Genomic DNA, 116,636 nt, shown 5'->3' with positions numbered 1-116,636 from the left:
TTCGTTTTTTATAGAACAAGTCTTTAAAACACGTAAAAATTCCCTTTTGTACTTAATATAGTTATAACCCCAGTAGTTTCTAATAGATTTTGAGCATATATACCGTGTTGTGAAGATTATTAAATTGCCTTTTGAAGACGTAGTCAATAATTCAAAAACTGGTCAAAAAGTGTATTTATTCCAATGCTTTTTTGAACATCAAACAGCAATACAAACAGTAAATGTACAACAATATGCAGTAACGGCGATAAAACAGGAAGGCGTCGAAGGAAGAGGTAGAGCAGTATAAAAAGTAAGAATATTCCAAAGCCTGGGCTACAGAAGATGACGAATCGAGTGGTGCTTGGTGTATATTATATACAAATCATATTCGCGAATGTATTTTGCCTCTTGTATCCGCAAAAGCAAAAAATACGATAACGATCCAAGCGCAGTAGTTTAATTATATCAAATAACAGATTCTATTGTTAAACAATATTGAAGTTTATACAATTTCACACTAGTTTCTCGCTTACTATGTATTGGTACTTTTAAAAAAAGATATAATAAATTTTCCGAATCATGTACACATGACAAAACACTAACGTAAACGGTTTTGTGGGGTACATTTGTAGCCCAGACAAACTTTAAGCGGGCACTGTTAAGTTGGTCAAGTGAAACAATTAATAACAATACTTTTATGGAAGTTTAATGATCAAATTGATTTATGATAAGGATTACTTGCAATTAAAATAAACCGTAACGGAATAACAGGGAACGCAAATAGCTCTGGGGTACAAATGTACCCCACAAAACCGTTCTAGGGTTAGATCATGTTCATTATAGGGTAAGGTGGGGCAAATCCGACCGTTGGGTAAACCCGACCTCCCTCTGTTATCGAAAATCGGAAGCACTACGCGAACAAATATCAATGTTGTCGTGTAGAGCGTCGAAAATCATCATAATGGTGGCATGACAGCATTTTATTAGTCTACATTGAGATGCTCAAACGACAATAAGTGTGTTTCTACAACTTTTGATTTGATTTCAAGATATTTCTGATTGTTAAAGTGATAGCATAAAAAATGTAAGTGGATTTAAATTCTTTGAGTTAAGTCCTACAAAGTACATAGATGAATTTAGGTCAACTTTTTTCATATTTTTTTTCAATCGCGTCGTAATGAAAAATGACGCGGTGGGGCAAATCCGACCTCTAAATAGTGGGGTAAATCCGACCGTTTTTTACTAAGAAAATGTTTATTTATCAATTTGAAAAATATTTTTATTATTATTATTATTTATTATTTTTTCGCGCAATGGTTCATAATTACAAACGAAAAACACAAAAACGTGATGAATATAGTATTCGTCGAGCAATTGCTCCGATGCAAATAGGAATATTTTTACGTGCTACTGCTCGTGAGTTTGACATTCCAAGATTGATATTGAATTCCATTTTCTTCATGTTACAATTGAATAACATAACATTCATCGATTTATCATTGAACAACCATAAAATTTGGGTAATATCTGTACTAAATCAACCAAAACCATAGGTGGTCGGGTTTACCCCACCATTTTTGAAAACAGCAAAAATAAACTTTTTCGTAAAACGCTTTTATCTCCAAATTTTCTAAAGATGCAAATAAAATGCTATGTATAGAAAGTTGCCCAGAAGTCTTACCTTTAATTTGGTATATAACACAACTTGATCCGATGTAAAATGAGCATTTTACAGCCAAAAACATTTACTAGGTCGGATTTGCCCCACCTTACCCTAATAGTTGCTTTCAATATATTTACTAGGGGAGACCGAGGCTGGTTGGCCGAAGGGGCAAATTGATCGAGTGTCTTCTATGAAAAGGCTATATTGTGCAGTAGCGACATCTGTAGTGATTTTGGTGGAGTATTAGGTCGCCCATGTACTGATGTAATTTCAGGTGCACGTTTGTTCTTTTTCCGGGGCTGTTTTGTTTTGTTTTTGTTTTTGTAAAGTAATGTATGTAACGCGAATAAATTTACATCCGATGTCCAAAAACGTGGTAGCACTGGAAAAAACCTATTTTAATCCACCTAGCGGTGCAATTGTGCCTTTCTCAATCATGAATCACGAGAATGTGTGCGTTGTTTATATTCCTTAAAAGCATTTAAATGCATATATTACATTTTATTAATATACATCACATGACAAATATATACAGGAAAATAAATCATTATTCGAGTTCTTAAATTTTGAAAAAGAAAAACCAGCCACGGTAATATAGAACTGGAAAAAGGTGTGAAATCGGCAGTCCCAAAAAGTCGACTTTTATAATAAAATTTTTTTTCGAGATGACATAAAATCTCGACATTTCATGCATTTTAAAGATGTTTGGCATCAAAAATTCGAATTCGATTTCTGAAATTTCATGGGGTCCCCCCTTTGAAAATCGGCCCAACCATTTCCGGGAAACTGATGTGAGTTCGTAAATTTTGAAAGATGGCTGCTTTTCCAGGGCACTTCCGGAACCGTCTATGGTGGTCAATGTAGTCAACGAAAGTTTGGTTGGCCGTCGGTGACCTAGAACAGCAAATTAAGGTTGTTTGAGAGACATTTTAGCGAAATTTTTACCTTTTTTGCTTTCATCGGAGTATCGGTTTGAATCACAATTTGCTATGTGATCGCACGCCACAACCTGTAACTCCGGAACCGGAAGTCGGATCGGGATGAAATTAAATAGCCATTTACGGGGACGCAATACCTTTCATTTGAGGCCAAGTTTAGTCGAATCGGTCTAGCCATCTCCGAGAAACCGATGTGACTGTTATTCTGAATTTAGATACTTCCGCCGGGGCTTCCGGAACCGAGGATGGTGGCCAATGTGGCCAAATAGACTTTGAATGGATGTTAGTGACCTAATACTACAAATCGAAGCAGTTGTGGTCATATTTTGGAAAAATTTTCACCTTTATACATTCATTGCAGAATTTAATAAAATCGACATTTTCTGCGTGTTCGTACCCATCACCCTGTAATTCCGGAACCGGAAGTCGGATCCATTAGAAATTCAATAGCAGCCTATGGGAACGTTGCAACTTTCATTTGAGACTAAGTTTGTCAAAATCGCTTGTAGAGCAGAGCAAAGTTCGCTAGGGTTATCCTTCACAGCGAGAGTGGCTGGTGCTTTTTGATTTTTTGTGGATATTCAAGGATGTGAAGTACTACCCCCACTAAATCATCAAAACTATTCACAAATGCGATAAAATACACCTAAATGCTCTACCACAACATTATACTCTGCGGTGAATGTGAAGAATATATGATATATTTTATGCTACGAACTACATAAGAAATAAAGCAGATCCTATTTAGCTTTTATGAATGTTTTCGAAACCAGCATAGCATAATATCCAACCACAACCCAGTACTATGCTACGAACTACATAAGAAATAAAGCAGATCCTATTTAGCTTTTATGAATGTTTTCGAAACCAGCATAGCATAATATCCAACCACAACCCAGTACAAAGGCAATTTTTATTGTTTGCGCTTCGTAAAATAGGTTGGACACGATTTCCGATCTTATAAAGCTCGCTGTATGCTCATCCAAACACTAAAAGAGCGCCGAGAATATGCAATGGTCTCATCTGTAAACGATATCATTTCGTGTCGTATTGATTCAGTCGAACTTCTATCTAAGCTTAATTTTTATATACCATCCCGGAAGTTACGAAACCGAAATACATTTATAACAAGCAATTATTGTACAAATTATGCCAAGTTTGGACCATTAAATCAGATGATGGCAACTTACAACAAGCACTGCGAAGCTATTGACTTAACAATTACGAAAAGCAAATTAAAAAATATTTCAATTCTATTCAATTTGCATTTTTATCACTACCACTTACCTTAATTTATAGTCATTGCTATGTTATTCCATTTTATTTACATTTTTACATTTCTTATAAAAGAAATGTATAGAATTCGCTCAAACTTTCAAGAGTTTTTCCGAGGCCCAGAGGGCCGAGTCTTATATACCAATCGACTCAGCTCGACGATTTGGGACAATGTCTGTGTGTGTGTGTCCGTGTGTGTGTGTATGTAACGGACAAATTCTCATTCGTGTTTCTCAGCAATGGCTGAACCGATCTTATCCAAACCAATTTTAAATGAAAGAACTAAAAAACAGTATGAACGCTATTAATTTGTTTTTGATTCTGATGTTTAGTTTCCAAGATATGAATGTTTAAATGTGTAAAAATGGCGTTTTTTGCAGTTTTTTTAAATTATCTGCCGAAATTGACAACATAGATTAACACTTTATATGTTTTTAGACAGCGAATACCTTTCAAACAAGCTATAGATTGTTGAAATCGGACTATTATCAAAAGAGATATTTAACATTGAATGCGGACGAAAGATTTTTATCATTTCCCATTGCCAGAAATATGACCAAAAACATGTAATCTATTATTAACGCCAAAACGGCTTATTTTAGGTCAATAGTATCTTCGGAGAATATAATGGAGGCAATACGCCCTTTCTTTTGGTATTGTGCTTTTACTGATTAATCTCCCTATGAGTGAGATATTTTCACAAATTTTCTTGGAAGTGATTATATCGAAATGATGCCTTCAGCAAATTTGTAGCTCTTACTTTTGCGAATAACTTTACTGAAAACATAAAATATCTATTTTGAATACTTTAAAAGTTATGGCTTGTTGTTTGTGGATTACCTTTTGTCGCCCATTTATTGTTCAATATAGTAATAATCCATTGAAATAAGCTAAACATTATTACGATAAAAAGAATTTTGTATTTCATTTTTCTATCTACAACCGCTAGAAATAATCACCGAACACTTCCAAGTTGTCTGGAAGGAACTTGATACCTTATCAGTGCAAAAATGTTCATTTGTACGAACCTTCTGACTGCAATTTTTCTAACTCATAACCAACGGATCGATCGGAAACATATCGGAAAATGAAAGTGAAGTAAATAACTCCAAGCAACGGCGTAGCCAAGAGAAGGTTTTGGGGTTTAACAACTTCCCTCCCTACCACACCCAAAAAATATATTGGATTGCAATTGAAAATTTATTGATGCAGACTGATTTAATTCAATATTACAATAACAATTATCTGATCCGTACATTGATAACCTGTTGTTGTAAACATCATGAGAACTTTTGATAAATTGTCGGAATGGGGTCCTGATATGTAATTGATCTATTGGTCTTGATTTCACAATTGCCTAATAGCATCAATATCAAATTCCTGCCTGAAAACATTCCAATAGAAAATTCCAGAGTTCTGTAATCAATCATAATCCTCAGATTTCTTTTCAAATTGAGCTCGCTTTTGTAGAGATGTACTTTAATGAGGGTCTTTATTTAATAGAAAGCGAAGTTAAAATTGATTTAATGTCTATGAAACATTTGCTAAAAATGTTTTTGCCTTTCTCATTCACTCTAAAATTCGTCAATCTAATCCCGACCGGGAGGGCCGAGTGTCATATGCTAATCGACTCAGTTCGTCGAGATAGGAAAATGTATGTGTGTATGTATATATGTGTGTGTATGTGTGTATGTGGAAAAAATATGACCTCTGTTAATCAGAGATGGCTGGATCGATTTGCACAAAGTTAGTCTCAAATGAAAGGTACAACCTTCCCCGGCTGCAATTGATTTTTTTATTGATTGGACTTCCGGTTCCGGAGTTACGAGTTGAAGAGTGCAATCACACAGCAAATTCCCATATAAACTGAAATGAAAAATTTTCAAAATCAAATTTGTATTTTTGATGTCAAATGACTTTATAATGCATGAACCATTGAGATTTGATATAAACTCGAAAAAATAATGTTTGAAAAAAAATGATTTTTTTGGACTTTTTTGTCTTTCTCATATAGAAAGGTTATGCAATCACTCTAAAAATAGTCAATCATACCGGCCCGGAGGGAGTATGCAGTGAGGGGTTGCTGTTTTAAAATTAAAACTAGTTTAAAATTTCTTAACAAGTTGAAAATTTTCGGCAGGACCCGGACCTCCCGGATCTTACTATGTGATACTGAAACATCGCTTGAAACCAGCGGCGGTCAAACGATGTTTCAGTATCACATAGTATCTCAAAATCGTGGCTGTCGATCCATTGTACGTATGTGCAAATCGTACTGAACATGTAATATTCATTTCCACCATCGTATTGAACATAACCAGCCATGGAATCGTAGTCTGGACAAATGAGAAAAGCCCAATTGCACCACTAGGTGAATCAAAAAAGGTTTTTATTTTGGGAATGCGTCGAGTTGAGACGAAAACGTAATATGATTAATAACGAGGATAACACTTTCCGAATGTAGAGAGAAATTTATGAAAAATTACGATTTCCATTCGACTCTAGCAGGTCCTGGTCGATTTTGATGAGAATTTGATTTTTGTTGTATGACCAATTATATGTATAGGTCAAATGTTCCAAAACAATAATTTAAGGTCAAGATAGCATCATTTTGAAACCGCCAATTTCGGAGGTTTAGTATCTTCGATGAGTTTTACAAACGAACAGCGCATCATTTGATAAAGTAATTTTGACGGTATATCGTCCAAGAAGTATTTATGGTGAATTTTCTCAGGTCAATATTCATGACTACAATAAAGTCTCAACAAATTTGCTAAAGACACGAACTCTGTTACTATTGTCTGAAAAATTAATTCTGCATAATTTTAAAACTTCAAAAATTACGGTTTCGGAATTATGCCGTTTGGACAGTAAGATCGATTTTTACCAAACTCCCACAAATTGTAAAATTGGTATTGTAAAAAAACGTAAGGGTTGGGTAGAGCAGTGTCTGCCATCTTTGTTCAACGCATTGAGTCAAATGGTAGCGCAACAATAGGGGCACTCGATTCGAGCTTTCATTGTGCTCAAACACGAGAATTTTATTGTTTTCAACGCATTTGTGTTATTATATTAGTTCTTAACAACAAAGCAAAGCGGTTGATGTCAATTTTTCGCATTCCTTTGATTGTAAGGCAAGAGATTACCAATATACAATAAATAGATGAATTGAGATCTTGTTAAATGAAATTTATAACATAAAAAATTTAATCGAGTAATTTTATCACAAGATGGAGAAATCAATTTCGAAAATACAGTATGATTCCGTTTTTGGCATGCTTTCTTTTTGGTACACTCCGATTTTGGCAACAATTGGGTTCCGTTGTTGGCAACAGTCTTGTTGTACTTAATAAGTCTTTTAAAAATTTACAATAGATATTTTTTGTATCAATTGAAATCACATTTGACTTTATTTCCAAAGATTGGAGTCATATTAACCCTTAAAGGCGCAAATCAATTTTTTATAAAATTTTGTGAAAATTGTCTCATAGCTTCAATACATTACTGTGATAATTTTGAGATGGTTTTCGCAATGTTGTTTTAAAACAGCGTTATGCATTTAAGGGTTAACTAAATTTTACACTATACGTGTTGTATTTAATGATTACAATAAGTATATAAATGAATTATTTAGTGTCTGACGGAATCAATTTTTATAATAAGACCCAGAGTCTTTGCAATTTGAGAATCTAGAACAGAGGTATGCGCATGCATGCATAATAAGACTAGTTCTGGAGAAAATTTTCAATAGAACCTTAGTAACATTGCGAGCCTCTTCCTCTTTCGATTAATACGACTTCGCTACAAAACTTGGCACTTAACTTTCATGACATATCGAAAGCTGACCATAGTGCGTCCCAAAGCCGTATTTAGGAATACAAAACTAATAGAATCCAAATAGTTTGTTTTAGCTTTATGCAGGGGCGGCGAAACACTTCACGCCCGAATGGGTAGAAAGTATAGGGTGAGGGGTCCATTAGTAAGGATTTTTCCCTTTTCGCAATGCACACGCTGTCATTACATTCACAATAAATCACGTTCGTTTGAGCAAATGGAATTGTGGTACATCGATCTTTTCAAATGTGTATAGTGCGAGATACATGCGTTGCACTTCTGAATTTTTTGAAATGGTTCAAAATTTCGAGTGGATTATTTTCCAGTGGGTAGTACTACCCATACTACCCACGCTTTCCGCCGGCCCTGGGCTTTATGTCTTTGGCAAATTTGTTAGTTTTTTTGGTGATTTTTTTAAATGAATGGAATTAGGGTGGTCCTTGTGGTTAGGGTGTTCAAAGTATCGACTGTTTAGATGTGTGAAGTTTACCTGCGCAATGCCCTACAACATAATAACACAATTAAATGGGAACAAGTTTGCTGAATAAACAGGGCGATGTATAATGGTTAATTTGTTATAATTTTTTAAAAAGATTTGAGGTAGGGTGGCTCTTGAAAAATCGGGTTGTTCACCTCTCAAATGCATTGTTCTAGAGATTTTTGGAACTTTCATTGGCGCATATTTTTACCGTAGCACTGATGTTTCAATCCATTTTGTTTGAACAGTTGCAAGTGATTTTTACAACAAAAATATTTTGTTTTTCAAACCTACATATCTTCAAGCATTGCAATTCGATTTTCAATCTAACACTTGCATTTGAAAGATCAACGATTGTTTTGTTATGGAGAATCAATAAATGTAATTATTTTTTAAAAGAGCTGTGTTTTTTAAACAAAGTTGTTCATTAATTTTCAGAAAGAAGAGATAGCAGCCCCAGGAGCGAAATCAACACTACCATGCGGTGAATCGTTTGAGTTTTGACGTCCAGCGGACCGAATAAAAGCGATTGGGATTAAATGATATGTTACACCTCCGTAACAAGCGGCATTGCGCCCGAGAAGTGCGCGAAGATTGTGAGAATTTCACTTTTTTATTTTGGTTATAGATATTTTAACCTTAGGGCCATTTGCCTCTTTTTGGGTTAGAGAAATGTTTTTTTTTTGAAAAATCTCAAGGCAATCGATTTACTGATTTAGCTATGCCCGTTATCGCGAGAATTCTACTGGATGACGGCTGAATTTGATTAAACATGAATAAAATTGAATTTGCTCATTTTTTCTTTCATCTCATTCCATTTCACATAATATTAAACATCCTTGAAACATTTTAGAAGTCGTAAATTGAAAATCCACACTTTAAAAATAAGGTTCTATTTTTGGCACGGTTCCGGTTTTGGTAACTGAATAAAATAAAATTGTTGCCAAAAACGAAATCCTACTGCACTGTGAAAATTTCAAAACGATAAAAAATCATTTGCTCTAGTTACATTTCGATCAGCTAAAACATGGTTTCAAGAAAAACGCGGTTTAAGTTTTCAATACACTCGAAGTGTACATAAGAGACGTTACAGCGGAATTGAATATTTGAAGATTTATATATTGCTTTCGTCTTCTATTTATTGGGATATCATTAGATACGAAATTTGCAAAAAGCACATTTTGGGCAATCATCATGGTGTAATAAACAACAAAAAATAGATTGGATCCATATTAAATTTTCTCAAAGTATGCAAATTATATATAATTTCCATCAACAATGTCTATTTAAGAAAAGCGTCTCGTATGGAGCATAAAGTAGCTAAAGTGACAACAATTGGGTAATCTGAATTTTGTTTCTCATAAAAACTTGATTCGTCGAAGGCGATCTGTAAAAAAAATCTATATATAGTGTTGTGGAGAATAAACTTCTAAAGGGGAGGTTATTTTTTCTTTTGGATGTAAATTAGGTAAGTTTGAAATTGTTTGTGGAATAATTAAAAGACGTAAGAGCTTTCGGCGATTTCCGTCTGAGAATCCGCGCGAAGCATGGTCCGAAAACTACGAGCCTGAAGTAAACTGAAAACAAAGATCATTACAATTTATTAACCTTACAACGGTTTCGTGACGTTTTCTATACGTAAACGGTTTTGTGGGGTACATTCATGCCCCAGCACTAAAATTCATCCGCTAAAACAAAAATTACGATAATGATCCAAGCGCATTTTATAGTTACTTTGCTGTAGTAGCTTTATTTTATTAAATAACAAATTCTATTGTTCAGCAATGTTGAAGCTTACACTATTTTATACAAGTTTCTCGCTTACTATGTATCGATATTTTGCTTACAGAAAAAGATATAATCAGTTTTTCGAATTATGTACGCATGACAAAACACTAACATAAACGGTTTTGTGGGGTACATTTGTACCCCAGACAAATTTTAAACGGGCACTGTTGAGTTGATCAAGTGAAACGAATAGGTATCACCTGCTATAATGGAAGTTTTATAATAAAAATGATTTATGACAAAGATTGCTTGCAGTTAAAATAAACCGTAACAGAATTACAGGGAGTGCGAATAGCCCTGGGGTTTAAATGTATCCCACAAAACCGTTCTAGGGTTAAAAGTCCATAATTTCTTAATTTAATTTTGGATCTCTAAGAAATGAAAAATATACTCAAGTAAGGATTTACTCGAAATCAGCTCGGTTCGTCTGCTAAAGCCCATCAAACTACCAACTATCAATCGGGTCTTCAATGTATTCCACAAAAAACAATTTTGTTTTTAATTTTTTGATTATAGAGGTTTTAACCTTAGAGTCATTCGCCTCTTTTCGAGTTAGAGAAATCTCTTTTGGAAAAATCTCTAACCCTATGGGCGGGGTGAGCTGCGTACAAGGTAATCGATTAACCAACTACCCGTTCTCACAAAAAGAATGAAAAACAATTTTTTTTTATTTTCATCCAAAAGATAAAGAACAGACAATTCAGTCTGCAAATTATTACAGACAAAATCTTTTACACGTACAGCCATAAAATAAATATTATAAAATTAATACCTCATTAAAATTCAGAAAATGTCTGTGGTTACTCGTATATGTACATTACTTAACATATATCGTTGTCGCAGACAGCTAAATCGATTATTACAATCTTTCTCTCGTTTAAAGACTAATCAGTTATAATGCATGTTTAACATATCGATAAGAAAGAAAAGTTCTAGTGGTCAGAAACAATCTGATAAAAAGTTTGATGGTCTGATACATTTTGCATAAGCGGTCCAGGGTTGGGGTAATTCAAACCTTTTATGTACTTTTGCGGTGAACTGTTTATACACAATAAAAGTAAGAGATCGAACCGTATCAGCTAAAATATTTGTAATTGATCAGGCTTTCCAGCAAAAAATAAGCCCAGCAAGTCGGTGAATACATTTCAGATCAATAGCTCATAAACCGTTACAGGGTCGGATCAAAAAAAAATCGGAGGGGGTTCGAAACTTGAAACTTGATTTTGAAATGTTCTTTGAACAATAACCTCATTTAATTAAAATCATTTTTGGTGGTCTAATTTAAAATGAATTAAAATAGAAACTATTTTAAAATTTCTCAACAAGTTGAAAAAATTCGGGAGGGGTCCGGACCCCCAGGACCCTTCCCCTGGATTCGCCATTGAACGCTTACTAGGTCCGAATTAACCCAGGTCCCCTAGGCCTTTCTCAAGGACCGACTGGATACTATATTGCTCTTATATGCAAATCTTTTTTTTCGATAAGTTTGCTACATTTACAACTCAACTTGTTACGAAAACAGCATTGCAATAAAATTCTGTTATTTCATTTTGATCGATTATGTGTAGGAAAACTTGTAAATGTTAAGCTTAATGTAATATAGTGAACTGTGAATATATATGACCTATTTGATAGAAGCACTAACAAAATAGCTTACAATGATAGAATACATATAAAAATACATTAAGTGAAAATCAATTAAAATGTCAGTTATAATACAATTTATAATATTCCAAATTATACGGTTCATCAAAATCAATTCATTCTAAAATATGGTTCTTCTACCTTGTAGAACCCGTATTGCGACGTTGTTAGTGTTGAAAAAAGTTGCATACAATAATTACCTATAATTTGCTTGCGAAAATTGAAAATAACCCCATCGTTAATTTATTCTACAAAAATTCTTACTAATGATGGCGGTAATGTATATTTTTTGACATTCAATTCCTGTTTCCGACTCTGCACTTGCTAGGATAGTTTGCATTGGACCTGTAGACTCAATTTCCGAATAACTCTGTCTTACGCAATACACTGTGCCAAATATTTGAAAAAGGAAAAAGTTTTGATGAACTGTTTAAAAACACTATAGCACAGTGACTGTAGTATCGTTTAGTCATAAGTTTGCAGAGAATACAAAATATTTCCTTATAGTGTTATAGACCGAAAAATGGCGACAATTTTATTCCTATCACCCATATCCTTTTTGACTCTTCATGCAATGGCTCGTGATTATGGTTAGTGGGTAATGCTTGATCAATTTATAATGAGAGGACAGCCCAGTGCTATGGGCGGTGGACCTGCTGCAATGGTTGGTAGTAATACACACACACACATCATTGGAAGCGCGATAATTTCTTTGCAAATCACTGGGAATCTGCACACGTTCGAACGATATGCATCTGGTAACAACACACATTCTTTCAAAAAAAATTCTCACGAGTGGCGAAAATCACATTCGCACGAAAATGCTGCCTCCAGATTCAGTGAGCGTGGCATTCGGAAGAATTTGCTTCATCCATCGAACGAAATGCTGTGTGATCAATTCTAAGCTAGATTGTGCCAGCCTCTACTCAACTACGCCACTCATCAGGCATTGTATTCATCGCATGAACAGAGAGAGGGGGATGAACAAACTATTATGAGATTCTACGTGTGCATCATCACAGCACAAAGCGAAACGGGAAAAAATCGACGTTCACTCAGCAATCAACAAGCTTGCTTTTATGCATTCTTAACGCTTTATTCACTTTCTTTTTGTTTTAAAAATTTCTTAAATATATTTAAATATATTTTATTATATTCAAGTCTTTCAGTTTTATGCATTTTCATTTTATAGCAATATTCGAACTGTTTTAGTTTTTTTTTTCATTTTCATTGATTCTCAAAATTTTTCAACATCTGCCGATTTTTTTTATTATTTTCACCATTTGTTCAACAATGTTCGACTTCTTTAATCTTTGCAATTTGTTTGTCTAGTTTCCTGTTTTCTTTTATCGATTTTTATAGGTTTTGTTTTGGTTTTTGTTTTCGATTATACATTTTTTGACAATTGACTTTAATTTGTTTATGTGGTTGATTTTGCGATTTTTAGTTTTTCTGTGCACACTTTCAATATTAAGTTTTCTCTTTTTTTTGTACAATTGAACAAAGGGAATTTTTGATTTTTTTTGTTTAGATAATGATTTTATTATTTAATTTTTGCAATTACATCATTTTTAATCTTTCCATATGTTTACTTATACTAATAATATTGACGAAAATGGCTCTTTTCAAAGTTACCAAACCGTCATTTGCACTACAAACAACTAGAGCAAAAAACTGGAACATAACAATATAATTTCAGTGTAATATACATAATATCAATAAGTATAATGGATTTCAAGCTTCAACTTTGTGGTGCATGGGCAATATACAGTCGTGGGGGCCCGTACGTTGGACCCCCCAGGCCCGTATTTTCCTCTACGGCAGGAACCAGTTGGATCGTTTCTTGGTTGATACACTTCAACACGCCGGATATTACATGGTCTTTAGGCTGGTTTTGTCTGGAGAAAGACAATTGACTAACATCAACCTCCTAGTGGATCACAGGCAAAAAACACGGAATTCCCACTTAATTTTTGTTGAGAGAAGTTCGAAGCTGACTCAGTTTTAGCCTCAAGCATAAACAATTTTTCAAACATTACTTATCCTTGGAAAATAGTTTGCATGGAAAGTTTTAAATAACTTTAAAACAATAACGATTAAAAAGATAGCTCTAATAAAATAGAACAACATCAGATTTAGAATTCATTATTCGATAACGCCGAACGAATTTAGTCGGCTTTGATTCACAGCCTGTGAATACGCTAATTTAAGTTAAAATATAGATAATACACTACAAGTAGCTGCTTTTCTTTCCACCATTAAACGGATTGGATTTTCCCGCTTGTTTCAGTCCAGTTTTGCTGCCATGTTTGTCTGAACACGTTTCCAGACTAGCCCTTATTAAAAAATAGGCTCAGTCGTCAAACAACGTCATTAATCAACGCAGGCAAAAGCAACACACCAAATGAATATAAATGGGTTCTGAACGCGGCTTGGCATCCCCTCAAGGATTCCCATGCGACGTCAGATAAGTAATGGCAACAGGAAATTAGCTAGCTGTTGAATAAACTATCTAGATCAACTGTTGGTGCTCTGGGAAGGGTACGTAAACTGAACAAACGATTGTCAGGATGTTCCCTGGAAATTGTATTTTATCGCATTTTCATCAACGACAAAAAGAGCACGGCATCCAGACATGATACTGATGAAGCAATATTGATCGACATAAAAAAAGCTTACTGTAGTAGATGGGGTTGTTGTAGTACGAAAAATCTCAATCTAGTATGGCAGTGAGCGAAAATCTGTAGACAAATAAAGAAACGAACGATTAGAATTTAAAAATATTTATTGAAAAATAAAAACAATGTAAGCTTTCTAATCTACGCAACTGTTTGATACGCGTTGTTGGACAATTTGACCACCTAGCAACATATGCGTTTGATAAGTGTGTTTTAGTCATTAGTTCAATTTGAAATGATGTGTTGACACATTTGGAATATAGGCCTATTGCTGTGCATACAGATCAATACAGTTACGCCACTGGCCGTTTGCTATCTAACAACAGCTTATTAATAGGAGATTTGCTTCAACTGATCAATATTAATAAACCCCGCAAACAGAAGTAAATCACCTAGGATGACAGATAACAATAAAAAAATCCCGCAGTCGACCTCTCGGTTGGTTCACACTGTCCTAGTTCACCGGCAATTGGCACTAAACTAACAATTAGTTTTCCCCTGTAGTTATTTTAAAACTCCCCGCTATTAATTTGCCGATAATTGATCACATGGCTGCGAACACCATCGGCATCGACAGCAGTAGCTAGCGGTCTTTGGCGACACTTGTCTCCTTATTGTAGATAGCGTACCTTCTTACATATTGTGAAGCACCTGAGCTAGGTGGTCTCGTTTTCACGTTGCTATGCAAGGTGGGCATCTGCGGTTATTTCCATTCAAAGCTGAATTCAATTGCTGCGGTCGCTAATTGCAACTTAACATTGATGACGTATGTATACTGATGATGTTGAAAATCAATTCACATGTTGTGTAGCCGGTTGTGAAAAAAAATATCAGCAAACACAGAATATGCGAATGGAAGGTAATATGGAATTTATGGATAGCAACTATAAGCGATTCCGCTGATTCCGAGAGATCAAAATATTTACGATCTCGTCACACTCTTTGCATCGAATTGATATGTGTAAAATGGAAAAGTCGCGTGGCCAGCTTGTCCATAGACTGCCGTTCGAGCGACAATGTATGTTCGCTTGTAGTAAACATGTGGTTTCGTTTAACCGTTAACTGACTGAATCAACTAGATGTTGATGATTTCTCATTCAGTCTGGAGTACACATTAATATGTTTTGAAGTAATAAGTTACGAATTATGATGGATATATCTACCTATTCTAGTAGGATATTTTTTTAATTCGTTTATTTGGCACGGCTCAAGGCGTTAGCTTCACGGAGCCGTGGGTCTTTTATATATTTACATGATGTAAACAATAAAAATAATAAACAATTAATGCTAAGATCGATACAGTACGCGCGACTTGCCATTGCGCGCGGAGATCCATTTTCGTGTCGGGGAAATATTTGCATCCACGTCAACTATATCATGGGGGTCATTTGTATCTCTGTCGTCTTCGCACATGTCCGGGTCATCATGTTTATGTTGTTTATTACCTTCACCAACAGGCCCCTTGGCCCCAATGGTGGTTTCTTAAACTAATTACATTTTAAAATTGCCAACATTTTCGCTTTTATCGCATTCCGCGTCCGGTTAAAGTCAAAGGCCGTCGCCACACTGTTAAAAATTCGCTGGAGTCCGGTAACAGCGCTCTGGCAACCATAGTTGGTTCTCCTGAACGGAACTCGCAGAAGAGTGTTATTACGTAGAGCTCGAACGCGGGCTTGAAGATCCAGACGTCCGAGGATTGTAGGGCAATCCACTCTGGCAGAGAGTAAGTCCGACACGAACAAGGCTCGAGAGCAGTCCCTCCGAATGCTGAGTGTATCGGTTTTCATAGATCAGCAGCTGAAATATGTTTCGCCATGGGAGATGACGAAGGGCGAAACGTATGAACCAACGTTGGACAGCCTCGATTCTGTCAATCCCGTTCTGGTAGTACGGATTCCAAACAGCCGAACAATATTCTAACGCTGAGCGGAGCAACGCACATTAAAGCGATTTAAGACAATATACGTCCCTGAAGTTTTTCGCTATTCGGAAGATGAACCCAAGCTGTCGTGGTTCCTTATCCACGATGTATGACGTATGTGGTTTGAATGTTAATGCCGAATCCATGATGACTCCGAGATCTTTGATGTGAGAGTGTCTTGGAATACTCGAGTCGAAGAAATGGTAGTTAAACTGAGGCGGTTGGCGTTTCCGCGTGAACGTAACGATTAAGCATTTGCTCGGGTTTAAAACCATTCTGTTTAGATCACGTACTAAAGCTGTCCAGTTCCCTCTGAAGAAGCTCGGCATCGGTTTTATCCCGTATTTGTTGAAAAAATTTCATGTCGTCGGTGAAAGAAAGGCGGGGTCCTTGTAATGTGAAATTGACGACATTAAAGTAGAGGAGGAATATTACTGGACCGAAATGGCTTCCTTGTGGTATGCCGGATGTAGCGAAGAATGGTGCAGATAGACAGTTCTTAATGCTGATTTGGAGTTGCCTTCCATCGAGGTAGGAACGAAACCAGCGCAGAAGTTGTCCATGAATTCCGAGTTTATCCAGCTTCGCTATTGCGATATCATGGTTGATTTTGTCGAAGGCCGCAGATAGATCCATGTAAATAGCATCGGTTTGCAATCTGTCAGCGAATCCATCCATTACATATGTTGTGAACGAGAGCAGGTTTGTTGTTGTCGATCGTACAGGCATGAAACCGTGTTGGTCATCTGCAATGTAGTGATTGCAGTGAAAGAAAATAGGATCTAACACAACCAGCTTGAACTGTTTTGAAACGGCACTTAAACACGAGATTCCCCGATAGTTGTCAATGTTCGATTTGTTTCCTTTTTTATGAACTGGAAACATGTGCGCTGCTTTCCAGCAGGAAGGGAATGTACCAGTAGTGAGTGATAGCTCGAAGACTCGCCGAAGTGGTTCAAGAAGCCCGCTGATACACTTTTTGACAAAAATCGAGGGAACACCATCTGGACCCGGGGAACAAGATGCTTTCAGTTTGGCATTTGCTGCAAGAATGGCAGCATTATCGACACAAATTCGGTTGATGGTTCGTCCTAGAGAAGGAGTTAAATTGGCGGCGCATCGACTTGTTGTGGTGGCAGGCGCTCGTTGGAAAAAACGCTTGAAAATTTGTCGAAGGACAGTTGGCAAATTTCCTTAGTGTCGGTGCCTAAAACTCCATTAAACGACATACAAGTTGGTAAACCGGATTCTTTTCGCTGCTCGTTAACATACTTCCAGAACGACTTGGGCTTGGATTTCAGTTGACGCTCGACGTTTCGCTGGTGTCTAAAAAGGCGCGTCTGCTTTTCTGTTTGTATGCGTGGTTGAGTTGAAAGTAGTGATTTCGTTATGCAAGTGTCTTATGCTTCGAGAATTTTTTAAATGCAGCTCGTTTGGCAGATTTTAAACGTCTAAGGACGGTTGATTGCCAGAGAGGGTGTCCATCGGTACTAATTGTTCGTTTAGGCGCATGGCGGTCGATAAGATAGTTAAGAATACTAGAAAACGTCATCGCTGCTTCGTTCGCGTCGTCATTGTTAAGATTCTCGTCCCAGTTTATATCCAACAGCGTGCTAACGATGCTGTCGTAGTCAGCGTTTTTAAAATCGTAGACGATAGAGCTTGAGACGTCTTCAAAATTCATTCCTAGGTTACCAGCGAATACAAGATGTAGTGGGGGATGATGACGCATCTGCTTGACTAAAGGAGTCGGTGCAGTGCAGCAGCACGGAGCGTAGTCCCGGGCACTTACAAAGCAGAGGTCCAATGTGCGTCCATTCTCGCAGATTTTTCGATATCCAATCGTAGAAAAACATTACTTGCCTTGCACCACGTCAAGCCAGGTAAGTTGAAGTCGCCCAGTATAACAATATCATCAGACGGGGCGGCGATCGAGGCGATAAAAGAAACGGAGGAAAGATGTACATCGATCAGTCTGGAATCACAGAATTCGTGATTCCAGACTGACAACACACGGAAACAGATTGCGATCGGCAAGTTTCACTGATATCCACACTTGCTCGGAGCTCGCCCACCGGTCATCGTTGATCACTCGGGCTTTTATACCAGGGCGAACGGCGATAAGCACATCACCGCCTGATGTCTTGTGGCTGTTGAGGGCATTGCGGTCACAGCGGTAGACATCGAATGTCTAACCAAAGACCTGGCGAGATAGAGTACGGTTGTCGAGCCAGGTCTCGGTCAAGGCGATAACGTCGTAACAGCAACCCGTGGTCGCGAGCAAATAGCTGTCCGTTGATGAATTTAAGCCACCAATATTCTGGTAGTAAACCTCGATGTTGTTGGAGGACGGAACAGGTACAGCAGAGAGCGAAGCCATGTTGCCGTGTAGGAAGATCCTTTCGTCAATCCCACGAACAGTATCGGAACGGTTCACGGTCGCTTGGTCGACTGTGGTGAGGGATTCGAGGCATCCCGAATCAACTGCGTCGCGCCACAAAATACGACTATCGTCGTCGTTGAGAGAAATGGTTGGCATCTGATAACAGTATGTCAGAGCAAAAGGCAAAAAACTGGAAGCGAAGAATGCATCAGCGCTTGAAGTGTTCGGAACAGATGTATACTTGCCATTTGCGGCAGGTTGGAAGACCCTTTCACCCATCCTACACACAGGACCGGGACGACTAATGATCGCTGGCTGCAAGTGCTCGACTGTGGCGGGGGGATCGAGGGTGCCAACTGCGGTGCGTCCCAGTATGCATTGAAACCCGATGGCGGAATGCGGAGAGCAGGAACGGGGTGGTAGCAGCTTACGGCGAGAGTCGTACGATGAGCTAGAAGCGTGAATCGGTTCAACCGTTGTGTCGTTACAACTTGTATAATACTTGCCGAGAAAGGCGGCTTGGAAGACCCTTTCTCCACCCACACATACAGGACCGGGACGACTGCTGAACGCAGGCGGCAAGGGTTCGACTGTAGCGGGGGGTCGAGGGCTTCCATAGTACCAACTGCGTTGCATCCCAGTATGCGATCGGCATCGATACTCCTTCACAAGGGTGGTGTAGCTTGATATAGTGGCATGGCCAATCGTTGCGGAGTCCTCTGCAGGACCATTGATGGGCCGGGTTGCATTAGAGAAGTACATGCTTCTTCTGGAGGCGTTGGAAAATCAGTCGGCGGGCTCCAAATGTTCTGGGTACGGCTATCTTCAAATTCTCTGAACAGTATGCCTTGCGGCCATGTGTCAGGGTTAAGAGCTGCATCACGGTACTTTGGGTGAACTCCAACTTTGAAGGATATGAAGTTCAAAGTACTGACCTTTTTTAACAAGCGGAATAACCTTTATCTTTTCGTTACAATTTAGTCCTTCTTTAGACATTTTTTCGACAATCTCTTTGCTAACGCTAGGATGAAAGCGGGAAAGATTCATCCAGAGCAACGGTGTGGGAGGTGAAACCATAACAATGTTGCTATTATCGACTAGCTTTCGACCACCAAGAAGAATATTGCTCGGATTAGGGCCATCCTCGCAACGACGTTTCTGAGGTGGTCGAGAGGTACCGGAGTTTGGCCGGACTGGAGTAGATGTTGAAACCTTTCTAGCGAGGCGCGAAATTTACTGGTTATGTTTGGATAACTCGGCCTTTAGTTCAACACAGACGTCATCCGTTTTCTCAGCGATAGCAGCGATAACACATCCAAGTGAAGAAACGGTGTCGCGAAAGCGAGCAAACTTTATCAGCTTGGCACATTCATTGAACACCCAAAATAAATTTGGGTTCCGCAAGTTTTTTCAAAAACGGCTTGTTAAGTTGTTTCCCACATTGCATATATACCACATTTTTGCAAAAACCCCCCATAATGCGTGCCGATCTGAGAATGCGAACAATGAAATATAGATGGCGCTGCGTTCGGTGAAAAGGTTTGGTGGTTAAGTCACAGAAGTTCACTCAATTGCGTTCTTCGCTGGTTTTTTCGCAACACAAAAGCAAACAGGAGACACTTTCACACTGCACAATAACAATGTTAAAAACAAAATTCTCAGTCGATTAACACGACAAACAACGATAAAAACTTTACAAATCTCGTCAAAAAGTAAAAATAGTTGGAGTGATTTATGTAAATAACTAATTGGTAGGAATAGCCACTTTGCAAGTACGTGATGCCAAATCATGTAATTTAACTTCCACGTTTCCGTTATCTATATACACAGGGATCTTGATTTTTGCGGTGTCACAATCCAGAACGTGTTTCACGTTGTTTTGCGAAATGAACCTTTTTGCCTGGGCGAATTTGTTGAACGTTATCAGCACCGCGTGTCTGACGTGCTCCAACTGGATGAAACTGACGTCTGAAAACCGAAGCTGCATTTTCTCCTTCAGCAAATGTTCCACATCACCAATACTCGGTCTTATGTGGAAAGACAGGAAGTCAATGACTTAGTCATCTGAATAATAGTAACGGTTCTCTTTGTTCTTCAGACAAAGCACACAAGAAAAAAGCAACTGCTTGCGCTGGCTTGGGTAGCAGCTCAGAGAGTACACAGGTATTGTGACTGATGCCTTTGGTGGTTGAGAATAGACTACCACTAGTAGGATATATTTTAGTTCTAAAGGAATCAAACTTTCTTAAGTGGACCAACCAAATTAGGTGACAAAGCAATTTCGATGGAATATCTAATTTTTATGTAGTGTTTGGCATTGCAAAACCAAATCCAGATAGGCTTCGCTAAAAAATTTTTTTGATCGCAATATCGACATTTGAAGTTTTTGGCCCGTTTATTTTTAAAAAAATTCTACGGGCAACCCAATTGACCGATTTTAACGAACTAACCAGCAATTAAATTGTCATGAGTCACAGATTGCTCGTTATTTCTAATCAGAAAATTTACCATTTTGTATATTTTTCTAACAATTATTTATAAAAAAAAATGAAAGAAAAAGGTGATTTGCGCCTCTTTTTTGTTCGGATAAAATACCACATATACTAATTTTAGTACCTTTATTGCACGCCGAACGTCGCCGTGTGTGGGTGTCGAACAACGGATTGAAGGCGTAAACAGCTTGCTTTGCGACGGCTCCGCGTTGACCAACATGTCCGTTACAAGTTTTGTCGTGCGCTGAGCTCAAAAATGACCATAGTTTTTACCGCCGTGCTCCTGTTTTTGAGATTTCTACATTAATTTGTTTCTTTACTAGCCAGCGTAATTTTTTTTTTTCTAAATTTTTCGAATTTACAAACTGTATCAAATTTATTATTACAAGGTGCTACAAACAATATTTGAAAATCTGGAAAGGCTTATTAAATACTGTCAAATTCGAAAAACCATGCGTAAACAAAAATAATGCCACCCTTTTAACAAAAATTCGACATTTCGCCAAATTAAAAATGCTGCCACTTCAAAAGTTATCAATGGATTTCGATCAACAATAACTTTATTGGTAACTGTAAGCGTTTTCTTTCAAAAAAAAAAGTTCAAGCTAAACAGACGAAAATTGTCAGAGTTCTGATCAATTAACCTAATTGAAGAAAATCTTCAAAATCAACTCTTCTTGGTATTACTACAGACACGATAAAAACTTCGGAAAATCTATTAAAAATAAATGTCTTTTTATAGACTTCGATACTTTGGATATAAATTAAAAGTCAAAGTAGTTTTATGATCACATTTTAACATAACCTAAAAATATATTATTTTGTAATAGTTATACCAGGCTCCTGTTAGGCGGCTATTTTTCCTAGCCAACATCTGCCTTTGTTAAAATCAAAACAACCCAATGCAATAGCATGAGCGACATGGGCTTAGAAGCGGCTAGGCTCATCATACGTTGACTACTGTCAAAGTTTGTATATCAACATAGCGGATGACAGGATTGACACCCCCCTGAGTTATACATTAAACAAAAACATGTGCTTGAAGAGTTAGAAAGAGACAGCAATTTTGGCATCTCACCTCATTACGATTGAAGGCGTTTGAAAGTTCAGCTCTATAGTTCTTGGTGTTTCATTTGTGATACCGTTTGAGTTTGTTGCCTGCATATTTCTTGGGATGTGCATTCAAGAAGTAAATACGAACAAGTATTTATACATTGTATTTATTCAGTACTTCATGCCTAGCACATCGGAACAGAATAGATTCAATGAGAAATATGGCGGAGAAAGCCTAAGAATGATCCAAATCATGGGATACTGGCCGACAGTGTTTCAGCAAAAATATATTTCTTTCTAGAATGTACTTACGTATTTTTTCAGATAGTCTAGCTGCGCTCAACGCATTACGGGCTCCTACATATCGTTCAAAACTAGTACACTCCCATTCTTGCACTCCGACAATTGGCGGAGACATAGTGGCGTTCCAGGGAACGAAAAAGCCGATGAGCTAGCAAGAAGAGGGTCTTCCACTAATTTTATCGGCCCAGAACCATTCTGTGGAGTCTCACCGAGTGCCCTCGAAATGCAACTGGAAAGGTGGGAAATCACAGCTATAAAGAACAACTGGAGTACGACTATCAAAGAAATTCATCTCAGCAGCAGCAGAGAGCACACTGGTATTGTGACTGATGCCTTTGGTGGTTGAGAATAGACTGCATGAATGCAGTGCATTGATACAACACAGACTAAGAGTCCTCGGTAAAGAAACATTGGAGCCTTTTAATATTTGGACTGTAAATTCCAAGCAGGTAATAAACTTCATGCGAAGTGGTGTGCCTAACTGGGAATAGTGTGTATCTCAATAACGACAATCACTCATTAATAGTGATGTGTCATCATAGGCCCGATGAGAGGGGGAGGCAGCCAGGGCAATTGCCCTGGGGCCCGGGTCGTATTTGGGGCCCGCGAGCAAAAAAATGGCAACAGTAATTTCTTTATAATTATTCGCCTTATTAAATTGTTAGATGACGAAAGCGTAAAATATGAAAACTTTATTTGATAGTTGACATTTGTTAAACCAAACGTTCTAAAGGGAGTTGTCTACTTTGTGTACATGTTTAAACTACGAGTTTTATTGCTTGAGTCGACGGAATACACTACAAAATATTGAGAAGCCAATTCAAAGTATTTTCAAAGAAAGCAATAGGCGTCGGCGGTAAAACATGATGATGAGTTATGTTCTACCATAGACCATACGGTAGACTTGGGTGCAACGCCCAACTCCTACTTAGCAGGAGGCAAAGAATTCTTCACATTTCCTTTCGATCATGTCCACATGAGCCTGCCTAGTCCTAGTTTTCCGTTCTAAGTTTATAACTGATTCGCTCTAGAATACCTATCTGTCTTTCAATTTCATTGCTTTCGTTTCTCTTAGTCTCAAATTTTCCGAAAATAGCCAACAAAATCGATACAGTTTAAACGATTTTACGAAACAGAAAATGGATATGATTTCCGCGTTCAGCGACCCAAAATTGACATAGAAAACGCCCTTAGCTTACTGCAATCGCCCCAAAATTGGTAAACTAGTCACGGTGTGCTTGGTAGAACAATTTTATTCGAAAAAAATCGGCATCTCTAAAACTTCAGCATGTGATAGAATGGGCTTTTTCCTTTCATTTAAAAGTAAAATTAATATATTCTGTCGGGGCTCCAGAACAACTTTTTATTTTAAAGTTTTTTTGTTTGAAAACTTAGGTTTTTAATGAAACTGGTTCACAGTTTTGCCCCTAGATAGTAATTTAGACATTCAAATTTTAACAAAAGGGAGAATCTGGTGGAGAATTTAGTTGTGTACAACTTTGTGGAAAACTACATCGCGATCTAAAATCGCCTGAGAAAGCTATTAAATTTTTATCAAAGTTTCTAGATTCGCACGGGCCTATTGGTTAAGAAGCTTTATTCCAAAAAAAAAAATATTTGTAAACAATGGATTGCCTTATTTTAACAGTGTGCTCAAAAAAACCTGAATGCTAGCAAAGTCCATACCTTTAAGGTTCAAGTTACCTTTTTTGAGCATGTGTTAGTTTTGAATGCTGGGTAGTGTGCGTAAGAAAAATTGTGCTCAGCTTTGCCACCAGATTATCCATTTAAATCTTTTCAAAACTCTAAAAGAAGAATATCAGCCGATTTATTAGATCACAACGATTCAAATCATACAAAATAGCTGCTGGAAAATCTATCGGTTTCGCTAAATGGTGCTTTTGAAAAAGTGGCTGTGATTTTTCGTCACACTACCACACTGTGCTGGGGTACGCAACACAACAGCGCAATGATAAAACCACAGCCACTTTTTCAAAAGCACCATACAGCTAAGCCGATGGTTTTTCCGGCAGGTATTTTGTATGAATTGAATCGTGATGATCTAATAAATCGACTGATATTCTTCTTTTAGAGTTTTAAAAAGGTTTAAATGGATAATCTGGTGGCAAAGCTGAGCACAATTTTTCTTACGCACACTACCAAGCCTTGAGGTAACTTGAGCCTTAAACGTAAACAACATAATTTCAAATTCCACCGTTTTATGCGCACCAATGATATTTTAGGAGAATGGAGATATAAAGAAAAGTAGATAAAATTTGACCAAAATTAAGACTCTTTTGAAAGATGCTGGGTAATACAGCAAAATGAAACTTTTTTCTGTCACAGATATATTTGTTTCTTCTTTTTTTCCTTCATTCATTCTGGAGTATGCATGATGTAACCTTGAATCAACCTTTTTGCTCGTTAGCATCTTGTGGGATATATTTGGCATAAATTTTAACTTTATATTTGATCAAATTCGATTAGATATTCAGTCATTTTATTTGATTTCGATTGCGAATCCTGATCGACAGTTTCATGAAGGATAGAAAAAGAATTCGATGAGATTTATGTTCAAGTTTGTTAACTTTTGAGAAACGCTGTACATTGAACAGAAATCGCAATAGTAAATGAGAAAAAAAAGGTTTTGTCTATTGTACGAAGATAGCGATCTCAATATAAAAGTAGATATAGAAAATATCACCTTTACCCGAAAGACGTGTTGCTGTTAATGTCTTCAGATTCTGAACTGAACTGGCAACTCTGTCTTCTTGATATGTTGTCTTTGCTCTTATCCCATATTATGAGGGAAATCTTCAATAAACAGACTTGTATTACTTTGAGAATTTACTGAATGTATGGTCCAGCCTGATATTTTCTTATTCGTTTTCTGTTGTGATCCGTGCACAACGAGTAACGACTCCGGAATTTCTTCTTAAAGGAAATTATGAAACATGGTTTTGTTCTTTTTTTTTTAAGATTATGTGAAGTGTGTTCGATTTGGAAATAAAATTTGAGTCGAAGCAAAAATCTGCATCTATGAATTCCGATGAAATGAATCTACCCCAAAAGATAACAAACATGGATCCAAAACTCGAAGAGATTTTTTTCTTTTTCAATGATCTTTCTTTTAATGTTGATAAAAAGATAAACAGGATTCTCAACCCAAAATTGCAATAATTTATCACAATGACTCGAACTGTCTACTTTAGTTTATTCAAATATAAAGCTTTGAATTTAAGCTAATTGTATTTTACCACGCAGGATAGGATCAGGAAGAAGAGTCATTCTAGTTTACATTAGCTATCTTCTAGAGCGAGAAAAGAAATGAAAAAGCCATGATAAAATTCGTTACTACATTAATCAACATCTTGAAAAGGTATAAGATTATCGAATAAATTTGGTCAACACCTTTCCACACCTCCTGGTTCATAAAGTGTCATTTTCGCCCAAGACCCGGAGAAATCTGAAAGTATATTTTTTCTGTTGAGAATAGGACTTTGGATACATTGAAATTTATCTGAATTTACTGTTCATTTAAACCCAACATTTTTCGTAAGTTCTTGTTAATCGACTTCTTAATCGCCCACACCTAAAAACTGATAAAATTTTAATAACTTTCTCGAGTGATTTTATATCGATTTATAGCATTCTACGAAGTTGTAGACAATGGGATTGTCCATCAGATTCTCACTTTTAGTATTTTTTGAATGTCTATAGTACCAATTAATAGCAAAAATGCGAATTAATTCCATTAAAAAACTTAAGTTTTCAATCAAAAACCTTTAAAATAAAAAAATTGTTCAAGACCCCCCTATTTTAATTTTACTTTCAAATGAAAAAGTAGCAAACATCCAAAAAATAACTCGTGGAGGCAAATGGTGTCACTTTCCTGGTGCAACCAACCCGGCTGATTTAGTTTTCCTCTGTATGACAGTGGAGCAGTTAGTGAATAGCACTGTATGGAGACATGGACCACATTGGATGCAGGGGGAATTTTAATGATTGGCCGAAACAGAACTGGATAACATCGACCACACACTCGGATGAAGAACTGGAACGCAAACACTCTGTCCTTACTATTCAATCCCCAACGCCACCCAAAGCCTTACTAGCCCGGTTTTCGTAAAATCTTAGAATGGTACGTACGACCGCGTATTGCCTGCGTTTTTTTCATAACGCTAGAGGCGGAAAACGACCAACTTCTACAATATTATTGATTCACGAATTAGAGCGAGCAAAAACAATTCTAGTAAAGATAGTACAAAGGGAATGCTTCGATCAAGAATTAAAACAACTCAAGCAAGGCAAAAATGTTACCAAGCGGTCTAGTTTGAAGCTTTTGAATCCGTTTGTAGATTCTTCTGGCCTAATTCGAGTTGGTGGCCGGCTCAGACTGTCAGACGAGATTTACAGTACCCGGAATCCAATATTACTACCTGGATTTTACCACTTCACTCGCCTACTCCTAATGTCGTATCATCTTCAACTGCTTCATGGGGGAATCGCACTAACGCTCGCAGTTGTTCGAAACGAATACTGGCCAATAAACGGGAGACGAGCTGTACGCAGCACAATTCGTCATTGCTATAGTTGTGTTCGTGCCAATCCGCCACCAATAAAGCAACCTATGGGACAGCTTCCGCATGCGCGAGTTACTCCTAGTCGCCCATTCTCTCGCACTGGTATTGATTATTGCGGTCCAGTGTATATTAAATCCACTAATCGTAAAACCGCCCCAGCAAAGGCCTATATAGCTCTGTTCGTGAGTTTCAGCACGAAGGCTGTTGAACTTGTTAGAGACTTGTCCACGTCTGCCTTTATGTCTGCTTTAAGACGCTTCGTTGCTAGACAAGGTCGACCCGAACATATTTTTTCAGATAATGTCACAAATTTTATAGGCGTGAAAAACGAGCTTCATGTCCTTTATCAAATGCTTACAACCCACACCGAAATAAACCGTATCGCTACCAGTCTCGCAACGGAGGGAATCATATGGCTTATGATACCCCCACGTGCCCCAAATTTCGGTGGGCTCTGGGAGGTGAAGGTGGATAAACGTCACCTCGTTGGTCAATTGGGCAGCACCGTATTGTTCTACGAAGACTTGCTGACGATTCTAGCGCAGATAGAGAGCTGTGTGTTTCTCTATCGGAGGATCCCAACGATCTGCACGCCCTACCGCCGGGGCATTTTCTTATTGGTGCTTCTCTCCAAGCCATCCCTGATCCAGATTGGAGAGAGGTACCGATAAATCGATTCTAGTTCGTCCAGAAGAAAGTTCAGTACTGTTGGTACCGCTGGAGAAACGAGTACCTGAAATAACTCCAACGACAAGCTACAGCAAACCCAGAAAAGGTCAACCTTAAGGTTGGCCAGGTGGTGATCCTGCAAGACGAGCTTTTACCTCCAACGCGGTGTTCATTGGCTCGAATTGAAGAAATTTTTCCTGGAAAAGACGACGTTTCACGAGTGGTGGTTCTGCGAACACCGTCCGGAACATTCAAGCGACCCGCCTCCAAGGTGTGTCCGTTACCTGATACGTTCGACGAGGATGAAGAAGTCAGCGCTACCATCAACCAAACTGACGACATCATTTGTTCATCAAATTAGTTTAAAAATCAATGAAATGCATTGAATGAAATATTGTTAGAATTAAGATGAAATTAATCATTTCAGGTGGCCGGTCATGTTAGATTTAATTAATTTAAATTAGAATCCGTCTAAAAATTGATTGCGAACGCGCCCCAATCAAATTCATTGGTGGCAATACTACAAAGTAGATTTTTCCCACGCTTTATAGCGTCAATCACCTTTCATCTGTCTCTTCTATTCTACCTATCGATCAGACCGGTCTACTACGGGAAGGTTCCATACAAACAGGTGGCCAAAAATTTTTTTGTCTCATATTCTTTCGCGAAAAGCTTGTTTGAGCTGTTAACAATGAACGAAACTCATAATGGACGTATCCAGGTTTAAAAACCTTAAGGGGGAGGAGGAGGGAGAGAGGTGGGGGGGGGGGGTTTGTGTAAGGTATTCAAGGTAATTTTTTTAAACAAATAAAAAAGAGGCACAGAGAGTTTTACTCAATTCAATCGCTTTCCATATAATGATGCAGTATTTGAACAATATTTTCTTAAATATTCATTGGTCAAGTGACAGTGAATTTCCGAAGGCACCTCGAAAAAATGCGGTGTGCATCATAACTCAAAATCTACTGGGCCAATGGTTTCGAAATTTTTCACAGTTCTTCTTCACATCATTCTCCAGGTAACTACAAGACATTTCGATAAAATTATTATTACAACTATTTTTACAAAAAATGTTAGTAGTTTTTTTTAGCGAAAATGGGACTTTGGCTTCAAAGTGTTCCAAAAGCTCAAAAAGCGAAAAAAAGGAAAAACTCAGATAACATGTGCTTTTTAACTCTCAAACCAATAGTAATGGAGAAAGAATACATGCCGCAAAATAGACAAAAATATTTCAATTTTATTATTAAATAGAAGTAAATAGAAAGTAGTTTGAAGTGCATAGTGATTATTTCAATGTTGAAATGACCAATGAGCTTTAAAAGAAATGTCGCTCTTTCAGTTGATTGCTATGCCAATATATCTTCTTCATATTTAAAGTTTGCGATTAATTGTTGTTTCATTTGGAACTCTTGTTCCGGAGATATAGTATAATGAATCCTATATAAACCAATATCACGAAAACGAAATAGTTAAAACTATCAGAATAGGTCTTGAAATACATTTTTTTATATTACGAGTGGCCATAAAAATTTTCTTGGTTACAAAACCTGCTTTTGGCGACTCCGGGGCTCATTATTATAAGCATGAACATTTTTTGAATTTACAAATCATGCTATTTAAAAATTTCAAATACATTGATCGTGTTAACGGTAAGTTGGAAATTCCAGTACAACTCAGTACCATTTATTGCTACACAGTAATGTTGAATAGCAAAAATGTAATCAGATGAATTATCTTTTCAACAAAATTGTAGTCCACGCTCATTTCGTTGTGGAATATGAAGCACTCAACCGAAACATGTACTGAAGTATCCTTTTCTGGTCGACTAGTTGAGACTGCCTTTAAAACTTCAAGTGATGCGTTCTCAGTTTGGGGCAAATTCGGGCAACTAAAATCTTTGCTATAAGTTAGAAGATGCATTATCCTTGCATCCCCCATCGAGAATTCCGGGGGACATTGGGGGACTTTTTTCGCGGATCCAATTTGTGTATATTTTAGGACTTTGAATCGTTATTTTTCATATAACTCCATACCAATGCAATATATTTGCATTTTCAATAATATAATCACAAAGCTGGCAATCTTAGCTTCAAAATGGCATATATGAACATATGTTTCATTCAAAATTCAGCAAAGATACGAACAGTTGAAAAAACGCACGTGATATTTTTATTTTTCAAAATTTTTATCTTTAGACACCCATATACACAGTTAAGTTAAATATATTTCCGAGATACTCTGGGAATTTCTTAGCTAGAGTATATATAAACATTCAGTATAGAATTGGTTTGAATTGGAGTTGATGCAATTTTCGATTTTTGGCCACATGCCTCCCCATAGTGCGGTCACACATATCTCATCGTGGAATATATTGTTTCGGAGTAATAAAGTTTTTTCGATAAGTGATCGCGCTTTTACCAAAGTGAAATATTTTTTTCTAAACCGTCGTTAATACACCGCCCCAACCCAATTTACATCCGTGATCATTCCCTGACGATTCACTTACAAAAATAATATTCGGGTACGGGTCCAGGTACGAAAAAATCCATACCCGCCCATCTCTAATTTCAATCAAAGATTTAATTATAGTAGGAATTATTGGATTGTGGCGAAACTCCTTCCGGCTTCAAGGTAGTTTCAATGATCGCGATTTGGCATGGAGTTCTCTATGATGATTATAGTTGATCTAGCTAACTCCATTATCTGTGTTACAGCATCAAGGAGGTGGCCAGCTTTACTGTCCATAACCACATATCTGTCCCACTTTTGTTTCTATGAAACTGGAAAAACGCGCAAAAACAGTTTGCAATCATTTCCATTATTTCTTTAAATTTTCTTGCGTTTGAAAACGTTTCACATGATAATCTGCTCATTAATTAAGGACGTTTACCTGTGGGAGAACTCTAATAAATTATTTTATTTATTTCGGCTCTTTGATTGTACCTTGGTTGTGATTCCTATTAATTATTAATAACATAAATTTCAAAAAGAACTTATACATATTTTTAAATCTAGTAGCTCAAAACTCCCTCTTAATTGTGAGTGCAGTGAAGTACCTGCATTCTTTGAAACACCCAACAAGCACCAGGACCTCTTTCCAGCAAAAATTCTACAAGTATTCGTCGAAGAATGAAAAAGATGAAAAACGGATTCGGTTACGTAACTTCTCCCCATATATCAGTATCATGTCAAGCACCACATGGACCAGTGCCAAAGAGCACAATGGCAGCAACATCACATATCGCTGCACTATCCCGTTCGTCAGAAGAACATTTCAGAGCGACGAATACGACACAAAATTAATTATGAAATAACACGAGCCTTTTTGTGAAGGATCCTTAAATTGAGCATTAATTATGAAATACGGCTTTGTGTGTTCGGTAGGCACAAATCGCTCTGTTGCTAGTTGCACCTAACTCGAACGAACGAGGGAAAGGATACATTTTCGAACGTTCTTCGTTGTTGTTCTAAATTCATGTTTTTCCTGAAACACTCCCCCCCCCCGGGGATCGCCATGCTATGAGACATGTTTGTCCTCCACCAGTTGGGGTAAGGACGTGAGCAAAAGGCACAAGCTCACCGTCGCCCAACTAATGGCGTAACAGCTGAGGTATGACGTAATGACTTTGCCAAAGAGAATCCGGAGAGAAATTGGACATTGCCGAGAGGAAAACATCGATGAAAATTAGGAAAAGATGATGATCAATCTGTTACACAATCAAGTGTACTGGAAATGTTCTCATTCGGTAGATGGGAAATCTCACTGGAATGTGCTAACGAGTGAAAAAAGCGTCGGAGAGGGGCTGATTCGCCTCGGAAAACTATACCTTTCTGCACACGACGAAAATTTCGAGCTTCGGAGAGCCTCACTTGCATAGAGAAGTCGGTTCTATGTGGTCATAGTGAACGCGTTTGTCCTTTCTTGTGCGTTCTTCAGTGGTACAGTGATTCTGGTGAAAATTTTTGTGATCCAACAAAATTCGTATGAAATTCACTTTTCTTCATCCTTCCGCTTAATTTTGTGTATACTACGGGAGTTTTCAACTCGAAATTATACATTTTAGCTATAAAATAATGCGACAAAATTGTCAAGGATGAAGGAAAGGGGATAGCTCAATCGATTTTTTTTCTGACCACCAACAACAGAAATAAACCAGCAGACGGTTTTAACAAAAATTTCACCCGAATGATCCGAGCAAGTGAAAGAAAAAGTGGACCATTGGACCAGCAGTGCTCGTGAAAAAACAGCTCCCCGCTGAGGAACAGAACACCCAGGAACAGATTAAAATCCGGAACGAGGACACTCGCTCTATCCCACATACCGACCGTCAGTCAGCCCTACCGCACAGACCACCAGGGGACCCCACCAGAATTTAACTTTCTTCCAACACGGTGTTAGTATCTGCAGCGTCGATCGAAGTGGAAGCGCATGCGGTCTGATCGGTTTTGCGTGCGAACAGTCAGTCAGGGAAAGCCAGTAGCGAAAACTCACCCCCACGAACTCTCGATACTCTCCACAAAAAATCATCTACCAGCGCGTGTGTGTGTGTGATCTCTTCCGATGCTGTTCTCTCTCTCATTCGTTCTCTCACGCTCTCTTCTACGAGCGCGTGGTTTAACAAATCAGTGAGCACGGGTCTGCACAGTAGGTTAGTGTATGTAGTGGTCATGGTTAAATGAGAGCAGATGCAACCGAATGCAATTTTTGCAAAGTGATGTTACTGGAACGAGACTTAGAATTTTACACGAGGTAATCAATTTAATCGAAAGCGGTGTCGTTGCAAATTCGAACGATCGTTTATGACCTGCTGGGCGTGTATGGAATCCGAGTTTCGATAAACGGAAAAACTATGGTATTATATGCGATTGTTAGAGTTAGTTTAAATTTTTAAAACTATCATTGTGGAAACAGTTCAGTTCAATTGTAAAGTAAGCTACAAAGTTCGAAATCTGAAAGAATTACTAAATAGCTAAGCCTACACAAGAGATACAGCTGTCTAAACATTGGTGTTGACCCAATTGAGGCAAGTCCGTTGGGCAAAAAATTTCTTTTGTATAAAAGTTGCGTTGGAAAAAGCGAAAAATGTTGCAATAGATAACACACTTGGAGAACCATATTCAATTGCGATTCCCTAGTCAGGTGAGGAGATGCAAAAAACGAAATATAGATTTTAGTAAAATCGTATGAATTAGATATACGCATAATAGAAGCATATGTCCAGGAAAGACGAAGAAGTACCAGAACTTGAAGATTTTGATACGGAAGTTTATTTTGCTTTTATTTTTGACTATTTAATCACATTTTCGTTTCTCTAGATTTTTACGATATTAAACTGACTAGGTTAGTTTGGGGGTTTAGTTATAAAAGGTGTGGAGCCATAGTAGGGGAGAACGAGGAGGGTTGAAATATTTTTAATATTTTATAATAAAAATCCATCCACATCCAATAATTGTACCTTGCTCATCTAGAAAGGTTATGCAATCTCGCTAAAAATCTTCAATCCAACCGAGGCCTGGAGAGCCGGACCTCATATACCATTAGACTCAGTTTGGCAAGTTTAGAAAATATCTCTTAGTGAATGTGTATGTATGTTTGTATGCTTGTATGTATGTGTGTAGACGGTAAATCAGTTTTTCAGAGTTGGCTGAACCGATTTACACAAATTTAGTCGCAAATGAAAGGTACAGCCTTCCCATCGGCTGCCGCAATATTTTTCTAACACGACTTGCGGTTCTAGAGTTACGGGTTGAAGGGTGCGGTCGTAAATTCCCATATAAACTGGTAGCACCGGTTCAAAATTATGCACAATATATTAACCTCCTTTAGGTGCGAGGGTCAAAATAACACAAGAGGTTAGAAATTTCTTGACTTTGCCTCATTCATATTACGCAACGATTCTCAATTGAAATAAAATGTTCCAGACATTTCTGATGGACAGTATACAAAAAGATACATATAAGGTGTTAGCGGGTTTTATTGACCCAGATTTCATAAGTTTTAAGAAATATTTTTTAGAAAAATCGTAATATTTTTACAGCCAAAATGTTTGTTAGAACTTCAATTTCCAACTTCTGGTATACGGATTAGTATAACCCGACTGGCCAAGAGGAGCCGGTATTGAAATGAATAATGTTTGACCTCCATAATATTGTATAAGCGAATTTTTGGTTAATCTATGAAACAGATCCTAAAATAAAACCCCAACAAAATTATATTGATAAATTTACTCTAATATTGACCCTGAAGGCTTTATAGGAGCCTTCATAAAACTGGTTAATTCATGAAACTATTCTAGAATTCTAGAATTTTTAGAAGTATCATGAACATAAAATTCGTACTTGTGCAGTTTCATATCGTCGCTGTTATGCTATCTTATGACAAACGCCATTTTGGGGTAAATTGAGTTAGCCAAGCTATGCTACTGAATTTTAAAATCTCTACAATGCGGAGTTTTCAGAATTTTGAAATTCTGGTGGACTACTGAAATATAGCGAAACATGATTATGACAAGCGCCAATTTCTCGAGTGATCAAATTGTGCTATCTTGTGACAACAAAAAAAACAGACAACTATCCTAGCTTGTTGACTTGTTATAAGCCAAAAAGCTTATAGCAAGCCAACAGATGTCTCTGATGGCATACGTAATTCCTATGCAGATCAACCATAATCATTAGCTAGGTTCTTGTCTTGGGAGCAAAACTTTTCCTACCATAGCTTTTATCTGCGAATTGTTGGCTTGTGTTTTCGAGTTTATTAACAAATTACCTTTTTTATTAACGACTTATAGTGAGTCAATCTTTTTCCTTTTTTTTATATTGTAACGACATATAATTAGCAAGGGACTGGAAGGTGAAGTATTTTTCAAATATTAGGAGCCATAGTACTCAAGGGAGAGCAAGGATTTGAAGTAAGAAAGTTTAGAAAAGCGTGGAGTAGGGTCAATGAACAAGCTTAGAGTTTCCCGGTTACTTAGCTTTTTGTCTTCTGCAGCGCAGTAGTCAGGATCTTTTGGCATTAAATGCGAATCACCTGAGTCTGCGGCATGTCCGGACAAGCGTAAAGTCAATTTAATGACCTATGCTGTCGGCTCCGACAGCTAGCTAAGTAACCGGGAAACTCTAAGCTTGTTCATTGACCCTACTCCACGCTTTTCTAAACTTTCTTACTTCAAATCCTTGCTTTCCCTTGAGTACTATGGCTCTTAATATTTGAAAAATACTTCACCTTCCAGTCCCTTGCTAATTATGTGTCGTTACAATTTAACAAATTACCTTTTGAGATTTCCGTTAGTTTTGGAAAGTAGGGTGTGGAGACTATTTTCGCCCTATTTCTATTATCGCCCTACCCATTTGAAGCCGTTAGTTAGAGCAGCGTCTGCCATCTTTGTTCAACGCATTGGCCCATATGGTAGTGCGAAAATAGAAGCATTCGATTCGAGTTTTCGTGGCGCTCAAACAGAAGTATTTCCCCATTCTCAGGACATTTTAGGTATTAAATTGGTTCGTGGGAACGAAGCAAGGATACTGATGCCAATTTCTGTACATTTCATCGACTGTAGACTGCGTAATTAATAGAATAGTGTGGCACCCTCCCTAATGGGGCGAAAATTAAGTCTTTACCCTATGCCGAAATGTAATGATGAATTATGCAAGAGAATATTTTATTCGTCTATCAATAATTGAATTGTTTGATATATATTGTCTCTAAATTGTTAATGAAACCAACTGTTATTTATTGTTTTTCCTGAATAAAACAGTCAAATTGTAAAAACTTCCAATACCATCATTTTGTAACCTGACATTGCTGCTACCGCATGGAAAAGTATAACATTGGACATAGCGATCTATAACGCATAATTTTACGAATTAGTTATGACTCTTTTTTATATGAAATCTTCTGTTCACATTTGTGACACGTCATACATGTTTTGTCATCAATACACACTTTGGACACGTATGCGAGCGATTTTAGTTTACATTTTAAGCAAATACTGTCTATATAGTCAAACGATCTTTGCATAAATCGAGAGATTTCTATAGGAAAGATAGAAGCATCGATTGCCTTCTCCAAAAAGCTTCTAACGTTTATAAATTTCAAAATATTCAATCTCAAACTCGTTTTTCTCCAAAAGCGCTAAATGGTGCTTGTCATAGGATAGCACAACAGCGACGATATACGAACGATATTTTCTCCAACATGAATTGTGTAACTTTATGGCTTTTCTTAAAAAAATAAAAATTGCAATGCATTTTATTTTGAGCCAGTAAGATCCCGTGCGCGCAACTTGCTATTGCGAGCGGAGATCTTTTTTCGCGTCGGGAAGATGTTTCTTCTTTCGTCAACTTCAGGGTTATCCATGTCTCTCTCGTTGTCGTTTACGTCCGTATCATCATCTTGATTATTGCCTTGATACTCGCGATCAGATGTTCTTCCTGGTTTCTTGCCCTTGCGGGTCACGAATGTGAACTATCCATCCTTAGTGGTAGCTTCTTCACTGGTGGTATTAGTTGTTAAGTTTGAAGTACTTGACGCAGCATTTACAGTTGTCATTATTGCCTTAACTGCAGCCACAAATTTGGCAACCGATTGTGGTTCAAGTAAAGATATTGGGGCTTTGGTGTTGGCATTTTTTTCTGCAACTGAGCTTTCCTCAGCAGTTTCTGGGCAGGGTTGTCCGTAGTGTGCCGTTTGTTCACAAAATTGGCACGTATTAGTTTGTCCTTGATATGTACAAAGAGTTCGCTGTGTAATGGTATCACCCTCTTCTGTTTTTTACTGCAGGGTAAGGTAGGAGGGATTGGGTTGGTCTACCCGCATTCTTACCACAAAGACACCATATGAAATACCTGGAAAGTAGTTTCTCCATGTGTCCTCCGTAATAGATTCCACTGCTCCGAAATACGACATGAATCTTTTTATTGCCACCTTGCAAATAAGTGGAGATAAATCGTGTAATTTAACTTCTATATTTCCATTATCCGTGTATATAGGGATCTTGATTTCAGCGTTGTCACAAACGAGCACGTGTTTTAAGTTGTTCTGCGAAATGAATCTTTTCACCTGGGCGAATTTGTTGAAGGTTATCAGCACAGCATGCCTGACGTGCTCAAGCTGTATGGAGATGACTTCCGAAAACCGAAGCTGCATTTTCACCTTCAACAGATGTTCCACATCACGAATACTTGGTCTTATGCGAAAAGACCTGAAGTCAATGGCCACTGGGTTAGGCCGAATAATCACGTTTTGTCGATGAGACTCAGTCATCTTGATAGATGACGCAAGAATAAAAATAACGGCATCCTTTGTTATTCAGACAATGCACACAAGTAACTTTTTTTTGTTCGCTTTGCACTGGCTCGGACAGAAGCAGGAGCACACTGAGTATCGTGACCGATGTGTTTGATGGTTGCAAATAGACTGTACTTTATGGCTTTCTAGAGAGTATTTTCTGAGTTCTCGTTGCAACGAATTCGAGTTTGTGACCAGAACTTGGTTCCACCCCTTGTTCGCAATCAATCACGGGTACAAAACTGTTACTCGAAAAAAGAAAATTTATTGATGACTTTCGGAATATGTCAGTGGCGCAGTCAGGGGGGTTTTGGAGGTTACCCACCCCCTCCTAAAACCAAAATTAATTGGATTGAAAAAAAATTGATTCTGACGAATTTAATTAAATATTCTACAAAATATTTTTGCAAAAATATTCTCTGATCACTACATTGAGAACCATGTTTAAAGCGTCATGAGACGAAATTCCATAGTTGTCATTTTTTTTTCAATGTAAACTAAAATAACTGTCTGAATTATTATGAGTTCATTTTTGGAAAGATGCTCCAAAATAAGGATTAGAGACAATTTTTCGAATGAGAAGCTAAGTTTGACTAGGTTGATTGTCTATGAAACATGCACTTGCTCACCGAAAACTTGCATACCGTCAACGGGGTTATTTGCAACACTTTTCGACTTCAAAGTGGCACAACTAAAAATGCTGAACCTTTAGAATAATATTCAACATATACATGCGCTAATGGGAATATGAAGAATACTAAATGGTACTTAATAAATCAAAATATCATTCAAGATGGCCAAAAATTATGCCTGTTGCAAGTACCCCGCATATGGGGTAACTTGCAATACATGAACTAATGCAGTATATTTTTGTTTACCTTTAGTACATTGACCAAATCTCGACAAACATATGATTAGGGCTCAAAAGCCAAATATCAAAATTTACTTTGATGAGAAATTCTGGAGAAACCGTTCCTGCCTAAGCACGATGCATAGTAGTCAACGATAGAGACTTTTCTCTTTAGTTTGCTATCAACGGCTGCTCTGGGCGCTTAACGGTTTGCCCGGAATTCTCATCCGAGGTTAATTTTGACAGTTGGCTTTTGAGCCCTAATCATATGTTTGTCAAGAAATGTACTACAATTTGGACGCTTAATTTAATTTAATTGGATTTAGTTTATTTTATTTCATGCCCATGTTGTTTACAAACAACAACATTTTTGAACAGCTGTAAAATTCGATTTATTCCAGGAATTCGTATGAAAGGCTAACTATTGGGGCTTTAACCTTTCATTTCAAAACTAATAGGTTGCATCAATTGAACTGAGGTTATGCTATTTAACGTGATTAGATTCCACTGGAACAGTACTGCCATCGGGAATAGTTTGAGTGAATGGCTTTACTATCTTTGTTGATTTAAAATAATATTGAAAACAGATAAATCCTATTAAGTTACACTGTCAATAACTATTTTACAATGTAATCGGAGCTATTATTAAAACTAGAGAAATCCAGTTGTGTATAGGAAGATATAAATTGAGCATTTTCTAGCACTGCTAGAGAAGCAAATTCGCGTAAAGACGACTTCCTGGTACTGCTATGTATTTAAGAAGCATTTTTATTATCTAGTTATAGGTTAAACTGTTATTTGTAACACAGCTGGCTCAAGGCATAATAGTAATAAGACAAACTACTGTTACACACAGAAAAAAATATTTTGTTATTTTAAGTTTATTTTCCTGCAAATATTTGGAGCATGAATATAAATGTAAAATTAAGTTCCACCACAAATACACACGACTTGTCGTACTTTCTTCAACGAATTTTATTGTAATTTTACACGTGGATTGAAAATTACAGTTTCTTTAAACGGAAAATCAACGCACTTCAATGTATTTTTACTCGTATACTGCTGTAAAATGAATGACATGTAATATTACACGAATGAAAGTGTAAAATTGATTTTAACGTAATTTTCAATCAAATTTTTGATTCAATCTTTGTATGTTTACATTCGTATTGATTTACATGTCGTTTAAATTTCATTATTTTTTGGTGTTCATGTTACCCCACATGGGTAGTTAACACTTAACTTAGTTAAATCGTTATCTTGCGTATGTTGGAGATGGTAAACAAACATGTATCAAACTGTAACGTTTGCTATTGTATACACGATCTGTTAGTAAGAGATACAAATGATTTGGTCTTACCATTGAAGTGGAGCAAAGCACGACATTCCAGCTTCTTTTCTATTGAAAAATCTCGAAATTCAGAATATTACCCTGTCGCGCTAAAGAAACCGAAAAGAATGACTGGTAGTATATGATTATCGTTTAAGGACATTATACATGTGAGCCACAACATAGCTCCTACGTCGCACACACCCCTGTCCCTTGCCTAACCATGTATCTGACATGAGTAAATATTAAAAAAAACGTTTTTCAATACACTAACCTTTGCCGGTGTACCACGAAACTGCTACTTGAGGAAGCTAGAACATTTTCTTATGCAATCAACCCGAGTTTTTGAAGGAATCCCATCTGTAGCTCTTATTTTGTGCGAAAATATCACCCTTCTTCACTTGTTTCTTTTCAAAACACTCTTATTTTTCTTCTTCTCATTTTCAGTGCACTTTTTCAAATGCACTTTAATCGCACACCACTGAAAAAACACCTGCAAAACTTTAATCGTTTACTAACTAAACTTCAAATTTTCTGCCAATGTGCAGATGACCGAAGGAAAATGTCCTAAAACTCTCTTTTGCGCGTTTGAATTTTCACTTAGAAATCCATTTTATCTCAATGTAAACAAGCGCGTCGGTGCCTAGCAACAAGCGTGCGTTTCTGGTTTCTACCTTAACATATGCTAACATTTGACAGCTATTGAGATATGTGAAATTTAAAAGAACGCACACTGAGATCTCGCATTTTTATACTACCACCCTCCTCTTAAGCACAGAAGCGGTTTGTTTTGCTCTCAATTCGCCGTGTAAACGGTTTGTTTTCCTCCCAATTCAAACGCAATACCAACGCAGCTGGATAAGTCTACAGTGCTAATTTGCAAACATTATTATTAGCGTTGTTGAATTCATCTGAACAGAAACATGTTGAAGTGTTGCAGGTTACCCCGTTTGGCGGTACATTTCATCATTTGCTGAAAATGTATTTTTTTAAATTGCGCAGATTTTAGACAAAAATTTAATATGGTTAATATCAAGAATATTATTTAGGAAACCAGTTGGAAGTTGATGATAAATAACGTTTACAGTTTGTCTCTAGCAGGTCATGATCGTTTTTTATGAGCATTTGGTTTTGGTTTTATTATCAACTATATAGCCTCTAAGCAGGTTTGGATTTAATAAATATTTCAATATATTTCAGGTTAGTGGCTATTAATGGTGTATATTTGAGTGCTGGATTGAATGACGTAGTAAAATTTCGTGTACTAGGTACAAGGACTCGTTGTCAAGTTGGGAGCTTGAATAATGACGAAAAGTAAAATCAATGCTCGATAAATTTTTAACGGTCAACGTCACATTCATTCGAAACTGCCAAATTTCGATGTTAAAACTTAACCCTACTAAATGAGCCGAAGTCACGCAACTGACAAAGTAAACAAACTACCGAGAATTCCATATCAACATTAGAATAGGGCTAATAAGATTTGTAAACAAACTTTTGTTTTGCTGATTTCTCTTAATTTGCTATATTTTCAACCCAGAATACATTTGAAATTGATTCTACCAAGGGTAAAGATGTTGATTCATGTGTATCTTTCATGAAATTCGACTCGACAGCGGAGTAATGAGCGAAATAAATTTGTTTATAAAAATCTCATTAGCCCTTTTGAAGAATTGATATTGAATTGTCAAACATGAACTTCATTTATCATGAGTTCATTCGTATCGTCATATTGTAGAACTCAATATGGGCCTTTTGTAAAAACCTATTGTTTTTAATAAAGAAACGCAAATAACTAATGAACGGTCGTAATAAAACAAAAAAATTGTGTTGTAAGAACAAACTTTAAAATATATCGAGAACTACTACATTTCAGAAAGTTTTTGAAAGTAATACACACATAATCCGTACAGAACTGCAAAGTTTCGTTCGAATCGACAATGGTCGTATTTTGAGGTCGGCCGGTTTCTTATGGAATCCCTCTAAAGCGGAATACAAAGAAAAATAGTAATCGATATGCTGCACAAATGGCTAGATGTTGAAAAAATGGCCGCTGTGGTTGACCTTCATACCAGTATGCCCCAGATGATGGTTTTCGACATGGAAGTGTAGGATCGAGCTACTGTTTTCGTGTTCCATCAGCATAACTTTTTTAATACTGCACTATCGAGACGAAACTTTCATCACTGACGTACGCGTTTTTTAAACAAATTGCTGACAAAAGATTCAAAATCAACTCGATGCGCTGCTACACTATTAATAAAGTGTCTCTATTCCAAATGAAGCCAACCTTAATTGTACAATCGGCCTTCAGTCCTCAATACGCACATCTTGTCGTTGATCTCCATCGTTCGAAAAATAATTGGATCAACCAATAGTGACAAAATTGAAAATATGGTAAGATTCATGTTATATAAAAATTTCCGCATAAGTGATATCGACCATTCGTGAACATTCCGTATTGAAAGATGATTGATTATTTTCTGGGTACTGGGTTAGCATCTCCGATTGTGGAACGAGTTGTTTTCTGTCCATAACATAATTGGTACTTCCAATTTTAATGATTTCGGTACAGTTATAGTTGTCTCACATTTTCTATTTCAATCCGAATTGGTGTTATGTTAATTTTAAATAAATGATAAGTTAATTAAAAATAAGTAGCCTGGGTCGAGTCATCCCTAAAATCTTTTAAGCCAACCTTCAATCCTGTTTGAACCGAAAACGCTCTTTAATTATTACTATTGCGTCATTAATCTGAATCACTGGTGTACAGGTATACCTCGATAGTACGCATATTTTGCCTCGATAGTACGTGCACATACAAACAATTTTGTTTTGTTTGATTTTCTAAACTTTAACAAAATGCGATACATTTTATAGAAGTTTTATGGGTTTCATGTTACTTCTGCATACTTATCAAGGGTTCTGTGCTACTCAGAGTAGTCCTGCAAACTCAAGCAACGTATCCCAAATTTAAGTAAACCATAAATTTTCCGAACATCAAACAAGATTACACCAACTATAAAGGTATACTTTCTAGAGCAATGATAAAACGATTTTAGCTAATTGATTTTCAAATACATATTAAGAACATAAAATGTGAGTGCTGAATTCTTTACATTTTTGAAGATACATTGTTTTGAATGGAATGAGTGATATTCGGATCAAGCACGCCTAGCGGCTACGATGGAGACTCCTATGACTTTGTGTTGCAGTAACAGTAAGTTACAGATCTGGATAAACTAAACTAAACGAGCGTTTTTACTTCATACCTCTTTTGTGAATCTTGTGCGAACGACTAACAAACATATTCAACATAATAGCGTGGTTCAAGAATTATGTTAAGACAGTTTATATAAATTTTCACTAATATGTTGCCATAATTTATATTTAAAATTTAAAATCGCCTTTGCGAATGTATTTAAATATCCGTTTTTCGACCAAAAATACAACGAATCGAAAAACAATATGTAATCCTGTTCGGAGAATTGTTAATTATATCACGCTCAAGAAATTGCCACCAAATTTATTTTTAAAGAAACTCTCGGAGATCCTACAATACTGAGAGGCATCAACAATATGTGCAATCGCGTGTGTGCGTGTTTTATAAGCAGACACTTACTATACTAAGCCCGCAAAATATGGAACACCGTGCGTTTCCTTCAAACAGGACTTCAATGGAGCTTCATGGTTGTCGGATGCTTCGGATCAGAGCTGTTAATTTTCAACAGGGGTGACATTACGCATCTCGAAACGAAAGGTTTATTTTATACAAGCTTGTATGAAAAAGTCGATTCGAATTGTTTGCATAGAAGTTGGATTCTATTTCTTCTTTACCGGGGATCAACGGCATTACTTCCCTTCCGAAGGAAGACGTGACCACAGATTTTTTTCCACTTCAGAAAAATCTCAACGACCTCCGCTGCAATTGAACCAAGGCCAACTGAAATGAGTGGCGATCACGCTTACCACTTAACAACCGGTGCCGTCCATTCGCCAAAAACAGTTGATTTAACCATAAAAAATGAAAGTGACAAATTTAAACCCATCAAAGAGTAAAACTGTGCTATAATGATAGCTTCCAGTTCGTAAGTTGCAAGATTACATCTACACGCTATAAAGGGATGTACCGCACACACAACTGTAGTAGTGACAATTCTCTTTCTATTCAAATTCACACAGTTTCCGTAAGGCGACGCAATCATTAAATTTGCAGTATGTAAATTTTTTAACGTTTCAAATTGATGCTCTTATATGACATTCCAACCACATATCACACCTGCCCTATCTACAAATGTCGCTTCTGCCCTATCTACATACAATTTTAAATATCTAACCTGGATTGGAGGACAGGATAAAAATTACAACAATTTTACTGTCCTGATTTGTATTTAATTATATTGCGTCATTCTACAGATTAGTCTGTCGTTCCACTTCCGTAATTACCGGACTGATTTCTAGAGATGATGACATTTTTATTCTTGCCAAGTTTCAGCTCTATGTCATATATATTTTTTATAAAAAGTTATGCATTATAACGAAAATACCGGCACTTATTTGTATTCAGTACCGGTATTTCAGTACCAAAAATGGGTCGGTATTGCTGGGATTTTTGGTAATGGTACTATCGATGCCACAACAGTCAGTGTAACAAATTGCGTTTTCTTCAAGTTGTCGCTCCATGTAGGCAGATAACCATTCCTTGTGAGGAGGAATTCTCACATTGAAAGTTTTAAAAGGAAACTGCATGTAAGTGCAAGGTCTCTCATCCCAAGTAACCACAGGGGGGCACAGTCTTATGGGGCTAGTTGCACGATCTACTGGGTTACTGTTTCAGAACACAGTAAACTTAACACGGCATACACAATGAAGGGATCCTTCTTTCAGAGACACATACAGTTGTTTTATGTTCAAGTGTTGTCGTGAATGCACCGGCCAACGCCATGAAGACCATTCTTCGAATATGGTTGAACTTTGATTGGATTGTCGTGACTTCCCCCTTTTGACACTTTACAACGCACCCGCAAGCCAGTATTGGCGACAAGGTTCCATAGAAGTGGTGATAGCACACCACCGTGAGGACATCCGCGCACACTCAGCTTTCTAATCCCTACTTATCTTAACGATGAACACATATATCGATTGTTAAGCATTGTGCGTATCCAGTTCGTGAAGTAAGAAGGTTCTCTATTACCTTGTGCTACTTCCAAAAGGGATTCAAGAGAAACGTCGTCAAAAGCACCTTCAATATCAAGAAAAAATCTTAATCATAATCTAATTCGCGTGAAAACCTTTCCAATTTTATAGATAACATTGTGTAACAGGGTGGTGGTAGACATTGTCCGCTGATATGCATGTTGGTAGTGGACGATTGAAAGCTTCACTGATTTTAGAAGGAAGAAGGTCACATTGATCGGTCTAAAGATCTTTGTCTCCTCATAAGTAACTGAATCACATTTGGGAATGAATTCTCCGATCAAATGCTCAAGAATCAGAAACACCTAAGGGACCATCCATAAATGACGTAACATTTTTTGAGTAATTTTTAACACCCCCCCCCCCTCCCCCATCGTAGCATTTCGTCACAAACCTGGTAATAACTTAGTTTGACGCAACTCCTCCTCCCCCCGCCTGTCCACGCAAAAAATTTAAAAAAAATAAAAAACGATGTTAGTTATTCCCCTTTAAAAAAGCTACGTAGCCTGACATGACCCCCTACCCCCTGTCGTCACACATCATCACAAAATGCAAAACTCCCCCCTCCCCCATATAAACCTACGTCATTTATGGATGATCCCTAAAAAGATCTCAGGTGTAGTCATCGGTGAGGGCTCCGTACAGCGTTGAAAGGGATCATTCACAAATGACGTGGCATTATATGGGGGATGGGGAGTTTTGCATTTTGTGATGATGTGTGATGGCAGGGAGGGGGGGGGGGTAGGGGATCATGTCAGGCTGCGTAGCTTTTTTAAAGGGGAATAACTAACATCGTTTTTATTTTTTTTTAAATTTACGAGGACAGGGGGGAAAGTTACCGTCAAGCTACGTAATTACCAGGAGATATGTACAGGTTTGTGACGAAATCCTACGATGGGGGAGGAGGGTGTTAAAAATTACTCAAAAAATGCTACGTCATTTATGGATGGTCCCTAAGTGGTACATCTTTGTCAGATGAGTATTCACCATTTGCAGTTCTAATGGAACCGACATAAAAGCCTTTCGATTTCGAAAGTAACTTGTTTATCGATTAAACTCGTTGAAACTTGAGACATTTGTGCAGAGGCTTTTCCAATCACTTCGCTCATAGGATCTAAGGGCATTTCTGTCTGCTTTGCGAGCCCACTTAAATGCCTCCAACCCACCCCTGCTTCTGCGATTTCAAGCTCTTTACCTAACTTTTTGGGTCTAACAAGTTAGATATTCCACCAAGGGTTCAAGGTTCCTCTATACGCACGCATAAATTGAAGTGAACAAACCTTTTGGTATGCTGCTACAATGAGTGAGTTTATTTTATTCACGACCTCTATGTAAAGGTCACAGTTCGTAGACTTGGGCTTACAATAGGTGACGATATCTTGCGCGACGTTAAAATGATCAAAGACGATGTACCTTCGATCTGATAACAACGGTTCGAGCTCGTTGTGTCCGGGCCATTATGCCTAGTTTTAATGCCGTCAGAGCAGAAAGGTACATCTAACACCTACCAGATTGTTCATATTTTGTGCGATTTCCTACACTATGTATATGCCTTCTGAGCTGCCCAAATTATGCGGTGGGCATTTGTATCACTACCACAGTATGATAAAACCGTTTTGAAATCATCAGAATGTTTGTTTAATGTGCGTCAAATATGCCGAACAATAAACTTATTTTCTGTTTATTTTATTATATTATAGTCTTGACTGCGCCAACACAAATATCGCGAGTTGTGAAGTCGATATCGGGATATAGTTGTCTAGAGAAATTTTACCACCGATGATTATTCCGTTGGAATGGCAGCGAAATGGATCGCGAAAATGGTCATCGGTATAGAGTGAAACAACGCCACCGAGAAGTTCTCAGCACAGCTGGCAGATAAATAGGAAAACTAGCATCAAAACAGATAAGAAGCCCGGCGAAGGTGGCTGTAAACAGATGTACATTCTTTTGGTCGACACCTCCGGATCGGTTCATGTCTCAACAGGTGACGATATTTGCAACAGACCTGAGCAGGTCAGATGTATCGCGAAGGTTAGACAGCAAGTAAGGAAAAGTAGCTATGGATAAAAACATGACGGTTAACACAAAACAAAATAAGTAAGAACACAATGCAGTACTTAACGGTTGGCTCTGATGGATGAGGTTTGCGAGATACAAGAGGTTTAGGTTTAGTCGGTTGGCTTAACAACTACTACAAATCAATTCAAATCCACCACGAGCCAGCAGGCAGCACATAGTGGTCGGAAATACCAAAAACGTTCACTAGAGGCCAAACTATCGAATATATTCACTGGGTGTCTTTGGAGGAATTGTTCGTATGAATATTCCCCACAATCTGTGAAAAATTAAATTGAGACATGGCTTACTATGATTGAACTAGAAAATTGACTAGTAGAAAGTCGGTGTCTTCGACAAAGTTTTAGAAATGCTCATAATAAACAATTTTATTGAACAACTTGAACTTGTAGGACTTAATGTTATCGATTTATAAAGCGTTTTCTAAGGCCTTCCACATTTGTTTGGAAGATGGTTTGCACGAAAAGTCACAGTGGAAAAAGATATATTAGAAAACTAAATTTAAGGGTGTTGCTATAGAAAACGATTTATAAATCGATAACTTTAAGTTCTACAAGTTCAAGTTGTTCAACAAAATTCTTCATTACGAGCATTTCTAAAACTTTGACGAAGACATCAACTTTCTACCCCGTCAATATGAAAAGTTATTTTTATTAGTTTGATCGTACTAAGCCATGCCTAATTTTTATTTTTATCAGGTTGTGGGGAATATTCTCACAAACAATTCGTCCAAAGATACCCTGTGAATATATTCGATGGTTTGACCTCTAGTTCACGTTTTTGGGGCTTCCGACCACTATGCAGCGGTGTCTTTCGATGACTCCTTCTCGATAACAAACATTTACCCAATTTGTTGAGCTGAGTCGTTTGGTTCACAAGACTAGGGTCAGGCCTCTGAAAAAATCTTCAAAATTTGTGGGTTTCTGTACGATTCTTTTAATACAGACGTTAAAAAATTATTAATTACCCTCACTTGAAACCCACGATTTACGTTGCGACAATTCGTTGCTGAAATACTTCGAGATATTTCAGCCTGCCGGATACCACTCGGAAATAAATTTCTAATCTACGCACAATATAGAAGCTGTTAAAAGGGTAGACAGTGTGCAATCCTTTTGCTCTGAGCAATGATAGCAAACATAACAGAACTAGGCTAGAACGGCCCAAACAAATAATTTTATCAATTTATCAATTTTTGTGCTCATTAAGAAGCTGAATGTGCCCATAGGTTCTTTCACCCGATGTTCCTTAAACCGTTCAATTGCGGCCAATAACGTATAAAATGGATGCAATTATTCTGATTAAATTTTTTCAATCATTTTTCACCACCCACTTCCAATCGAATTCTCTCCCACTGTGCGCTGCTACAGAATTTGCACATGATTCATATCGGTCTGCTTTAGGAAAGTTCTCGCTCTCTTCCCACTAACATAATAATCTCACAACCTTAACCGGCTCTCTCTCTTTCTCTCCCTTTCTCGTTGGGGGCCAGTTCCATTGAGGGGGAGCATAAAAATTGCCACTCTTGGAGCGAAACCACTATTTAGAACTCGCGCGCGTTATTTCACTAGTGAAGGAGTATCAACCATTCCACCAGTCCGTATTGTCGATCTATAGTCACGCGCTGGAGAGAAAGAGCGGAAACCCCAACCGCCATAGAGGCTAAATTAAGGACTTGTCGCATACGTTCGCTCGTCAGCCCAGTGGAGTTTGTGCTGTGCAGTGCTGAAGAGCAGACCTGGAATCGTGAAGGCTCTGTGAAGTTATATAGTAAAGAAAGGTGCTTATTAGGGTGCAAAAGGGGGAGGGCTGGAAAATCCAGTTGCTGGAGTGTTTTAATTATAGTGGAAAAAATTGCTGAGTGAAGCCACGGATTACGAAACTAGTTACAAATGTGTTATGTGAATTCGATAAATTTGATGAATTGAAGGGTGATTAAGGACAATGAAAAAGTGAGAAAGAAAATTCGCTGGAATGGATGGCCAGTGATTGCGAGGAATGTGTGTGTGTGTTTCGAGGTGATTTTTGAGTGTACGAGGGAGCGAGCTGTATGAAATGAGAACCTTTGACACACGTTATTGGAGAGTATCGTCGTGAAGAATTTTCGTTACTGGCAGATTGTTACATAAAAATTCAAAAGAGTAGTACCATCAAATAGCGGAAAATCGAACAGATCGGCGGAATAGTGGCTTATCACAACGTTGTGCTAGCTTTATGATCTTAGGGAAGATTTTGTTGATTTCTATTTGCAGTATCGGATGCTGGTTTCGGTAAGGAAGTGATCAGTGGGAATTGGTCGTGATAGTGGTCGCAATACAAACGGAACCAAAGATTTCACGAGTTCGGTAATACACAGCACGGGAACGGTTTTCTTCTCGCCTTGCACCTAAATTCAGGACGGATTTGCCAGCGTGAAAGGGTACCATCATGGCCGATAAAAAAGTAGCGGAACAATACTATGCCCCACCCGAGAAACTGGGCAAATGGGAAGGATTCAGCAAATTTATCTGGAACGGCGAGACCAGCCAGTGTCTTGGCCGAACTGGGTCCAGTTGGGGTAAGTACTTTTTTTACCAAACATAACAAATTTTCATCCGAAACAACTTTGGGGACACATTGTCCTTCTGGTACTGGAAATCGGCCATCTTGTTTTTCCTACCCCTCTTTCGGGGGATGCGCTCTCTTATGCTCGTACCCTCTCTCGGTGTTGCATTTAGGTTAAGGCAATCAGCTATCGAATATCCTTGAACCATACTCTCAATGCAGTTTTTCTCTCGCAGCCATCCATGCTCTGCTTGCTGTCAGAGGCTTTCGGGAAAGGACCGCATGCAAGAAATGCTGATTACATAAATTTTTCGATTTAGTTAGAATGTTATCACAGACAGGAGGTTCATCGTTTTAAATTCTAACCCTTCTACTCGATCAATGGAATGTTAATCCCATTTCTTACTTTACAATATGAGTCGATTCGGTTTTATAATTGCTTGTGCGAATGATTCGAAAATAATCTTCGTTGGAAAAAATTAAACCCCTAAACTCAGGTCACAGAAGCGGTATTTATTGCATATCGATACTCTTTTCGTTTCGAAAGAAAATATCCGAGGAATCCCTCCTGCTCTCCGAATGACAAATTCCAATCAGCATTCTTCATCGAATAATTGTCCGAACAATAGAGTTGTACAAACAAAAGAAACCAATTTTCCAGTTACATAACTCTGCGTCTGCGATGCTTTCGTGCTTTCGGCGAACCATCCGTAAAAAGCGGACACGGAAAAGCCGAAGCACTTGACAACTATGCCGAGGTATAGGGTGTATAGATGTACTTAGTTATAACGGGACTTTTGGGCCATCCCTTGTCTCGATGGGTGGCGAAGGGTGGAAAATCGGTACCATACCGACAAAAGCTACCCTGCAGTTGATTTTTTTCACCCGTTCTTTCGCTTCTGTCCACTATTTTGATGCGCTAATGGCATTAAGGCACGCTTCCATCCTCAGTAAACTGCAGTATGGCAAATTGCTCTCAGGACTAGAGCAAGCACTAGGATCCTGTCCTAGGCAATGATGGTGGGAGTGAAGAGGAGCTGAAACCCGAATGACAGGTTGAAGAAGAATGATCACGTTTCGCGGGGCGTATCGATTTTTTATCGTTTTCAACTTTTTCCAAACGACGTGTTATAAATGGTTAGTGGAGGGAAGTTTTATTCCGTTTCTTTGCTCAAATAGCTTCCTTCTTAGCTGTTCGGCATGGTGTTGCCGTACACAGTTACATAAGCAGGGCTAGCTACGATAGAAGTGCGGACGTGTGCGGTAGTTGGTAGGGGACGATTATTTTCATCCACTATACTATAAGTTTTTATGACCTAAAAAAGTTTATCGAAGTTTCATGCACGAGGAAAATTAACTGAAACAGCAGATTGCTATTCACTATATGTATATTTGATACAAACACTAAAAGATAATAATTGGTGTTACGCAATACATTTCGAGTTGAAAACAAAGCACGAAAAACAAGATGAAGTTTTCAGAATTATTAAAGAAATCATGTTATTTTTGCGAACATCTTTACTTAAGACCAAAAATCTCTATCATAGTACACTAAAACTTCCATTTAAGAACAATTTTTATGTAATATTCGATTTGCGTAACTTTTTTATATTTCTTACTAAATAAATGTATAGGATTCGCTCGATTGTTGAAAACTTTTTTACGGATTATATTCGAAATAACGAACTCTTTTTCTACAAACCAAGTTCGTAAAAAAGTTTAACCCTGTATAAGGCAGTGGCAACTATATTGCCATCTTTTTGTTTCGTTGAAAACGCATCGTCGCTGTTGTGCTATCTTATGACAAGCGCCATTTAGCACTTTTCGAGAAAAACGATTTTTAAAGCTTGAGATTGAATATCTTAAAATTTATAAATGTTAGAAGCTTTTCGGAGAAGGCATTCGATGCTTCTATCTTTTCTGAAGTAAACGCTCGATTTGTGCGAAGATCGGTTGACTATATTTACTGTTTTTGCTTAAAATGTAAACCAAAGTCGCTCACATACGTGTCATAAGTGTGTTTTGATGATAAAATATGTATGACGTGCCACAAATGTGTACAGAAGATTTCATATAAAAATGAATTATAACTGATTCGTAAAATTATGCGTTATAGATCACTATGTCCAATATCATACTTTTCCATGCGATTGCAGCAATATCAGGTTACAAAATGATGGTATTAGAACACAAAGTTTTTCCAATTTTCCTCCTTTATTCAGGAAAAACAATGAACAAAAATTGGTTTCATTGACAATTTAGAGACAATGTATATCAAACAATGTTCTTGTTAACAGGTGACTAGACGAAACAAATGTTCTTCTTGCATAATCCATCACTACATTTCGGTATACTTTCCAAAACAATTGGAAATCTCAAAAGGAAATTTGTTCAATAATCATGAATATATAAGCCAACCATTCTCAGAAAAAAACTATGGTAGGAAAAGTTTTGCTCCCGAGACAAGAACCTAGCTAATGGTTATGGTTGATCTGCATAGGAATTACCTATGACATCAGAGACATCTGTTGGCTTGCTCTAAACTTTTCGGCTTATAGCAAGCCAACAAACCTAGAATGTTGTCTCTTTTTTCTTTGTCATAAGATAGCACAACTCGATCACTCGAGAAATTGGCGCTTGTCATAATCGTGTTTCGCTATATCTCAGTAACCCAGCAGAATTTCAAAATTCTGAAAACGCGACTTTATGGAGATTTTAAAACTCATATCTAACTCAGTTCACCCCAAAATGGCGTTTGTCATAAGATAGCACAACAGCGACGGCATAAGGAGTGAGAAGTGTTCCATTCTTATGAAATCTACTTGAAAGGAGTCTGGCAACTCATCTTAGTACTTTTTATTGAGATACAGTGAAAAGTGTCAGATTGGTGAAGAGTTTTTTGAAAAAAAAATACGGCGATTTTCTTTTGGACAATAAAATTAACTCGATTTTGAAAAAAAAAATACCTCCTACACCCCCCCCCCCCCTAAATGGTTACGTAATTTATGAATAGTCCCGTACAGTGAAGACCCGTTGGTGAATTTTAGGCTGATAAAACGAGGGCATTAGTAAAATCGGGACATATATTTTTTCTGTCTTTTTTAATAAACCGAAGCTCTTAAAATATGCTTCTTTAGTCCCTAGATATAGCCTCAAAACGCTTTCTGGTTACTTAGTTTAAATTTCCCATAAGGGGGTCTAACAACGCAAATTTAAAAAAATATCTGATTTTTTGCATGTTTCGGATCTCTAAAATAAGAAAAATATGCTCTTGAAAGGATTTATTAGATATCAACTTGGTTCGCCCGCTAGAGCTCATAAACTACCATCTATCAATTTTCATATAAGGCTGACAAAATCGGGTTAAAAAGCTGACAAAATCCGGGGCTGATAAAATCGGGTACTCACTATATTATTACAATCAATAAAAAATATAATGAATGAAATAAACAAAATTATAACAAATGGAAAAAATGAATTGAAAGGAGGAAAGAATAATCAGATTAAACTGAATAAATGATTAAAATAAAAAAATTAAACCATGAAGACCCGAATTTGGCAGCTTTTTGACCCGATTTCGTCAGCATCATATGGATATTGATAGTATTTTTTTTATTCATTTCGTTTATTTGATAGGCACAAATGCGTTAGCTTGGCGGTGCCAAATTCTTTTGTTTTTACATTTTGGATATTTTAAAACTAGGAGGTTACAATGTTGAAATATTTTTTTTATAAAAGAGAAAATTTTTACAGCTCTCTTAAGCCTAGAAATAAGATTCTATATACAAGAGAGGGGGCAAAAGATTTTTTTTGTGAAAAATTTTAAAACAAGGAATTCAATAGTAATAGTTTTTTTTTAGGAAATATTTACAGTTATCTTAAAACTAACAATATAGTTTGGTACACAAAAGGAGGAACAAATATTTATGAAAAATTTCACCTGTGTTTTAAAACTAGGGATACGATTCTATTTACAAGATGGGGGACAATAGTTTTACCAAAGAGGTAAAATTACAACTATCTTAAAACTAGGAATACGGAATACAAATTTAAACTTTTTTACCGGAGACTTATGCTTGGTCAAGATATTCAGAGGGGGGCTTATTTCAAAAATCGGTGTAGAAGCAGTTGTATCAAGGACAGGGGAGAGAAGGCGTAGATGGTGACCGGGAGAGAAGAGCAAAACTTGCAACTTTCGGGCAAACGGGAGATCAGCGAAACAAATAAGCGCCTCAGTCTAGTAGGTCGGATTGGCGGATGGTATTCTTCGGACCCGCGGGGAATCCTTCAAAAGTCATCGGACCTCGAGTCGCTCTCGCTTCAGTATCCGTAGTGGTAAGGGAGACGGCGGTTACATAGTGGCAGTCTGGAGCTGATCGGTTCCACAAGGCAGGAGAAAACTTCTAAAAACGAGAAATAAAAAGAGAGGGGCTAAATTGGGATATTTATCGTTTTTATGAAAGTATAAATAAGGGACATATAGGGGAAATCACGATTTGCCAGCATATCTCGGACTGGGACATTGGGTGGTCTACCTCGGGCCCGAAGGGAATCCTTTAACTGAGACCTGGCGTCCAAATACCCGGCGTCCAAATACCCGGCGCACACCCAGACAACGTGCTCGATGTCGTGATAGCCCTCGTCACAAGCGCACAGACTACTCTCCACAAGCCCAATACGCCGCAAATGCGCATCTAAGGTGTAGTGGATGGACATAAGTCGGGACATTACACGAATAAAATCCCGACCCACATCCATCCCCCTGAACCAAGGCTTCGTTGATACCTTTGGGATAATCGAATGTAGCCATCGTCCAAGCTCCCCATTGCTCCACACGGTTTGCCAACTGTTGAGCGTCCTCTGACGAAAAATACTAAAAAATTCGTTGAAGCCGATTGGTCTTTCGTATATGTCACCATTTAGTGCCCCCACCTTTGCTAATGAGTCGGCCTTTTCATTGCCCGGGATAGAGCAATGAGAGGGGACCCAAACAAAGGTAATCTGATAAGATTTTTCAGATAACGTACACAAGGACTCCCGTATCTTCCCCAGAAAATACGGGAATTGCTTTTTAGGCTTCACCGCACGAAGAGCCTCGATAGAGCTGTTTCTTTCCGAAATGATGAAGTAGTGATCTATGGGCAGAGTGTCGATGATCCCAAGGGTGTACTGAATTGCAGCTAACTCTACGACGTAAACTGAAGCGGGATCATTGAGCTTGATTGAAACGGTGATAGAATTGTTGAAGATACTGAAGCCAGTGGACCCATCGAGATTTGATCCGTCACTGTAGAACATTTTGTCACAGTCGACTTCTCGGAATTTATTATAAAATATATTGGGGATCACTTGCGGGCGTATATGGTCCGGGATTCCACGAATCTCTTCCTTCGTGGATGTGTCGAAGAATGCAGTAAAATCTAGGAAACGAACACTGTTGGGAGTATATGAAGAAGGATTAATGCTCTGTGCCATGTAGTCGAAGTACAAGGCCATAAATCGGTTTTGAGAATTAAGCTCGACGAGCCTCTCGAAGTTTTCAATCACCAACGGGTTCAGAATGTCGCATCGGATGAGCAATCGATATGAGAGTTCCCAAAATCGATTTTTAGCGGAAGAACGCCCGCCAGTACTTCGAGACTCATCGTATGGGTCGAGTGCATGCAACCCAAGGCAATGCGCAAGCAACGATACTGGATTCTCTCCAGTTTGATGAAGTGTATGGTCGCAGCGGAGCGGAAACAGAAACACTCGTACTCCATCTCCGACAATATCGTTGTTTGGTACAGCCTGATCAGGTCTCCTGGGTGGGCACCCCACCATGTTCCAGTTATTGTTCGGAGAAAATTGATCCTTTGTTGGCATTTCTGTTTCAGATACCTAATGTGACCTCACTAGGTACCTATAGAGTCGAACCAGACCCCGACATATTTAAATGTGAAAACCTGATTGATCGTTGCACCCATTAATAGAAGCTGGAGTTGCGCCGGCTCACGCTTCCTAGAAAAAACAACCAACTCAGTTTTCTCCGTGGAGAACTCAATACCCAGCTGAAGAGCCCAAGCAGACAAATTGTCCAAGGTATTTTGTAATGGTCCTTGCAAGTCGGCAGTTTTTGGCCCTGTAACAGAGACCACCCCGTCGTCTGCAAGTTGCCTTAGCGTGCATGAATTGGCAAGACAATCGTCAATGTCATTCACGTAAAAATTGTAGAGCAGGGGACTTAGACATGAGCCCTGGGGAAGACCCATGTAGCTAAATCGCGATGTTGTTAAATCGCCATGCGAAAAGTGCATGTGCTTTTCAGACAACAGGTTTAGCAAAAAGTTATTTAAAATTGGTGAAAGACCATGCTGGTGCAGCTTCTCTGACAGAATGTTGATAGAAACTGAGTCAAAAGCCCCCTTAATATCCAAGAAGACTGAAGCCATCTGCTCTTTGTTAGCATAGGCCATTTGGATTTCTGTAGAAAGCAACGCAAGGCAATCGTTCGTCCCTTTGCCTTTGTGGAAGCCAAATTGTGTATCTGACAGTAAGCCATATGCTTCAACCCAATTATCGAGGCGAAACAAGATCATTTTCTCGAACAACTTCCGAATACAGGACAGCATTGCAATTGGCCGATACGAGTTGTGGTCGGAGGCTGGTTTACTTGGTTTTTGGATGGCGATGACCTTCACTTGCCTCCAGTCATGAGGGACAATGTTACCCTCAAGAAACTTGTTAAATAAATTCAACAAGCGCCTTTTTGCAGTATCGGGCAGATTCTTCAGCAAGTTGAATTTGATTCTGTCTAACCCTGGGGCGTTATTGTTGCATGATAAGAGAGCAAGTGAGAACTCCACCATCGAAAACGGTGTTTCGTTCGCGGTATCGTGAGGAGACGCGGCGCGGCACGTTTTCTGTACTGGGACAGAGTCCGGACAGATCTTCTTGGCGAAAGCGAATATCCAACGGTTTGAATATTCCACGTTCTCGTTGGTATTATTACGGTTACGCATACGTCGAGCCGTACCCCAAAGAGTACTCATCGCTGTTTCTCTCGTTAACCCGTCGACGAACCGGCGCCAATAACTGCGTTTTTTGGCTTTCATTAGACTCTTCATTCTACTTTCTAACGACGCGTACTGTTGATAGCTAGCGGGTAACCTGTCTTCCCGGAAGGCCTTATATGCAGTGGACTTTTCCGCGTACAGCTCTGAGCACTCTTTATCCCACCACAGGGTGGGAGACCGTCCATGGGTATTCGCGCTGGGTACTGGTTTAGTCTGAGCTTGATTCGCACTGTCGAGAATTAAGCCAGCCAAAAACCTGTACTCTTACTCCGGAGAAAGTTCTTGAGTGGATTCGATTTTAACGGATATCGCGGTCGCGTAACTCTTCCAATCAATGTTCCGTGGTCTTGAACCATTGGTAATTGAAATCACGATAGGCAAATGATCGCCACCGTGGGGATCAGGGTTCACCTTCCACTTGCAATCTAACTGTAGCGATGTCGAGCAAAGCGATAAATCCAACAACGATTGTCTTGCAATTCATTTCTCCCGTGTTTAAGATGGTCATGTTGAAATGGTCGCAAAGATCTTGGATTAATGTTGATCTATTATCATCGTGAAGACAGCCCCATACCGTACCGTGCGAATTAAAGTCTCCCAGAACTAGCCGCGGTACCGGTAAGGATTCCGTAATATTACAAAGCGTTCGGTGCCCTACCGAGGCTCTAGGAGGAATGTAGATGGAAGCAATGCAAAGGACCTTTGATTAGAACTCGACAAGCGACAATTTCAATTCCTGGTGTCGAAGGGAGGTTAATTCGGTTGAAAGAATAGCACTTTTTGATCCCCAAAAGTACTCCTCCATAGGGGTTTTCTCGATCCAGACGAATTATATTAAAGTCGTGGAAGTTGAGATTTATATCGGAAGTTAACCAAGTTTCACATAATGCGAAAGCATCACATTTTAAACTATTTAGTAAAAATTTAAAGGAATCGATTTTCGGGAGGATACTTCTGCTGTTCCACTGTAGAACAGTGATCGAATCGGTGACCTCGTTCAATGACTTAGCCATCGAAGGATACGATCGCTGCAAGGAGGGGCCAATTAGTAGTCAACTGCTTCAAAAATGTTTGCACTATAGGGAGAAAACGTATCAGAAGGCTTTTAAGAGGATCAGTAACATTGAGAGCTGTGAAAATTAAGTCCACTATGTCAGAAAATTTCATTAGTCCGCTACTGGACTGAGTATCTGTTTGAAAAAAGGGGACACTTGGGGTTTTTGGTGTCCCTGGAAGTGGTGGGTACTCCTTGTTAGAATTAATATTTCCAAGTCCTGGAGCAAATTGCTTCGGCTTTTGTGCATCACTTCCGTTGGATTTATTGATTGTAGTTGGCGCACTCTGAGTGGACGACACCTTGGCACCCTTACGAGGCAATGTAGGGGAGGCTAGATTTCTCCTCTTCCTGGATTCCCCTGGGTTAACCAATGATGTTCCCTCTTGTGGGTCGTCAGATTCTTGCTGAACGCCAGCCAAAAGAGCAAAGGAATTTTCGGAAGGGACAGATGGCGAAGCATTCTTTAGCATTTCTGCATAAGAGTGCCTCGAGCGATCCTTAAGGGAGCGCATAATTTTATCCCCGCGCTGCTTGTACGCCGGGCATGATTTAAGAGCATGCGGAGGGACCCCGCAGTAAATACACTTCTCAGTTTCTCCACCGCAAGCATCATCCTCATGCTCTCCCTCGCATTTGCCGCACCGTTTTTTATTGCCACAATAAGTGGCTGTGTGGCCCAGTTGCTTGCAATTGCTGCAGTTCATTACCCGCGGTACAAACAGGCGAACAGGTAGGTGAACCTTATCCAGGAGGACATAGTTGGGAAGAGCAGACCCGGAGAAAGTCACCCGAATCGAGTCTGACAATGAATAAGTTGTCTTATTATTCTCAGTTTTTGCTGAATACAATTGCTTGCATTCCAGAATCTTCACCTTTTGAAGTGAAGGGTCCTTAAAGCAGCCAACCCCGTACTTCAACAGGTCTTCGCACTTTAGACCCGGTTCGGCGACGATTCCATCGATCTCCACTGCCCTACAAGGCACATACACCCTGAATTGTTTCGTAAAACGCTCGCTGCGAGCAATCTGGTTTGCCTGATCGAGGTCATTCACTATAACGCGTATCTTATTAGCTCGAACACGTGTTATCTGAGCTACGGCCGGGTAGTTAGCAGTCAGCTCCCGTGATATTTCTAGAATATTGGGCGATTTCGTGTTAGGCCGGAAATACACCACCCAGGGTCCATTTGAACTGGCTGGGTATGTTTTAATACAGGGAGGACTGGGGGAATCAGGGGAGGGAGTAATTTCGGGTTTATCCGGTAAATCCATGGGAATATCATTCCCATCCAATGTTCCTTCACCCTCGGCCATTAAGGCACGAGGATAGCACGTGGTGTAAACGAGAGATGAAACTTGTATTCAGGGGAAAGGGAAAAGTAGTGACCGATCGGGGAAAGGGAAATAAAAGAAGGAAAAATAATACTTTGCTTATATAGCGGCGTGTCCGGCTATTCTGGTATTCACTTCACCAGCCTGGGCACCGGCGAACAAAGACTGCCTCAAACAATGCACTATGGTCCCAAAGCTGTATTTAGGAAGACAAAACTGTTTGCGCCAAAACCGTTGGTTTTAGATATAGGGTGTTGAGCCCATTTTCGCCATGTTTCTATTATCACCCTACCCATTTGAAGCCGTTGGTTAGAGCAGTGTCTGCCATCTTTGTTCAACGCATTGAGTCAAATGGTAGCGCAACAATAGGGGCACTCGATTCGAGTTCTCGTTGCGCTCAAACACGAGAATTTCACTGTTTTCAGCGCATTTGTGTTATTATATTGGTTCTTAACAACGAAGCAAAGCTGTTGATGTCAATTTTTTGGCATTCCATTGATTGTAGGCCGAGAAATTAATGAATTAGTGAAGCACCCTGCTTAGTATGGTGAAAATAGGCACTTTACCCTATAGTATCTTCGGCAAACTTTGTTAGTACTTTCTTGCCGATTTTTTTATATTAGTTGAATTAGGGTGGTCCTTGTGGTTAGGGTGTTCAACGTATCAACTTCTTAGATATATAAAATTCAGCAACATAATGTTCTATAAAGTTATAAATCAATCAAATTGAACCAACTTTTCTTAAGACACTATGTGGCTATTTTTAATGGTTCATGTGCTATGATTTTTGCAATATTTAAGGTAGGGTGGCTCTTTAGAAATTGGTTTTCTATTAATATCGTTTTATGTGTTAATTTCTCGCTAATACTTTGTTCTAGAGGTTTTTAGAACTTTTATAAATACACATTTTTGACGAAGCAATGAAGTTTGGATCTCTTTTGTTTGCATAGTTACAGGCGATTTTCGAAGCAAAAATGTTTTTTTTCAAAGCTATATAGCTTCCAACATTGCAAATGGATTTTCAATTTTTTAGTTTCATTTTAATGATTGAAACTTTTGTAGTTTTTGGTGAAAAAACTGCGAGAGCGTTATTTCTGTAAAATAGATAATTAATTTTTGAAATTGGTGTATTGTTCAACAAAAATCGTTCATAACATTTCAAATAGACGAAATAATAACTTTGTTACTTCAGCAAAAATCTTCGCCATGCAAAGTTCTAAAAGTGCTACAAACAAAGTATTTACGATAAATCAATGTATGAAGTGACAAATGAAAAATAGTGATTTTAAGAGGTCACGTTTTCATCGCTCAATCTCTTATGGTAAAATCAACTAAGAAATAGTCAATGTGTGTTATAATGAAAATCTATTGAATATGTGACACTGTTTGAAAACACAACAATTTACCGTACAACTACATGTTAGCGTGAATTCACAATAGTGTTAATAGCGTACTATAGTAAACTCTAAATAAAAGTTATCTTTTACGGGGCTAATAAAGCAAGTACCGTCATCATGCATTATATAGATGCAAGGAAATTATGCTTTATGAGTAATTTTTTTTAGTTCACGGTTAGCGATTTTCAGACCTCTTATTTTTATTTATTTTGAAGTAACAAAAAATTGAGAATCTTTCCTTAACTTACCCACAGCCGTCATTATAGTCGATAATTAATTTATACTTTCAAACATTGCATAAATGTTGAAAAAGCATACAATAATTTCCGCTGCTATGAATAACAAACTCGTTTCAAGATTTTATTTTAAGATAACAAGACGTGAACTAAAACATTTTCTTTCTAACACTCGTTTTGAGAACTAGTCCAAACCAAAAAGGATTTACTTAAGTGAGCATAGATAACTTTTGTTGGCCGATTTAGGATTAACGATAGTTTGCAGCTCTACTGTAAATCCACTGTACTATTTAGATGTACGGTAGATGGTTCTTTCAAAAACGTTTACAAATCCAATAGAATTGCCATGCCATTCGGTATTATCACACTCAATGACTATTCCTCAGTTGATTTTACCATAAGAGATTGAGCGATGAAAACGTGACCTCTTAAAATCACTATTTTTCATTTGTCACTTCATACATTGATTTATCGTAAATACTTTGTTTTCAGCACTTCTAGAACTTTGCATGGCGAAGATTTTTGCTGAAGTAACAAAGGTATTATCTCGTCTATTTGAAAAGTTATGAACGATTTTTGTTGAACAATACACCAATTTCAAAAATTAATTATCTATTTTACAGAAATAACGCTCTCGCAGTTTTTTTTCCAAAAACTACAAAAGTTTCAATCTTTCAAATGAAATTAAAAGATTGAAAATCCATTTGCAATGTTGGATGATATAAAGCTTTGAAAAAAACCATTTTTGTTTTGAAAATCGCCTGTAACTATGCAAACAAAAGAGATAGAAACTTTATTGCTTCGGCAAAAATGTGTATTTACAAAAGTTCTAAAAACCTCTAGAACAAAATATTAGCGAGAAATTAACACATAAAAAGATATTAATAGAAAACCAATTTTTAAAGAGCCACCCTACCTTAAATATTGCAAAAATCATAGCACATGAACCATTACAGATAGCCACATAGTTTCTTAAGAAAAGTTGGTTCAATTTGATTGATTTATAACTTTGTAGAACATTATGTAGCTGAATTTTACATATCTAAGAAGTTGATACTTTGAACACCCTAACCACAAGGACCACCCTAATTCAACTAATATAAAAAAATCAGTAAGAAAGTTCTAAGAAAGTTTGCCGAAGATACTATATATCTAAAACCAACGGTTTAGGCGCAAACAGTTTTGTCTTCCTAAATACAGCTTTGGGACCATAGTGCAATGGTTGACCTTCACTGAGAATATATATATTCTTGTTCACTTTTTGCACAGCACCAGAAAACGAACTGCTTCGATCGAGAGCTCGGAGAGTTATCCACAATCTCCCGTTATCTTATCATTCATTCTACTGCAATTTTAGGAATACGTTCCAAAAGATTCCAAATCCATGTTGATAATTTGAATCATTTTGAAACAATGGCATAAGTATGGAAATTTCAGAATAAACCATTTTCATATCTTCAGAAAGAGAACTCCGATTCGCACGGAGCAGCATTTTATGGATACATTACACCTTTCACTCGAGCTTGAGCTCAGCGTTTCTTTTACGCATAAAAAGGAAAAGGGTAAAATTTACTGTTAGCTGTTGGCTGTATTGTATAAATTGAAAATGAGAAAAAAGCATCATGTTAAATTTTTATTTTGGATATAGAAAGCATAATAAAATATGATCCCTCCTACTGCATCGCAACATCGTATATTTTTAATAATCCTTCCAATACGCACCAGCACCAGTCATTCGTTTTGCTCATTGCCTTCCGAATCGTAAATCGATTCAAAATACGTAACCAATAGCATTTTCTGTTCAAGTTTGAGCGCTGCTGCATCGAATGTACATTAATATTGAGCAGCCATGCATACGACCGTCGCCGGCGTGGCAGTGCGCTATCCAGATCCACATTTGCTGCCCGCTGGAAGGTGATTCATGTGTTCGTGCGTTCGGTTATAAAATTCCCATTTATTACCTCACGACTAACTGGTGCGAACAAAATCGAAAAACTACCCTGCTAAAAGTTGTGGGTGGTTTTGCATAGATATCGACAACGGGCATCGGCATCGAAACGACCGTTTGGAATATACGAGTTATTTATAGCCAAGGCGCAAGCGCTCTGGATAGTGTTTGCGTGTCACAAACTGACGGTCGAAACCTTTCACATCATACATCCCGTCCGGTCACTTGTACCTACTTGGCACGGTTTACGGAAACGTCGTTCAATGGAATTAACTTCCGCCGAAGTGGTTTTAACGAGCATCGACAGGCAGCTGGTGTGCCGGTGTCTTAGGGTATATGCCCATGCTTACTGGTATTGCTAGACTAGATTCCATAGTGACCTAATGGACTATTGCCGGAAGAGAAAGTGCGAAGAAATCAATGTCAATCAATCTGCCATCACGGAACACATCGTTTGTCACTCATAATGATGATCGTTTTTTTTTGAGAAAGTTACCTGTGTTCGAACTGAAAATATTCGGAAGAAGATGAGTGCAAAAACTCTATAGACATTTTTCTAACTAAATGAATATGAAATGGAGCAACACGAATATAAGAAAAAGCTATTATAATTTATATACGTGCTTTAGAACATCTTGCTTCCAAATGGCGATCTACTTTTTTGGGAATCATCCAATCCTTGGTACAATTTTGAAAAGCATGTAAAATGATCTGGCTATAATAGTCACTTGTTATCTTTAGATTTTCGGCGGGCGGCAGTTGAGAAAATTAAGAAGAGCTAGAAACCTGTTTAGTTTACCGTGTGAACGAATTCAAAACTGCGATGTGCGCGCGCACCGGTTGGTTTTGTTACCCACCTTTGCGTAAAACACATCTCATTTGCACGAATTTCCTAAATAAGAGTAATACAAATTTCTGCGGCTATTGATTTTCGAAAGAATAATTTTCCACAAATCTTCACGACTAGAATTTGCATGTCAAACCCAAGCAAGGTTTTTATTGTGAATGTGACAGTGTTTCGGGTTTTTACGACGACCATAATAATAAATTGCACTAATATAACATTCCGTACATGTTATAACTTAATATAGGTAACGTTCATATCGCTTTCCTCATCTAATACTTCCGAAAGCGCAATACTTCACACGCGGTGATCACCTTCCATACAAAAGTCGGATATACTTTGAAAGTTTAAGAATTTGATGAAAACTTTACCTTAGGGTACTTTTGTAGTGTCGAATTTATTGTACAGCTATTTTTAAATTTTGAATTTAAACTCAATATTTCGGCACGTAGGGTGACCCAAACATTCAACATTTACTTAAAGAAAGTGAACTATATCCAACAATTCATTTTTAATAAATGAAGTCAAGTTAAATCTTAACAGAATGCACGTTTGTTCAACTGTTGATAAATTCTTGGAGACCTCCATAAATCACATTACATTGAATTGATTGACAAAATGATTTATTATTTTGAGTAAAACCTGTTTACAAACATAACAAAAAAAGTTAAACTAGGGTAATTTTTTTTTCAAGAAAAAAACCATTTCACAGTATTCTCGAAACTTGTCGCAATTGATAAAAATGATTTTATCAAATATTGAATGGTTTACTTCGACGCAGGATCGATTTTAAGAAATGTGCGGCATCTCTCCCCAAATTACCCTATGAAAACTTCACAATGGAATGGTTAGATATTGCCCAGCTAGGCGTTTTAGTTGTGCATGGAGTCCATAACTGCAGCAAGGAAACTCATCTTAATCACTTATTTTGATCTATTCAATCCTCACAGAAAGTTCAAAAATAATTTTCTTTGTGTAGAATTTTTATGGTACTACACGTTTTCAGTGCAACCGGGTAAATACATTTTGTAATAGTTTGCTTTGTTTGGATTGGTCGTACTTGACAAAGAGTTCTTCTTTCGATTTATTCAAGACTGATATTAGGACTGTATGCGAACATTCAAAAACGGGAAAATTTTAAGATAAGACCAAAAACTTTCTTTTTTGTGCAAAAGGGCACAATACCCAACATAAAAATTTGGTTTTTTAGTGTTCCGGATTCTCCTCGTCAGTAACTAACATCAACTTAATGCTAGTTACATAAGTCTAAACCTAGCATTAATTTGGTGTTGTCAGTAACTGCCGAGGAGGATTCGAAACACTAAAAACCAAACTTTTATTTGGACTGTAATTTTTGGCCTATCTCAAATAAAGAGAGGCCATGCTAACATTTCACAACTTGATTTACAAGCCAAGGCCCAGTTCGTTGAAATCGTAAAATGAGTATGTGTGTTTTTTGTAGTAATTCTAAAAGCTTGGCGGGTCGTCAAACGGAAGGATAACAAAATTCTCACAAGTTTCCTATCTCATGCCTCCGCGCGAGTCTAAGTCTATTGATGATATTTGGTCCTTAAGACCGGCGACGACATTGCCGTAAAAATGAATAGTTGATCGGAAATTAGCCCCAATACGACTAATCTGACTAGTATCAATGATCACGGCTCAATACGTATTGAAAATTCGCCGCGTTTGTTTTTATGAACCTAATTTCAAGCTCCGTTATTGCTAACAAGCCCGTGCATCAGTTCAACAATCCTTTAAATTTTCCTTCAGTGTTCGTTATTATCGCTCGTAAACTTGTATTCCACCATAAATCCGATATGGAAAATAAGAAATACTTTCCTTGATTTATGACATCTGGCGCTATCTTTGCCTGTATAATTTGTTATCACTCGGTAGTTTTCAATCCAATAAATAGGGTGATGAGCTTATTTGCGCCATGTTTCTATTATCACCGTACCCATTTGAAGCCGTTGGTTAGAGCAGTGTCCGCCATCTTTGTTCAATGCATTGAGTCAAATGGTAGCGCAACAATAGGGGCACTCGATTGGAGTTTTCGTTGCGCTCAAACACGAGAATTTTGCTGTTTTTAGCGAATTTGTGTTATTACGTTGGTTCTTAACAACGAAGCAAAGCTATTGATGTCAATTTTTACGCATTCCATTGATTGTAGGGCGAGAAATTAACGAATTAGTGAGGCACCTTGCTTAGCATGGTGAAAATAGGCACTTTACCCTATATCGTAGAGAAGCAGTAGCGAATTCTGTCTAAATACTGTTGCAATAAATAGTGATCCATCCCCTTACGCAGATAAGATTAGCTTTTCTAGGCAATACTCCCACGGTCGGCTGTGTGGAGTTTAAATTGATTTTGTTTAAGGAACATAGGATACTCTCGGTAGCCGGCTGCCTAGAGTTTAAAAAGAACCAAAAACTAAACAAGATCTTTTCTTTTTCGAGTGATCGTGCACTCGAAGACTAACTAAACAACTACCTAATAAAATATGCTTTACAGGTCGCATCGCTGGCTTGGAGCGAATCCTAGACCTGATACCCTTCCAAACTACCAACTCCGCGACACCTATGGAAAAGCCTGATGAATCGTCATCCTTCCGTTAAGTAGGTGGAGCATCAACACTTCCTGTCTACCTTATCCTTTATCTTTCCCTGCGAACGATGGAGATGGGGGCGGCCGGCAATGATGGCTATCATGCTGTTGAGGTTTTATAATGGGTCGGATTGGTATGAATTCTTACTTACCATTTCCTAAGCAACTCTTATGAGATAATCAGCAGTCAAACATGATGAAGTCAGTGCGCAATCCGCCAAAATCATCGTCACAACGCAACGCAACGCAACGCAGTAATTCTAAAAGCTTGGCGTGTAGTATATTGGCACTGCGCGGGTTTACCTCTCGTGGCTAGCCACTAAAAGCACTACGTACTCTTCGTCCTGCCTTTTCCCCCACGAGACTGCATCAAGGCATTACTTTGTGGGACAACTGATTGCGCACCTTCGCACATCTTGCTTTTGATCGCAAATTTTCCAAAGTAAACTTGGAATCTCACTTGATCCATTAAATTTCTCGACCTTTAAGCTATTTAGCTCCAAACTTTCCTCTTGAGTTTCATTAGTCTCTACATACATTAAACCGTTTAGATCCTCTGCGCACTTTTGATTAGCTCCGAATATCCAATCAGGTAGTCCTCGGAGGTGACCTTCCATGAGCCATTCATCTCCTGTTTCTGCGAGCCACTTAGCTCGCGATCTACTCGGATAAACACCGGCAGTGAATCTAGCCTAGTCCAACTGGCCATTCCCTGGCGACATAGTTTCCAACGATATCGGAACCCGTTTCGGGAGCCATTTAGCTTCTCATCTTGTGGACGACTCGAATTAGTCTCCGACAGTGAATTTACTTTACACCGACTGAGAGTTCTCCGATGGTGGAATTTCTCCCGATACTGATGCCCATCTCGTGAACCATTTAGCAATCAGTTTTGTCACGATCTACGCGCATAGTCCCGGCGGCGAACCTAGCCTATTGAACGGACCAACCATATCATATACTTTATGCTACCATATTCGCATATACGTTTATCGTTTGTATTCTAAAATATATGTAATCTTCTGATGCTATTTCGAAATTGAGACGTAAACACGCCAAAACATAATAAAGCTTCCATTGATACAAACTGACGAACCCTTCTGTTTATTGGTTGATTATATCCGTACCAAGTTCAGTGAAATCCTGGTTGTAGCAGAAACTGCTGTCTTAGCATCTTGTTTTATACACGAAAATCAAGCAACGATAGGAGGTGAAAGCTATCAAAATCGGTGGGTAGTAGTTTAACAACGAAGGTTGCTTCTTGAATATTTACTCAAGCAATCAAAGGTAACTTTCCGAACAGCGTAATGCCTAATAGCGGTTTAAGCAGTTTCCAATTTCCATGAAAGCTTCAGCAGTGTGGAATGTCGCTAAGAATTTTATGTGCGCATTAAAGTGTCATCTAAACCTTTGGTTACTTGGCGACGCCTTCATTCAAGGATTTCGAGATCGGTACCTATCGGGATACCCGGGAAGATTCTAAACGATATATTTCTGATATGAGTTGGAATGAACCTTTTTTGTACCTGCTAGAATCTTTTGTTCATTATGACGTAGTTTCGCACCCAGACAACCACGAATTTTCAATATAGAACGCACGTAGTCGATTTTCATCAGCTCCTTGAAACGATGAAAGCCCATTACGCGATATTTAAAGATGCTGGCGACTAGCCTATTCCGTTGACACAAGTCGATAAACGTGTCGAACAACGCTTACAACTGGATGTCATTTTTATTTATGTATTTATTTATCACACACATCAACAGACCGCACTCAGTCTACTTTCTACTTCTGCCCAAGTCAGACGTACAATCGAACCATGTGAACAACAACTAGCAACCTCTCGACCTAGTGTGCATTGTCTCAAGAACAAAGGAAACTTTTAATTTATTCTTGCCATCATGAAGAAAGTTGACGAAAAATCTCTGCTCCGACCCAACAATGCGGTCGTTTACTTTAAATTTTGTTCAATAAGATTAAGTTTTCGCGAAGTGGAATACCTGCCGAAGGTGAAGATGCAGCTAAAGCTCAAGAAGGTTATGTATCTACAGTATCATCATCTTCGCAAAGTAGTACTCATATCATTCAACACGTTAGCACAAGCCGAATGTTTCGTTTTGCAGAACAACTTGAAGCACGTGGCCGAAAGAGATAAAGTTGGAATTAAGATACCCGTGTGTATAGAAAAAGACTATGTAGATGTAAAGTTACATGACCTATCACCACGTACCCCTCCTGATCTAATCGCAAAATGCATGTCGCAATACGGAGAAGTAGAAGCCGTTACACGTGATACGTGGAGAAATTTCTTCTCGGATACACCTAACGGTGTTCTTGTGGTTAGGATGCGGATCGAAAGACCTATCCCTTCCCACTTGACTATAAAACTCAAAACCCACGAAGCCACTATTAATCAAACTACGTTATGCACCCATGAGGGGTAAACTCCTACGTACAAGTATTGTAATCAGCCAACGAACCACGGTCAACCTTGCGCGGAAGATACAGCAGTATCCAAAAGGTGGCCAAAGCTGGAAGGATACGGTGGGCAGGGCATGTTGCAAGAATGCTGGACAACAATCCTGCAAAGATGGTGTTCGCTAATGATCCGGTTGGTACAAGAAGGCGAGGAGCGCAGAGTACACGATGGGCGAACCAGGTGGAACGTGATTTGGCGAGCGTTGGGCGTAACCGACGTTGGAGAGCTGCAGCTACAAATCGAGTATTGTGGAGGCAAATTGTTGATTCAGTGTTATCATGAAATTGATGTTGAACTAAATAAATGAAATGAATATATAGAGATAGTACATTCGTCGTCGTCGATCGGTTCGGCTTTTTGTGGACAGGAAAGATGAAAGCTGCTTTCCACTATTGAGGAAAAATCGCGCTTGTCCGTGACATTTTGGATAGTTGATAGAGTGGTTCCACCAAACCAGATATACAATTTTTCAAAAACACAGCAGGGACACCATCTGCCCCGAGAGATGACGACGCTTTAAGCTTCGATGCCGCAATATTTTCCACAGAAAGCACCACCACATAGCTCATCAGGTCATCGGCACATGCGAGCTTACAGCTATAGCCAAGTGAGGCTGCCAAGTCGTTGAAAAGCGAAACAAATAGTAGTGGACCTATGTTGCTTCCCTGCGAGACTCCAGATGGAGTCGAAACGCTCTAACAGGCAGACTGGCAGGCGATCCAACCTACAAGGAATATTCGATACTATTAGTGTATTTTCTATCGTCGTCGGTCGTAGTTGGTTGTTGTCGATCTTAACTGGGGCCGGGACTATAAAGACTAAAGCGAAATCACAGCGATACAAAATAGGCTTAGAGTAGAAAAACCAGGACTAAACAACCTCGAGAGTCAATTAACAAATCAGAACACGTCCTGGAAAACCAGGAAATCTGGTCACTCAATGGACCATAACTTCAATCGCCACTAAGCCCGCTTTACCTGATACCCAAGTTACCGTTATCGGGATGGACTCAATCATAATCATAGTTTATTAATTGTATTGCATTATACCTGGTAATATTTTATCAACCATTATTTATATACGAAAACTGAGCCTGTGATGGAACGGAATATTCAACCGCTTGCTGATAACGGAAAAGCTTTAGTCGCAGAGGGAGAACGCCTCATACGGATGATTGAACATTTTAGTCTATTGTAATACGGCATTGGATTCAAACTTACTCTTCTAATTATGATAGATTATTAGGGAAAATTGGCCTCTATATTCATATCGTTAAGAAATTTTTGAAAATCCAATTTGTTTCAAATACCTTTTAAAGGATCAGTCAGTTTTAAAGTCTGCAAAGAGTAATGAAAATTAATATTTTACCTTTACTTCGATCTATACTGTCGACTGGCGAGTCAATCTGTCAATGATGATTCTTTATTATGGTATTGATATCCGGGTCTTTACTGTAAACAAAATATATACACCCATCGAAATGCGTTATTGCTTGCAGCTGATAACTCAATATACCGCTTCATGCAGGATGCATTTATCAGTACCCAACATGCTTGGAAGACTGAACATTTTGTTGTTGGTTTTTCGACATGTACACAACTCCATTACTGATTTATCTGATGGGTGAAATTTTTCAAACAAAATGCACTGTTATCGGGTTCTGCTTAAAAAAGACCACGCAAGAGGACTTTATTTTTGAATTTCGCAATTCTGCAAAATAGCATTGCACACACACAATGTATTACACATGTATTTACGACTGATGAATGGTTGGAGTAGAACGGAATGGATTACTCATTTGAATACTGCTGACGGGCGAGCATTCAAACGTGCTATGTGACAGCGTTTTAGTTCACGATAGATCGTCATTCGAAACGTGTGCTGCGTTGCTGCTTTGGAGCTATTACGACTATTATGAAATGATTGATTCCAGATTCCGGTAAAGGTTCTTAAACCTACGGTGTTTTTGTACAACACATCAAAATATAGGGTAGACGAACCCTTATTCATCTCATTAGTCAGAATGTCACACTATTTTGATTGTAACTTGGCTTACGGTGGTTGGATTGCGTTTAAATAGGTATCAGAAGCCTTGCTTAGTTTCTAAGAAGCAGTAACATAAAAAATCTGGGTTGAAAAATGTAAAATACTCGCATTTGAGCTATACAAAAAGTCGAGTACAACGCACCCCTATTCATATTGAATAGAGATAACAGATACGGCTCTAGCTATAGTATTCAAATGGGTGGGATGAATACAGGAGCTAAGATGAATTAGGGCACAGTAACCCTATGTGTTGCAGACAGGATCACATGTACAAATACTGTGCGTTGCGTGATTTTCATTTTCAAAGTCAATATATTGCATATTTCATATTTAGCAGGCCAGTTATAAGATTTTCGCATTTAAAAAAAAATTTCTACTAAAACTAAATTAATTATAATTGATATGGGTTTCTATAACATTAAATTTTAGAAGCACTGTCGATATGTCACCAGATGTTTCAACCCCGCAAACGGGAATATTATCTTTTTGTAAATAAATATAGGCTTCATCGCAGCAGGAGTATATTTCCCATCAGGTTGGTTAATTCCATTGAACTGCTAGCATTCGCACAACTCCGCCCAAGATATGTTGATCGCGATAAAAACGGCATTCTAGTTTCTACCAGACGCTCGTCATGTCTGGTGTTTTTTTCTGTTGACGGCCAGTATGCTGTTGTTGACATATGACCCTCCGTCTGACATGACGGAAGCTCGGTTGTCGCCATGCCTCTCGTTCTTCCAATTGAACGCTTTCTCGCCGGCGACAGTGCTCAATTAATTCAATGGAAAAGCAATCAATATATATTAATGTCAATTGCACTTGATATAAACAAACATGCACATTGCACATGAACGCATTTCTTTTCAGTTTTTATAGAAGTTCCATAGGAACTATTCTTGGTAAGTAGGTCCAACAATAACTATTCAGGAGAGTGTTCAATACACTGCTAGGAAGTATCGCAACATTTACATTCGTTTGACATCGGGCACATTTTGGTTCAGTAAGAAAGTTCAGAGCTGTACAGTACCACCAACTTCTTAATTATCGTCAATGACGTTGGTGAGTGGCGTAATGTAACGATACATTATAAATAGACTCGTGGCTATGATCTTGCTATTGCTGGAGAGCACTTTTCTGTGTACTAATATGTTTAGCACTAATTTGTTACACGTGGCGCCCGCCATTAATTTGATTTATGTCATTGAGGGACATACGTACGTACACTGCACGGAACTTGTTTTGGTCAAAACAGTTTGTTTCCAATTTGTTAATTTAAAATTTAATCGATTTTGACATACATTTGAAATAACACTATTTCTTATTTGCGATATTGCAATTATGATTACATTAGATCAATTACGCGACTTTAATATGTTATCCCATAGTTTGTTTAGAGTCAGTGTGTGTTTATACAATCCATCTACCACTGATCGGCAGCGCTTTTATGGAAGAAACTTGTCAGCATCTATGTAATGATATACCTGGCTTTATCGATAAATGTACACATGTTTAGCCCTGGAGATGAAAAGTGACAGATTTACTGTACATCAAGAGTACCTGTTCATACACGTACATTCTGAGGCCGCCCTCATATACAATAGGGGAGACCGGGGCTAGTTGGCGGTGTTTTCAGTTTTCATTTTTTACCGCTTTGAATTTGGTAGATCTTGCAAAATAGAGCCCGTTGCATGAAAGGGCAGACTGTTGGCAACATCTCTGAATTTTATGAAAATGTTTTATACGTTGTCTTTATTTCTAGAGACAAAAATATGTGACGCGGAAAAGCCGCCAATTTACCCCAGTCCCGGGGTAAGTTGGCGGAATGCCAAAAAATAAGCAATCAAATGGAAATTCGATTACATCAGTGGTCCTTATGAAATGTTCCGATTGTCTTTTCAATAAAACTGTTTATTATTCGACACTTTTCATTATATTTCAGTCTCAATACCCCGTCATTTTAACTTTGAGGCGAACTCCATATTCAAAAGCAATTTTTTGAAATTCTTCAGGCGATTGGCCGAAATAATTGTCCCCTGCATTGACGAGAGACACAAGAAAAAATTTCTCTTACTTTGAAGTGAATTCCAGAAATGAAAATATTTGATGACTACTTTTGCACTGTAAATAGTACCGCCAACTTGCCCCGTGTGCGTCACTGCCAACTTAGCCCAACCGCATTTTTTATATAAAGGATTTAAAAAATTGCTTTTGTGTATGGTTAGGTGTAATATTTATATGAACACTGACAGCTCTTTTCACCCACTATCGTAAAATATAATCAATCGGGGAATATATTGAAAACCAACTTAAATAACACAAAATATTTAAAATTAAGAAAATTTACAAAGTATGCTCAAAAACACAATATTGTCCACAGCTTCTACAAAACAAAATGTTTTACAACAAAAACACATTGGATTATGCGTTTCACATTACTTGAGATTCACAACGAGAGACAGCGCTTTATGTCTAATAGAAACGGAGAAAAGGGGATTCCGCCAACTTACCCCAACCGCCAACTAGCCCCAGGCTCCCCTAAGCCACGCGCGAATACATCCGCGTATCAATTGGATATTTCAATATTTGCAATATATTCGCACTTCCAAAATGAAAAGTAATATTTTTGATTCTGGCATGTGTTTACAAAAAGGAAAAAAACATATAAGCATTGAAAAATAACATGAAATGATCTTATCAGCGTGTTGCTTTGAATAAATTAATTCATCCGTGGAATTGTTGCATCAACTACTCAGGTACAGATGGCTCTGTAGGCACTAAGCGGAACATACGGTCGTATTCTTTGGCGCCTTGCTTCAACCGTTAGTCTCAATGTTATTAGGATGTGACTAAAGACGCTGAATCCCTCTGGATAAAGACTCGCCATCTCTACCTTATTCTTATTATTCATCAGTGAGTTTCATTCCAATCGAGCACGAGACCTGTCAAAAGCCCTCATTCCGAAGAAAATCGCTTCGAATCCTTCGGGAACGAGGGCCATTGGCAGGTCTCGTGCTCGATTGGAATGACACTGACAGATAAATGGTAAACAAACGATTGACGTGTCGAGTCTTTATCCAGAGGGATTCAGCGTCGTTAGATGTGACTATAGGTTTAGTCCAGTACCAGGAGAAACTGGTTCCTGTACTCTCTTCTTCTCTTTTTTCTTCTTCTGGTAACAAACCGGAGTAAAAAGGATCCAGCATTATTTGCTCCTGTTTACTCCTGAGTGACTTCCGTGTACTGGAACAAACCTAAATAAATAAATCACTAAGTAAAATCACACTTTTTGCACGATATTTCAACCTCCTAACACATAGCTCTACAGTAAAAACGACCTACTGAACGATTGACTGCGATTGCTTGTTAGATATACTTTATATCACTGGAAAACTTTGAAAAGTATTGAACGTACCCAACGACACGTCCGAGCCATTCACCAGTTTTGCATCTTTTTTCATAAAGTTTGGTTAGAGTCAGTGTAGTAGAATCTCGACTCTTTCGATTGAATTCATACTGTTATGGCGATCTTCGTATACATTTAATAGATTAGTTGCTCCAAAGTATTTCAAAGAAATTAATTTACATACTAAGAGTGATTAAGTTTACATATTAAGAGTTTACATACTAAGACTGATAAAACTAATAATAATTCTATTTACTACACGCACTTAAAAAAGCGTTGACGTGCAATTCAAAGCCACTGCTACCCTGTCAAAAAAATGCGGACGAACATGGTCAGGCAAATAGCCCCCCGTTAGCCAGTAATTTGCCCTTTTTGACTGGGTACCCGCGGCGCGCCGCTCTAACATGTACGCATAATATATAGACACAGCAAAGTTCCGATAACCCCAACTGCGAGTGAAATGAGTAAACCACAAAATATACCAATACGAGAACACAATCGTGATTAACTTTCCACAGACCCGTCTTAGACATACAGTGCGCGAACTGAAAATGGAACTTATTCTCACATACGGCTACATCATACAAGACAAGTAGCACTACAGTGAAGACCCGATTTTATCAGCACCGATTTTATCAGCCCCCGATTTTATCTACCCCCGATTTTATCAGCTTTTTGACCTAATTTTATCAGCTTCATATGAAAATTGATAGTTGGTAGTTTGATGGGCTCTAGCAGACGAACCAAGTTGAATTCATGTAAATCTTTTCTTGGGTATATATGTCTTATCTTAGAGATCCGAAAAATGTAAAAATAAAAATATTAATTTTATTTAAATTTTGCGCCCCTTAAAGGGAACTTAAAGTAAATAATCGAAAAAAATTTCAAGGATATACCTAAGGAACAAAGAAAAATATTTTAAGGGCTTCTTAAAAAGATAGAAAAATATATGTCCCAATTTCATCAATGTCCCTGTTTTATCAGCTTAAAATTCGCCAAGAGGCTGATAAAAACGGGTCTTTACTGTAATAACATTTTTACTTTTTAACGACGTTCAATTAGCTAGAAATTACTATTTCATCTTGAGTAACTGTTCCGGTTTGCTACTTTACTTAGTAATGTAGTAATCTGCATATTTCACATCCTTGCTCTCACTTGAGTAATATAACTCTAAAATTTTCATAACTTTCCCTACTTAGTAATCTCCAGCTAATTGAATGTCATTTAAAAGTGAAAAAGAAAATGTGACTACATAAGTCGAAATAAAAAAGAAAAAAAAGTACTAATAACGTTTAACTCCTTCGCCGAGACAGAAAGCTTCGTAGCAAAGAACAACATGCAACACGACGTCGAATATGAAAACGTCAAAACCAATATTCTCGTGTATACGGGATCTAATGGAAATTTGCCTACACAATTTGACATCTGGTACTAGGACGGATTATATTAAAAGATTCGTGTCGAAGTATAGAGAAGTGCAAACCGTCTTTAACAACACTTGGAGAAGCTATTCTCTAGCATTCTAAACGGTATTCGGGTGCTGCGAATGCGGCTAAGGTGTCAACTACATACAAAAAACCCTATGCACATCACCTGGGTAGACGCCCACATGCCAGCTCTGTAAGCAGGCGATACACTACGGTAAACTGTGCGCCAAAACAAGTAAAGGAATTCATCTACTACAACCAACGCCATCAAACACAGTCTTCGACATTTGCTGATACAGCACATGCAGCCTGCCAAATAATAAATACCTGACAAACTATATCCCACGGTAGCCGCAAACCAGTAGTTAACATATCTAGGGAAGAAAAAACATGAAAGAAGACTGTTATACTAGAGTCACTCGAAAACACAAATAGCATGTAACAGCGAAAATCAATGCTCTAGCGAATTGTACATGGAATTGTATTTTCGCAATGCAATTGCCTTATGTTAGATTGGAGCTCTTCATAATGCTATATGAGTTTGAGTTAATGTACTCCTTAATTTTGGAATATTTACCTTTTTCAGATCGCCAGTCATACTCGCAAAAACGACCACATAATAATAAAAAACTGCAAGGGGCAGCCCTATGGGGTTGCACGAACTGTAGACGTAGGACTACACTACGTAATGTAAAACATTTATTTTCTTAGTACATTTAGAGTAATAATAAAACAAATATATTTCTTACGTATAGTTTAAGCACAACCAATCAACATCGAATGTTGCATATTGAGTTATTTCGTTTGTAGTAGGTGATCGAATCCGATTAAACTTATTTGAGAAGATCTGAAGAATGAAGATAGAAAACCGTGACCGAACTAATACCAGGAACTAAATATTTATAGCACAAGATCAGTTTTGAAAAATTGTAAAAACTTTTCGATAGTGTGTGATAAAAAATTTCACATTTATTGTGTAGACCAAGCTTTCTAGTTATATTTTGCCATTATTGTAACTTTCCTAAAGTACGCATACAAATGTAGTGAATGCAGTGGTCTGAATCATATATCGTCGCTGTTGTGCTATCTTATGACAAACGCCATTTTGGGGTAAACTGAGTTAGATATGCCACATTACTCGTCTAACGAATCTCTACAAGATGGCGTTTCCAGAATTTTGAAATTTTGCTTAGTTACTGAAATATAGCGAGAAAAGTGATTAGAAATTGTCAGTTTTTGCTTCAAATCATTATATCTTGGGATTGGCTCAAGTTCTAATAAAGTTTTAGTTGCTTTTATGTGTAAAAATGTCGTAAGAACACAATGACATAATAATTTTCAAAAGAAAAATACATGTATTGGGAGAAAAACGCAGTTTTAGCTTTAAACTGGAAATATTGCCTATTTGGCAACACTGTAACTAAAAATAACTATTTTTTCTAGATTTAATGACTCATTTCCTTCAAAATGCATCTAACCGCTTGTTTATAGACTAAATGAAGCCAAAGATATGAATAAAAGTTCATAATTGGTGATTTTTTTCTATGGAAAATTTTCCATGCACGATTATGACACGTCATACAATTTTTTTCATTAATACACACCTATGACACGTGTGAGTGCGACTTTTGTTTACATTTTTAGTGAAAACTCGCAACATAGTCAACCGATCTTCGTAATATTTGAGAGATTAGTACAGAATAGGTAGAAGCATCAATTGTCTTCTCTGAAATGTTTCTACCATTTATAAGTTTCATGATATTCAATCTCAAACTTTAAAAATCGTTTTTCTCGAAATGTGCAAAATGGCGCTTGTCATAAGATAGCACAACAGCGACGATATCTAAACTATGTATAAATATACAAGAATCGGAAAAAAATTATATATGGGCTTCGGTTTTTCGAGTGGCAGTGTATTCATTCATAAATAGGCTTTGTAGTATGTACCTGTTAGCAGAATAAAAATAGGATAGGCTGAGTGGAAATGAATCATGTTAAGTGGAAATGAATCAATGAATTGATCGAACGTAAATGTTATGCTTTCCATCGATCCGCGTAAATTTGTTGCTAAGAAAGTTTTCGTCTTTGCGCAACGAAAGCACAGATTGCTATCATGCAGGATACGCATGCAACCGCTATCAAACATGGATGCCACATTGAAATCTGTGTTTCAGTCAAAAATATCTTTTTACCATCTGTCATAATTGAAACAGGAAACAAATCTATGAAAACCCGAAAAATCTGTGAAAAATCACAATTTTCTAAAAATCTGAAATTTTCATCAAAATGCCAAAAATTTGCCATCTGTGAAAAAGAATCTGTGATATTACAGTGAATGTGGTAACCCTGCTAACAAATTAGATATACCTACCTACACATTCGCCTCAAACATTGAACCCAAGCGCGCAAAGCAAAATGAGTCATCGTTGATGATGATGGGTAGAGCGAAAGAGACAACTAGTACCACGACACTATGTTAAGCGTGTTTGCAAATGGAGCTCGAATGTACAAACGATTTTGTGTACGAATAATTGTGTGTCGAGAGTGTACATAAATGTGTGCTGGAAACGAGCACAACACAAAAGAAAGCATAGTGTTTGAACGGAAAAGCTCAGTCGCGTGTTGGACGGCAATGGGTAGCGTACCTCCACAGGCAGTGTAACGGACTTCTAACTCAGTTACACTGGCTGTGAAAACACACAGCGCTGTGATCTGTTTCGCCTTCCGTTCAACAGGCAACTGAGCTTGTCCGGCCAAATCCGTTCTTTAAATAGTCGATGATGACGTCATTCATAGAAGCATATCGTGCTACGTACACAAATCTGTCGTGCCGGACTTGGGAAGCGTTATCTTCTGTGTGTAAATGCGCGATATTTTGACTAGGTTGTACATTATGTAAATTTTTAATGCCGTGATATCAAAAATCTTTGGGTTTATCTATTGGAATCAATTGATAGAAGTATTTCGGGCGATATTCGCAAAAAATTTTAAAATTTATCGTGAGATGGCTGAATTATATGCATTTAAAAATTGGACCACTTTTCGTTACATACCATTTTTGTAGAATTTGCAAAGTCCTACGTCAAAAAATAACAGTATGCGTAAAACGCATGATAAAAGCACAAAAAATTGCAAATATAAAATAAATATAAAAAAATTCTGTCCAAATCTTTGTGCGCTACTGCTGCGTGTGGATATCCTTTTACGCCGACGGAAAATATTTTGCTGCGTTATCTGCCGCCGCTTGCTGGTCTGCTGGTCTGCCTTTTCTTCCGTTGTTGTACGGGTTCAAGTTCTTTCTTCTTGTTTCTGAGTGTCACGATCGTGCATTCGCCTGCGAAGTTGGTTTTGATGGGTGCGCGACGTTTGGCATAAACACGTCAGGTATAAGTACGTTAGGCATACTGGACGATAGGCCTAATAGACGATTGGCATAATATACGTTAGGCATAATGGGCGATTGGTCTAAGGTACGTTAGGCATAATGGACGATAGGCATAATTAACAAAAATATAAAAGAAATCGCAAGGCTTTCTTTATTGTAGAGATTTCAATCGTACGCGCCTTTTGCTTTACTACACCATTCCTTCGTGTAACTTTAACGGGAGACTGCAAAATCGAAAATATCATACGAGATCTTCATTTTTTACAAATGTAGTTTTTTTCTATTTTTCGGTGAATGAGCTGGATACTTTCTTCATTTTAGTAAACAGTTTTGATTCAAGAACATTTCAAGTCGATTAGATGTATTGTCGATACAATTGTATCCAAATAGTGAAAAATAAAGCTAAATAATCAACAAACATTAAGTTCCGGAACCTATAGAAACTTGCAGTATTATTGAGAGTGTCACCATTAGGCTACAGCTGTTACATTTTTGACCATACCTTTTTTGTTTCGGTAACTAGCACATTACACGTGAAAATTCTTTTTCGTATCAGCTAGTTTCTATAGTTCTATCTTTTATGGTCTCAAGAATATAATCGTTGTACTGAATAGTATGGGAGATACTCAATTTAGAAGCAGCAATATTCATATATTCGTTTAATGAATAATAATATGCATCATTCTTTCTTTCGTGAGCTTTCCATCAAGGTATATTAGACAATTGCACCATGCATGTATGTAAGAATTAATCTAAGTTAATGAGCGTTATTCATACCTTAATACAAATGAGATTGATTTTAAACAAGAGTTTTGGGTCTATTTTAGTGATGTACAATTTATCGGTTGTACGTCGAGAAATAAACGCGAGCTGAGTTTCCGCATGCCAAGCATTCGGTCTGCTTATTTTATCTGAGCAAAAATTTCTTGAAGTATATACAGCAGAATAAAATGTTGATCGAGTTAGATTGGCTACCAAAATAATTCTATGACATTATATAAAGTTCTTACCACCCGTGACCATCACCGCCAAAAAATGAGCTCCTTGAAATGATAGCTGAACATGACAATTTATGCCAAACGTCCATTATGCCAATCGTCCATTATACCGAACCAATATTATGCCTAACGTACATTATCCCTAACATCTTTATGCCTAACGTCCATCATGTCCAACGTACGTAGGCCAAACGTCCGTATGCCTAATGGGGTACACCCGATTTCGATGCAGGTGTTGATAACTGCATATTGTTTTTATTGCAATTGTTGAATTATTGTTACCAGTCTCAGCGCAGAGTTTTTCGTAGTGTGCAAACTTGCTGCAGAACTGGCATGTAGGGTGATGTGCCTATTATGGCAGTAGAGCCTATTGTGACCCTATTTCGTACCCCTTGGTTTCGAACCAAGCATATGAGATAATGACAATATCGATTTGGCTAAAACAGGTGTGCAAAAATAAGCTCAAGTTATATTCTTTATTTGTTGTGCACATACGTATTCAGAACTATCCACTAAATCCAACTTTTCATTAAAACAAAATCACCTTATTGAAATATCTGCTGATCCGCCTCACTCGCGTAGTGAACCGAAACAGGACGCAACGGCGCTTAGCAAAATAAACACTTTCGAGCCAGCATTTACCGCCTCATATCTCGTTATTCCGGCACAAATATATTAAATATTGCACTGATACATACCTTTATTTTAGCTGGGGAACCTTTTTACGATTATTTCACTTTAAAAACACTCGTCAAACTCTAGGATATGCCTAGTGCTATAATAGGAACATATTAAATACTGGCGTTCATAATTTTGCCATGTTTTGCCGATACACTACCACAATCAAAACAAACTTTTTTGCATCCATCGAATCACCAGTGCGGCCAACCCAAAACATGAACTTGAAAATATATTGTAATGCAATTTCATGTATAAGTAATCAATTATTTCAAGCTATTCAACTAATTGTTGATTGCAGATATTTTATTTTCATCTGCACATACAATTTGGATAGGGAGGAAGTAATGTGTGATGTGAAACTTTATATTCCAGTTGTTAACATTCGCATGGTTATTTCCTGCATGCGCAGTTCTGGGCGCTCTTCTACTAACAGCTGATGAGTTTCTTTCGTGTGCGTGATGTTTACGTTTGTTTTGATCGGCTGAAAAAAGCAGAATGATTCGTTTTACAAATCACGCGTTGGCGTCCATGATCTGGATACCTAGTTAGAATTGACGCAAATGAAATATGAGGCATTGCGTTTCAACTAGATTGTTTTTCGATGAGGTGGAAATCGGCACACCCATGAGGCGATAATTGGAACGTTCAAGTGGGAATAGATGCACAGAATAGAACATTTATTTTTATTTGTGCTGAAAATTGAGACAATTCTGCCAAATAAGCATTATACAGATGTTTAAGAAACAGTACACTGATACTTTATTCTGAAAAAGGTTATAGGTAATATGGCTTCTTTTTAAGTTGTTCAAAAAATAGTGCGACCCTCTCCATAATGGTGCCAAAATAGGCTCATCACCCTATGTTCCTAACCTGTACCTGTGTTATCTGATTATGGATAATACGGTCAAGTGATGGTCACGTAGAAGGAATAGGCTTTATCAACCTCTTTTGCACCACACGAATGACGACGGAAATACCCGAGAAGAAGTTCCTCCAGGTATCATTCTTAGCGGATGTTACCTCTGCTTATTTGTTATGTTGCAGCTAATGACATATTAGGTGGTACACGGAGTTAGGTCGTGTAGCCGGATTTCGACCGGGTCATCATCCGTATTCACAGGGATGTTGAGTCTAACGATGTCATGTTTAACGAAATGTTGCATGCTATTCTGGCAAATGAAGCTTTCTGCCTCATCTAACTTATTGAATTTTATCAGACCTGTACTACCCATGATCGCATAGTTGTCCCGTTTTCTATGGAATTTCATATCTTTATGGGACTGATATGCGATCATGGGCAGTGTAGTGCGCACATCATGAAATAGTATTTAAGAGACTTTCGGTAGCTTAAGAGCAGTGTTCACTGTTCTATGGCGCGAATAGTCGGTCTTGCGCTAGTTTGTTTAAACACAATCATAATGTTCTTCGATCACAAGGCTTTCTTCTCTGGTATACTCATGTTTACAACACAACGGGGGCAACGACACTATAACGTTTGCATGGTAGTCTGTAGCGGTGCGGTGCTTAGCTTCTCCCCAGGGCGAGATGAGAAGATAGACTAACTGAGGGTATTTTAATCAGGGTGAAATTCTATTTTGTTTGACCAAAAACTGATGATTTTCATGGATAAATCCAAGAATAATCGTGAAAAACAGATAAACCGATGCATTGGTCATTTTGAGACGAAAGCCGTTGTTATGTTGCCAATCCGGCGCTAGCTTAGTTCCGTCACTAAGTTAGTGTCAGATTCTGGTGAGACGAAGTCGAAACACAAATTTTATACCAAATTTAAATACATGATGTGTTCCCTCACGTGCACCTAAAGATGATATAGCTGGTATGCTCCATGATCCAGAGTCCTTATTAGATTCGAGTAATGCCAATTTATTTACTATTTTAGTTCAACGTTCAAGTTCAACGCAGCAAACAAAATATCAGTAAAGCCTGCTAAAAACTTTTTTCAGTTTGCCGAAAAAAATATTCAAGCTTGCCACGCCCTTAGAGTGAGGAAATTAACAATAAATTTAATAATATCCACATGTAACTGAAAAGCGTCGCCATTAGCTAGTGCATATTGCATAATCTCGGGAAAAACAGAATTTCCTGTCAAGTGCACAATCGTGACGAGGTAACGGTACCTCCCAGCTATGTATAGAAAGCACCTATACGGGAACATTGAGGACATTCATAAAGTGCTGTGCACTGAATATGATGCTACCAGTCAGCCAACATGTGCAGTAGTGATAAACCGGTGGTTTTGGTTTCATCGTGTGATTCTATTTCCTTACCGAAAAACCGTAAATGTACCGACAAGCGACCCTGTGAGTTACCACACTGTACATATCTTGACTGTTCGGACAAATTCCGGAAGTGGAAGGTGGTGTAGTAGTGGCCTGTGGTGCGCATGCATATTCAATTCTTCATTGCAGGGCTTCCCATCGTGTGCTCGGTGTCCTGTTTCGCCCTTTGCTCTTTTTCCACTTGATGTTCAACACATCTATCTATATATAGTACCAGTGGGGTGGCAATCTGACTATCCTAACCCCTGCCCTGCCATAAGTTTTATGTTTCTAGCGTAGTCGGTAGGTCGTAGGACAGGAAGTTTGAAACAGTCGAACACAAAGGAGGACGAGTCTTCACTCGGTACTTCATGTGCGTTGCTTGCGGCGCACCATTCAGCCGTTGCTTCTGCCATCCCTCGAAGTTGGTCGTATGTATACATAGCGCGAAGCTTTCTGAAGTGGGGTGGATGCTATATTTGACCGAGGCAAAAGAAAGCATTCGAAAAAGTGAGATTGTAGCAAACCGTTTATTATTGGAAAAATTTGCATCTATCTAGGTGCAAATTTTTCCAATCATAGACTGACTCATAGCTAGTATGGCTTCGGAATCCCATGAATCGTTTGTTTTTATTTGGTTAACAGATACGGCAGTGAACGAAAATTTTCTTAATTTTACGTCGCACTGGGAGATATTCCATCAACGGGTTGGGGTATGGTGCTTCAGATGGATTTGTTTATCAATTGCGCTCCCACTTAAGGGACTGAAATGAGTACTGCACTTTTTCCGCCACCAAACCGATTAGGGCGGATTTTATTGTGGGCTTGGTTGAACATTAACATAGATTGTATGTGCAATTGATTCTGATTGATTGAGGAAATAGCCTTGTTATACATATATTGTATTCCTCGAAATGCATAGTTTGGTTGCATTTCCATCAGGATTGCGCTGGTTGCTGATGCAATCAATCTTGATGATCTGTCGTTTTGGTGGTGAACTCTCCCCAATTTGTATAGCTGGAGAGATGTTGGGGGTGCTATTTTTATTATTGTCAATTATGGCTTCAAAGTTTCAGTTTCCTTTTGCTTTGTATCATTGGGGTAATTGGTTTGGAGCCATCTATCTTTCAGCTAATTTGTGCGATAGTATACTTTTGTATTTCAAGTCATGTTCCGATACAACCGCTGTCATTCACGCAATATAGAATAATATAACTCGAGAAGCAAAAATAAAAAAAATCAGCCTAGCCTACTGCTTCCTCGTTCATAGTTAACAAGGCAGTTTCGGTTGAAAACTTTTGAAAATTACGTCCCTTTCATATCCCCATACTTAAGGTTTCCGTGCACAATTCGCACAGAAGACGAAATACACGGATGTAAAATTGAGCCGAATCAATACATCAGGCGGAGATTTTTAACCAAATTTCATTCAATTTCGAAGCATGTTTCAAATTCGTCAATAAACTGCGGAAACTAATTCCGAGACAATCCTTCGAAAGCGACACAGGACACCGAAATTTGCCAGCCTACTTCGAGCAAAGCCATCATCATTGAGCACCAACACATTGTTTAAATCGGTTGACTGAGCAGACGATTTATTGGGGGAATTTAACCCGCCTCTATCACATAAAAATCCGTAGAATTTGTTTGAATGTTTGTTCCTTTACCAACCGTTATATTTATTTCCCACGGTTGGAAATTTGTCAAAAACACCGAAAACCCAATGTCCAAAAAATTTCATGTCAATTGCACACCCAAACCAGACCCTGTAAGAATCGCTTTCATGAATGCAACAAATACGAGCGAAAATTGCAAGCGTTCTGGTAATGTGCAAACATTGCAAGAAGCTTCCTTGCATGTAATGCAAGAAACAGAAAAAAACGAATTTTTCCTATGTATTAACGACGTATGTGTATTGGTGACGCATGCGTTAGAAAAAAATACAGCTGGCATTGAAAAATGAGCCCCGCACGGGGACCACTTATTCCAACACTTATTCCATCCAACCATGCTATCAGATAATTATGACTGGATAAAAGTCGTATATAAACACAACACTTCACGATTAATGAAAAAAGTAAAAGACGCACCTAGAATTGAACTCACTTCCTTGCGCATCGTAGCACTGACTATAAGCACTGTTCTATCTTTTAACATGTTGAGAGAGTGTTCAAACTCGTACAATAAGCACATCCGCAATTTGATGCTGTCTCGAGTGTAATGGATAAGCCACAAAACTGCGTTTCATGATGTAGGTGGAGGAATGCATAAAAAGTAGACGGAAAATAAAAACTCGCCTTGCGTTGCTATATCAACCTGCATAGGCACGTGAATGTGGAGTTCCTTTGTCAGTGTGTTGAAGAAACGTATGGACGTATAGCGAGAGATGAAGTGATTTTATATGCTTGCAACAATTGCAAGCCGCTTTCACTGCAAAATTGCAAGCGATGCTAACATTATTTGCAAGTGATTGACACTTGCAATTATTGCCAGAGATTTTTGTTTTGGGTGCAGCCGCCAATCGTGACAGGTAGATTTGTAAAATCAGTTGAAGCTAGGTGTTTGAAGGCAACAGACGGAGCATTTATTCAGTTCAGCACCAAGACCAGTATACTGTAAAGACAATATAGAGTATTCAACCCTAGAATCATTCGCCTCTTTTTCCGGGTTAGAAAAATATCTAACGCTATGTGCGGAGTTGTGAATCGAGTCCAGGTGGGCTGCGTCATGCCCGGTCCCTATCATGAGATTTTATCTACCAGTCCAAATTGCCGTCACGCACGTTGAAGATTTTTGCACATTGTTTTTGGTATTTGCAATCGGTTTTACCATTTGCTTTTGTAGCATCTTGCGATACACAGGGCCGGCGGAAACCGTGGGTAGTATGGGTAATACTACCCACTCGAGAATAATCGAGTGGGTAATTACCCACTCGAAATTTTGAACCATCTCAAAAAATTTAGATGTGCAACGCATGTATCTCGTACTACACATATTTGAAAACATCGATGTACCACAATTCCATTTGCATAAACGAACGTGATTTAATGTGAATGTAATGTAAGCTTGTACATTGCAAAAATGGAAAAAATCTCTACTAATGGACCCCTTACCCTATGCTTTCTACCCACTCGGGCGTAAAGTGTTTCGCCGCCACTGGCGATACACCGGAAAAAGATAGGTGACCATATTTTTACTTTACTCTCGCCTGACTTGTCTTTCCTTTTCTTGATATCTCACGTTTATGTCTTTTCCTTCGCATTCTTAACCTTCAAAAAGACAAGCTAAAACTATGACTTCTAGAAGCATCGCACCTAAGACCCAATGAAATAAAAAACCTCTTTTTGGTAGTTTTATCAGTGAGAGAATTGAAAGCCCGATCATTTGAATTTCAAATTACAAGTTAATTGAAAATAGAGAACTTTAACTAGCCGGGCCTCGGAGACCCTTTGCTTTTTAAAGGGTTAAAGTTTTAATTTTGTTTAAACTGGATGTCGAACAAGATTCGTCCTCGATTACTCCGATTTCCAATTTAATATCATACAAATTGAACGCAATAGGACCCTATCTGACCTTCTTTCGAATCAAAGATAATCTGCTAAGTATTCTAAAGATTTCGAAACAGTATTCTGCCGAACTAACTAAACAGTATTCTGCCAAGACAGATATCTCAAAAGTTCTCCCAGATAAGCTCAGCATTGTAATATCCTATATAAATCGTACCACAATAGATATAAATACTGGTCGCAGTGATTCGTCTCCTACAAAAAAAAATCCTATGTAAAGCAAACAACTGACACAACTCTCGACAAGTATTTTAAAAACGACTATCGCGTATATATGCCCTCCCACAAAGTTGAGATCGACGGGGACGTCACCGATTCAAGTTTGTCAGGCGTAACTCTACTGAAGCTGTTTCAAGGGCACCTTTATACAGTGAGCAAAAATTTTGAATGGCGAAGGTCCACATGATATATTACCATTTCCACAGAGTGAGTCCACATGATATATTACCATTTCCCTGCAAACAGTGACTACATTCTTTTGCAGAAAACTGCACAAAGCTAGACAAAATATGGTGTCTTGGCTCAGAAAGAGTGCGACTCCGACATCCCCTTCTAGGGGCATCTGTTGCGAGATTATTTGATACCAAGCCTAAACAAACAGCCTCTGATGTTATTAATTCGAAATCTAACGAGAAGCTTCCAACGCGTCCAGGAACACAAAAAATCTCAAGTGGTTCAACATTTCAACAAAAGATTCAACATTGTGCAGGACTGGGTGTACTTAGGTTGAACAAGGGGGTTCTTTGTGGTAATACGGAGGCTTAAATTCTCGAAGTACGGCATGGAGTTGTTTTCTGCATTTTTTAATTTGAATTATAGAAATGTAGATCTTAGGTTCATTCGCCCCTTTTATCGGTTAGAAAAGTCTGTGAAGTAAAATCTCTAACCCCATGTGCGGGAATGGGAATCGAACCCAGGTGAGCTACGTACAAGGCAATCAATTTTCCAACTACTCTATGCTCGCCTCAATTCCTTCTCGATGCATGTTAGTAGCCTGCTTGTCTTACCGCCCTTAAATGTAATCTGTTCCATTTATGTATCTATGAACTTGAGAAAACGAGCGATAAACTTTGCAGTAATTGTCGCATTTTTTTCGATTTGAAGTCTTTTCATTTGAAATTTTCGTGTCGCGCAACTCAAATACGTTCGTTGTTTTTTTTATCTATTTTACATATGAGAACATCATTCATTGTGAATAAATTTGAATGGGACTAGCGCCTTCAGTGGAGTCTCGGTTTTATGCCCCTTTGGTGTTTATATTAGCTCTCTTTTTCAGTTCGACTTTCGAATAATAATTAAGTGTGTATTTGGAAATGGCAAACTGAATTTGATTTTATATAACTTACTCCTATTATTTTACAAAGTAGTTTAAGATTTCAGCGTACCCCTAGGCCTAGCGCCCTTGGCGGTTGCCAACCGCGCGCTACGGGTCTGATTGTTTGCACGAATATCACTCACTGATAACGTCTTCGAGTGTACCCTCTCAGATCACTATAAGAGTGGTTCCAGATTCATTTATGAGCAGATTTCAGTAGCTATCATCAGCGACATCGTGAAATTTCGCCTGATATTTCACGCGGAATTTGTTATGAAATTTCCAGCGGAATTTTACGTGAAATTTTACGTGAAATTTCACGTAAAAAATACACGCGGATTTTTTTTAGAAGTTGCATTCATGTACCCTAAGCAGGGATGCCAACGGTACCGGTAAATTACATTTTTTCGGTATATTTACATTTGCACAAGCCGTACAGCCCGCTACAGCGACGCATTACTACAGCTCTTGCCAGAACGGAAGCCAAACCGAGTACATTTTTCCGTACAGCAGTAGAATACATTTTTGTTTTTCTGCTATATTCCGACTGCTCGATGTGAGTGTGGCATAGTGAAGGTTGTTCTCTTGCTTTGTGCACTTTTCTCAGCATAGTCAAAGGGAGAGGCTCGCACACGAAAGCGTCGATGCCGGTCGTGGCGTAAACGAACCGCATTCATTGTCGTCGTTTGTGATTAAAAATCTAGCCAAACATGTCAAATGGTCCTAAGTGAAAATGACAGTTTCTCTTTGTTTACTATCTCTTTCGCTAAGACTTCGTCCGTTTATACGTTTGTTCATTAACTCTTAGTATAATATGCTAGTGGAAATCAGCGTTTTTCGGTATATCCACAGTCTATAGAGAACAGTTCTCGCGTGTTTTTTGTAATCGGCTAATAAGCATGCTGTCAAAATTCACTTTGAGAGAAAATTCCGGACAAACTGTAGCTCGCCGAGAATGGATGTTAATCTATCTATCTATCTATCTATATATATATATATATATATATATATATATATATATATATATATATATATATATATATATATATATATATATATATATATATATATATATATATATATATATATATATATATATATATATATATATATATATATATATATATATATATATATATATATATATATATATATATATATATATATATATATATATATATATATATATATATAAAAGTCAATTTTTGTATGTATATGATTTATGGACTCCTAAACGGCTTAACCGATTGTCGTAAAAATTGATACGTAGTAGGCATTTGTTATGGAGCGTGTTTGTGTACTATTGGTTGGGGATTATATGTTCGGCAGATGGCGCTACGAAACAAATTGTGTTTTCCTCCTATTTCGTTGAAAATCGCAGCAACGCGCGATGGGTATTAGCTAGTATTTTATGAAAGAGAAAAGTTTTCTTTTTCGTCTGCTATTGTGACTTATAATCGGCGATTAATGGTTTGTCCAGAATTTCCTCGTAAAGTGAATTTTGACAGTAGGTTTAGGGGCCATGCATAAATGACGCAGAATTTTGGGGGGGGGGGGGTAGGGAGGGTATACCAAATTTGTGACGAAGTGTGACGAGGGGGAGGGTAGGGTCAGAAGTTGTGCGACGTAGCATTTAGTTTAAACCCATTGTTTAGAGAAAACAATTTAATGATCCTCCTTTCCCAAGAGAAATGAATTTAAATTCAAACAAGTTACTTTTCACGCTGTTTTTCATGATGTATATTTTGCGATTCGTGGAATTACAAGCTTGCAAAAGTACGGAAAGATTTTGTATGCGGATTTAATTTGCTGCATTAGTTAGTTAATGTTGCTAACTAGTAAACTTAGTTTGGTAGTTGAATTAAATTTTCTCTTCGGATTTAACCAAACAAAAATTAGTAATTTAGATGAACGTATGCTTGTTAGAATCATTGGCAGCTACAAAATTGTGAACTGAGAGAACTTGTCTTCATGGCGCTTTGCATGGGACGAGGGGGAGGGGGTAGGTAAATGCTACGTTATTTACGAGGGGGAGGTTAGAATTTTGTGACCAATTGCTACGAGGGGGGAGGGAGGGATCAAAAATCGGCGGAAAAAAGCTACGTCATTTGTGTACGGCCCCTTATTGGACCTTTTCAAAAAACTCGCGAGAGTTGCGCAAAGAGTGAACTCAAAAAAAGCCTACCTATCCAGCACAATTGGAATCCATCTCTGATACCTCTGCAGCAAAGTTGGATTTTAATTTTGCTCGATAGGTAGACTTTTTTCGGCTTCACTTTCTGCACACTCTTTGGCCTAAGGCCTTTGGACATATCCTGAACCAATATTGAAAAGTTTTATGCTGACGCCGTAATAAGGGGCCATACACAAATGACGTAGCTTTTTTCCGCCGATTTTTGATCCCTCCCCCCCCCCCCCTCGTAGCAATTGGTCACAAAATTCTAACCTCCCCCTCGTAAATAACGTAGCATTTACCTACCCCCTCCCCCTCGTCCCATGCAAAGCGCCATGAAGACAAGTTCTCTCAGTTCACAATCTTGTAGCTGCCAATGATTCTAACAAGCATACGTTCATCTAAATTACTAATTTTTGTTTGGTTGAATCCGAAGAGAAAATTTAATTCAGCTACCAAACTAAGTTTACTAGTTAGCAACATTAACTAACTAATGCAGCAAATTAAATCCGCATACAAAATCTTTCCGTACTTTTGCAAGCTTGTAATTCCACGAATCGCAAAATATACATGATGAAAAACAGCGTGAAAAGTAACTTGTTTGAATTTAAATTCATTTCTCTTGGGAAAGGAGGATCATTAAATTGTTTTCTCTAAACAATGGGTTTAAACTAAATGCTACGTTGCACAACTTCTGACCCTACCCTCCCCCTCGTCACACTTCGTCACAAATTTGGTATACCCTCCCTACCCCCTAAAATGCTACGTCATTTATGCATGGCCCCTAATCGAAAGAGAAAGTAAACACTTTCACTTAGGACCATTTGACATGTTTGTCGAGAAAAATTGAATATATTAAAAATATTTAAAATTGTAAAATAAAGAAAAAGAAGCTGTACCTCTCGCCTCTGGTGGCTGTAGGGGAACATGGGGAGACTTGACCAAGCGCAAAATTGTATTTTTGGCTATGACGTCTTCTAATCGGTTCTTAAAATTTTTTCAAAAATATTTTTATGCTTGTTACGGTCCCTTAAGAAAACATTAAAAAATTGGAATGAAAAATCCTACCCTTAAAGAAAATATTCAGTAATTAATAAATTTGTATTAAGTGTTGTAATTTTTTTTATCAAACTTTGTATGAACTCGACTAATAATTCCTATTAAAGTACTCATATATCATCTTATTCCTTATGAAGCAGTGAAATGATTTTACATAAATCGAAACATAGTTATTACTGAAATTTGCATGACATTGAACGCAATAACTAATGTTGGGGAGACTTGACCAAGATTTTATGGGGAGACTTGACCAAGTGGCAATAAGTTAAAGAAAGATGCAAAATTCCTGATATTTATTATGCTTTGGTATCTACTGTTAATGTTAATCACGTCACAAAAAAATCCCACCTCAAACATAAGTTTATATATTTTAGCATTAGTAAACAAAGTTTGTAGTAATATGACTGATTTCGGGATCTGTGAACATGCAATGTTGCAGTACAGTTAATCCTTAACAAGAAATGCATTAAAAAATCAAAATTTATGAAATGCAACCCTTCTATATTTTTTACTGCTTCCTAAGGATCTCGACAATATGGAAAAAATAATTACAGTATGTTTTATGTCATTATTTTTTGTTATGATTTTTCAAAATTCTCTTGGTCAAGTCTCCCCAAGCCTTGGTCAAGTCTCCCTGCAGTGGGGAGACTTGACAATAAAACGATCACAGAAAAACTTTTATAACTTTTGAAAAATTAAATTAAAAATCCTGCAAAAAATCATGAACACGCACAATAATATTGCACATTATATCTCAATGACTTTTTTAGAGATTTATGCAGGTTTAGCTGAAAACCTGGTCAAGTCTCCCCATGTTCCCCTACTGGGGGCAGTACTTTTTGTCTTATAGACTGCCGTACAGCGCTGGGCGTCATGCACTAGTGAACGAAAGCAGCGTCGAATGAGAAATGAGAATGTAATGAATGTGCAGAAAAATTACAGCCCCAGAAAAGGTAGGCATTTTGCATCCTTGACCCTAAGTAACTTGAAAGTTCGGACAAGCTTCATTATGGGAATTTAGTGACTTAAAAGTTAAAGCTATGAAACTTTATAGCGGTTTTCGTTTATACCGGTGATTCCTGATTACACCTAAGTTTGAATGGGTCTAAATAAAGATTTGGATGGGAAAAGCCGGTTTGAGTTTGAAACGTGACCTTTCTCAAATCGGTATACAAACCCATAATCTTTTCGAAACAAACAATACGCAGATTTAAAAATAAAATAATACAAAACATCGAAACATGTTTAATACTTCAATATGACAGGTTGTCGACTGAATTCCAGCGCCATATATACGTATATTTCAGCTCCAATACGCAGGCACACATCTTAATAGGCTAGAGATTTTGAGGATCTTTCCATGGTACAGAGCGACATATACGCCGAACATAAAACTTTTGAATATTCCCGAAGTGATGAATCCATACATCATAGGGAGGGTACCATTCAAAACAGCTTGTGTCTAAAATGGACCGGATCAAAGAACAGTAGAGGACATGCAAAGTACCAAGATCGTCAAAATCACTTACAACTCTGAATATACTGTTGGCACAGTTAATGATCGAAGTGAAATGCTGTCTGAACAAAAGTTTGTTCGTCCGACGTAACGCCAAAGACACAGGTACTCCGCTGAAGCGGTTGACCGTTGATGATGTAGTTGTAGATGATGGGCTACTTCCAATGGTGAAATCTGATGTAATGTTATTCAGAATGCTGACAGCCATGTTTTACAGCTACACCACTTGAAAAAATTAATTGATCAATTGCTGTAGCTCCTCACAATCATCGACGGCTTCAATAATCATAAACATTTTGACGTTACCTGCGTATAGTAAGCATGTACCTGGAGGAAGTAGGCGAAATCAGGGATGCCATGTACATTGTACACAGATTAAGCTCAGATTTCTCAATTTTTGACTTAACGCTCAATTTTCACCTCGAATAAAACTAAAAAATGGTTGCCACTTCCTGTTTTGAAACAAATCTACAACCGGAAAACTGCTTACCACTGATGTTTATATAGGCTGCGCACAGATTTCAAGAAATATGACCTGGCGAAATACATCATTAATAAACAACGAGAATAACAAAGGGCCCGGGGTACTGCTCTGTGGCACTGCTGATTTGTTGCCGGCCCAGTCAGAGAAAGATGAGCCCAGTTTAGCAGCCATTCTGCGATCACGTAAATATAAGATCAACCAATGGACTAGAAGTGTAGAAGCCCCCAGCTTATTTGATTTGGTAATAAGAATTCCACAATAAACTCGATCAAATGCAGTTTTCAAATCGTTATAAGCTGTGTCGTTTTACGTTGCGATATTCTTTAAAGATACTAAACCTTCAAAGTTGGCAGTTTCGAAATGAAGTGACCATGACTGTGAAAAGCATTCGATCATTTATTTTTCTTTTTTTTTTCTAACTAAACCCTCAACTTGAGGACGAGTCCTTGTGTATGAAATTATTCTATTCAGTTCAGCACTCAAATATACGCTATTATTTAATAGCCACCAACTTGAAAGATTTAATTTTTTTATTATTTTCTGTCTAGTTTAAAGGATATTCATATAATTGAAATTGTAACCAATTCAAAAGCTCATTAACCCGATCCTGACCTGATAGAAAAAACGGAAAACGCTATTTTGCATCATTTATCATCTACTTTCTGAAATTTTGTTCTCTTTATTAATCGTATTGGATTTCTGTGTCAACTCCACGCATTTTCAAAAAATGGATTTTTAACAAACATTGAAATGTATGCGTAATCAATACAGTGAAGACCCAATTTTATCAGCCCCCGATTTTATCAGCTTTTTTACCTGATTTTTTAGACTCATATGAAAATTAATAGTTGGTAGTTTGAATTCGAGTAAATCCTTTCTTGAGCAATTCATTTGCTTGTTTTAATCCAAATATTTTTGGCTTGGGGTTGAATTTAGGGGAATTTTCAAAATAATGCGGAACCTTTAAATGCTTGTGTATAGTATGCACGATAGTTTGAAAAACCAGACTGTTTTTCTTATTGAAAAAACCAAAAAAAAACACCTCTTTCCGCTGTATATAAAACCGGTTTCTCTTTATCACAAAACATTTTTTTATTATTATTTCATAATTTTATCATTTAAAAATCACATCCTAGAATCACGGACATGACCAACTACCCCGCCAAGGTGCAAACTAAGGAACGCTCGTTAGGCTATCTATCGCAGAAGCGAACGGAGCTTCCTTCTCACTTCAAGAGCATTTCTCGCTGAAGGCTTTCCACGGTGATGCCTATACACCTATAATCGAGGATGAAGCCACCAGATGACAGCTAACACTTTGTACACACGTCAACCCATTCATTCCGATATCGGAGATGCCTTCCAGGCTCACGAGAGTAAGCACACCTAGCATGAAGAAAGGAAGAAAAAGGTTATATGTATGTTTACACTAAAGTGAATCAAATGAATCGCTGACATCGTCGTAGGCATCCTGAAGTGTTCAGTAGCCCGGAGGGAACTCGTCACGAGCAATAACAACGCACGGGAAAGCGGAACGAGCAAATGAGCCACTTTAGGCACATGGCCAATCTAATTAATGACGCTTTCGTGCTATCGGCACTGGACTACAGGCAGCAGTAAGCGGAGACGGATAGCTCCGGCCGACAACCGTGGAAAGAAAATTGTGTTGGGCTTGGCATATTTTTCTCCCGGCAGAAGGACGGATGAGGATGTCGAAGGTCTCGCAATTAGTGTGATGTATGCTGAAAATGGGTTTGCCGTAGTATCCGGCTACAAATTAGGTCATTAAATGAATAATAAAAGTTTTCTCTTATTACATAAAAGGGTGCTACGATAAAAAAAATATTATCAAACAAGAATGTGTTTAAATCGGTCAAACTTTTTATTATAAAATGAAATCATGTTTCTTTTACAAGCTAAATAAAAAACATATTCACTCAAGCTTCCTTTTTAGCCAATGTAAATTGCTGGGCCTTTGTTTTGACTCCTTCCATCAAGTTTTAAACAGCCGCCTTTGTTACTTCCCTCACCGCAGAACTGCATCTCGCTGGTAACTGTATTTCGCGCCTTCTTGAGGTCTCGCCTAACAATTGCACAATATTGGGTATTGGGTGGAGCTCTGGTGTTTTGAAAGGGGTTCATGTCCTTAAGCACCACATGGTCGGTGCTCGCGGCACATCGCCTTTTCCCGTAATGGCAGAATGTCCAATCCGACCAAAACAGCTCTGAGCTTTTCCAGACACTTCTTCACATAAATTTCCTGGTAAATGGTCCTGGTTGCAATGTGAAAGTCGCTCTTCAATTCACAGGAACAGATAATACGAGCTTTGACAACTGAAAATTTGTTTGTAGATCTCTGTCACCTCTTTTAGTCGACGTATAGTATTCTTGTCCAGGAAGCTGTTTAAAGGCAACCTTGACGTACGATGTGGAGTCACCACTTTCCAATTTGCTCTGACCATTTTTTGTGTTGACAGTCCGACTCATTTTTAGGCCCGATGCATGGTTGTAGATGACACTACCAGCTTGCTTGCGACACCTCGGACTCATAGAGTTTGAGGTTCCGTTTGAAATAGCAGGTCACACTTTTCGTCATTTTTACTGCCTCAATTCAGTATTCCTGGCTGTCCACAAACGTATTCCGAACACTATGATAACGTTGGTGACAATTGGGATGTGGATATTTTTGTAATGCGTAATGAAAAAAATGCGCCAAATTAAAGTTAATCAATCTTTGATCAACACACCCTTTACATCGATGGAGCTCAACTTTCTAAATCTAGCACTAACAGGTAACACAGAAAAGGGACAGAGCTACGCTTTGCAATCCTAACATTTTCGTCGGAAATTGTTTGGGTTGGAAAATATTTGGGTTAAACTAAAATAAGCAAATTTTTGAAAGATTAAATACAAACATAAGTCTTAATATTTTTCAAACTAACAAGAGGCCACCCTACAGACTAAAATAACTAAAATATCCCAATTGTTGAACGAATATTGAAAACTATATAGGGATTATGATAGAGCAAGCAAAATATTCTTGCCAACATATAACGGAAAAATATTTTGCCTTAAATTTCCAGTATAGTTTTAAACAACTTTGTTCCTGCTGAATAGTGCACCAATTAACTGTCTTTTCTTTATAATCTAATTGCAGCGAAAATTCTATTATTCTACTTCATCTTCTACGCGATACTGATCGGATTTTTCGTAGCTATGCTGGCAGTGTTTTGGCAGACACTCGATATGAAGATGCCTAAATATCAGCTCACCGAGTCGCTAATAGGGTCGAATCCAGGTAAGTTATTATAAGGATCATACGCATTTTCTTCCGAATAGCAAAAATTTATCTTTGCTCGCTCGATTTTCAATTATTATTATTCTAATCTAATCCCATTTGCGGGGGTTGGTAATGGTACACAGACCGGCTACGCACACACACTATGTCGCACAGTGGCAACAAACTGAAATTTAAGAAAATTGAAAATACTGTCGCGATCTAGATAAGGTTGTGTTTCATATTTTAGAACCTGTAAGTTTTACAATTAAAAAAACGAGTCCAACCCAAATTATAAATTCATGAAACCAAAAGCTGACTCGCATCCAAGAAGTTAGAAATTCGGAAAACCTGATCCAAATCGTCAATAAATTGGATTTTTGCGACATATTTTCTATATTTCATCTAAAGCCGCCTATCTTCTAGGATCAATCCCGCAAGAGCTAGCATTTAAAATTACTATTGATAATAATGAATCCAACTTGCTGCCCGCCCATCTTACAGTAGCTTAGAGCAAAGCGAATTTGAAACGTTCAGAGAATTATCGCCGTCTCAGACGGAACAGGTCTGTTTACTCGGCTAAATTCATTACTAGACTTGTGGGGGAAACGAGAAATTAGACGACAGTTTCAGTCAACTTCATCTACAAAATCTAAATTTCCCATATTTCAATTTGTAGAATTTTACAACTTTAGCTTGCAAATATGTTATACATAAAGCAATTATTTCCCACATTTTCTTGGCCAATTTTCAATACAGAGGCATGACACTTTTACTGGAATTTACGAGAACCTGCGCTCAACAATATACATTAATGAACATATATACAATAGAAAATCAACGTAGGGTAAACGAGCCCTTCTTCATCTCACTATTCAGGATATCACACTATTTCGTTGATAACGCGGTCAACCGTCACTGGATTGCGATTGAACAGGTTTCAACAACGTTGTTTCGTTTTTAAGAAGCAATACAATGAAAAGTTTCCAAGATTTTCAGTTTAGTCAATCTATTTTGCATATTGTAGTATTTCACGAAAATGGGTCGCTCGAGGCACTTCGTTCGTTCGAGCGAATTCTCATCAAACGGTTGAGTGCTAGTGGCAAAACATACCGTGAAGTTCAGGAACTTTTTGTTCTGCCACAAAGATACACAAAGCATTGCACTGGATAAACAAATGTGAAACTAGCGGTAGATAGCAAACAACATCCGCTCAAACTTTACAAACTGATGGGTCAGATGGCAAAATAATATTGGTTTATGTCTTCGAGAGAATTCTAGAAAGACCTGGAACATTCTATTGCAACGTCAACGAGTAGAAAACGATTGATTAAGATAAATTTGCACGCAGGAAGTCCGAGAAAAGTACCACTACGATTGATACGAATCCTAGGACGAAAAGAAAAACAACGAAGGAGTAAGTTTAAAGATAAAGGTAATACGAAAAACCAGTCCACCGATAGAGCATGTTCCGGAAGATTTAGCGTTACGGTTTGGGGCCTACTTGTGAGGGTATAGAAACCGTAAGTGCAATTCATTCTGCTGTTGTTTTATGTTGCGTTGCTGCCGCTAAGTATGTGAAGAATTTTCGACTGCTGATGTAAACACTCAGACAAAGAGATAGTGTTGATTTACCGCTTCTGTGTTCGTGATAGAATTTCTGCTGCTGGAAAGTTACTACTCGGAGCCTTTTTGCTGCTGGTGTTGTATGTTGACCTTTCAAGTGAAACGTTTTACATTGCTCTATAGTTGCGACTGCGTCTGAAGGTGTTTTTCGTGTAAAATGACGGCACCTGGAGGAAATATTACTGCTGCTGTAATACCCACCACGTTTTCGTTTGAACCGTTCGATCGAAAGAAATCCAAATGGTCTCGATGGGTAAAGCGTCTACAAGGAGCCATGGAGATTTTTGGAGTTTCGCAGGCCAGTCAAAGAAACTTGCTCTTGCACTACATGGGCTCAGAGACGTACAACATTCTATGCGATCATTTGTCACCCGCTGAGCCCGAAACTAAAACGTTCGAAGAAATCGTTACCGATCTTGGAGATTTTTTTGACCCAGAACCTTTGGAGATGGTTGAACTGTGGAAGTTCAGATCCCGCATGCAATGGTGAAACAATAAGCGAATTTGTCACGGCGTTGCAGAGAGATGCCAAATACTGTAAATTTCAAGACTACCTTCCAAAAGTAATAAGGAACCAGTTAGTATTCGGTCTTCGAAATCAACGGATCCGCACACGACTCATTGAAGAGAAGGATTTAACGTTCGACAAGGCTAAACAGATTTCGCTAGCAATGGAAGCGTCCGGCGAAGGAGCTGAAGTACTCAACCGTAGGATGCACGAAGTAAACCTAATGGACCGAAAGAAACGCAAGCATCAATTAGCACAAAATCCAGCGCAGCTCGGTGATAACAAAGTATCCAGTGCGACTGGCCCTAAGTGTTATAGGTGCGGAAGTTTTGCACACCTGGCTAACGTTACATAAAAATACAACGTATAACCACTGTAAAAAACTGGTCACTTGCAAAGAGTATGTCTCAGTTTAACTCCTGACTACAAGAATACTGGCAACATCAAGTCCAATAAGCATAGTAAACATAATTCAAACTTGGTTGAGGACGTCAATGAGACCGAGTATGAAGAAGACATTGACGAAATTTGTGTAATTGACGTATGTAAGGTTGATGATACATGGGAAGAATCTTTTTCGAAGATATTTTTAAAGCTGAAAGTAAATGAGGTAGTAATAAAATTCGAGGTAGACAGTGATTCGCCGGTGTCTTTGATTGGTGTTGCTGACAGAATGAGATGGTTCAATAACATTCCGCTATAAGAAACGATGGTTGAGCTGCGTAGCTACTGCGGGAATAAAATAGTAGTTTATGGGACGATTGATGTTAAAGTGGAATGTAACAAAAAAACCCAAATTCTGCGCTTATTTGTGGTAAATTCGAAAAGACAACCGTTGCTCGGGCGAGAATGGATGCGTCCATTGCAATTAAATTGGAACGACGTCATGGGTCAACCTACTCCTTGTTGACACTAGATAACTTTGCGTACTTCTTTATCCGGAACTGTAAAAGGTCTCATTGAACAATTTCCTTCCGTTTTCGACGAGTCTATTGGGTAGATTACCAAGATTCAAGCAACACTAACACTTAAGCTGAATTGTAATCCTGTGTTCTTGAAATCTCGTCCCTTGTATTTCTCTATTCGGGATGTTGTTGAAGACGAGATAAACCAGATGGTAGAGAAGGGAATATTGATCAAAGTTAACCACAGCGACTGGGGTACTCCCATAGTCCCAGTTATGAAATCTTCCAACAAGGTACGTTTGTGTGGGGATTTTAAGCTGACCATTAACAAGAATCTGCTAGTTGACGAGCACCCTCTGCCGACAATAGATGAGTTATTTGCTAACATGGCGGGTGGAGGAAAATTTTCTAAACTAGACTTGGCGCAGGCATACCTTCAAATGGTTGTTCGACCGGAAGACCAACCAATGCTCACACTAAATACACACCTCGGACTATTCCAACCAACGCGGTTGATGTATGGAGTAGCTTCAGCTCCTGCAATTTTCCAAAGGGAGATATCGCAGATCCTCCATGGTATCCCTGGCGTCTCAGTATTTTTGGATGATGTTAAAATTACTGGATACCTGATGATAAAACACATCTGAATAGATTACGAGAGGTTTTGAAAAGGTTTCGCAAAAATAATATGAGGGTTAATGTTTCGAAATGTGAATTTTTCGCGGATAAAATTGAGTACTGTGGTTATGTTATTGATTGGCAGGGGATCCACAAGATGCAGAGCAAGGTAGTAGCTATACAAGAAATGCTTCGTCCCAGTAATCGTGAGCAGGTGCGAGCATTTCTAGGTCTTGTCAACTATGGAAGATTTCTACAGAACTTAAGTACAATGATCTACCCAATCAACAACTTGCCGAAGGACAAAACGCCGTTCGTGTGGAACAGTGACTGCGAAAAAGCATTCAAATGGGTAAAAAAGGAAATGCAATCCGATAACGTTCTAGTTCACTACGATACAACCTTGCCACTAATTCTAGCTGTCGATGCCTCACCATATGGTGTAGGGGCCGTTTTAAGCCATGTCTACCCTGATGGAAGTGAACATCCTGTACAATATGCGTCCCAAACATTGAACTCAACTCAACAAAATTATACCCAAGTTGATAAAGAGGCGTACGCTATTATATATGGAGTAAAATTTTTTTATCAATATCTTTTCGGTCGAAAGTTCGTTCTTGTGACTGACAATAAACCAGTCTCCCAAATCTTTTCGCCCAATAAGGGTCTACCTACATTGTCACCACTCCGTATGCAACATTATGCAGTATATCTTCAATCATTTAACTTTGAAATTCGGTATCGTCCTTCAAAGGAGCATGCTAACGCCGATGGCATGTCAAGTCTTCCACTACCTGATACAAGTGCAGAAAAACGTGTAGAAGAAATTGATGTAGCAGAAGTAAATCAGATCCTGATGTTACCGCTATCGGTAGAGGAACTGCAGGAACACGTTAGGAAGATAAAATATTTTAAGAAATATTAAGTTTCATTTTAAATATCTATCGATATAAGAATGGTATACCAAAAAACTTGAAACAATCTCATTCGAACGCTTTAAGCAAATACGGACTTATTTTGCGTGGCGTGTGACATCAGACGACTAATCCCACCTCACTCTACGTGACTTTTCTCATTTAACCCTTTCATGCCCAACTTTTTTCTAGTGCATGCAGGGTTTCATAACTATTTTTCCTTGAAAACAGTTGGGTTAAGAAACACGAAAAGCCTTTTTTCATAAAGATAGATGCTTCTCTCGCAGTGCTAGAAGCTGCTCAATTTTTATCTTCCAATGCTCAATACAACTCTCCTAGAATATTTACAATAGTCCAATTGCATGGACAATGTAACCAAAGACAGTCTAAATTGATAAGTTTTATCAATTTTCAATAATATTACAACATAACGAAGATATATGAAAAATTCATTTTCCGTCGTCAACGTAAACTGTTCCTAGCAGCACTGCTCCATCGGAATCCAATCAGACTAATTGCAATAACTCAGTTCTAGAGCTAGTCCTTGAAACTATTATTATTCAAATGAAAGGCAATAGTCACATTTATTGGCCTTACTTGTTTTTGTGAGCAAATTTTGCCTTAATAAAAAGTTATAGCTATTTAAAAACGTTGTTGTCCACAAACAACATGGGCATGAATGGGTTAATTCTGAAGGATGACATGAGACACCCATTTAACGGCAATGGGGAATCTCTCGATTCACTAATCGGGCAAGAAAAGACACGTAAAACGTGAGTTAAGTCATCTCATGTCACACGTTGCACAGAATAAAGCCAAAAATGTCGATTGTAGTTCACAATTTCGTCTATTCCAGGTGACTGTATTATGAAGTGTGTTCCCTTCAAAATCTATTTTAATTTGATTTACAAATTTTCATGTGTAAAATAACATGAAAGTGAAACTTTCAATACAACTGGTTTGGTATTTCAATGTTTTATTTTGAGTTAGACTTTTTGATGATCTACGCATTACGTTAAAGATAGTGAATCGAACTTTTGGAAAATCAAAGTTGAGGATGAGGTATAAAAAACTAAAAATTGTCGTAAAATTGTTGTTTCTTGTGAAATGAAAACTATTATTTACTGTGTGAATGTAAATTATTATTGTGCTCGTAAAATTAAAAAGGTATGCCAGGAAATTCACTTATAAATCTTTGTGCATCGGCGTGCAAAGGCGAATCAATACACTGAATAACTCATTTTTGGCAAAAATGCCAATGGGACTATTATGCTTAATATACCATCCATTTCATCCAACTTTGATGAGATTTCCAAATATGCCGCAGAGCTTCTTATGCTTATTAAGCCTTTAAACATGCAGGAAATCGGTTCTTCTCCGGATAAAAGCATTTTTTCGTCTTTCATTTTTTTGTGCAAATGTATTTCGGAGGATCCAGAAATATTTCCTACTGCCCTTTCTATGATGATGATGTATCATCTCACAACGAATTACTTTAATACACTCAGTGCGTATTTTGGGATAATTTTACTATATTCTATAAACAATAACTTTTTTTTATTATAGAGGATTTAACCTTAGAGTAACTTGCCTATTTTGTCGGGTTAGAAAAATCTTTTTAGAAAATCTCTAACCCTATTGGCGGGATTGGGAATCGAACTCAGGTGAGCTGCTTACAAGGCAATCAACTTACTAACTATGCTATGCCAACTCCGTACAATACAAGCTATTTTATATTACCACACTATTGCAAAAACAAAACCATTCATCTAGTCAACTTTCAAATTATTGATCAGTTTTTTTCAAAACCAATTTAAATTGTACGCCAAATTAAATCTGCTTTGAATTAGAATAAAATTGCAAAATAATGGTAAATCTAAGAAAACATATACAGATAGACATTGTATACTTGAGTGAAGCTTGGGGTAGAACTGAGTAAAGCTTGGCCTAATTCTTTTGAACAATTGGACAATACAGTCACCAATTACTAAATAATCAAAACTACTCGCAAAAAATAAAAACACAAACGTTTGCGTTATCTATAATCTCTTATCTAATAATTTGATTGGTATATTAATCGTTTCCAGGAGAATTTAAATAAGAATTTTTATGCGCATATTTAATGTTTCAGTTTCATCGCCTGCTACGATTATTTACAATCAAGTATTCTCTTCAACCTATATCCGATTTATATAATTGTGTTCAACCAACGAATAGAACTATATTTTGCCTTTGTCAAAAAAGAACGGTAATACTAATTATGAACTCAAATACTATTCTCCGAATTTGGCGTAACGTTAACGAAAATGGAAAATAACAACACAATATAGACACAAAACAGTATGTAGCCTGGATTCTTCTCTCCCGAAGGAATAATGAACTCTACTGATAAAGCCTATAGCTCTTTACCACACTGGGTTAGAAACAAAAAACTCCCCGTAGTCACATATCAAACGATGAGGCTTTATAATCGGATTCACGAAAATAATACGAATAATACGCAGCACACTGAATATTAACCATGTAATAATTGAGTAATAAAATAAAATAATTGTGTTGTTAAAACAAAATTTTAAATATCTCGAGAACTACTACATTTCAGAAATTTGTTATGAGCATTTTGATTTAACCGGCATTTAATTGTATTTTTGACTGCAAATAGTATGAATTATAAAATTATGTCAAATGTTGTTAGGAAAACTTTTTTATTAAAAGCTTCTCCATGATCCAAATACACTGGAAAAGTCTCTTTTACGTTGTTGGAGCAATATTCCAAATATCTCGACAGCTATCGTATTTTGGAAGAGTTTTGTCAAATGCATTTTGATTTAAAATGATACTTAGAATTATATTCTGCAGTGGCGGATCCAGGAGAAGGGTCCTCGGGGTCTAGACCCCTCCCGGAAAATTTCAACTTGTTGAGATTAGTTTGAACTTTATATTAGTTTCAAACTTAAAATCTTTTCAAACCGAATTTGACCACCAATACTGATTTTCATTAAATGAGGTTTTTACGTATTACATATTGTGAAATGTTCATTTCAGAATCGAAATTTCGAACCCCTTCCGAATTTTTTTTCTGGATCCTGATATTCTGTAATAAAATTACAGTTTTGTATGTCAATTAGTACGATATTTAAAAACGTATATAAAGTAATTGCTGGAAGAACTTTATCGATAAGCTCTCAATCATGCAATCACATTTAAAAATCAAAATGGTTCTTTTATCTTTAGGACTTTGTTGACAAAATTTAAAAAAATGGGTTTTTTGCAATTTAATTTTTTAACATTAATTTTTTGTTTTTTTTGTGATAATTTTTTTCAGTGCATATTTTCTCGCACAGAAGTATTCATTCCTTGTAACTCGTTCTCAGATAGTTTCGTTGTATAAAATACAGTAATCGATCTAAAAAATTGAAATAATTGCACATAGACACGTCCACGCCCTTTTGAAAAATCGCTCTTGTATCAAAATATTGCAATTGGCAGAGAATGTCATTGAGATTCATAAACCGAACACACCAGCAAAGTTTTTTTGACGATGGTTATATTTTGCGGTCGACCGGTTTCTCATGGAATACCTCAATGTTACAACACTAAGACTATGTGATAGATGCAGAATTTTGAGGTTTGTTCCAGTAGAGTTTCTCGATCAACTCCAATGATTTCGATGTCAGCCGCGAAGCCAGAAAGCATGCAAGATCTCGTGATGATGAATTCGTTCCTTTGTACATCAGATCTTTGTACCGATCCTTCGAGCGTTATGCTGACCAATTGATAAGAAAGTGCATCGCCCTTCTTCAATTCATCTAACGTCCCAAACGAGTCAGATACCTCTCCGGCTATTTTGACGCTTAATTTTGGCAAAACCATATGAATTGACGGTTCTCATGGTAAAGAGAGACAATTCTGTCTTTGCTGCGAGACATGTTGATAGACTTGAGCGATTCGTAGTAATGCTGCCTAAGCTCGATTCCTGCCAGTAGAAGACAAAAGATTACTCCTTAAGATTTTAATTCTGTTTCTAATGACCCTTGCAACTTCTAGTTTTCCGATCCGATTCCGATCACATCCCTGCTCTTACTTGAGTAGTAGTATGGCTCTAAATTTTCATAACTTTTCCTACTATTTGAATGTCGTTAAAGTACAACAAGAAAGTATGACTAAGAAATAAAAATGAAAAAATAAAATGTGAATTCGCTTAATCAATTTTGTCGGAAAGCCATGCCCAACCGTTATTTGCCAGAGTTCTTTTCGTTTCACAATCATACGCTGCCAGAAAATTCACAAATAGATTAAAAGAGCGCAAGTTGTATTACCAGAATTTATCCAGAATTTGTCGCAGGAAGAACATATGATCCATCGTTGATCGTCCTTCTCGTCAGCCATCACATCCAACCACTAAAAAGGTGATTCCTTTTCCATCCACATCATATGAATCACTCAGTGGGCGTACAGTCGGCAAAGAACAGGCACTTTGTGTTGCTGCCAAAGCCAGGCAAGCCACGGGCGACCCAGCCTCGTATAGGCTCGCATATGTTTGCTGGATTCACTCATGGAAAGAATCATCCTTAACAAGCTGACGAAATACACGGAGGGCGAGTGCGGACTGTCCAAGATGGAGTTCGGATTCCACAAAGGAGCATCGACAGTAGAGGCAATTCGGACAAAGCTTGAGCCGAGAAAGCATCTAAACAGAAGCGAAGGGGAGATCGATTCTGCGCTGTGGTCATGTCAACGTCGGCTGTCCGACAATCAGCACGAGACATCTACTATCTAGTGTTTCGTCGTCAATACTGCGATATGGGGTTCCTTCCTGGGGTGCGCCGCTGAAAACCAAGCGGAACCGCGAAAAGTTGAACAGGGCATTCCAGATGGTAGCCGTATGAGGCACGAGCGCGTACAAAACAATATCATTATCGTCGAGATAATCCTCATCTGCATCACCCTGGCGGAGGATATCTAGTACAACAATCGGAGAAACGCCAGAAACGCGAGGAAGATGGTGAAAATCGAATCTATGGCGGGGTGGCAGCAGGAAGGGGACAATGCGGAGAAAGGAAGATGAACCTACCGGCTCATTCCAAATCTCTCGACGTGTGTTAGAAAGCACGGAGAGGTGAACTTACACCTGATACAGCTCCTGTCGCGTCAATGCTGCTTCAGGAAGTATCTTCATCGATTCGGATACGCACCGTCATATTGTGCCCGGAGTGTGAAACGTCAAGGAAGCACCGGATCATGTGGCCTTCGAATGTCTGAGGTTCGAAATGGGAGGACCGGACATCAATTCGGGCAATATCGTCTACAGAATGACTAGCGACTTAAACACGTGGAACGCGGTCAGCAGAGTGGTGACGCAGATCATGACCGCCTTACAGCGAAAATGATGCGATGCGGTTTAGGAAGAGCAATCACCGCCGGAAAACTCTCCGCTAGAGTAGGATGGATCCAACGCCGGGGACTAGCCGAGTAGACTGCATCAGAGCACTGGGTATGGGTCTTCGGGATGTAAGCGAACCGGACTTCACCCAAAATCACCGGACTAACCACGGCACTCTACCGATTGACCCTAGAGAAATACAGCAAAGAATCGGTATCGGCAGAACTTCTTTCGCCGGTGACTAGACTGAATAGATCACAACGAGACACCACCAGTCGCGGGTCGTTGGGGCACCAGCGAACCGGACTCCTTGGTCCACCGGAATCGACGAACTGACCGCGGCACCTGACTGGTTGGCTCGGTTTCGGGAGATCTGCTCTCGCCGGATAATTCTCCGTTGAAGTAGGCTAGGTTCATCGTCAGGGACTAGACCAAGTAGTTCGTGAACAAGTCGGGAGCTCAACGAGAAAGTAGTGCTATATGCCACTAGAAAGGAGCCAAAGGGCTGCGATGCTGAATGGCACCGGATAGAGAGCCAAAGAGCTTCAGAAGTTGAGGTGCTGAATGGCAAAAGGGAGCCGGTTTGTAGTGTCGAAAGGCCGAAGGGCTCAGTAAATGAGACAATCGAGAGTTTGCCGCCCAGATTGTCCTCGCAGGGGAAGGGCATTAATTTTCGACCGACAGCTAGCTCTCTTAAATTTGATGCTTTGGATTTACAATCTTAAATGATAACAACTAGAATGGTTTCTTCTGCTGAACTTTCAATATTTAATCAAATGTACGTCTAACGTAAACGTTTTCTAAAAAATCAGCTTATTGACCCATTAAATGTTTCTGCTTCATTTAAACGTTACTACCATATTGAGTATACGAGTCTCTTCTTCTCTTGCAGGTCTGGGCTTCCGACCGATGCCCAAGGAAGATATCGTTGACAGTACGTTAATTTGGTACAAAGCATCCGATAAAGGAAACATTGAGGCCTGGACAAGACAGATCGACGAGTTCCTGGAACGTACGTATACCGCCATATCAAGCATGCTTATATCTGCCCATGATTCATAACATAAATCTGATCCCCCAAACAGCATACCTAACCGAAGAAGACAACCGCGTTGATTGCTCGTTCGATAGCAAACCGCCAGCTGGCAAGGTCTGCAAGGTTCCGATGAACGAATGGGGTCCTTGTACCAAGGCGAACCGATTCAACTTCAAGAAGAAGAGTCCTTGCATATTCCTGAAACTTAACAAGGTAAGTTTTGTCAGCGGGATTGAACCGCTCACTCGAACAGTACTATTTTCAAATGTTCTTTCTGTGCAGATCTTCAACTGGGTCCCGGATATGTACAACTCTACCGAAAATCTACCAGAGAGCATGCCAGATGATCTCAAGGAACACATCGGTGCTGAGCTTGGCCGAGGTGACAAAAACGTAAGTTATTAATGTTAAGTTTATTGATGAATAAATTTTAAAAGAACAATCTTTGTTTTCCATCGTAGGCCAACATTGTCTGGGTTTCGTGCGCCGGTGAAAATCCCGCCGACAACGAACACATCGGCCCAATCAACTACATCCCACGTCGAGGATTCCCGGGATATTACTTCCCGTTCAAGAACATCGAAGGCTATCTGCCACCGATCGTCGCCGTGCACTTCGAAAGCCCCAAAAGTAAGTGATGGCTAGCGTTATTTACACAGCAGCCGATTGCTAAACTGCACCTCGTTCATTTCAGATGGTGTCCTGATCAACATCGAATGCAAAGCCTGGGCTCGCAACATCCACTTTGATCGGGCGGACCGAAGAGGGTCCGTCCACTTCGAGCTGATGATTGATTAAGAGTCGCGGCCATCGTCCCTAATAGCAGCTGGCAAGAGCAAAGCAGGCCGTAGAAGATGAGTCAAGGTGCAGGCGAAACAACACAAAACCTGGGCAAGTAGAAGATCGAACAACAAAAGCAGTAGAAGAATTACCGAAACTCTCACACAGCAAAAGCAACAAGATCTGCAACCAATAGCGCGAGAGAAGATAAATTTAAACGATTTCTAATTGATTGAGCATTGATTAAGCGTAATTTAAGAACGTGAACATGTCAAAGAAGGGAGATAAAATCGGAAAAGTGAACTCTACAAAGCATGAAAAACAAATTTAGGTGCGATCAATAATTAATTTAAATTATAACATAAATACAGCAACGTAGACACTAAACAAGAATTAAAAAAAACATTCGCGAAACATCATCTCGTTTAGGACGGAAACAAATAAATAAATAATTAAAACAAGAAACAATTGACACATGTACAGCTCTTAAGTGTATACTCATACTAGAATCGCGACACAAAAATATCCCAAAAACATAACAAATTGCTAGTCAAAGAGGTTAGCGCAGACGAACGCGAAAACAGAATGATTCAATGGGACAGTGTTTGGAATGATGGAACAATTGACTGAGAAGCTGAACAGTAACTATATCTACACAAAACACATACACTTTGACATACATACATACACACAGACAGTGAGACGAATGTTGACGAATTCTTCTAAATAAATAAGGCTAGCGATGGCAGGTGTACTCGTTTCGGAAGTATTTTAGAAGTGATTTGAAAACGCTGAATCAGTTTGTTTTCGAATCTAGAAATGTGTACAAACATGAGAATTAAAACAAAAACAAAAATCGGTGTAAAGATCGGCAAGCTCGAAAGTAGGACGAGGAAATATTATTTTTTTGTATGAGTCAAACATAAAGATGTCAAGCTTTTATAGTGATTTAGCAGAATACAAATCAACAACTTGCTAGCCGAAGAGTATCGATATATTTGTGATTGGGGCGAGATCGGATACATTATGTATTTATTTTTGCTTCAGTTTCACATTTCAAAACGTCAAAATGTTATGATATGGAGAATATAAAGTCACAAATATATCTGCGCGAAATATCAACAAAGAAACGGCGAAAACACGAATCTTATAGGAGTAACAATTGATCCAACAGGTGAATAGTTGCTAACTAAAAAAAAAACTAGTGCATACAAGCAGTCAAAATCATCTGAATGAGAAACACGTTTAAGGGCCTCTTTCTATTCTTACACTCACTGCCCAACAAAAAAAATAAACATAAAAATGCCCAAGTAAAGACAAGTTCATGACCTTACTGTAAAGAGTAAAATTGATTTAACAAACGAGCGGAAGTAAGCAGATATGAAGAACATATAAGAAACAAAAGATCTAATTCGATGTAATTTAAACTTAGGATGCAAAATCGGATGCATAAGAAGTAAACAAGTAAACTTGATCGTGTAATTAGGTACTTCGTCATTAATACAAAAAAGTCAATAGATTCGAGGAAACGAATGTCACGCGGTAGACGATGGTCATTATCAGGTGGGGAACTATTTGCCTCTAAGCAAGCGGTCATTTTGAAATGATCCAAGATGACCATGGCGTGGAGCGAATACTGTTGTCCCCCTCCCCTTTACGGAAGTGGGTCGTCATTATATGGTGACCGGAACAGTTGATTTGAGCATGTGTATGAATCTTAGAGGCAAAGCTATTTAGTTTGCAAATAATAACAATTGTTAAAAGTATTATTAAAAAAAATATTGGAAAAAATTGATAGGAAAAATTGACAAAAAAAATATTAAAAGTTGAGCCTCGTATAAATAACACCTAGCGAAAACAGAAAGTGGGCGGAATGAGAAATAAGGAAAAACATCAAACAAACAAAGCTATAATTGAATGTTATTGATAGTGCACCATGGCATTTTGAATGTGTTGATCTAATTCTGTTCAGGTGTGACATGTTCGCTTCCGGCTCGTTTTCAACAAAGAAAAAAAGATGGCGTTAGGCATACTTCATGGCAATTCGTGTGTAGTCGATTAATTCCAAATTAAGGTAAAACAGAGTTTGTTCAACTAATGTCGTCTCCTTATTTCCGTTATTTATTCATTAGTATTAAATTATTTATTTGTGGTTGACAACAAAGAAATATTTTGTTCCTTTATAGTTTTCCTAATATAAAAATTACAACTTTTGCTTGGGTAACGTGTTCATATATCGAATACTGCAAAGAAACAATTTAATAAAGTTGATGAATCTGTTTATGTAACACATAGAATAACTGTAATGAACGAATAACTAAACGATAGTAAAACACACAGCAAAAATGAGAGAAAACAATAGAATGCCACACCGTGGTATCCTTACTTTTTGAGCTTAGGCTAAATAGTTTTATATGAACTTAGTCAATATTTTAAAAATAAACGAAGTGAACTATTGAAAAGTGAAACTTTATTTTAGTGGATATTGAGTTGTTTGGATTATATTAAGGATGCTACTGAAGATAACATTTATTACAAGTGGTATGTAAAATTGATTGTGGCTAAATTAGTAGACCTATTTTGTGTTATTTCTACATTTACCGCTGAAATAAAACGTGTTTAAATAGCTGAAAATGTGTTACAAAAACTGGAAAGTATACATATAGTGAAGCCAGCTCGAAAAAAAAAATTAAACAGTGAAACTGATTGTTACATTTAAACTACCGTAGAGATAAAGCAGATTAATATGCTCCCGTATAGAACATGCAACAGCTACACTACTTTAAAAAAAAATCCAGTTAAGGCAAAGGAATCAGATAGAGTTTTACTTAGCAGGTCGCAGGGTAGCGTCGCTTACAGGCAAACCACAATATGCAAAAATAATGGCATTTAAAGGGGTTCTTAACGCATAACATAGTTTCATTCACCTACAACAACAAGCTATTAAAAACACCCACCACATACACACGATTACAGCTAAACGTAAAATATGAAAAATATGAAGAAAAACATACTAAAAAATAAACAAAAACAAGCAACAATGTAAAGTTATTATATCTTTTTAATGAAAAATTATTGAAATAAAAATCGAAAAATCTATAGAGACGATTTGTTTGTTTGCTTGACATTTATTTCATTAGCATGGTAGGGTAAAGTGCGCCTATTTTCAATCCAATCCAATAATTACTCGGCCTACAGCAGTAATTTTCAACCGGAGGTGAATTCACACCCTGGGGTAAATTAGACTATTGCTAGGGGTAAATTACACGGGATAGATTTTAAATTTAGAGCGCTTAGAGACAGGTTTTTGAATTGAAAAATTATGGTTCCCATCCAACTGAAAATCATTTTTTCCTGCCAGGTTAAGGATGTAAGAAATTTTCAGAACGGGGTTCATCATGGGGATCAATATTCGGTACATGGGACAAAAAAGGTTGAAAACCACTGGCTTACAGTCAATGGAATGCGTATAAATTGGCATCAACAGCTTTGCTTCGTTGTTAAGAATCAATCTAATGACAAAAATGTTTTGAAAATGGGTAAGTGCTCGTGTGTTTCCGAAACAAAAACTCGAATCGAGTGCTCCGATTATTGCCCTACCATTTGAGTTTTGAACAAAGATGACAGACGCTGCTCTAACCCAGAATCACGTGGATAGTATAGGTAGAGCTACCCACTCGAAAATAACCGAGGGGAGAATTATCCACTCGAAAGTTTGGAACATCTCAAAACCTAAGAATTACCACATATGTGTCTCGCGCACCAAATGAAAGCGTCTGAAATTCTCGATGTACAATTTATTTTTTTCTTCAGATACAAATTTCTTTGCTTTACAATTTGAATTTCTTGAAATGTGGGATAATAATTGGGATTTGCTATAAATTTGAAATTATTTTTATATTAATTTTAAGCGGAATACATTTTGACACATGTTCATCTTAAAACAAGATCACTGTCAGAATATCATTAACCGAATCGCTGACTGGCCTCCTTCGGATCCGCTGGGAACACTTGAGGGACCAAATTTCCAGGTAGCTGCTAACATATCAACCAAAAGAGAAAAGCTTAGCTTAGCTTAGTTCACCGCCCGTGAGTATCCGTGATTGATCAAAGCCTGTTGAAATTGCATATTGAACCAATTGTATGATGTTTGGGAGTAGTACATCATACTCAACGTGCAACCTAAAGAGACTTAGATTATAGTATGATCAATAACGCAGATGGCCATGCCCATGCAGGTCAATTTTGGGATGGGAAGGAATGTTAGTTCAACACTTGTGACTGTTATGACCGAGGAATTCTCTACATCATCACAAGTGTCACAGGGTAAGATTGGTATTAGCAGGAAGAGAGATGAATCAGGATATGATTTAGCTAAGTACTCACGCGCTTTGTCTTTTCATTTTAGATCAAAGTTTAGATTTAGATGTGACGTCCAGTAGAAATATGAATGCCAATCGAATAGACATTTTATTAATTATGCTTCCACGGTGGCGTTACATAAAATGATAAAGCCGCGTGGAATATATTAGACGTATCTATTCATCTAAAGACAGTGTGATCTTAGAAAAGTCGCTTGCGATCAATTTCCGATAATTCGAAACGAGCAATTTCAACTCCGAATAGCCGGCCATCGGGAGTATTGCTTCTTATTAACACTTCAATGATCATTTCCAAAATTTGCAGTACAAGTATACACAAAGTATAAAAGATATCCCAAATGAATCTGAAGAAAGTTCCTGCGAATTGTTATTAACAAGTTGGCATCTCCACTCTCCTTATCAAACACGTTTCCAAGATTGGATTAAATGCCAAATTGCAAACGACATGTTTATTATGCGTAATAAATATAATAAATAATAAATAACGACAAGGGCTTTTGATCCATCGGCGGCCCAGAAGAAGAATGGAAGGTAGAAAAGCAAAACTGACAAAAACCGACTACCATATGAGCGGTTCAAACTCGATAGAGTGAGGCAGAGTACTGCCCTGGATGATTTTGAAGAAAGAACCAGGAGTGCGATTTAACGAAGTTTTTGCTTCCGATGGCCCTACATTTTCTGACAGAGTGAAGTTCTGGAGTGTTGAAATGTTTACCACTGTTTAGGAGCAAAGGTAGTACAAAGCTAGTGGTAGACCTTCAAGAGACCTCAAGAAGTCACTTTTTGAGGTATTCGTCAATGTAGATTTGTCGGTAGACGGTTTCATATTGAATAAAAGAAATTGGCTTATTTTGACACATCTACAGATCGCTTATCACACAAAAAACTTTGTGTGCAATTCGACAGCTTCATCTTAGGTCAATTCAAAAAATGTCCTTCTTGAAAGTTTGCTTTTTAAATACGGTGCTTAAACCAAATCTTTGAAAGTTATACCTGGCGTGGAAGAGCCGGTATATTAATATATGCTGCTACTTAGTGTAGAATTAGACTTCGTCCTTTACGGCTATTGTACAACCGCCAGAAGAAACCTAAAACGTTGGTGACTATATGTCAGTGATTCACTCAATATAGAATCAATAAAGGCTATGATGCAAAACCTTAAGGTCTGTCCAAGTTAAGTCTTCGGTACGAATCAATACCTTGACCTAGGAACTCCTAGCATGTTGTTAGTCGTCTCTTACGATATGGGAGCAGGTTCCCAGTGGTTCTACTCTTGGCTGAAACAGTGCGAAAAAAATTTAGCCCGCCTTTCTATCAACCAAAAGAGAAAAGATAACTAAATTTGGATGTTTATCGTGTTCAAAAATATGTATATGATCGAGGAGATCGAAGATAGCCAGAACATCTCGGACTGAAGCGAGGCCGAAGGGATTCGTTTAACGAAGATCTGGTGCCCCACTAAGCACATAACCAGACAACATGTTTAATGTCGTGATAACCGTCGACACAAGCCATGACCCCAATACGCCGGAAATGCGCATTCAACGTATAATGATTGGAAACGACTCGAGATATCACCCGAATGAAGCCATTAACCCCATCCATCCCCTTGTAGCAAGGTTCGTTGATACCTGACAAGAATTACTGAAAAACTCGTTGAAGCTACGCGATCTTTCATAAATATCATCTTCTAATGCCCAAGTGTCACCCTTCTCATTATAATTCTAATCTAAATGTCCGTCTTCTCATTACCCGGAATGGAGTAACACAAAGTAATTAAAATTAAGATAATCTGATGATCTTTCATATGAAGCACTCAGAAGCTCCTATATTTTCTCAGGAAATACAAGAAGTGCTTTCCATGCTTCTTCGAATGGAGGGACTCGTTGATAAATAGGGGAGAGTGGGTACGCTTGATCCCACTTTTGTTTTTTCTCATAATTTTTCAATGAAATAAAAACTTCAATTGCAATATTCACCATCTTGTAGTCAATTCGAATTGTAAGAGCTATGAATAATGTGTAAATCCGAATGTTATATCCTGTCAGTAATATGAAGAGTTTTGAAAATCATGCCAAAACGAGGTTTTTGTAAAAACGTGTAGTAACTTGATCCCCCGCCTACTAGGGCTAAAGAAACAAAGCACACTATGGACACGAAAGTTCAGCTAACCACCTATCCTGACAAATTGATTAATAAGACTACCTTTTTAGATGCACGACAAACTTTAACCACAGTAGAAAGTCAAGACAAGTATTTGCGGTAAATCAGTGCTGTTTAACTGGCTTTTTCAACCATCAATAACTTTCACCATCATTGGTTCACGGAAAAACATTTTAAATCAATTAATAGTGCCAGGTACGTTATGGAAATGATGTTTTTCTAGTTCTATACATTTTGAAAGTATTTGAACTAATGATACACGGTGTTCCTAAAACCGTTCTTAACAAAAAAATGACCATAAATTTGTCATACGGCATTCGAAAGATACAGTATCCAAGCATCTTCTCAGTGAATTTCAAAATGATCCATCGAGGGATTCGAGAGAAATTGCAATTTGAAGTTTTATGACACGTTTCATAAGGCTACCAGCAAACACCCACGGGTTTGGTCCTATCTCTACAAACAAATTTTTTTTGTCTACTTATTTAGTACATGGCATTCGAAAGATATAGTATTCAAGTATATCTCCTGCAAGTTTGAAAATATTTCATTGACGGAATCGAAATTTATAACGGTTTGGATGTGGTATGCGGTCATAGGTGGGTTTTCTACCAGACTTCAAGCGTGAATCCATGTTTGTCCATTGACTATTTAGATCGTTTATACGTGCCGCGGTTTTTAAAGGAAAACCTGACCATTTAATTACATAAATATAATGTACAAAAGGTGTAAATTAAAAAAATGGATAAAAGTCGGAATGTTTACTTCAAAAGGCCATATTTCAATGGTTTGTTGACCGATTCTAATTATTTTTTCATTATTGAACAAGTAGACGTTTCATCGTTAATTTTCATTAAGAAGAATATATAGGGCTAGTTTTTTGTAGGGTTTTGACGTCTTACACGCAACGCAAAACACATTGCACGCAACGCAAAATACATTTTGATTTTCTATTTCGATGGAAAGAAATGCATTTAATTTCGCTGATTTTTAAAAATGCATCACAAGTGATCTGCCCCTAGGGCAGATCACTCTAGAAATGTATAACAAATTTGCATCAAATTAGAAAAAATGCATTTAATTTCCATTTTTGCCTTAACCTTGCACTCCCTCACAGAAAAGTGTGTTTAACGAACGTCCTACGCTGATTCACTTTTGATGGAAAGAAATCTAGAGAAAATTTTCAATAGGACGTAAGTAACATTGAGAGCCTCTCTTTGTTTACTTTCTCTTTCGTTTATTACAACGTCATTACAACATTTCGCACTAATTTTCCAGTACAAGCCGACGGATTTTACTAGAATATTATGCAAAGAGTAGAGTAGTAAATGTGGAAATGGCCGCGTAATGAACAGAAGAGAAAGACCCCAAAGAGAATCTCTCATTGTTACTTATGTCCTATTGAAAATTTTCTCTAGAAATGCATTTAATTTAGCTGATTTTTAAAAATGCATCACAAGTGATCTGTCCCTAGAGCGGATACCTTTTTTAAAAATCAACAACATATTTGATAAATTAAAACAAAATGTTAGTAATTCTTTTCAGTACAAGACGCTATATTCTAATCGTAATATTTCTTCATTTCAAACTAAAATTTTTGTTATTTTGACACTGATTTTCTTTGTGTGTTGAAACTATAGATATACCTTTTTAGTTTATTACTAATGGAAGTAGTCATTGAATTTAAAAAATATTTCTCTTCAACTTATCGATAAAAGGATGTTTGACACAAAACCGGCTTTTGTTTAGATCCTTTTCTTGAAAAATAACAATATTTGTTTGATTTGAATAAAATATTAGTTGTATAAACGTCAGTGTGATTCAGTAATAACATTGCTTTACTTCTATCAATTAGTTTTTTATTGATTTCAACGATGGTCTAACTTGTTTATCAAAACAACTAATTCCTGAAGCAAACGTATCAATCGTGCTTGTTTCCGAGGAGTTGGCTCCAAAGCAAAAAAACTTTTTTTCGCGATTTGTTCCACCAATTTTATGTGCACGAAATAGCAGGTAAGTGGAAATCGTTGACAATAATTTTTAAATTAAACATATTTGCAGTCAATTCTCAGTGTGAAAAAACTTGCAGAACTAGTGCTACTATTCTATTGGCATAAACAGGAAACATTTGTCGGACTACTGATAGCAAACAAAAACTGTTGCTACTGCTTCGGTTTCGCTGCATTACTTTGGGATTATAATTAACATCCATAATTTTCTATTTGTACACGCAGAAAAAAAATACGTGAATGAGCAATTTTTGGTTTTAATTAACAATATGTTGAAACATTTTCTTTTTTGACACAGTGGCAGACCACCAACTGCATTGAAAATGCTCAAAACTATTGATTTGCACTTACCACCAACTTGCAAAAATAATATAAAACTCATTCCCATAAAGTCGAAAAATTTTCCGTTTTGACACATTGACGGACCCCCCTTTGCATTGAAAATTTAAAAAACTATTGATTTATCCTTCAATATAAACTCACTCTCATGAGGTTGAAAAATTCCATCTTGATTCATCGATGTGCATTGAAAATGTCCAAAATTATTGACTTTCAACAGCCAACAACTTACCTTGCAATATGAGATTCATCCCCAAAATTTCCTTTTTGAACCTTGGCGGACCCCTTCCCCGCCTTTGAAATTTTCTAAAAAAAATGGTTTTCATTTGCCGACAATTGCCTTCAAAATAAAACTCATTGCCATATTATGGAAAAAATTTCCATTTTGTGTCTCAAAATTGTTACTAGCTCACTAGCGTCAGGTAGCCCTCACTTTC

The 116,636-nt window shown here is 37.9% G+C and overlaps 1 protein-coding gene across 4 annotated transcripts; it reads left to right on the top strand.

Annotated features, from left to right (window-relative positions):
* Nucleotides 1–31,494: 31,494 nt before the first annotated feature.
* LOC131679168 (sodium/potassium-transporting ATPase subunit beta-2) lies at nt 31,495–110,409 on the top strand. 4 transcript variants are annotated; one of them, XM_058959804.1, is made up of 9 exons: nt 31,495–31,623; nt 31,831–32,078; nt 48,681–48,985; nt 95,417–95,557; nt 106,383–106,502; nt 106,576–106,739; nt 106,809–106,919; nt 106,988–107,156; nt 107,221–110,409. In XM_058959804.1, exons 3-9 carry the CDS (start codon nt 48,856–48,858, stop codon nt 107,322–107,324), a joined length of 939 nt encoding a protein of 312 aa, XP_058815787.1. In that variant the 5' UTR covers nt 31,495–31,623; nt 31,831–32,078; nt 48,681–48,855; the 3' UTR covers nt 107,325–110,409. The 4 variants fall into 4 exon arrangements, with proteins under 4 accessions (XP_058815787.1, XP_058815785.1, XP_058815786.1 ...); XM_058959802.1 differs by having other exon boundaries at nt 31,511–31,666; XM_058959803.1 differs by having other exon boundaries at nt 31,540–31,637.
* Nucleotides 110,410–116,636: the final 6,227 nt, after the last annotated feature.

Source organism: Topomyia yanbarensis, chromosome 2, assembly GCF_030247195.1.
Source record: "Topomyia yanbarensis strain Yona2022 chromosome 2, ASM3024719v1, whole genome shotgun sequence".
NCBI lineage: Eukaryota > Metazoa > Arthropoda > Insecta > Diptera > Culicidae > Topomyia > Topomyia yanbarensis.
The sequence above is the reverse complement of the archived record's forward strand: the minus strand, read 5'-3'. Positions and strand labels throughout refer to the sequence as shown.

Excerpts from the sequence above, each read along its gene's own strand:
- LOC131679168 (XM_058959804.1), top strand. The coding sequence starts at position 48,856 with ATGGCCGATAAAAAAGTAGCGGAACAATACTATGCCCCACCCGAGAAA. Across the intron at positions 106,740-106,808 it reads TATTCCTGAAACTTAACAAG|ATCTTCAACTGGGTCCCGGA; the intron begins GTAAGTTTTGTC and ends CTTTCTGTGCAG. Across the intron at positions 106,920-106,987 it reads TTGGCCGAGGTGACAAAAAC|GCCAACATTGTCTGGGTTTC; the intron begins GTAAGTTATTAA and ends TTTCCATCGTAG.